The sequence below is a fragment of the Callithrix jacchus genome, chromosome 13 (assembly GCF_049354715.1).
Source record: "Callithrix jacchus isolate 240 chromosome 13, calJac240_pri, whole genome shotgun sequence".
NCBI lineage: Eukaryota > Metazoa > Chordata > Mammalia > Primates > Cebidae > Callithrix > Callithrix jacchus.
The window spans coordinates 106,769,815-106,913,993 of NC_133514.1; the positions used below are offsets into that span (position 1 = coordinate 106,769,815).

At 42.3% G+C, this 144,179-nt stretch overlaps 3 protein-coding genes and 2 pseudogenes across 4 annotated transcripts; 4 read left to right on the forward strand and 1 right to left on the reverse strand.

Moving 5' to 3' along the window:
- Positions 1-37,809: 37,809 nt before the first annotated feature.
- Positions 37,810-49,625, forward strand: SERPINB2 (serpin family B member 2). The gene is made up of 8 exons (XM_008979937.5): positions 37,810-37,873; positions 41,551-41,727; positions 45,167-45,286; positions 46,016-46,144; positions 46,664-46,781; positions 47,474-47,616; positions 48,153-48,317; positions 48,642-49,625. The coding sequence occupies exons 2-8, from the start codon at positions 41,560-41,562 to the stop codon at positions 49,044-49,046; spliced, it is 1,248 nt and encodes a 415-aa protein (XP_008978185.1). The 5' UTR covers positions 37,810-37,873; positions 41,551-41,559; the 3' UTR covers positions 49,047-49,625.
- Positions 49,626-53,912: 4,287 nt separating this feature from the next.
- On the forward strand, positions 53,913-68,926 carry SERPINB10 (serpin family B member 10). 2 transcript variants are annotated; one of them, XM_008979939.5, is made up of 8 exons: positions 53,913-53,980; positions 56,702-56,878; positions 58,622-58,687; positions 59,129-59,266; positions 60,971-61,088; positions 63,017-63,159; positions 66,020-66,175; positions 67,621-68,926. In XM_008979939.5, exons 2-8 carry the CDS (start codon positions 56,711-56,713, stop codon positions 68,023-68,025), a joined length of 1,194 nt encoding a protein of 397 aa, XP_008978187.3. In that variant the 5' UTR covers positions 53,913-53,980; positions 56,702-56,710; the 3' UTR covers positions 68,026-68,926. The 2 variants fall into 2 exon arrangements, with proteins under 2 accessions (XP_008978187.3, XP_035127192.2); XM_035271301.3 differs by lacking the exon at positions 53,913-53,980 and having other exon boundaries at positions 56,700-56,783.
- Positions 68,927-80,791: 11,865 nt separating this feature from the next.
- Positions 80,792-94,200, reverse strand: LOC100411696 (urea transporter 1-like; annotated as a pseudogene).
- Positions 94,201-100,632: 6,432 nt separating this feature from the next.
- LOC128929386 (metallothionein-1G-like) lies at positions 100,633-102,009 on the forward strand. The gene is made up of 4 exons (XM_078346886.1): positions 100,633-100,702; positions 101,076-101,106; positions 101,542-101,612; positions 101,852-102,009. Exons 1-4 carry the CDS (start codon positions 100,633-100,635, stop codon positions 101,941-101,943), a joined length of 264 nt encoding a protein of 87 aa, XP_078203012.1. The 3' UTR covers positions 101,944-102,009.
- A 1,438-nt stretch (positions 102,010-103,447) lies between these two features.
- Positions 103,448-104,503, forward strand: LOC128929387 (metallothionein-1E-like; annotated as a pseudogene).
- Positions 104,504-144,179: the final 39,676 nt, after the last annotated feature.

Here is a 144,179-nt window from a genome sequence, read left to right on the forward strand (position 1 = left end):
ATTTTGAAAGTTTTAAAGTTGCAGAGTAGTTAAAAGAACTGTATAGTAAACACCTTCACACACCATCTAGATTCGGCAATTGTTAATATTTTGTTACATATGGTTTAAATCTATCATCTATCTCCTGAACAATTTGAATGAAAGTTGCCTGAACCATGATACTTTCCCTAAATACCATGATATGCCTCTCTTGAGAATAAGAGCATTTCCTTCACACCACAATACCATTATTACGCTTGAGAAAATAAGCCTTAAGTGTTATATAAAATATATAAAATATAGTACATACTTAAACTTTCTATGTTGTCTTAAGAACTCCACCTGCAGTTATTTTGGGGGAATTCGGGATCCGACGAAGATTTTCACATTACATTTGGTCACATATTTCACAAATCACTTTGATCTGGATCTGCCTCTGACTTCTTTAGTTTTCTTTCATTTTTCCTGGCCTTGACATTTTTGAAACAGTTTCGTATAATGCCCCACATCCTGTATCTATCTGATTGTTACCTCAGAGTTAGATGCAGCTTAAACGTTTTGGCAAGGTGGTTACATGGGTGATGTGTTATCCTCAGGGACACATATTGTCAGGTTGTTCACTCTTGACTGAGCTAGGTTTGACCACCCAGTGCAGGGATGACTGACAGATCTCTCTGTTGTAAAGGAAAGATTTTCCCTCTGTCATTAATAAGTAATCCTTGGGGCTTTGAGACAGTGTAGTACCCTCCCCCAAAAACATTTCACCTAGTGGTTCTGTCAGCTGTTGATAATCCTTGCTGAAGAAGCAACAAATCTATTTGGGATTAAAAATCATATCTTGGCTGGGGCGTGGTGGCTCACGCCTGTAATCCCAGCACTTTGGGAGGCTGAGGCAGGAAGATCACCTGAGGTCAGGAGTTCGAGACCAGCCTGACCAACATGGAGAAAGCCCGTCTCTACTAAAAATACAAAATTAACCGGGCATGGTGGTGCGTGCCTGTAATCCCAGCTACTCAAAAGATTGAGCAGGAGAATCGCTTGAATCCGGTGGGCTGAGGTTGCGGTGAGCCAAGATCACACCATTGCACCCCAGCCTGGGTAACAAGAGTAAAATTCCGTCTCAAAAAAAAAAAAATTTTATCTTAACATTCTAGCCCATAATATCAGAATCGCCATAATGAAGTTCAGTGAAAATATAATGAAATATGATGTGCTTTCAACCCAAAAAGGAAATTCTTCTATGTTTATTTAGCTAACCTTCCTCTATAGATCATAGCTTTTTTTATCTCTTTCATTAATATGTACCTTTTAAATTAATTGAATACATTCTGTTCATTAGCTTTTTAATTTTTTTATCATGCACAAATTACTCCAAATTTGGAAGCTCCTTCCAACCAGATCCTGTGTTCTTCTGAGGTGTCCTCATCATGCCTTGAGTGCTTCCTTCCTGTCTTACCAAACAAGATATCCCAGGCTGATCCTGTCTCATTCCGGAATCAGACAGTTCTCTGAGAAGCTCTAGTTCCTTTTATTAAAGAATGGTAGTTTCTAAAAATAAAATCCAGGGGCCAGATTTTTCCTTATTTATTAGAGTCCTCATTCCTAAGCCCTTTCTTTGAACAGAGATAGAAAATTAACATGCCAGAATAGGATAAAAGATGTGATATACAACACAATATAATATATTGAGGTATTTACACTATCTACAAATCACACTTGACCCCACAAGGTTCATTCCCACCTTGCCCTGTTTCCTGTATGTGTATCTGTTCTCCCACAGTGAAAAGCCCTGATTCTCAACATCAGTACATTTACTTGTTGCCTATAATCCATACAAGAAAAGGTTTAGGATCCATATAGAACCCTGACACATTGGAGAGTGCTTCAGAAGCAACATTTCATGACTTTCTACTGACCCCTAGTGTTTACTTTTTTGCTTTTGTAGTTTTCAAGGGATTTTACTTAAAAGATTGACAGTTTTATATCAGGTTTTCTCAACCACCGCATGACTGACATTTTGTGCCAATGATTCTTCATTGTGGTGGGCTGCCCTGTGAACCGAAAGGTATTTGGCAGTGCCCATCATCTCCATCCACTAGATGCATATAGCACCACTCCCTCCTCCACCCTTCCAAGCTGGGATCATCAAAAAGGCCTCCAGACATTGCTACCATCCCTTGGGGGTCAAAATCACCCCTGGTTGAGAAGCACTGCTCTACTCGGACATGCATTTACAGAGAAATGCTATTACAAATACTTTCTAAATATGAATACCTAAGTCTCTGATAAAGAAAATTAGGTATTACAAAATTTTTTTTTGTTTGATTCATTTAATGGTGTTTCCCAAGGTGCTCAGGATTACAGAATTTGTTAATGTTAAGTTTGGTCATTTGTTAGGCAGTTTTCAAGCAGAAGAATATTAAAATAATAACAATTGTGGATTAAGAATATGCCTTCAAAGTACCATTTCATCATCAAATAGACAAGTGAGCTAGAGAGGGCTCTTTTCTGCTGTGCTGCTAATATGATCTATCACTGATTATATTTCCAGTGAGTGTCAGCTTGGCTAATCTCCAAAAGGCATGTGGAGATTAGAAGCCTCTGGAGATTTGGAGATTTGGATTTGGAGATTGGAGATTTGGAAGCACATCATACTTCATTATATTTTAATTGAACTTTGTTATGACTTTTCTGATATGGGAAGGGATCAAACTGCAGGAAATATAAAGGTGTCGTGCTATATAGGACAAATTCAGGAGCAACTCACAGAGTTGCCTGTTTTCTTATCTTCAGAATAGAATGACATCACTTCTCACAAAGACACAAACTACTAACCTGAACCAAAGGAGGTAAATAGGAGCTGTGATGCCTACAAGTAACAGACATGAGTAACAAGAGGAAATAATGACAGAAAACAAAAATTGAAACAATGACTGAATTGCAGCTGGGCATGACCCACAGCCCACTTTACCCATGCTGTAGTCCCTCAGTGTGTGATGAACACACAAACTCTCCTGTGTATTGTGGCAGAAGAAATGACAAAAACAGCTATTTTAGATTTTCCAGTGAATTCCCACACTTAGTTCTAATTTTAAGTTAGAGGACAAAGTAATCGTACCTTTAAAGAGCTTAAAATAAGTGACTGAATAAAATAGAAAGAAGTAAAGAGAGGTGCTCTTCAAATTCTTTAATTGAATTGTTTAATTATTTTGCCAGTGAGCGTCAGTCCATCAGAATGACTTCAGATGCAGCATTGGAGTATAATGGAGGCCCCTTGCTGTCACAGACAGCAAAATTACTGGATGGAGGGGTGGGGTGGGGACCGATTTGGAGAAATGGTGCATCAGCAATTTACTGGTATGGGAGTTATCACAAGACTTTTGCTTTTAGTCTTCTGTACTGTACAAACCAGCTAAATTTCCGCTCTGAGTACTTACATAATAAAACAAATCCCTCAGCCCAGTCCTAAGGGGGGCCTTCAATGAGTCTCAGAGGTGATGGACAGTTAGAAATCTAATTGATCAGTTACTGACATATAAATGCCTAAATCTGAATCTTTTTTAGGTGGTCATTTCCTAAGTGCTTTGAGATGTAAGGATTGCCCCCAAACTATGTATCAGAGAAACTTTATGGCAACCACTGTCCTTGGAATTATATTTTTTGCCTTTGCTCCTAAATTTTTAGCTAACTGTGATATCATTGCTGCCTCAGAGAAGATGAAATGGAACTATCACCAAAAATCTCTTTTTTGAGATTTTTTAGGAAGACATAAAAAAAGAGATCAAAATCATTGAGGCTAAGACTCACAGCTTAGAAATCAGGATTTTGGAGGCTTGGCTGACTCAAGTAGGAGCTTTTCTGGACTAGAAAATACTGTTTTTAGAGTGGCCAGGGAAGAATTAGACATTATGACCAGATTCCCTGGGCACCGTGATCCTAAATTATATGGAATATGCATGTCATTTTTACATTCTTGAGGTCCTTACAGATTTATAAAGCAAATCAACAATGTAGCATCGTCCTGGCTTCATGCAGAACAAAGAAGCTGGCATCCTGGGGTCTGGGGATGTAATTCTTGATAATCCTACCCTTGGGGTCTATCTGGGTGACACTGGGGTCTCAACTGGTTTCAAACTCCATCACTTACCTTAGGCTTCCTAACCTCTTTAGGATGGAAATCATAGAGATTCCTTGCTCTCGCTTACCCCCTCCCCTGCTTTCTCTAAGTACCCTGAATTGGAGCCATGGACCATCCCTTTCTAGTCGGGGCCAGCAGTTCCTCTAGAGTGTACTCACACACTCAACTCTATTGCCGTATTTTTATGCGCATACATTCTCTCTCTCAATCATCCTCACACAGTTCTGAAGGTTTCAAAAAATCTGTCCCTATCAAATTTGACGTTTTGAGATTTCAGGAAAATTCAGGTTAAGATGTATCATTAGTGCTGTCATGAGGGTCAGAAGTAAAAGAGACAACAACATTTTGAAGAGTAACAAAATGTAGACTAGTATGACGTTTGGAAGTTCGATTTAAGTATAGCATATGAGAACAATGATAAAATATTATCTCTCCAGTTCCACTAAAAGAAGGTCTCTGGCCAAAATATATCCTGAATGTGTCTCTTAGAATCTTTTCATTTACAAATGCAAACAACTTGCCATCACTGTCTCCAATGAAGTCATTACATGACATAGCCAGTGACTATTTGACCCCGAGTGTGATATGAGCAGCCTTTACAAGCCCTGTGACCAATACAAAGATGATATTCGATGAACTGTTTTTATCTCTTAATGATGCATCATAAATATTTTTGTAAGTAAAACATGTTGGAAATAATTGTGTCAAGAAGTGTGAATGGGCTTAGAATGTTATTGTTTCTTATCACATCTGAATTTACAACTGAAAACAGCCTCACACGACATATTCATGAAATTTTATGTTTTTGATTTATTTATTTTTAGTAGCAAACACCAAGAAAACAAACAAATTATCTAAAACGAAGAGAGGAATATGGTTTAGTGGATTTTGATGAATTGACAAGATGGAATCTTACTATTCCATTTAAACCATTTTAGAAGAATTTATATCAATACGGGTAAATGCTTCTTTTCTAATGCTTACTGTAAAATTCAGGTTAAGATGTATCATTAGTGCTGTCATGAGGGTTGGAAGTAAAAGACACAACAACAGGCCGGACGTGGTGGCTCACGCCTGTAATCCCAGCACTTTGGGAGGCCGAGGTGGGTGGATCACAAGGTCAAGAGATCGAGATCATCCTCGTCAACATGGTGAAACCCCGTCTCTACTAAAAATACAAAAAATTAGCTGGGCACGGTGGTGCGTGCCTGTAATCCCAGCTACTCGGGAGGCTGAGGCAGGAGAATTGCCTGAACCCAGGAGGCGGAGGTTGCGGTGAGCCGAGATCGCGCCATTGCACTCCAGCCTGGGTAACAAGAGGGAAACTCCGTCTCAAAAAAAAAAAAGACACAACAACAATTTGAAGAGTGACAAAATGTAAACTAGTATGACGTTTGAACACTTAGATTTAATATAACATATAAGAACAATGATAAAATATTATCTCTCCAGTTCCATTAAAAAATGGTCTCTGGCCAAAAACTTCAGCCATGGCTGAAAATTGCTATTAATGAACTATACATTTCAGTTAGGGCTTAGTTTTGTTAAAATAAAAATGTAATATCCTGCAATGCTGAGTTAGGTTTTGGGGGCAGCAAGCCTCCACTGACTGCGAACATGAAGACGTTGTTTGCCGCTCTGGCTTCTGCTTCCTCCCCAGTGAAAGAACGAAGGCTAGCATTAGCCTTGGAAAGTAGTTGTAAGGATTAGTATGCTGACACATATAAGGCACCTACTACAAGCCCAGGCATTTAGTAGACGCTTAATAAGTTGTTGTTCTTTATTAAATTGTTTCAACATTCACTCCTGGAAGAAAATAACCCATAAGGCTCAGGGTACCTGGTTTTTGCTAAAGGGCTTCTGGCTTAAAATCTGCATAGAACCAGGGTTTTCTAATTTAAGGTCCTTTTTAGACTTCTTTTTTTTTTTTTTAATTTACTTGAAGTTCTGGGGTATGTGTGCGGAACATGCAGGTTTGTTTCATAGATATACACATGCCATGGTGGTTTGCTGCATCCATCACCTCGTCATCTACATTAGATAATTTCTCCTAATACTAACCCTCCCCTATACCTGCCACCCCTACCCCCGGCATGCCACGTTGTGTGAAGTTCCCCTCCCGGTGTCCATTTGTTCTCGTTGTTCAACACCCACTTATGAGTGAGAACATGCAGTGTTTGGTTTTCTGTTCTTGCGTCAGTTTGCTGAGAATGATGGTTTTTAGACAACAGGTTATCATTCCACCCCTTCCACCGAATGTTAACTCTCACCATTCTTACTCTAGGGAAATGTATTTTTGGGGGGGGCGGGGGGAAGGGTCTCATACTAAACCGCACCATTTTTTTATGCAAATTATGCCTACACTCACACACACACAAGTATTTCCTCCGACATAGTGTAAGGCTACTTTCAAGTGAGCAGGTACATTTATTGACCAGTCTCTGGAATTATTTTCCTGGACAAGTCTGACCTCTAGAGGACAGGAGTTGAATGTTACCCACTAAGAGCCAACATTAGCTACCAAGTTAGGAAGCATTAAGGTGCTATGGAGTCAGACAAGTGCTGGCGTTCACATGATTGATGTAAGTGTGGGATCTTAATTCTGCACCAATGAGCGTGAGCAAAACTCTTTATCTCCTTGATCTTAAATGTGTTTTAAAAACTTGAGGTATAAGTTACATAAAATGAACTGCTCATATTGATAGTAAACCATTTGATTAGTTTGACAATTGTAAATATAGCAATACAATCAAGATGCCCCACTTCCCTCACCTCCTAAAGTCTTCTCGTCCCCTTTTGCAGTCCACCCTGCCTCCATCCCCATCCACCGACAATCAACAGCTTTCTGTCACTCTGCACGAGCTTGTATTTTCTAAAAGATTTTATCAATGAAATGATATAGCATCTACTCTCTTGTGTCTGACTTCTTTTACTCAGACTAATAATTCTGAGATTCGATTGTGTGTATCAGTAATTTGCTCCATTTTTTTTGCTGAGTAGTAGTTCACTGTCTGGGTATGCCACATTTTGTTTAACTTGAATGGGCTCATAGACCTAAATGTAAAAAGTTAAAACTGCAAGCAGAAAATATGGGAGAAAATCTTTGTGAGATCTGGGTGGGCAAGGATTCCTTAAAATATGAAGTGCACAGACAATAAATGAAAAAAGGATAATTGGAGTTTATCAAAAGTAAAAACATTTGCTCTTTCAAGCAAACAGAAAGGCAAGTCAGAGATTGGGAGAAAATATTTGTACACATATAACAGATAAAGATCTTATATTCAAAATAATAAACAAACTCAAAGACAAACATTCAGTTAAAATATATGCAAAATGTTTTAGCAGACACTTCACAGAAGAAAATATACAGATGGCCAGTAAGCACATGAAGAGATGAACAGCAACATGAGTTATCAGAGAAATGCTTAATGTATTTTTTTTTTTTTTTTTTGAGATGGAGTTTCGCTCTTGTTACCCAGGCTGGAGTGCAATGGCGCGATCTCGGCTCACTGCAACCTCCGCCTCCTGGGTTCAGGCAATTCTCCTGCCTCAGCCTCCTGAGTAGCTGGGATGACAGGCACCTGCCACCATGCCCAGCTAATTTTTTGTATTTTTAGTAGAGACGGGGTTTCACCATGTTGACCAGGATAGTCTCGATCTCTTGACCTTGTGATTCCCCCCGCCTTGGCCTCCGAAAGTGCTGGGATTACAGGCATGAGCCACCGCGCCCGGCCGGCTTAATGTATTTTTAATGTCTCCAAAATCGGGTTATGTCTTACCCTTTAGGTGCTTGCAATTGGTGTACTCCTTTTGATGTAAAGTTAATTTTATTTTTAGCAGTAATATTTATTGAGTACTATGTTTCAGGAAATGATTTAAACACTTTGTATGCATTATATTACTTAATTCTCACAAAACCTATGACGGGAGAACTATAATTAAATCCATCTTTACAGGTGAAGAAACTGAAGCTCACAGAGTGCTTATAACTTGCCCCAGTCCCACAGCTAAAATATGGCAACACCAGGCCTGGAACCCTCTAGCTACCACCATAGCCCATGGGCTTAACTATTATGCAACTGGAAAAATTATTACATTGGTGGCGAATGGTCAGTGGAGAATGCCTGAGAAAACAGGTCCTTCTCTGGAGTCCTGATGTTAACTTTTTTTGTGTGAAAACATTTGGAATGTTGGCAATATTCTTCTTTAGTGAAAGCATTTTTCTTTCCATTTAGATTTTTATTTTCAACTTATTGATAGAGCCATGTTAGGTTTATGACTACACAGGTATTTATGGTTTATTACTTGAACATACATAGCAATCAAAGCAAAGCTAAGCAAATGTAAGGTGACGCTATCGCTCTTTTGTAGGCGGTCTCTTCTGAATCTTTTCATTTCCTGTCCATCGATGGCCCTGCTGTCCTCGCAGGTCCTCTGGTCTACAGAGGCATTGCTGAAGCAGCTCTTCTGAGAGCCCCCCTGTCATATCTGGATTTCATGTAAACCTTTCTATGCATTTATATGCTGAGACTTTCTTGATCTTTTCAGAATTTGTCTGCGGAAAGTTTTCAGGCAGCAATTCATTCTTTTTTTAAAATTGCATTTTAGGTTTTGGGGTACATGTGAAGAACATGCAAGATGTTGCATAGGTACACACGTGGCAGTGTGATTTGCTGCCTTCCTCCCCTTCATCTATATCTGGCATTTCTCCCCGTGCTATCTCTCCCCAACTCCCCACCCCCTAGTAAAAGCATTTTGAATGCTGCAGTATTCTTGGTCATGGTTCTCAACTAAGGGTGATTTTGCCCCGGGTGACATTTGGCTGTGTCTAGAGACATCTTTGATGGTCAGACTTGTGGGGAAGGGCTGCTACTGTCATCAGTGATTAGAAGCCAGAGATGTTGCTGAACATTTTACAATGTAAAGGACAGACCCTCAACAAAGAATTACCCAGTCCAAATGTCACTAGGGCTGATGTTGAGAAATCCTGCTTTATATAATATGCGGGACTTAATTATTTATTGATGTCGGTTGAGAATACTGAGATCCTGCAGGAAATGAAAGAAGACATGGTCTCTGATAGCATATAGCTACCAAGCCAATGAGGGAAATAAAGAAAATAACACCATGAACTCTACCACTATTATTATAACAATATTACCATAGAAAATAATAGAATATTTTAAAATTTTAAACAAGGGGACTCTAGCCAGATAACCAGTGAAAAAAAATCAGAAAATGGTCCTCAAGAATGAAATATGGAAGTACTCTACTTCCTTCACAAAAATAAAATTTGGCTTATTTAGGGCTGATAATAGAAAATAATTCTTGTTTACCAAACTTAATTTTCCTTTTAATTCTCTGAGGTATGATGAGACAAAATACAAATTGTTTAAGGAGACCAAAGCAAGAGCTGTGGAGTCAGCCAAACAGAACAATGTAAAGCTGGATGATGTCTTACAAAATACGCTTGCGTTCTGGAGCCTGAACACATCCCGTCTTGATCTTGGCTGTTCTCCGCAGTCAGGGTGTCTCTTAATACCTACCACCCACGATTGCAAATCCAAGCATTTAAATGTCTTTAATGCTGGACCTAGAGAGAAACACAGTTCCCTACCCGCTCACTCATAGTAACCTCTGAACTGTACTTTTTGTTTTAGTTCCTCCTTCACTGGAAGCAGTGATTGACATGTTCATTGAAATCATTTCCCCTCTTACAGTGGCGTGGTCTTAATCTGTAGGCTGAACAGGATAAGTCTCTTAGAATGTAGTACCGAGCCCCGCTCAGTCATGTCAGATTCAGATGTGGATTAGCAGAGACAGTAGACTGTGGTTGCACCAATGGTAGGATTTTTAGACATGATCTAGTTTAATATAGGAGATAATTCCTGTTGACAGTATATTTAGATGGAATCCATTTCTAACGCCGTCTTTTAAGAATAATGCAAGGTCTGCATTAATCATATATAGATTGTCAGAAACTATTGTAGCTAAAGGAGAGAAACCACTGTTAGCATCTGGGAAGCATCAGTAGGAGACAAGGTCAAAGGCTGAGCTAGGAATACAAAGACAGGGAAGGATTAGGCAAATGGTTGCAATATGTCGATTCTGAGTAACAAAAGAGGGCTTGTGTTGGAGGTCATGAGATACACAGCTTTTGCTGTATCTTATAGCTTTTGGTATGCTGTGTTTCCAGTATCATTTGTTCAAGAAATTCATTAATTTCCTTATTCATTTCTTCATTGACCCACTGGTCATTTAGAGCATGATGTTTTTTTTCAATATATTTGTATACTTTCCAAAATTTCTTGTTATTAATTTCTAATTTTATTCCATTGTAATCAGAATAGATACTTGATATAATTTCAATTTTTAAAAATTTTAAAAAGACTTATTTTGTGGCCTAGCATATGATCTATCCTTGAGAATGATGCAAGTGCTGAGAAGGATGCACATTCTGTAGTCATTGGATGAAATGCTCTGTAAATATCTATTAAGTCCATTTGGTCTATCATGCAGATTAAGTCCAATATCTCTGTTGTTTTTCTGTCTGAATGATCTGTGCAATGCTGAAAGTGGGGTATTGAAGTCTCTAGCTGTCATTATATTGGTATTATATTGGGGTCTCTCTCTCTCTCTTTATCTCTAATAATATTTGCTTTATATAGCTGGGTGCTTCAGTGTTGGGTGCATATATATTTATAGCTGTAATACCTTCTTGCTTAATTATCATTCTATAATAACCTTCTTTGTCTCTTTCCTAGTTTTTATCTTTACATCTATTTTGTCTGATATAAGTATAGCCACTTCTGCTCTTATCTGGTTTCCATTTGCATGGAGTATCTTTTTTCCATTCTTTTATTTTCAGTCTATGTGTGTCTTTAAAGGTGACGGGTGTTTCTTATAGGCAACAGATAGTTGGGTCTTTATTTTTCTGTGCATTCAGCCACTCTATGTTTTCAGATTAGAGAGTTTAGTTCATTTACATTAAATGGTATTAATAAGGAAGGAAAGACTTACTCCTGCCATTTTGTTATTTGTGTAATAGTTGTTTTGTGGTCATCTCTTCCCTCTTTCCTTCCATTCTGTCTTCCTTTTAGCCAAGGTGATTTACTCTGCTGATATGTTTTAATTTCTTGCTTTTGATTTTTTTTGTGTGTCTGTTGTAGATTTTTTTGAAATTTGAGGTTACCATGAGGCTTGCAAATAGTATCTACAACACATTATTTTAAAGTGATGACAGCCTAGCACTGATTGCATAAACTAACAAAAAAGTAAAGGAAAAAAAACTAACAAGAACTCTACACTTTAACTTTGTCTCCCACATTTGAATTTTTATTCCCTCTATATGTATCCTATTGTACTTTCTATGACCAGAAGTTGTAATTATGGTTTTAGATAGGTTCATCTTTTAGTCTTTCTACTCAAAATATGAATAGCTCACATACCGTACTTACAGTGTTAGAATATTCTGTGTGTTTCTCTGTACTTACTATTACTAGTGAGTTTTGTACCTGCAGGTGATTCTTATTGCTCATTACCATCCTTTTCTTTCAGACTAGAGAACTTCTCTTAGCATTTCTCATAGGGTAGAGCTACAAGTGTTAATGAAATCCCTCAGCTTCTTTTTTCTACCCCCTCTGGGAAATGCTTTATTTCTTCTTCATACTTGAAGGATATTTTTACTCAATATACCATTCTAGGATATTAGGCTGTTTTTTCTTTCCTTTTAGCAGTTTAAATATGTCACGCCACTCTCTCCTGGCCTGTAAGGTTTCCATTGAAAAGTCTTCTGCCAGACACATTGAATTCCACTGTATACTATTTGATTCTTTTCTCTTGATGCTTTTAGTATCCTTTCTTTGTCCTTGACTCTTAGGAGTTGGATTGTTAAATATCTTGAGATAGTCTTATTTGGATTCAGTTTGCTTGCTGTTCTGTGACCTTATTGTACTTGAATATTGATATCTTTATCTAGTTTTGGGAAGTTATCATAACTGTGAATAAACTTTCTACCCCAGTCTCTCTCTCTGCCGCCTCTTTAAGGCCAATAACTCTTAGATTTGCCCTTTTGAGGCTATTTTCTAGATCTAGCAGGAGTGCTTTATTCTTTTTTATTATTTTTCTCTTGTCTCCTCTGACTATATTTTCAAATAGCCTCAATTTCACTAATTCTTTCTTCTTCTTGGCCAGTTCTGCTTGTAAGAAGCTCTGATGCATTTTTCAGTGTGGCAATTGCCTTCTTCGATTCCAGAATCTTTGTGTAATTTTAAAAAATTATTTCAATCTCTTTGTTAAATTTATCTGATAGCATTCTGAATTCCTTCTCTGTGTTATCTTGAATTTCGCTGAGTTTTCCCAAAACAGCTATTTTGGATTCTCTGTCTGAAAGGTCACATAGCTCTATTGCTCCAGGATTGGTCCCTGGTTCCTTATTTAGTTTGCTTAGTGAGTTCATGTTTTTCTGGATGACCTTGATGATTCTGGATGGTCATCAGTGTCTGGGCATTGAAGGGTTAAGTATTTATTATAGTCTGCACTTCTGGGCTTGTTTATACCTCTCCTTCTGGGGAAGGCTTTTCGGATATTCAAAGGGATTTGAGTGTTGTCATCTAAGTTTTTTGTCCTTGCAGCTGTATCTGGATTAGGGCATGACCACGAGTCCAGTAACACTGTAGCTCTCGAAGATTCACAGACATACCATCTTGGTGGTCTTCAATAAGATATGGAAGAATTCTCTGGATTATTAGGCAAAGACACTTCTTTTCTTCCCTTACTTTCTCCCAAACAAATAGAGTCTTACTCTCTGTGCCGAACTGCCTGGAGCTGGGGGAGAAGTGACACCAGCACCCCAATTGCCACTACCCCTGGGACTGTGCTGGGTCGGACCTAAAGCTCACACAAGACTGAGTCTTTCCCATGGCCTGCAGTAACTACTGCCTGGCTGCTGTCTGTATTTGCTCAAGGCACTAGGGCTCCACAATTAGGAGGCAGCAAAGCCAGATAGACTTATGTACTTCCTTTCAGGGTGGTGAGTCACCCCTGGCTCTGGATGGGTCCAGATATGCCATCTGGGAACCAGGCCCTGGAGTCAGAAATCTTAGGAATCTACCTGGAGTGTTATTCTATTGTGGCTGAGCTGGCACCGAAACCACAAGAGAAAGTCCCCTTTCCACAAGCAGAGGAGCCACTCCCCATGGCCATCACTGCCTAGGCTCACACCAAGTACTGCCAGGCCAACCCTAAGGTTCAAGCCCAAGGGCTCTTCAGTAAGCTTGCGATGATAAATGCTGTCAGGATTGGGACTTTCTTGTCAGGGAAATGGGCTCCTCTCTGGCCCAGGGCAGGCCCAGAGATGCTATTCAAGATCCAAGGCCTAGAACTGAGGACCCCAAAAGCCTGCGTGGTGCTTTAGCCCATTGTGGCCAAGTTGGTACCTAAGGTGCAAGACAAAGTCTTTTTTACTTTTCCTTCTTCTTTTCTCAAGCAGAAGGAATCTATTCCCATAGGCACCACAGCTGGGAACGTGCTGGGTCACACCTGAAGCCGGCACAGACCCAGGTTCCCACTCGGTCCAGGACAAGCACTGCTTGGATACTTCTGCTGCTTATTCAGGGCCCAAGGGCTGTTTAGTTAGCAGCTGATAAATCCTGCCAGGACTGGGTCCTTCCCTTCAAGGAGGCTGGTTCCCTTCTGGCCCAGGGTGTGACTAGAAATGTCATCAAGGAACTAGGGTCTGGAATAGAGACCTCAGGACTCTGGATAGTGCCCTACTGTGGCTGAGTTGCAAGACAAAGTCCTCTTTACTCTTTGTTGTCTTCTCCTCAAGCAGAGGGAAGCACCCTCTCCCAGACCTTAAATCTTAACTGCTTAGGAATGGGGGAGAGGAGACGCACGCACTCCACTGGCCACCCTGGCTAGTGTCTCACTAGGTCATGTGCACTCGTCATCCACCGGTTCTGAACCCAGCACAATTCCAGGACTTTCCCAGGAATTTGCAGTCCTTGAGGCTGAGACTGCTTTTCAAGTTTATTTAGGACTTCAAAGCACTTTAGTATGCAATGGTGAGGCTTTCCAGAACTCAGGTTCCAACCAATGAGATGGGTGATTCCTCTCTAGCTAGGGCTGGTCTAAATGCTGCCTCTATGGGCATCAGCTAAGTTCTGCCCAGTGTCGGTGGCACTGAGTTTCAATGCAAATCCCACAATTGCTACATTCTCCCCTTCCAAGGCACATATTTTCTCCTGCCATGTGGCCACTGCTGGGGGATGGGGAAGGGTGTCATCAGCAATTCAAGACTGTCTCTCCTACGCTCTTCAGTTCCTCTTTCAGTGATATAAAGTGAAAACCAGATACTCTGATGGCTTACCTGATTTTTGATTCTTATAAAGGTGCTTTTTAATGTGGATAGTTGTTTAATTTGGTTTCTTGTGGGAAGAATGATTGTGAAAGCTTCTATTTGGCCAGATTGCTCTGCCTCCACTTTGAGAGAATTTTTAAAAGCAAAATTAAGGGAAAATTAAAACCTGAGAGAATATTTGCCACTAAAAACAATATACAAATGGTTAATGTTCTTTACCTAAAAAGAATTCCTGCATATTGGTATTTTTTTAAAAAATTGGTAGAAAAAAAGGAAAGAAATATTCGATGGGCATGACAGAATAATTTACTAAAGACAAACAAGTGGTTAATAAATGTGAAAAATCTTTATCATTTTAGTAGTATAATAAATGTAACTACAACAATGAGATGATCTATTTTAATGATTAAGTCATTTTTTAAAAATTATACCTTGAGTTCTGGAGTATGTGCAGATTGGGCAGGTTTGTTACACAGGTATACACATGCCATGGTGGCTTGCTGCATCCATCCCCCCGTCATCTACATGAGGTATTTCTCCTAATGTTATCCCTCCCTAATTCCCCCACCCCCTGCTCTCTCTCTCCTAGCCCCACCACCCCCTGACAGGCCCTGGTGTGTAATATTCCCCTCCCTGTGTCCACGTGTTCTCATTGTTCAACACCCACTTATGAGTGAGAACATGTGGTGTTAGGTTTTCTGTTCATTACTAGTTCTGACAATTGCAACTTAGTCAATTATTTATTTAATCAGGAATTCATTTTAAGGTACCTACCATGTTTTAAGTGCACTAAAAATGCGGAGATAAATACAAAATTTACAGTCTTTTGAGGAGATTAAAATAAGCTGGGAGATGGTCACTTAAGACTTTAATTAATGCCATGAATTATTATGATGATGGAGAAAATAGGAAATATGACTGCATTTATGGAGCCACTTCCATGTACCTAATACTAAATATGAATAAATACTTTTTGTATTATTGCATTTATTTCTCACAAAAACTAAACAATAGACATATTAATCCCCATTTTACATATAAAAATATGAGAGAGGTTAATAAATTGGCTCAATATTATCCAGGTAAGTTGGAGCAGACATTTAAACTTGATTGGGTTTATGTTAAGGGACAGTTGATAAGAATGGGCCTTGGAGTCCTGGGTTTGAGTCTCAGCTCTGACTCACTCTCTGTGTAAACTTGAGCAAGTGTTTTAATATCTTTAAGCTCCATTTTCTCCTCCACAAAATGGTGTAATCGTAGTACTGATACATATGGTTATTGAACAAATTAAATTAGATAATATAGCTAAATCGTTAGTACGGTGAATGCTTATGGTAATGTGCAATTTCAGAATTGTCATATGCGCATAGAATATTATTCATCATCTATATTTTTATAAATTGACTCAAGGCTTGTGTTTTCTTCACTATTAAACACACTGTCTATGCATAAGCACAAAAATAACGGCGTGCAAAGGAGATGGTTACTTGAGCCCCGCATTGATAGAAGAGGGCTGTGGAGGAGAGGGAGGAGGAGGGAAGAACCAGAGTGAATTCTGCAGGGTTGACAGCGAAGGGGCAGAGAATGATGAGGATGGCATTGAGTAGGTGGGGAGGTCAATTTCATACTGTGAAAAATAATTCTATTAAATTCAATTTAGCTTACATCTGCTGAATACTTACATTGCTCAAAGCAGAGAGAACTATGATTTAACTTCCACGGTAGAATTATAGTGTAGTGAACAAGATAGACAGGTATACCACTATCTGTTTGAATTTGGGGCAAGGCAACCAAGTGTATGTGGTGAGGGGTTTTGAGAAGTGCTCATCCTTCCAAGGAAATGGTAATATCAAAATGAAGGAGCAAGATGAACTAACAGTTAGATAGAAAAGTCTTTATCAAAAAGAAAGAAACAAACAAAACGAGAAATTTCAGAATCGTCAAAGCCAAAGGATCTCAAAAACAATCATTAAACCCGGGACGTGAAACTAGAAACTGGGAGTCTGAAAGCTAGAAATGTGTCTAAACAAGTTGAGAGCAGCTGGGTGGCGTGGGAATTGGGAGAGGCAAATATTTTACATAGTTGTTTGTGCCCATGCATGAGTTTTATGAAACTAACATAACACGTGTTAATTAATGTAATGTAAATCTTTGTTTTAAATTGAATTAAAAATTATGAATGGCTTTTCATTAAGTTAGAGGAATACGTTAAGTTAATGAATGAGGGTTCACAATCTCCACCACAGGTCTGCCTCTCTCTATTCTCTTTGCTTCTATTATGTGGGGAGGTTTCTTGCTTCACGGATTGGTTTCTAGGCAGGAGAAGTTGAGGAATGTGTATAACCCAGAGGGTAAATTTACGGATGTAATTAAGAGCTAATAAAAAGGAGGGAAAGGAAGAGGTCTGATGAATTTCTGTAGAGCAAGGGGTTTAGGTGTCTGAGAGGGCTTGTGAAAGTAGGGAGCAAAGAGAGACATCAAAGACCGAAGGCAAGAGGGAGAGGCAAGGTCCCAGCGCACGCTGGTGTTGATAGAACTGGAAAAGAGTTGCAAAGGGTTTTTTACATGCTGTTATGGAGCTGTCAACGGGAAATCCTCTTTCTTCCAAGAGACGGAAGCAAAGATTGGAATTGCTTTTCAATTATTTCTGGTTTGCTGGGCTGTCCAGACAAGGTGCATTGCAACCTGCATGTTTCCGTTGGGGTTAGCAGAACTCAGATGGCTCCATCTCTTGGGGAATAGATTTCAAAGAAGGATCCAGAGACAGAAACCTTTAGTAAATGAAAGCATAGGTAACTTCAGAAGAAAACTATGTGCCAAATGACCAAGATTTCCAAATTTACGTGAATCCACTGATAGTGGAAAAAACAATGACTTTCATGTACTTGTGTCACATTCACGGGGTCATGCCATAGCTCTGGATGTGACTAAAGCAAAAATCAGAAATACAATTTTTTTCTGTTAGGGAGACCAGGTTTCTTCAAGGTTTTTATTATTTGAGAATGAAACTATAGCCAGATGTAATGACCATGTTATTAATGATCTCAAGATACAATTTTTTCTCATACTCAAAGTGCTTCGTTATATAAGAAGCAAGGAAGAATGTCAGGTTTTGCTTCTACACTAACAAGGTTTCATAATCTATTATAAAAGCCTGACGCAGGCTGGGTGCAGTGGCTCACGCCTGTAATCCCAGCACTTTGGGATGCCAAGGCAGGTGGATCACTTGTGGTCAGAAGTTTGAAACCAGCCTGGTCAACATGGTGAAACCCCGTCTCTAATAAAAAAAAAAGTACAAAAATTATCCAGGCTGTAGTGGGCTGTAATGCACTCCCAGCTACTTGGGAGGACTCGGCAGGAGTATCTCTTGAACCCAGGAGGCAGAGGTTGCAGTGAGCTGATATCGCACCATTTCACTCCTGGGTGACAGAGACAGGCTCCAAAAAATAAAAAATTTTAAAAAGCCTGAAGCAATAAGCAGAAATGATCTAGAATGGGCCAATGCTACAAGAAACTAGGAAACAAAATGAAATGGCAGAATCAGCAGAGGCAGATAGCAATGCAAGGTGTAAAATAGAAACTCCCTTGCCAGTCCAGTGGAGAGAAAACAGTTTTAGACAAACATCCTTTTCTTCCTTTGAAGGAAGATTACTTTCACTCCTTTGAACACCAAAATAAGATGCCTCAAACCTCTCCTCAAGATTGGAAATTGCCATCTGAGCAAAACTTTTGTTTCACCTATTTATAGTTTATATTTGTGTGTGACAATATCAACTGCATCTATAATTCTGTTATTTTGTATTGTTTGTAGGGACCACAATCCACGTTCACTTTCCCATTTCTTCTTATACTTTGCAACCATTTGGAGGAAACCATAAAAAATAAGATTTTATGAATGTTTTCTTTGAAATGTCCAGTGCAAATGCATTGTTCTTAGAATAATGAGGCTTCCTACCACATGTGTACTCTCGGGGACTGCATTCCAAAAATGTTGCAAGAATGTGTGCACTGCTGTTCGGCCACATGACACAGCAGTTGCGTGATGTGCTGCCATGACCAATAGGCAGGAAATGGGGTTTGCGTGTGGAGTGAGCTTCCGGTCTTTCCCCAAGGTTAGAAAGTTACAGTATTAAGGAGGAGTCCTGGGTCAGCAACTCTGTGTTGATGTGGCCATTACTGGATGCTCTGCTGCTTTTTCCCGGATGGTAGAGGGCAAGGCAAAGAGGAAGGAGCTGGAGGGGGGTGAGGCGGGGCCGCAGCTGATGCCTTCAGCACAGAACCTATGGTTAAAGGAGGAGGAGTGGGGACATTTGTTACCAAACCTTCTCTACCACCTAGAGATCCCAAAATAGTATTTGGGTGGTTTTGAGGTGAGGGAGCAAAGAAGCCGGCCCTGTCCAACCTGGTATTTGAGTATCATGAGGGCTCAGGTATTGCTCTAGTCCCATAATCAGAAGGTCAGGTAAGGTTTTAAGTCAACTCTATCAAGACATTTGATTCAATCATGCAATCAATGATTCAATCTAAGTTGATGAATCACTTACTGTGTGTCAGGCACTCTCTGAGTGCCGGAAGCATCAGTATGTAGTCTCTTAACTTAGAATTTTTCTGCCAGAGTCACTTTCTTATCAGGTTCCTTTAGATCCAAGAACAACTTAGGAGGAGGCTGCCTGTTTTGGGTTGAATTCTCCTGAAAGCCAACTTCAGCCCAGGATTCATGTAGAAGTTCTTTACAAAGGAAGTGCCCCCAGGAGAAACCAGAAAGGGTGTAAGGGAAGTAGCACAGGGAAGGAAAAGAAGCCAAATGAGGTTAATTTCAGGTGAAGTCCCAGATGTGGACTGATCCCTCTGAAAGCTCTAGGGGGTGACATCTTTTTTTTTTTTAGTTTTTTTTAATTGTACTTTAGGTTCTGGGGTACATGTGCAGATTGTGCAGGATTGTTGCATAGGTAGAAACATGGCAAGGTGGTTTGCTGCCTTCATCCCCCCATCACCTGGTATATCTGGTATTTCTCCCCTCATTATCCCTCCCTACCCTCTCCACACCCTACTATCCCTCCCCTAGCCCCCTGCTACTGACAGCAGTGTGATGCTCCCCTCCCTGTGTCCACCTGTTCTAACTGTTCAACACCCACCTATGAATGATAATATGCGGTGTTTGATTTTCTGTTCTGGTGTCAGTTTGCTGAGAATGATGGTTTCCAGATTCATCCATGTCCCTATCAAGGACACAAACTCATCATTTTTTATGGCTGAGTAGTATTCCATCGTGTATGTGTGCCACATTTTCTTTATCTAGTCTATCGATGATGGACATTTGGGTTGGTTCCAGGTCTTTGCTATTGTAAACAGTGCCACAATGAACATACGTGTGCATGTGTGTTTATATTAGAACAATTTATAATTCTTTGGGTATATACCCAGTAATAGGATTGCTGGGTCAAGTGGTATTTCTATTTCGAGGTCCTTGAGGAATCACCATACTGTCTAACATCTTTGAGAGTTTGTATCATACCAGAATAAAATAATTGGACTTTTGAATTTCCACATCAGTCAGCTATTGGCTATGGGCTTACCATGGGAGATGTAATATATATGGCACTTCCAATTCACATACCGGAGTTGTGGCTTTAGCACTCAATGGAAACACTGAATGTTGCAGATGCAAGCCAGCAACAAAGCAGACAGAAGCATGTGGACAGGGCACCAACAGTGTCCACTACACCCTGACAGTGGGAAGTTATAGATAGGATGAAGAGAAGGAATACACACACACACACACACACACACACACACACACACACACACAGTAGAGACTTACTACTCAAAGTGTGATCCTCAGACCAGCAGCATCTGGCCGAATGGTGATCTATCACCTTCCAGGAGCTTGTTAGAAATTCAGAATCTGGCCAGGCGCAGTGGCTCACTCCTGTAATCCCAGAACTTTGGGAAGCCAAGAAGGGCAGATCACCTAAGGTCAGGAGTTCGAGATCAGCCTGGCCAACATGGTGAAATTCTGTCTCTACTAAAAATACAAAAATTAGCCATGCATGGTGACGCATACCTGTAGTCTTATCCCAGGTACTTGGGAAGCTGAGGCAGGAGACTTGTTTGAACCTGGAGGGGCAGAGGTTCAAACAGTGAGCCAAGATTGTGCCACTACACTCTCATCTGGGTGACAGAGTGAGACTCGGTCTCAAAACAACAACAACAACAACAACAACAACAACAACAACAACAAATGCAGAATCTCAGGTCTCATGAAAGATCTGGTTCATCAGAATCTCATGTCAATAACATCTCCCCAACTTTTGTAGACATGTTAATTTTTAAGAAGCTCAGCTCCAGTGTTAGAAAACATAATTTGCTGACTTTTGGCACTGCAGGAAGAATAAGCTTCCAAATGAGAGCTGCAATGTGGTGGCCAGGGAAGGTTCTCAGTCCAAAGATTCCTTGGGCCTAGCTGATGAAACCAGGGGAAGAGAAAGCTATCCCAGCTGAAAGCAGGGTGGTGCTCTCTTTCCTACTCAGTGCAATTGTTCCAGGTTTGCAGGTCCCAGAATTCAAGACTTTGCAGTCTTCTTAAGTTCACTTGGAACCGATATCTTTTGGAGTTGGTGAGGGTTGGGGGGCTTTGTGGAGAGAGGCTGAGGAGGGATTTGGGTGTGGGCACAGGAAAGAGCAAATATAACAAGGCAAGATTTAGAGCTGACCATACAATTTAAGCTTGAAAAGCATTTTGGAAAGTCACAGGTAAATCACTCGACTTAGATATGCATCATTAAGGAGTCATGACACAACTCATACAAGAAGGGACTGTGGTAAAATACGGTAGCCGCAAAAAGCCCCTCCCCCAAAATTAAAATGTCTCTTTCCATAACGTTGGAAATTCCTATTAGTCACAATTGGAGTCAGTTAACTAACAGGGATATCATTGTCTTAGGGGGGCCACTACAAGGAATTTTGGGAAACATCAGGTTAAAGACAGCAAATTAAAGACCTCATTTAACTTCGGGTACCTTCTAAAATCAGTCAATAAATTAGCAAAGTTTTCTTATTGTTGCTACTGTTGTTTTAAAGCATTAACCTAGGAAGATAAAGGGAATTGGAGCGAATACAGCAGCCATCCCTTTTTGAATGCTGAAAAGTAGATTGGCTATTATGAGTGGTAGAACCAAAAAGTTTGATACTAGAAAAGGAAGCCATTTGAAAAGTAGAAAATAAATTTAATTTACTCATGTAATATTTTTAAAACTGAAGAATTAGTAGCAAGTACCCCAGGAATGAAGGGTTGAAAACAAGCTAAAAACAAAAAGATAAGCATTTTGTTGGAGAAGCAGTTGGACTGTCAGATCCCCTCACACTCCACAAAGTCCTCATAGCAACCTTCCCCTGCAGGAAGGCAGGTGATGGAGCTTGATTCTCCAGGGAGAGTAAAATAGAGGGTGATAGTCCGGATTGCAGTGCAGCAGACAGAGGTAGGATCACGGTTGCTATACTGAAAACGGAGGAGTAAGTAAAAGCTTAAATTCTGAATTCTTATATAGTCCCTACTGGGTTCCAGAAATCTGGCAGTCATCATTTTCCAGGGATAAGATTGGAATAACCTTCTCAGGGATCCACAGATAAGAATTATGGGTATGTGCCCCCAAAAAAAGATCCCAGCTAGATCATCCTACATTCAACACTTTTCTCCCCTCTTCCTAGAATCCCTTCCAAACAGAACTTCCAATTTGCCTTTTTGGTGTCCCATTCTAAAATGAGTAGACCACAGATGGATTTAAGGAGCACATCTAAAATGGAAGTATGACATCAAAGTACTTTTTAGGTTGAAGATGCTTCTCCCAGGAATTGCCAGAGGGGCTAGGAAACACAACCCAGAAAGGTGGAAGAGTTAGTGTTCCACACAACAGATGTGAACCAGAGAGGGGCAGGAGACTACAATAAACCTGTAGATAAAGTCTTCCCTTTTTTTTTTTTTATTGTAAAGGACTCTTCCAGGGTGCTCTCTTTCCATGCTGCTTCTCTAAGATGTTCTGCATGTATGAATATTTGGCTGGTTTTTCAAGGTGTAGCCATCTAGGTAATGAACCACTTGGTATCAGTTTTCCTTCTTTTGCATCACCTCTGTTCTTTCACTCTTGATGCCATGGAATTGCACTCTAAAATAACCATTAGAATACCAGATTTGCCTTAGGCTCTTTTGTTGGGTAACAAAAAATAATATACTTGGGGACCTGAATGAACACCTGGAGCACACCACTCATCCTCTGCCTGCTGACTCCCATCAGACCACAGGGTAATTGAAAATGACATTTTATTCTATTAAAGGATAGATAGTTTTTACTCTTTATTATGGGAACTTCCAAATGGAGACAAAAGAAGAGATAATAGTTTAATTAACCTCAAGGCACTCCTTAACTAACTTCAATAATTATTATCCCATAACTTCTCTTGTTTTATCTATATGACCACTTTTTTTCTCCCTCTACTTTGTTTATTTTGAAGCAAAACCTAGGCATCATTTCATTTTATCCACAAATATTTTAATACATCTCACTGAAGGACTCTTTAAAATTATAACACAAATTCTAAAAATAATATCTTTATAGTATCAAAAAGCCATTGTTCAAATTTCTCCGCTTGATTTTTAATTTTGTCCTTTTGGTTTATTCAAATCAGAATCCAAATAAGATCCACGAAGTGCATTTTTGATACAGGTCTTATTTCTTTTAATCTAGATCTTCCCCCCTTTCTTTTTATCTTTCAATATGGTTTTTGAAGAAAATGAATAATTTGTCCTACACATTTTCCCACAAATTTCCATTGTTTTGTAGATTTCATCTTTGTGGTATTATTTAACATATTCCGCTCTTCCCTTGCATTTCCTATGAACTAGCAGTGGGAAAATGACTTGATTAGATTAATAACTTCCTTGCTCCCTCCCTCCCTCCCTCTCTCCCTCCCTCCTTCCTTCCTTCCTACCTCCCTCCTTCCCTCCATTCCTTCCTTCTATTTTTACATTCCTTCCTTCCTCCCTTCCTTTCTGGTTTTTTTTTTTTTTTGTTTTTTTTTTTTTTGGTAAAAAATACTTCATGTGGGAGGGGGGTTATACATGTCCATCAAAAGACATTAATGTCTGGTTGGCTTTCCTTTTCTGATACTAAGATTCAGCATTGAAAGCATGTGTGGCCAACCTGACATTATACAATTTCTTTTTGCCTTTTAACCTAATGGACTTAGCAGTAATTGAAGATATGACATAGATCCTTTACTTTGTTATAGATTGCAAAATGGTGATGGTTTAATTTTGTCAATTATTCTTCATTTACCAGTTATATTTCTAGCAAGAAAATCTCTTCCTCCTCAAGGAAAAGTATGATGAATATTTTAATGATTTACATCATTTACCAGTTTTCAGAATAATAATCTGGCCTATAGTATCATCAGAATTTGACTAATGGAGTTTTATATTTTTTCCCTGTAAGTATCATTTTTAAGTTATGGACTTTAATAGATTTAAAATTTTAAAATTCACTGCAGTTATTATTGTCTTTCATGCTCGAAGTTTCTAACTTTTTCAATGGGCTCCTACATCTTTTTGACAAGACCTTAGTATCCTTCCATGACCTCTTTGCTTCCTGGTACAATAGGATGGTTCCAACTCATCTCTTATATTACCTGCCCCAGACCTAGAATTATTTTCAAGTATCCCTCATCCTCTATTTTAAATTTAAAACTTTTTGTTGTTTTAACTTTTAAGTTCAGGGGTAAAGTACAGGTTTGTAACACAGGTAAACTTGTGTCATCAGGGTTCGTTGCACAGATTATTTCATCACCCAGCTATTAAGCCTAGTACTCATTAGTATTTCTTTCTGATCCTCTCCCTCCTCCCTGCCTCCACCCTCTGAGAGGCTCCAGCATGCGTTGTTCCTTTCTATGTGTCCATGTGATCTCATCATTTAACTCCCACTTATAAGTGAGAATGCGAGGTACTTGATTTTCTGTCCCTGTGTTAGTTTCCTCAGGATAATGGCCTCCAGGCCCATCCATGTCCCTGCAAAAGACATGATCTCATTCTTTCTTATGACTGCATTGTATTCCATGGTGTACATATACCACATTTTCTTTACCCAGTCTATCATTGATAAGCATCTCTAGTCCTCTTTAGAAGCAAAAGTTTTGTAACTTAATATAGGAGAATATTTTTCTGAGATTGGGATAGAAAAAAAATTTTTTAAGATGGAGTCTTTCTCTGTCACCCAGGCTGGAGTCCAGTGGCATGATCTCAGCTCACTGTAACCTCCACGCCCCAGGTTCAAGCGATTCCCACCTCGGCCTCTTAAGTACCTTGGATTACAGGCACCTGCCACCACACCCTACTAATTTTTGTACTTTTAATAGAGACAGGATTTCACCATGTTGGCCAGGCTTGTCTTGACTCCTGATCTCAAGTGATCCGCCTACCTTGGCCTTCCAAATTGCTAGGATAAGAGGTGTGAGCCACTGCACCTGGCTGAAAAAAAATTTTTAAGACACAAAATGCTAAGCATGTACAGAAGTATATATGAATATGACAGCATCAAAAGCCATCTTAAATGAAAGTTTAAAATGGCAAATTAGAATATTTTTGCAACCTATATAGCTAGCAAAGGTTAAATGTCTAGTAGTTATAAAGAAGTCCCATAAGTCAACAAAAGGACAAATAACAACCAAAAAATGCCCTACAAATTCTCCCCTCAAAAACTTTTAAGTAAAAATTTCACAGAAGAGGAAATACACATCATCATGATATTATGAAATAACAAGAGCTGTTCAATCTCTTCAGCAGTCAGAAAAATGCAAATCAGGACATGCCGCCTTATACATACTATAATAGCTTGTCAAAAATTAAGACATTTGACAAAATTAAGTGCTGGAGGGGTGCATATTGGAGATGTCTTTGTATTTTGTTGATGGAAATATGTATTTTAAAAAGCATATCAGAAAACAAAAACTAGAAGTAACCTAAATATGTATTGACAGGAAAAAAATGGATAAATAATACTTTAGTTCTTTCAATGGAGTAGCAATGAAAAAATGAAGTATACCTACAAGAAACAACTGACTGAATTTTGAAAATATAATTTAGAAAGCTCTAGAGGACTTATAACAATTTAGTAAACAATTTGGCATTGTTTTCTATATACCCTAGTGAAACCCTTCCATTTCCCGTGCACGTGTTTGGAGTTTCTCTAGAGGAGTCCAAATCCCATAGCATATGGCTCACCACATGTTTTTTTAAATTACAAATTATTTATTTATTTATTTATTTTTATTATACTTTAAGTTCTGGGGTACATGTGCAGAACCTGCAGGTTTGTTACATAGGTATACATGTGCCATGGTTGCTGCTTCCATCACCCCATTATCTACATTAGGTATTTCTCCTAATGCTATCCCTCCCCTTCCCCCCATCCTCTGCTATCCTTCCCTGAGCCCTCTACCTCCCAACAGGCCTCAGTGTGTGATGGTCCCCTCCCTGTGTTCATGTGTTCTCATTGTTCAACATCCACTTAAGAGTGAGAACATGCAGTGTTTGGTTTGCTGTTCTTGTGTCAGTTTGCTGAGAATGATGGTTTCCAGCTTTATCCTTCAGTGACAGACTGGATAAAGAAAATGTGGCACCACATGTTTTTTGTAGGTGAAATTGTGTTGGGACACAGCCATACCCACTTGATCATGTCTGCTTGCCTATCGCAGGGCAGAAATGCGTGGTGGAGACAAAGACTAAGATATTTACTATCTGACCCTTTTACCAAACAAGTTGGCAGTCAGCTTCTCTAGAATGTTTATAAGGTAATGCTCAATTTTTATAAAGTTCACACATAAGCAATACTCAACAATACACTATCTGGGCAGACTTTCATGGATAAACATATGAAAATAAAACTAGAGAATAATGAATATAAATTCAGAAGAGTGTTTACTTCAGGTAAGAATGGAAAGGTTGATTTCTTTCTTTGGGAAAAATCCACAGTAAATGGAAGTTAATAGAAATATTCCCTTCTATGCATTAATTAGTATATTAGAAATATTAAAAAATTAAAAAGACAAAAGGAAATAATTCAAAAAAATTCCCTGAGACTAAATGACATGAGCTTACAGGCTAAAAGAGCCCACTAAATGCCAGTAAAGTGGATAAATGTAATCTTACCCAATACATACCATGGTGAAATTTCAGGACATTGGAAACAGAGGGTCTGTAAGTTTCCAGAGACCACAATAAAGTCACAGATGAAAGATCAGATATTAGAATGCCATTGGACTTCTAACAGCAAGACTAGAGGCTAGAGTATGATAAAAAAAAAAAAGGGTCTTCAATTTTGGAGCAATATTTTTAAATCTAGGATTCTATATATCACCCAATTACCAATTTGGTAAAAGAGAGAGAAGCAGCATTTTCAGATTTATGATCTCAGAAAGCCTTTTCTCCATGCCTTTTTTTCTCAAGTAGCTACTAGAGCATGTGCTGATTAAAACTGATTCAGGGAACCATGAGGAGGATGGTAAAAGATGTAGGAAAAAGAGAAGACAATCCAAGAGAGGGATAAAGGGTCCACCTCAGAATTCTGTGTTATCTTTAGCAGTCAGACTTTCAGAGGCCTAAAGAGCAACCTGTTCAGTCTGAAGCCAGTCAGAGGCTCTGAGTGTGATTATTTTAAGGAAATGACATTGATTCGATATTTCTAGCATTTGAATGTGTTAAAATAAGACTTGTCCAGCTAGGAGAGGCTTCATGGCCAAGTTGGTGAGAAGTATATATAACATTAAGCAAATTTTAAAAAAATCTGAGATAATGCTAGAAAAATAAAATGTGCAAAAAGTAAAATTATAGAATTTGGCCAAGCAGTGAATTCCATGCACATAATCATGATAATGTAAACTAAAAATATTGATCAAATTTTGGTATTACTACAGGTATATTTGAAATATGGCAGGATGGGAAATGTTCACATGTGAAAGAGAAATAGTCAATGCCTAGAGCTCTTTAAGAAGTAGCAATATAATCATGTTCTTTAGAGATACAGAGGTAAATACCAAAAATTTAAAAAGCATTAGCTGAAGTAGTTTTAAAAATTGTCTTTAGGAGTGAGAAATGAGAAGAAAAATAATGTGCATATTTGGTTTTAATTAAAATTTAAAAAGAAATTGCAATAATAACAGTGTAGAACTAAAGCTCACATATTAAATACGATCATCTTCCTCCAGTCTAACCAACTACCCAACCAACAAACCAAATAGAGTAATACCTGGAGTTAGCCCTTTCCTTAATTTATATTAATTAAACAAGTCTGTCTGAACCCACAAAGATGAGATATCATCTTTTGTAACCTCTTCAGCACATTACACAATCCTTGAATGCACGTGAAGTTTGTTGCTCCAGAAACAAAGTGCTGATGTCAGTTGAGATAAAAAGAAAAAAGAGCAGCATCTGCTGATAGTTGTAAACTGGCCTGAAGCAGACCATGTTACTCTCCTAGAAGACATAAAGACATAATGTCACAGAATACCAACCTCAGATAAATTGCAAACCTCAGACAAGGCTACTCTGGGACCATGATAAAATGAGACAAGATGAGATCATTTTATGATTTTGTCTACGTGCAGATAAACACATCACTATACCACCCATAAAATACCAAATATCCACTGTCTCACCCAAAATGATTGACTACTACTGCTTTCATATTTATGGTCTTATCCTTTTTCTAGTTTCTCCTCCCTGTAGATGACATTTACAGAGATACCAGTCAAAGACTTAACTCCCCTTTCTGGCAGCACCCAATCTTGGACAAACCCCAGGCACAAGTAGAGATGGGGTGTCAGATAATCCTTGATCAGAGGCAGTGCGACTAAGAGAAGATTCAATTTTGCAGATTTTTTGAGGACTTACCATTTGCTAATGACAACATTAGCCCTGGGGAATTCAAGACCAAAATCAAAATCAGGAGGAGTGATCACCTCTGTCTTTGAAGTTCTAACAGCTTCTTAAGCAATCACAGAAATGGAATCACACATAGCAAAATCAGAATGAGCAAGTTATTGTCAGTGGAAAGGGCATTAGCCTAAAGCATCTGGGTCGAATATACGCTATCACAATTCATTAATAACGAGGCAACTCCCTTGCCCATTCTACATGTCTGCTTCCTCAGTTGTACAATACTTATCTTATTCAAACAACTGTTGAAATGATTAAATAATATGATGTACATTGAAGGACGTTATAATGGGACCGTTACAATGTAAAGAGAGGGAAGCCAGAGGAAGTTAAGTGACCCACCTAAGATGACACGGCTATTACCAGCTTTCAGTTTAACACTCAAGTGGAGGTCATTATCAACAGTATTTCTATAATAACAGTAATATCAAGTGCTTATTGTGATTAGACATTCTACCTTTCACCTACATTATTTCATTTATAACAACAATGCTTTAGTTTTATGTATATAGTGTATGACTCTTTTCAAATCTCTCCTACTTCATAATTTAACCAGAGGTACTGGAAGTCATAAGCATGATTATATTTTAAGCAACTGTATAAGAAATTTTGGACATGCAGGATTTGTGCTTATCTTTCCACATTAAGAAACAGGATCTTACTTCAAGATTATGATGCCATATCAAAAATCACGCAATTTGGTGTGATTTCAGTATGAGTCAGAGATAATGGGTAAGGGGTCATGACTCTACATTAGGAAAATGTGGTGACCAGAGGTTCTTTATGGATGCTGAAGTCTTCCAAAAATGTTTCAAACGGGTTTTATGTGCTCATCCAGGAAAACAGGAATTTGTCATGGAGTTAAGAGTATTCAAACATTTGTAACCCTAGGAAATGGTCGCAAAGATATGCATACATGAGTGGCTGGGAAAAAGTCTGTAACCTTTCCTGAGTAAGTGGTATGCATTTATTCACTATCTTTCCATGTGTTTGGGTTTCTTAGTAGAGCTTGATGAGACATGAGACTAATATAATATGTAGTCAGTTCCGAGTCAAAGAGGCATTGGACACTAAGAAGGCAGTGTTATAGGAAAAGTAGTTATCATACTGTTTTGAGCTCTGTTCATAGAGTACTGAGCAATGCTTTCATACTAGAGAAACAAGCATACAGGTGTGAATACTGAAATTATGAAGAAACATGAAGGGCAATAAGTGTAAAACATCACTGAGAAATAATATGTGTTGGGAAGTAATGATTCCTTGACGTAGGCTTCATCCAAGCAAGAGTTTTGAAGGGACAGATTCGGCATTGAGAAGCAAATGTCAGGGGAAAAAAATAGGCCATCACAAGTCCCGACCTGAAGAAAATCCAGTATGTTCTTGATTTTTGTTGGATTTCATTAGCCTAGCTACTTGCATGTCAAATACATAAATCATTTAAATTATCTCTTACTCTGAAGCCAATGTTCTTGCAAATCGCATGCGATCTATGAGCTAGAGCACAGTGTTTAGCAGCACCTTCCAAAGTTGGGTTTTTTTGGTCATTAAAAGTTTTATTTACTTCTGTTTATAGCCAAGTATCCAATAAAAAACTTAGAACATTAGGATAAGAGGAATAGCCTTCCTCCCCTTGTGACTTCTCCTTTTGTTGCTTCTAACTCTTACCATCTTCTCTTTTCTCTTTGTCTTATTCTTTAGTACTTAATACGTTCTCACAGCTTAGAAGTTTTGGAGTCCTCTCTCCAGTGAGGCCTTACCCTAACGCAGGAGTAGGGACAGAGTTCTCTTGCTGCTGGCCTGATGCACTGTGTGCTTATTGCGATCAGTCAAGTTCAAGGTTTCTGTTTCTTTTCCTATGGATCCTACCCCAGCACCTGCCCCCTAAAGTCCCCTGAGCTCCTAGTCCCAACATTCACCTAAGATCCAGTTCATTAGACTCAGCCTTAAGTGCTCCCTGTCCTGGTAGACAGTGTTCTATCCTAATCACAAAGAGGGGAAAGCAGGAAGGCCATACTTTGAGGCTGTCTCAGAACTGCTAGGGAGGATCAAAACTGAAGTACAAAGGTTTGCTTTCAGTCGAGTTCAAGAAACATTAAGTGGGACATCCCCAGTGAACACACAGTTTATTAAGTGGTGTGCATATAAAAAATAAAATGTACATGTCTGCTCTCAAGAGAACAGAGGAAACAAATATGTAAAACCAGAAATTGGACACAATTTTCTAAGTGTGTTCAAGGTAAAGAAATAGTAATGATTAATGCTAACAATTTTTGTGTACCTATGTGGCAGATATTATGATAAAAACTTTATGTAGAGTGTTTGTTGTGATTAGAGAGGAGCCAGATCACTGAGGGTCTTGGACACACATGAACCTAGCTAAGATATATCCTGTATTTAATGGAGGCTCATTGAAAGATTTTAAGAAGAATCATAGCTGAATCAGGTTAAATTCTGATTTAACCTGAATCAAGTTACATTCTGTGTTTCAGACACTAAGGGACAAGACACTAGAAACACAGAACCCGGGGCTAAGATGATGAAGACCAGAGCCAGGGCAATAATTTTAGAGGAAAAAAAAAAGAGGAACACACTGACTCAAAAAATGTTTTGAAGCTAAAATTATTGTTAAATGATAGATGCGGAAATGGTAAGAAAAGATTCAAGGATGTTGCTTTGATATTAGCTTGAATAAATAATAGGCAAATGGGAAGTAAATGAGGACAAACAGGTCTGGAAAAATGATGGAAACATGATGTGTCCAGCTTCGGACCATGGACATGGGTGCAGCCATGACCAGGGGAGGGGTCATGGCTGGAGACAGAGTTGCAGGAGTCTTTGTTGTCTCTTTCTTTTTTCCCCCACACAACACTCACATACGATTCACATTCTCATCTTCCTGCCCGTACACTCAGTGTATTGTGACTAATCAACAGGGGAAGAACTGAGCAATATTTTTGGCCACCTCCTCATTTTTCTACAAGTCTAAATAAGGCTGTCATGATTAGAAAGCAATGCAAATTTTCTGGTCCAACCCTAAGATAAAATGCATGACTACTGCAAAGTTCCTTTAGTTTTTCCTTGCCATTTCCTTCCTAGAAATCAAGGCATTTCCCATGTTATTTTATGTGGGACCAAATGAAATCTGTCTGCAGGGCATTCATACATGTATTTTGTTTGTTTGTTTGTTTGGAGACAGAGTTTCACTCCTGTTGCCCAGGCTGGAGTGCAGTGGTTCGATATCGGCTCACCACAACCTCCACCTCCCAGGTTCAAGTGACTCTCCTGCCTCAGCCTCCCGAGTAGCCGGGATTATAGGCATGTGTCACCATGCCTGGCTAATTTTGTATTTTTAGTAGAGATGGGGCTTTTCCATGTTGGTCAGGCTGGTCTTGAACTCCCGACCTCAGGTGATCCACCTGCCTCGGCCTCCCAAAGAGCTGTGATTACAGGTGTGAGCCACTGCTCCTGGCTTGTTTTTTGAGATAGAGTTTCACTCTTGTTGCCAGGTTGAGTGCAATGGCGTGATCTTGGCTCACCACAACTTTCACCTCCCGGGTTCAAACAATTCTCCTGCCTCAGCCTCCCTAGTAGCTGGGATTACAGGCATGCACCACCGCACCTGGCTAAATTTTGTATTTTTAGTATTGATGGGGTTTCACCACGTTGGCCAGGCTGGTCTGAAACCCCTGACCTTGTGATCCACCCTGGCCTCCCAAAGTACTGGGATTACGGGTGGGAGCCACTGCTGCCAGCGCATATATGTATTTTAGTAGCAAGTGTCAATCAGTTTCTGGTCTTTTATTTACCCTTAATTTGAAAAGATACAAAAATTCATAAGAAGATAAAAATAACAAAAATAATTGAATTTAGACTGTATTTTACAGTTACTTAGTTACATGTTCATCATCTGAGTACACATGTGCTGTGGCAATTAACACTGAAATAGGCTACTTTCCCTAGGCCTAGAACATTGCCTGACATGTGCTAGGAATATGCTACCTAAGAGAGAGACTAAATTAAGACTTGTTAAGTAATATGAATAATACATTTATTTTAATTAATCCTCAAGGATAATGGAGAGTTGAGTGATTCATGGAATCAAGGTTATATGAGTCTACTATTATATCATTAGACCCTCCAAGGAAACACACCACCATAAGCATGCAGTTTCACTGGTGTGCATGAGGAGTGAATTCATGATTCACAGTGTTCTGGGGCTGCTCTGGACATGCAAGCTTGCATGCTTTTGTCATGACAGGTCTTAAGAAGTTTATCGACTTTCTCAAATAGCTGAATCACAGAACCTGGATTTTTGTTCAGACAGCCTACCAACCTGGCACCTGTGTTCAGGTTGTCACTTGGTAACAAAATAAATACTCCGACAGAGGTTTACACTCCCTAACAAAGCTAACTTCATGTGCAGACTTTCTCACACTCATAGCTGGCCCAGGGCCACATCTTAAAATAGGTGAGGTTTGCTTTCTTTGCCCTGAAGATCAGGACCTTCCCTTTCTGTGGCCTCGGCCTACCCTTATGCAGTGTTCTCACCCTCCTATCGTCTTCACACACCCCGAAACTCCTTTCTGGACCACCCCTTTCCTTGTAAAACCCGCTTCACAGGAATTTAGAAACATGTAATATTTCTCCCAGAGCCTTTAACACACAAAGTGTCATTGCTAATTTATTCTCTGATAAAGAGATTTCAAAAAGTGTATGTTGGAGAATGTTTTAGCCAAGATGTCCCAAATTCACACCATGGAGGTGACTGCCTTCACCTTCATTTGGTTCTTCTCACAGCAACAACTATGTAAATTTATGGAATAAACCTACTAAGGCTAATTAATATTAATGATCTTTGTTATAAATTAACATTGTCTCAATATATCTAACTGGAAGTCATTTAAAAATAAGGTTATTATGTAGAATTTTATATTAAAATAGGACTTCCTTTTTGACCTACTTCATATCATGTTGGAGATAATTTCAGTGCTGTTACTGCTGTAGAGAAATGATGCATTTTGCTAATTTGTACATTCCCCATATATCTGTAAATTATGTAAAACAGGTAATTATGGAAGTATCATTGGTTGCTCTTCAAAGTGGGGAGGATAGAAATGCATTACAATGTGCCAAACATGAGCAAGTCATTTAGCAAACACTAAGTGAACACCTAACATGAACCAAACGCCTGTCCTAGCCTTTGAGGAAGACAATCACAGTCTTGGACTTCACGGCTGTTACCATCTAGCAGGGAAGATAGGCAGTGAATTATAAACTACATAGGTTCTGCAATCACATTGGTTAGACGTTTCAAAGAAAATGCACAGCATATGCATGTCTCAATTAGAATATTAGCACTTTATTACTTATAAAGGTATTTTATTCTTTTGGACATTATTTCTTTTTTATACATGATTCATTGTAATAATAGTGGGGAAAGGAAAAACACCTCAATATAGAAACTTTAATAAATTATTTCTGATTTTAAAAGTAATGTGTGCCTATTATGGAAAATGTGGGAAGGCTTTTAAGGTACAAAGGAAGAAAATGGTGAATCTATAAAGTTATCACTAGACATAAACCCTGTTTATTACACTAAGTAATATTTCTTATGCATGTATTTTATTTATATAATGAAGATAATACTGCTGATATAATTTTATTTCCTTCCTTTTCCCACTTATGATGATCTCATACACATTTTCCTGGAAAATAAGAGACTTCTGTTTCAGTACCCTCATGCTCCGCAGGAGCGATCTGCTGTGCATTTGTCAGACGTACTATTTCAGGTTATTTGAGAAAGCTTAATCTTACATATTTTCTAATGGTAAGAACATTCTTTAGTGATTGGGTGTTTTTTTCTAGTTGACCTACTGGCCGGGTTACTGCTATAGTCTCCTAATACATTTCCCACCCTTTAGTTTCCTTCTCTTCTGAATTTTCAGATTTTTCTTCTTAAAACACAACTTTTTACAAGTCATTTCCCTTCTCCAGAGTTTACAGTAGACTGACTTTAGCTTAGATTTCAACAGTCTGTTATCAAAGGCTCCTGTATAAGATGTGTTCCTTTTCTCCTTTCCTCCTCTGTAGCACCAACTTAGCTCCAGAAAGATGTCAGGAAGCTATTCAATAATCTTTGCTTCCCACTTCTGTAATATTAGTGCCTTCCTCTCTCTATTGTGTAGTTTTTCATTTATCTCAACTCTTACCTGAAGGCCCTAACATACATTACCCATCCTTTCCCTTCTTCGTATGATACTTACTATTGGCACCACTCCATTTGGTTTTAAGTTACATATTATCTTTTACAAGTTCTTCTAGTTGTCTGAGGTGTGAAAGTCTGGTCTTCTTATACTGAACTCCTACAGTTGCTCTAACCTCGGCAGAAAGGCAGCTCCCACATCAAACACCAACAGTCACCCTGTTATATATTAGCTAATGTCTTGCGGCACTCACTACCAAGGGCGATCTGCTGAGGACTTGGCAGGCATTATCTCACTGATTAGTTACAGCAGCCTGCATTATTTAGACATAGGCTGCAAATGACAGAGAACCCAAAGTGTCAAATGTTCTTAAACAATGCAGACTTATTTATTATAATATCTCAGAGAATTATAGCAAGAGCAAAAACTAGACGTAGGTGGCTTCTGGCATTGGCAGATGTCAGGGATTTTGTTTGGCATCTTTGAAAATTTCTCAGGCTTCCTATATGGTTGAAGTATGATGGTGGCATCTTCTGGCATGGCATTCTAGCACAACCATGCTCAAAGTTGGGTAGGAAGGGATGGTATAAATATGGAGGTTCTTTCTTGATGCTTCCTTCTATCAAAGAAAGAAAACATTTTCCAAACAATCCCCAGTGGATTTCTCCCAAAAGTCATTGTCCAGAAATGGATTTCTATGTCCTCCCATCCCCCGCACCCCCGCACCCCCACCAAGACTGGCAGCCAGCCTTTCCTTTCCTGAGATCAAGGACTCTCCGAATAATACCTGAAGAAAATCAGGAAGAAAGATAGCAAAAAGGCATTGATTTGGGGTAAGCAATCAACAGTACCAGCTGTATAGTGTTATTAGGAAATTCAAAGTTAGAGCAGTTGAGAAATATGTGCAAGATTATACAACTAGTAAGTGGCAAAAAGAAGATTCTGAGACTTCTCTGAGTCTCTCAGAATTCTTATCCTTGCTCATCACAGTATAGGGCCTCTCTAGAGAGTCTTACCATGTTACTCTACCCATCAAAAAATATTTGGTAAGAATTTACTTGATGCTCACCACTGTTCTTGTTGCTGAAGGGAAACCAAGTGTATATTTAGAGATAGACCCTAACTCAGATGATACTGCCAATATACAAGATTACTATACTACATACTTAACTCTGAAAGTTGTAGTTTTATGTAGACATTCACTGAGGGTTGTAGGAGTCAGAATGGACTCCATGGAAGTTACGGGGTGTGAATCAAACATCATAGATGAGTCAGTGGGGAGAAAGAAGCGTGACATTCCTGTTGAGAATAACCGGAACGAATACAATACGATGAGGAAGAGTAGCACCTGAGAAGTGAGTGAAGCAAAGGGTGGCTGAAGTTCTAGGTATACTGGCATCTGTCCCAACTTGTTGAGCTGCCAATATGTGGCCAAAAACAGTTAAACGGGCTGGGTGCGGTAACTCATGCCTGTAATCCCAGAACTTTGGGATGCCGAGGCGGGCGAATCATGAGGTCAGGAGTTCGAGACTGGCCTGGCCAAGTCGGTGAAACACTGTCTTTACCAAAAACTACAAAAGTTAGCTGGGTGTGGTGGCAAGGGCCTGTAATCCCAACTGCTTGGGAGGCTGAGGCAGGAGAATTGCTTGAACCTGGGAGGTGGAGGTTGCAGTGAGATCGTGCCACTGCACTCTAGCCTGGGTGACAGAGGAAGACTATATCTCAAAACAAACAAACAAACAACAACAAAAAAAAACAGTTAAACAGTTTGGTCACATAAACGTTACCAGAGGGATCTTCTTGGACTGAGGCTGAAAAGACAGAAGGGACTTAGCTCAACACCAGACTCCTGAGTACTCACAGGAGGAGAGCACAGTGGACTAAGGGGTTTTAATACATGTAAAAGGGTCAGTGGCTCCTAATAAAGGATAAGATCTGTTTCTTTTTTTCTCTTTATTTTATTTTTTATTTTTATTTTTTTGAGATGGAGTCACAATCTGTTGCCTAGGCTGGAGTGCAATGGTACAACCTCACCTCACTGCAACCTCTGCCTTCCACGTTCAAGCGATTCTCTTGCCTCAGCCTCTCAAGTACCTGGGATTACAGACGTGCGCCACCATACCTGGATAATTTCTGTATTTTCAGTAGAGATGGGGTTTCACCATGTTGGCCAGGTCGGTCACAAACTCCTGACCTCAAGTGATCCTCCTGCCTAGCCTTCCAAAATGCTGGGATTACAGGCATGAGCCACCATGCCTGGCCATAAGATCTATTTTCTAATCAAGAGAAGATGAACAGTTCTTCTTGTGTCAGGATATTAGGGTAGAATCCAGAGTTATTTAGAAAATTACAGCTTGATACAACGTAAGACAGTTTAAAATAGAGAATTTCTAAGAAAGAATATGGTGAATTTTTTCTTCCCTCCAAAGCCCTAAATATCACTTGGGTCTCTGTAGGCTCAGAAGAGAGTAAATCTTGGCCAGGCGTGGTGGCTCACGCCTGTAATCCCAGTACTTTGGGAGGCTGAGGCAGGTGAATCACTTGAGGTCAGGAGTTCGAAACCAGTCTGTCCAACATGGCGAAACCCCGTCTCTACTTAAAACACAAAATTAGCCAGGCATGGTGGTGCATGCCTGTAATCCCAGCTACTTGGGAGGCTGAGGCAGAAGAATCGCTTGAACCTGGGAGGTGGAGGTTATAGTGAGCCAAGATTGTGCCACTGCACTCCAGCAAAACTCCATCTCAAAAAAAAAAAAAATAAAAAAAGAGTAAACCTCATGGCACTTATATATTGGAAGAAGCCCACAGACCATGGCTGATGAAAGTTAGAAGGAATATAGTAGAAATTGATACTCTTCTTGAGCACACGTATAGTGGGAGAAATCTTGAAACTGGGGCTGACAGATTTTAGCTAATTTTGAGAGGCATGTGTAGATATTGACCAATTCTTAAGTTTCAGAGTGACCTCATCCTCCCCCCAAATTTCTTAAACTGTGCCTTTACAAAGAAGTATTTCTATTCTAATGATGTCTTGCTGAGTAAAATGTTGAATCACTCAAAGGATATAGATTAAAACAAGAGAGAGAAAAAAATGCTTTGTGGGAGGGGCAGAGCTGTATAAAACCAGTCATTACCATGTCTGAACTTTAACAAGTCTCAGAGGAGCATTGCCTGTCAGACAGCAACTCAGAGAATAACCAGAGAACAACCAGGTATTTCAATGATTTCCATGCCATTTCTATGGGAAATAGGAGTTCATGTTTTCTCTGCCCTCATGCTGGTATTAATAGGTTGAAAATTTGAATGTGGGGTGTTGGCAGAGGGTGAGTAAAATTTAACTGGTGTTTTCTTGTTTAGTTGTTTAATAAGAAACATTTTATTTCAAGATTTGAATTACATTTACAAGGTGTCATTTTGAGTCTCAGAAGCCAACAAATGCCTATGTAGCGTTAACCAAAATGAAATGTACATTTGTATTGTGATGTCAATTTTATTGAACAGGTTAGAATATGTATGTTCTCTACCAGCTACTGTTTTGACACTGAATTTGATGGAAATTACTACATTAAAATATTTTCATTTAAGCAATTGAATGTAATCTCTACATTGTATATAAATAAAAGGAAAAGGGGACTCCATTTGAATCTTAGATGAAAAAGCAGCAACTGCAAAAATTAAGTAGCAATTTGGGCTGGGTCAGTCTAGTACAACAATATGTTTATTGAGTTTAGTTCAATAACGAGTCAATTTAGTGAAAGAGAATAATCAGCCAAACTAGTTGTGGGGTTGACTGAAGTATGGTTCAGTAAATAACTTAATACCTCATAAAAAGATACTTATTCGTTATGAAAGCCATCAACTAAAAGAAATTGCTTTTAATTCTGTTGGGAGAAATGTACCAGTATTTGATGAGATATTATCTTGAAAATTGTTTTCTCTCAGTTCTTATTTATTTTTGTGGTCAATTTCAAAATATTTCCACTGCCTAATTGTAAAAAAAAAAAAAAAATTGTTTTAAATTCTGCAGCAAACTCCAATCTAACATTCAGGGCCAATAGGATGAGGGACAGTGGCCGTGTGACTGGTGACTCCTCCTTCCCTGTGCCAAGTTTCAGTGGTGCATTTGTCAACTTTGTGTTGCAGGAACCAACACAAGGACCAGGAAGCCCAGCCCTCCATATTATTCCCATTAATTCATTTCAGTAATACTATTAAACCTTAATTAAGAGCATACTATTTGGAAGTTAATGAGGTCATATAAATTACTATAATGTTAAAAAATGCACAGGAGGTATACCTGTTCCGGGAGGCTGTGGTATTTCACAATGCCTCACGGTTTCAGTTTTGCATTGTTTTGAAAGATTTTCATGCAAACATAAAGTATGGCCTTATCTGAGAGTCAGGAAACACTGCCTAGGATGCCTTCATAGATTTCTAAAATTATGAATCTCTGAGACCTTACTTGAAAATTTTGTAGGAAACCATTAGATTTGAAATTGGAAGTCTGGGATCCAGCCCAGGCTTCTGAAATGAACCAGATGTGTAATCTCCATTTTCACAATTTCATTCACATAACAGAAATTACTGAGCCTTACTGGACAGGTAATTAGGCAAATTAAAAAGGGAGCTGAAGGAATTTGGTTAACTGACATATCGACATCAAATATTATTTTTACATTAAATGTAATCAATTGCACCTGATTTAAAAATATAATTCAAACTATTGTTTTGAAAGAAGTAAATGCTTCGAGGACAACTAGCTTCCATTCGTATTAACTTCTTTCTTTATCAAGTTACCTTAAATTCTAACTTAGTATTAATAGAACTTTCTGATAGTTTGTCTTTAGAGTTAAATATTTTTACTGTCAAAGTTACTAACTATGTGGATTGTTACAAATAATTCAGTATGGATCATTACAAAGAATCATGTACTTAGGTATGGGAGAAGTCTAATTTACTTTTCTGGCTCTAATCTCTTATTCACATTTTTCACATGGGGATAGAGAAATATTTTATTTATGTTATTAATACTCAGTTTGTTTCCAAACAGTATTAAGGTAATTCATTTTAAAAATCTATACAATAAATACAATTAATTTTAAAGACGATTTTAATTTTAAAAGTAAGAGGAAACAAAGTGTTGAGCCATCCAGTGTAATCTAGATGAAGCAAGAGAGAAAAAGAAGTGACTTTTTTTAAAAACTTAATAAGCCTTTTAATAGGATTACAGGTTTACTAATTTTTTCTTTTGACTTATTCTTTCTAGCATTTCTTGCACTATAACTTGCTTAAGCTCTTACACTTGATAGTGAAGGTATGAATCACCGAGCAAAGCAATGTGGAGCATTGAAAAGAGTGGACTTCCTTAGACAGACCTGGGCTTGAACCCCTGCTCCACTACCTACCAGCCGTGTGACCTTATACAAGTTACTTAATGTTTCTGGGCATCAGGATATAATCTATAAAATAGGGAGAATCACCTCTACCTCATACAGATCCTGTAAAGAGTAAATGAGGAGAGGAAGTATGAGAGTTTTAGGGATAAGTTTTATTTAATTTACTATTTTCATCTTGATAAAATGGTTTGATTATATTTCAAATGAGAAATTTTAATGCAAATTCCAGTCACTTTCTTAAAGAAAAATAAAGAGTTCATGAACCACGGGTTCACACAAGAAAGAAGTGACCATTGGTCCTTGTTGGGGAGCCCTGCCGAGTGAGACCACAGGTGTAGACGGCCAAGACCAGAGCCAGAGGACACCCTTCCTCCGGGGTACATCCCCCAGCCCCTCCCTAGTTCTGGGAAGGCACTGTCACAGGAAGGTTTCCCAAGGGATGATGAGTGTTAGCGTTGTTTGGTATATTTATATATTTTGATAATTATCAGGTGTGTTTTAAGCTATGATGAAAGCAAAACATACAGCTGGAAAGATGATCATTGGTCAGGACCAAAAAACACACACACCTTGGGTGTGACCATGCATTCAATTTACTGCAGAGCCTGAGGTCAGGGAAGGTCTCAGATGGTTCATACCTTGGTGTGTGTATGAGTTTCATAGGCCTGGGATTAAGGATTATCCCTGCAATTGCACCTGGCATTGACTTTCTACCTGGTGGGGTGACAGAAGAAGGGGGTCTTCTACTCCTCCCAGTAATAAACTCCCCAGTATAGGAAGTCTTTTTGTAGTAAGGCAGTGGAATTTGTGGTGCATAGAAGGAAGGGGTGTTGGGATAGGGCTGGGTGAAAGTCCAAACCTTCAGACAATCAGTCTAAGCCACTTTAGAAACAGGAAACTTGAAGGAAATTGACCGTCTTACCCGATGCAACAAGAGTATGTATGTAGGTGGCATACATTTCAATATGTGTGTATCTTCCCGTGTGGCAGTGTGTGTGGTGTGGATGTGTGTAGTGTTTCATGGAGGCAGCATAGAAGCTGAGAGTATGACTTAAGGGTCGGCCTATCCAGCTTCAAGTATCTAGCTCCATCCAGTAGGAGCCTATCCTACTCCCATCCCTGTTTATTGTCATTGTTATTCTATGGCATGCCACAAAATGTCACTACTCATCATACAAAACACTTCATGTATCTCAGGACTGGCTAGGTAATTTACAGGGTTGGGTGCACGGTGAAAACGTGGGTCTTTTGTGTACAATTATCAAGAATTTCAACATGGTGACAGGAGAACATTTGGCCAAGCATGGGGCTTTTTATGGCTGCACAGGTGGCATGACCATGAAGCTGTCTCTGCCCTGCCTCATGTTCCATGAGGAAGAACAGAGAGGGAATCAGACCCTGCACAGAGTACAGCCTGTCCTACTCTGCTGACCTCACCCAAAATATTACCTCATGTTTCAGAGCTGTTTTTTTCTTGTTCTCTTTCCTTCTAGATTGCAATAATGGAGGACCTTTGTGTGGCAAACACAATCTTTGCCCTCAATTTATTCAAGCATCTGGCAAAAGCAAACCCCACCCAGAACCTCTTTCTCTCTCCATGGAGCATTTCGTCCACCATGGCCATGGTCTACATGGGCTCCAGGGGCAGCACCGAGGACCAGATGGCCAAGGTGAGTTTGAGTTAAAGCTCCACATTTGGGCTGAGAGGTTCCTGAATGGAATTGGAGAACTGCTCTTGTTTTATGCTAAAGACATTTTGACTCAGGAGGTCAGCAATCACCACAGCTAATAAAGCACTGATCCTTATAACACGAATTCCTTAGATTCAAATCTACAAGACAGCCAAGCCCCCAAAACCCTCAACTGTAGCTGTTGAAGGCATATGGAAGTTGAATAGCCTGCAAGGCTGGACACAGTTTTGAGTGGCCACATCTTATATTTTAATGATATGGTATTCTTATTTTTCAAAGAGAATGTTTTGTACTCATTATCTCATTCAGTTTTATGACAGATATCATTTTACAGATGAGAGCACTGGTGGTGTCAAGGAAGCTCCTACTGTCTCCTAACTCCTAGCTTGGGCTCCTTTACATTGCTCTGCCACTGTGGTGTTTGTTCCCTGTTCCTATGAAGAATTCCTCCTAACGTTAAGAGAGTATCACAAAGGGAAAACACACACACACACACACACACACACACACACACACACCCAAAGTGGGCGGTGCTCACTATACCCAAAGAAATATATGGATAGTGATGAAGCTGCAGAAGACTTGGCCATATGATCATGCCTGTGAGGTCACAACAGCAGAATGGGACTTGGCATTATGCATGGCCAGCCCTGAAAACCAAGGTGGACGGAGTGCACAACAGCATCGTGAGGGATTTCTGCAAGGCCACTGCCTGCCTTCCTTGGTAAACGGACATGAACTCAGTCAGGGAACTCTTTCCATGGAGTCTGAGCCCTGGAAATTATGTTGGACTACTTCAGCTGTACACTACAATACACTCCGCACATACAAAATTCTTGTGATCATGCTATTTCCTAGGTTAGGGACTTCAATGTGACCATCATATCATCAAAACTTCCTTGCATTCAAACACAAATATTAACATTGAAGGTTTTAAGAACAAGCACACATTGTGCATGCAGTCACACCAAGATGCCACTGGCTGGTTTCCAGTTCCCACGAGAAAGTACCTGAATGCAAATACATTCTTTCCATGCACATGGTGACCCATGTAAGGTGGGCCTCATTTGAAGTTTGAAGTTTCACAAAGAGAGCATTAGCCAATCTTGCTGCAGGAGGACAAGGGATGGATGAATCACCCTCTGTGTTTGTGACAGTTTGAACATCGAGACTTGAAACAAAACTCAATTGCTCAACTCCCTGATACAAGTAGCCTTTTGCAATACTCTTTCCCCTTTATTTTTTTTTAATTTTATTTTTGCCTTGAAAGAATAAAGATAGTAAATTGGCATGAAAGCTTTAGAAACATCAGGTCTTGGTGTTTTGGTTGTTGTTTTTTTTTAATGTAAAGGAATCAGAAGCAACGTATTTTGGGAGCAAATGCTAAATGAAGTGCTCTGGGTGATTGAAGTAAAAATCTTGAATTTCGTACTGCAGGAAAATAAACTGATCGCTTTGGATACAAGACAGCTTTTCTGTATCTAAGAAGTGGTTTAAGCCTCTGGGACTATGTGAGGATTCTATATAGTCTTTTTTTTTGACAAATATTTCCTTTTTAAATTATACTTTAAGTTCTGGGGTACATGTGCAGAATGTGCAGGTTTGTTACACAGGTATACATGTGCCATGGTGGTTTGTTGCACCCGTCAACCTGTCATCCACATCAGGCATTTCTCCTAATGCTATCCCTCCCTGTAGTCTTTTTACAACTCTGTTGCATGTGCAGATTTTGAAATTCAAATGTTAATATGATTGCTTCCCAAATAAAAAGAAAAGACATTTCTTGGCTTGGAGAAAGAAGCGCGGGCTTTGGAGACAGATTTATCTGTGTTTGAGTTATGGCTTTGCTCCTTACTCTGTGTGTATGAGGACATTGAAACTCTCTGCATCTCAGTTTTCTCATCTACAAAATGGAATCAAAATGTTTAGCCTGCAAAACAGGTTGTGAAAGATTAGAGATACTATGTAAGGCACCTAGTAGCAATCGTTGTAAAAATAACCAATACTTATGAGAACTTAGCCAGGCATCTTTCTGAGAACTCTATAAATTTACTCACATAATACAAAACACTATGAGGTAGGTGCAATGATTACCATACTCATTTTACAGATGAGGGAATTGGGACAAGAAGAAACCACACTGTTGGGAATTGCCGAGGCTGTTAGAAGTGGTATAGTTGTAGAGAAAGAAAAGAATAAATAAAAGGTATATGCTCCTAGACAGCATAGGTCTGCGGGAATTAGGGTGTCAGCTCTTTTGCTTATAGTGAGGCAACAGACCCATCCAGGCCAAAGTGTCCTCGCATGGACTAGGGGCAGCTCACAGCCCCACTTTTGCAGGGAGCTCTCCCTGAGTGACTTTGACACTGATTCAGGAAGGCTTTAGTGCTAGCCCAGAGAACCTTGATTTAAGGGTCAATTTCCTTGGCAGGAAGGAAAACCAGCCAAGCTGTCACAGGAAATATTCTTTTATGTGAGGGCAGAGTTGTACCACTTCTTTTCAGAGAGCACTAGGCTGGAGTTACGATGTATGACTGGAAGAGCAGAGAAAGACCTCCCAAACCCTAACACACCTCCCTCAGCTCAGAAATTCACCAACTTGCTGGACGAGGCTGCCTTAATTAACTTCATTAGCAGAACCCCAACCCTCAAGCCACTTACCAGATCAGCTTCTCCTCAGGGGCCCCATAGGAAAATGCTGAGGAAAAAGGATTTCCAAGGAGGTTGGAAGGGGTGGGTGGCTGGGAGGCAGGGCCAGCCTGCCGGTACTGAGCCTGGCAGACCAAGGTGGGCAGGCAGCAGTGTTATGGGAAAGAGATCTGAGGCAGCTTCAGAGTGGACAGTCTTCACTGCCAGCTTCCCTGTGTACAAAGAGATTCAAGGTGTTGTCAGACCAACTTGTCCCTGACATGGACATTCACGTCTCTGTGTGTGAATAAAGTAGGTGTAAATATTTTGGGTCAGCCTTGTTAATATCGCGTGACCCATTTTTATGCTTTAGCTGACTTTGGCTTGTAGTTTTTGGCAGATTGAAAGTATTTTGTATATAAGGCCACTGAAAAGAGAGAGAGAAGGTTCTGAGTTAACCTTGTGACTTTCTTCAAAACACTGGCATTTTGTTCAAAGCAATTAATTGGTTGGATTTAATTTAGATAATTTGGGGAAGAGGTTTTACATCATTTCATAATAATAAAATTGTTTCCCAAAATGGCCAGGATATAAATTTCTATAAGGGAAATTTAGGTTGGCTGACACCTTTATATTACGCAGAAAGAGTATTAAGTATCTGTGCTTGTTTCCCATGTATAAGGTCAGGGAAAAGATCTAGGATCATTGTAGAGCCACTTGATAGCCAGCGTTTTAAAAAGTTCAGTAAATCCGGGGGCAAGTGTACCATTCTCCCTAATTCTGATTGCAGGTGCTTCAGTTTAATCAAGTGAGAGCCAATACAGTAACCCCCGTGACTCCAGAGAACTTCACCAGCTGTGGATTCATGCAGCAGGTCCAGAAGGGTACTTATCCCGATGCGATTTTGCAGGTATCTGACTTATTGGTTCATATCTCTTTTGTATTTTATTGCTACAATCTTCTTGTCTTAAAGCCACAATGTTAGACTAGGAAGGAAGCAAATATACCCTCTCCCATTCACAGAAAGAAAGCTAAGATGCGGAGTTATTAAGAAAAACATATCCCAAGGTGATACCCATAATGAGAGATGAGTCAGGGCAGAATCGAGACTTCATGAGTTATAGACCAAGCCTATTTATTTCTAAGTTCTCTCACGCCCCTCTGTCATTGGTGAGGTATGTGTAATTTATTATAAATCCACAGTAGACACTCCTAGAATACACATGTATGGATGAGTATTTCCAGAGGAGAGGACAGGGACTGACAATTAATTGAGAAATGGGGGAAGGCTAGCCCCAGCACTTAACCATCTTATAAATATAACAAAAATTCCTTAGAGTCCTTGAAGTTTAGGAAACTGAAAAGGGGACCTTTCTTCTCAGCTGTTAGTTACCTCCTGGTTAAATCCAATCCATACACGCAGCAAAATTTGAAACAAATTAAAATTCATCTTATTAGTTTTAATGCACCACATCCTTATTAAAATAATTTTCTCAAAGATTCCTCTAAAGTACTAAAAACAAACTATGCATTAATATAGCATTTCATCATTGTACTCAAAAAATATTATCATGACTTAAGAAATACCTTGTTTGGTAGTCCTGTGTTAAATACAGAGAATCCCTTCTTTCCGTTCAAGGCACAAGCTGCAGATAAAATCCATTCATCCTTCCGCTCTCTCAGCTCTGCAATCAATGCATCCACAGGGGGTTATTTATTGGAAAGTGTCAATAAGCTGTTTGGTGAGAAGTCTGCAAGCTTCAGGGAAGTAAGTGAAACCTGTAATTGAAATGACTGGGTCCCAAACAAGTAGTGAGGCCACTTTCAAAGCAATTCTCTACAATTCTACAGTTCATAAAAGTAGAGTTGGAATTCCACACCAACTCCCTAGGGCTGGCCTCACATTAACAGCTGCCCCTCCTGTTCCCTCTGTGGCTGCCTCCTCTTCCTGTTGCAAATGTCCCAGTTGCAGAGTCATAAATTAGGAAAACAAATGCAATTGTTTTTCAGAGACACTATCTCCCAAGCCAAACCTCTGTCCTTTTATTCTGTGTCTATAATGCAAAGAGTGCAAGACAGTGGGTAGAGATGGGTGGGAGTGTGGACCACTTCACACCCATGTGGGTTCTGCCCTTTCTCCCTTCAGCACCTGCCTTCCACAGCCAGCCTCCACTCCCACCCTTACTCCAGGTCTCCTAATCTCAATAGGAAGATAGTAATTCACAACTACACCATGGCTTGTTTGGTATATATTCTGTGTAACCTTTGGCATTGTCTTGCTTCAAAGGAATATATTCGACTCTGTCAGAAATATTACTCCTCAGAACCCCAGGCAGTAGACTTCCTAGAATGTGCAGAGGAAGCCAGAAAAAAGATTAATTCATGGGTCAAGACTCAAACCAAAGGTAAAACCAAGAAAATATTTTCTTTTCTTCTTTCCATTTAGACAACTCTGATCTGTTTCCATCCGTGAACTTAGCCTTTACCCCTTTGCAATTTGTCCAACTTCAGTTACTTTGGTGGATGCAACTTTGTTCCTGTTCAGCTCAGTGATGTTTTAAGTGAGAAGAAATAATTGAGGCCTACTAATAGAAGATATATGTTTAGTAATTAAATATTTGATTTTGGATATTACCTGAGAATAGAATATGAAAAGAGGCAGAAGTTTTCAAAATAAGAAATATGAGTCAGATCCTCAGACTCTCTAGACCAGATCTAGAAGAACATGATGTATTTTGGAAAGGCTCTATTGTATTCCTGAGGAGCCTCTCTTTCACTTCCTTCTGATTTGAATAACTTTCAACTGCAAAACTTTGAGAAAACTATATAAAAGGAAGTGAAAATCTTGTTCCAAATTTGATAGGAGGTCTATATTTTAAATGCATTATTTCTTCATTTTTTTCTTTGACTTTGCAAGCCTTTTGAGAAATTGGTTTTGATTTTATTTTTTGCTTTAAATAAGTCTAAAGAAAAACTACCTTGAAGATCAACATCTCTGTAATTTGACGAATTTAGTTTGATGGCTACTCAGAAAATTCAGGAAGTAACTGCACAGTTCTTGATTATGAAACCTAATTACATGTTATGTTTTCTGTAGGCAAAATCCCGAACTTGTTACCTGAAGGCTCTGTAGATGGGGACACCAGGATGGTCCTGGTGAATGCTGTCTACTTCAAAGGAAAGTGGAAAACTCCATTTGAGAAGAAATTAAATGGGCTTTATCCTTTCCGTGTAAACTCGGTATGAGAAAACAAAATGTATCTTCCTAACATATATTTTAGAGCCTTTGACAAGATATAGACAGAAACATTAGAGACCTCTCATTCATTTTCCTACATGACTTGCTAGTTAGAGATTTTGCAGGTTGGACAGTTGATTGACTCTTTCAAGAAACAGTACAGGTAGAGGGGAAGACCATGGCTTTATAATTATATGTGCCCAGACTCAAATGTTGGCTTTACCACTTAGTTCAAAGAGCTGTAAGTGTTGACACATGGCAGAGTTCCTGGCCCATAGTAAGAACTGAACAAGTGTTATCAAATCATGGTTGTCATTACCATTGTTGGCTATTTTACTGAATGATGGATATAAATTTGAACAAGCTAATAACACCAGAGTACCAACTGTAAGGGTGTACAAATAATTTATTTTGTTGATTTTAAAAAAAGCTCACATTTATCCAACACTAAAGTAGAACCCATCCTCCTTTATGTCTAATTGTAAATCTCTTGACATCTTATAATTGACTTCCATATTTTACTTTTTAATAATATTAGACTCAGCGCACACCTGTACAGATGATGTACTTGCGTGAAAAGCTAAACATTGGATACATAAAAGACCTAAAGGCTCAGATTCTAGAACTCCCATACGCTGGAAATGTTAGCATGCTCCTGTTGCTTCCAGATGAAATTGCTGATGTGTCCACTGGCTTGGAGCTGGTAAGGCATTTAGATATTTAAATTTCTGGGGCTAAACCTGCCTTTTGTTAGATGACTATACACTCCTTACAAAATGATGTGGTAATTTTTCATGGAAATATATAAAACAGTTGATGGTAAATGTAGCATGTCTCTACATTTCATTGAAAGTCTTAACCATGCCACATACGTTACCTTCTTGTAAAAATCTGACCAACCTATTAACTTTTTATATCACCCACAACATAGTAAGGTCACTGATTTTTAATATTAGACTTAAAGTTGTTTTCCTTCTTTCCTAATACTTGCTGTATTTTCTTTTGTTTGTTTTGTTTTGCTTTGCAGCTAGAAAGTGAAATAACCTATGACAATCTCAACAAGTGGACCAGCAAAGACAAAATGGCTGAAGATGATGTTGAGGTGTTCATGCCCCAGTTCAGATTAGAAGAGCATTATGAACTCAAGAGCATTCTGAGAAGCATGGGCATGGAGGACGCCTTCAACAAGGGACAGGCCAATTTCTCAGGGATGTCGGAGAGGAACGACCTGTTTCTTTCTGAAGTGTTCCACCAAGCGATGGTGGATGTGAATGAGGAGGGCACTGAAGCAGCAGCTGGCACAGGAGGTGTTATGTCGGGCAGAACTGGTCATGGAGGCCCACAGTTTGTGGCAGATCATCCTTTTCTTTTCCTTATTATGGATAAAATAACCAAGTGCATTTTATTTTTTGGCAGATTTTCCTCACCCTAAAACTAAAGCATTCTCTTTCTGCAAAAGATTTTGTAGATGAGCTGTGTGCCTCAGAATTGCTATGTCAAATTGCCAAAAATTTAGAGATGTTTTCTACGTATTTCTGTTCTTCTGAACAAATTCTGCTACAAGCTAAGTAAAAACAGAAATAATTAGACAATTGTCCATCGTAACATGACAACCATATTAATCATTTGGTCTTCTAAAATGAGATGATGCCCATTTAGATTTTCCTTACTATCAGTTTATTTTTATAATATTTACTTTTACTTTGTTATTTATTATTTTATATAATGGTGAGTTTTAAAATTATTGCTCACTGTCTATTTAATGTAGCTAATAAAGTTATAGAAGCAGATGATGAGTTAATTTCCTATTTTAAAAAATGCATTTACTTGTTCTCATAATGAAGAATGAGTACCTGTCTCTCCATGCCTTTTTATAATAAATATCTGGAAAAAAATTAAACAATAGGAAAATATATGTTCTGTGCATTTCTAGCAATACATATCACATAGATGTCTGTATATTATATTCAATTGCAAGTATATAATAAATAAACCTGTTTCCAAACAACAATATGTTTGTTTTCATTTCATTAAGTTTACAGATCATAAGACCTATTACACCTTGATTCCTAGGAGTTGAGCATCATGACTCATGAAAATGCAGAAAAAAATAAACAGGATGGAGCCAAGGGCATAACCACCCTCTTTCAAAAAGACCCAGTGTTGAGGGTGAGTGGGGTGGGGCAGAATGGAAAATGGATTAGAGCTGCTTTCTCACAGTGGTAAAGACATAGCAATTCAGAATAGTCTAGATTAGAGTCTTTTGGGGAAACCAGTGTCTAAACATTAAGGACACCAGGATTAATGACCAAGTCGAATGGTCCAGACACTGAAGGCCTCAGTCATTGAACTGAGAGTTCCAAGTAGTGAAGATGGGGAGATAGGCTGGGTCCAAGAGGAGGAGGGAAAATGTAAGATGGCTCCTTCTAAGGAACATTGTTTCAAATAGCGGTGAATGCTTTTGAGTGAGTCACAGGCAGAGTAGAACAAGAAGAAGTGAGGAATAAGGCAAATTGTAGGTTAGGGGTCTCAACTGGCAACAGAGGCTGGCTGCAGAAGTGTGGCTAGGTCCTAGAAATGTATCACACTCCCTTTGAAGGCGGGCAGGGACGCCTGACCCACTAGAACATGGTACCTAAAGAAGTAACTTCAAGACAGACTCTCCCTCCAGACCCCAGTTGCAACACGTACAAGCAGCTTAACCACGGGCCAACCATGGTGCTTCTTTTTGCTTCAGTTTTCTTTCAGTGAAAACGAAAAATACTGCTTTTAACATAAGATTGCTATGATGACTAAATGATTTCATATATATCAAGCAATAAAAAGAATACTTGGCATAAATAATATTTAATAAATACAAGTGACTATGATCTTTCTTATCTTGGTTAGTAATAAAACTGTCTCACTGTAAGCTGGTCAAACATGAATTCCAGAAAAGTACTCAGTTAACATTTTAAGGCTTGATGGTGTATTTCCTCTAATCAGACATTCCTGAAAATTAAGAATTGCTGTTGCTTGCATTCCTCTACTTACTTTTAAATTCATTTTTCTTTCTTTTTTTTTTTGAGACGGAGTTTTTTTGCCCAGGCTGGAGTGCAGTGGTGCAATCTTGGCTCACTGCAACCTCTGCCTCCCAGGTTCAAGTGATTCTCCTGCCTCAGCCTCCCAAGTAGCTGGGATTACAGGCATGTGCCACCACGCCCAGCTAATTTTGTATTTTTAGTAGAGATGGGGTTTCTCCATGTTGGTCAGGGTGCTCTATGTGCTTTAACAATTCTGCAAGTTTATAGGTGGTAACTTTGTGAATTATCATGAGTGTTAAAATATCCATATTTCACACTCATTATTGAGTTAGAATATGGCTATGCAGTTCTAGGTACAAAGTGCTTTTCAGCACTTTGAGGGTATGATTTTATTATCTTTTTTGCTACCCAAAATTGTTGATGGGAAAGTTGATGTTAAGATAATTCTTTCTCCTTGTAATTTTAATTTTTTTGTTCTTGTTAATTTTTTGATATTTCATTATATTAAGGATATTTTAAAAAACTGTATTTAAAAAAGTTTATTCTGTTCATCAACAGATTTTCCTATCTAAAAACTTATGTCTCATTTCAGTTCTCGGAAACCTCAGCCATTACTATGGGCTCAGTGTATCTCCCCAAAATTCATATGTTGAAATTTTAATCCCAACTGTGAAGGCACTTGAAGGTGGTTCTTTTGGAAGATAATTAGAGTTAGATGAGGTCATGAGGGCAGAATCCATGATGGAATTCCTGCCTTTATAAGCAGCTCTAGGCACCAGATCTTTTTCTGTCTGCCATGTGAGGACACAACAAGAAGGCAGTCATCTCTGAACCAGGAAGGGACCCTCACTAGAACTGGACCATGCAGGAACATGGTCTCAGACTAACAGTTTCCAGAACTGTGAAAAAGCAATGTTTGTTGTTTAAGCCACACATTCTATGGTATTCTGGCTTAGCAACCTGAACTGACTAAGAAAGCCACAGCCATCATGTACGCAACTGGTTGGCCACATTTGATCTACTCTCTTCTTCTGGATTCCTACTAAGATATTATTGATGTATCTGATGCTTCTCTCTCTATTTCCAAAGTTTTTTGAATATCTAATACATTTACATGGCCCAAACATCAACTATCATAAAAAAGACTAGTGTAAAAAGTCTTCCTTCCACTCCTGTTCCCTATACATTTAGTTGTTATTCCTCTGTCCTTACTAGTAATATGTGTGCATATTGCAATATACACACAGGGTCATAAATAAAAACAACAAACAAACAAAATGATTCTAATAATACTGTATTATTAACACAGGATATGAGTATCCCTTTCTCTTTCCTAGTCCCCCAACAAGCAACAAAATAACGTGCAGCTGTGATTTTATTATTGTAGGCAGAATATCTATATGTAGGGCGATATAGTTTGAATATTTGTCCCTGCCCAAATCTCAGGTTGAATGACAATCGCCAATACTGGAAGTAGGACTTGGTGGAAGGTGTTTGGATCCTAGGGGCTGATCCCTTAGGGTTTGGTGCTGTCCCCACGACAGTGAGTTCTCATGAGATTGGTTATTTAAAGATGGGCGGCAACTTCCACAACCCTCTCTCTCTCTTGCTTCTGCTTCTACTATATGATGTGCCTACTCCCCCTTTGCCTTCGGCCATGATTGTAAGTTTCCTGAGGCCTCCCCAGAAGCTGAGCAGATGCCATCACTTTGCTTCTTGTACAGCCTGCAGAACTGTGAGCCAGTTAAAACTCTTTTCTTTGCAAATTACCCAGTCTCAGACATTTCCTTACAGCAATGCAAAAATGAACGAATATATAGGGGGTTTAATCAAGAAGTGAGGAAGAAATCTAGAGAAGATTTTGAGGAAAAAAATGAATAAAATGTACCCTTTAACTTTAAAGATGAAACAATTTGCTGCAGAATTCAGCAAAATCCACATTGATGCCTTTACTGTAATGCAAGCAACACAAGCAAGTCTTCATCCTGTGCGGTGATGCTGGGCAAGTCATCATGGGGGACTGCTGTCCGTCAAGGTGAGCAGTCCTTCTATCTGGAGGTGCCATATGATGCTTTTGTCTAATAGTAGTCCTGGGGCATCCTTGCAATCATGTCTGCTCAGTGCAAGTTGGGCAGGCATCATGGAACTTTCTAGCACACACCTCATTCCCCAGTGAAATCCAGAGTAACACTCTGCTCTGAGTTCCACATCAACATTCGAATGTTAAACTCTGAGCCATCTTGCCAGAAAATAAGTGTGCCTCTGTGAAGAGAAAAAACAGGAACTATGTGAAGCAAAATATACTAATTACTTTATAAATAGAGAGGCTCCTTCTTTCTCCTAGTCCCTCCTGGAGATGTCCTCCTGTTCCCATTTCTCTCCCCATGATCCCCTCTTCCTCCATACACACGCAAATGAAACAAATGACGTGTTACTTTTCTTTTGTAATAAACAAGGAGTGAAAAAGCATTCCTAGGGAAAAATAAGAGAACCAGAAAATGATGAACGATACCACTCAATAATGGTGTCTACAATTTTTGATCTAAAACCCTTCTCCCTGCTAGTGGGGAGAACGGACATCCCACTCATTTAAGTTTTCCTTTGGGTTCTACACCAATGCTCCAAATGAGAACAGAAAATCTTCCGGGTGCCTTTCACATAGTAACTGAGAGTCATTCTAACAGGGTTCACAATAAAGGCCAGGCGTGATGGGTCGTGCGGGCAATCCCAGCACAGCGAGAGGCCAGAGGTGGGAGGATCACTCAAGCCCCAGAGTTAGAAGCTGCAGTGAGATATGCTTGCAGCACTGCAGTTCTGCCTGGGTGACAGAGTGAGACCCTATTTCTAGAAAAAAGCAAAACAAACACAACTATAAATATATAATTCTGTAATATGTTCAATTTCATTGATCACTATTATTCCACTCATTTGAAGCTTTCTATTTTTGTTTTATATTAAAAAAAATCTACCAGGGAAAACCATGCCAAATATTCTCTGTTGGCAGACTAGAGAAAGGATTAAGCAAATAAATAAATAAATAAAGGATGAGTTACAATGTACCAGAATTCAGGTCTCCACCTGTATACAGACATGGAAAATGTGAGTAATTAAATAATTCAGGCAAACACTTAACTGTGTCTTTTTATGAAAACTTCTGGCTAAAATAAGCCTCAAAGAAAGAGTATACTTGCTTGTGCAACTGAATCAAAGGGTGGGGCTAAGAATGGGGAGTGGTTAAGATTTTTAGAAAACATTTCTTCTGTTGAAAATTTCCCAACTCTTCAGCCACAATCTCTTACTAAAGGAGCAAATTGCTAATTCTTCTTCAGTGGAAGAAAACAAGGTATTGTAAATATTTCTTTGGTTAATGATTTTATTTAAGCTTTTCTTCTTGGTTGAAGGGCTTAGCTAAGTAACAAATAATGAATACCTCTCCTCCCCAAGAAAAGCCCAGAAATAATAGATAAGGCCCAATCCCTTAAGAATTTTTCTGTAGAAGTCAGAAAGGCTTAACCCTGAGCTGGCTTGGAGTTTGTATTAGAAAGGGGGATATGGGGGAGGGAGCATTCATTCCCTAAAAAAGTTAGAGAAATTGTTTTACTAGGACTTGTGGAGTGGAATTTGCTTTTTGTTTTACGGGGATTGTGAAATCATGAGTGGAGTTTCCTCCAGTCATATTTCTGTATCTTTCAACAGAGTCAGAGAAAAATAGGATATTCCCTCAGGACAGTTGAGCCAAAACCCTTTAACTCTTTAGCAAAAGTGAGCTTGGCACTCTGAATTTGGATCCTAGTCATTAATATATAGAACTCATGGTTTGACCCTTTAACTGTTTTGCCCTCAAACCCAAAACCCCACTCTCCTCTCTTGGCCACCACCTCATGGGCCATTAGCTTTCTTCTCTTCCGTGGAATAATCAATGTTCCTAATCCCATACTTTAGGTGCTTTTCACAAACCACCCCAAGCTATTACCTGTCTCTAAAAAAGGCCTTAGGTGAATAGAGAAGCACTGGGGATTGGGGAAAGCCATCATTCTCTGATATGTACAACTCCACGAGGAACTAATATTGTCATTGTCATCAGAAAGGAAAAAGGCCCCAGGGAGTGTCTCATGGAAAAAGGGACAAGAATCCTTCTCCCCACAATTCATATCATCTTTCTCCTCCTGATGGTTCTCTACCACCCAGTCTTTCTCTTTAGCCACTAAAATCTTAAAGACAATGAGATACAGTGGCAAAAGCAACTGTACTCAGAGTCAAGAGAATGAAGGTGCAGTTTTGACTGCTGTGCATCATTCACTCAACCAACCTCTTTCAGCTTCAGTTTCTTAGCAGATAAAATGGGGGAGTTGGGTTAGGGAGATATGCTGGGGCATGTGTGTCTATGATGAGACATTTTGATGTATGACACTATCCTTTTCTTGCTTTCTTAATTCTCTTTGGCTTCTCCTCTGAGCCTGTCTACAGGTTAAGCTCATAGATGATCAGTTTATAGCTCTTGAAAACTGCAAAAGAGCAATTAATATTGAAAATCACATGGTGAACTTCTGACCTAGACATTTCCAGTCTTCTCTGAAAATACAATTGTCCAACATTTGTATGGAATAATTATTTTCTTAAAATTTCATCCCACAATTCTACACCCTTCAGAAAGTATTCTTCACTGTTGGGTTAAATATCACTAATGGATAGCTCAGTACTTCATTAGATTACATTAAAATAAGAAAGAATTGTTTCTCTTGTATGTTCTGGGTAACATCTGATATATAAATAATAATATTAATAAGGGAATTAGTGAAGATGAACACAACTAAATATTAAGTTTACATGAGTAAATAACTTTCATAAGAGAGAATTATTGTTTTCAGGAACATGTTACAAGTAAATAAACACTAGAATAACCATAAACTGAGGTAGAAAGATAAAAACCCCAGCCCCTAAAATGGTACTTTCTCCACTTCATGAAGGGTGTGGTTTGGCCAAGAACCAGTCGTTTTCCATGTCAATTTAATTCATGAGTTTTAAAAATACAAAGCTTGATATATATTATACTGTATGCAGGTAACAATTTTTTTTTTTTAATGAAAATGAGCCTTAAAGGAAGTTCATAGTTATTTTGAAGATGGCATTTGATCTGTTGAGGAAGAAATCGTCACGGGCAAATATTCAGTATTTTATGAAGGTGTAGAATTACTACAGAGCTATGGCCTTTTTGTTTTCTATTTAATCAAATAATGTCAGCCTGGGAGTATCGTAGCTTTTGAAGTAGGCAGGAGCCACACCTAAGGCGTGATTTAGAGGCAGGGAAGCTGTTTGGTTAAGTGTAAGTTTATGGTTAGGAGGGATTTCCACAGTATCACCATTAACTCCAAGTTATGATGAAACCAAAACTTTGTCTACACACGCCTCTCTCAGGATTAAGTTATTTGAGTATGGAGCACTCCTGACGGTTTCCAAAGTTCTCATTCTAGGTTTCTCAGAAGGGCAGGTGACATTCATGCAAGACAAAACTCTTGACATTAATGAGAGTTTCTAGGCCTAAGAGTTTGAATTATTTTATTTTTTAAATAATTTCAATTTTTATTTTTGATTAAGAGGGTATACGTGCAGGTTTGTTACAAGGGTATAATGTATGATTCCGAGGTTGAGGTTTGATTGATTCCATCACTCAGGTAATGAGCATAGTACCCAATAGTTAGTTTTTCAATCTCTTCCCCCTTCTCTGCCTCTGGAAAAATTAGATATAAACACATGGAAACAAAACTAGTGTGTGAAAAATGTCAAGAGAGTGGCAAAAACTATGTTAAGGGCCTCTACTTTTAATTGACCAGAATCCATTAATTCTCTAATGCACATTAGCACTAAAATTTGAGGCAATTCCCTTACATTTTCTAAACTTCAATGTTTTAATACATAAAATACTAATATTGGACTAGAATTTTGTTGAAGCTATTCAGCTTTTATGACTATGTATATGGATACGTAGGAAAATATGAATACATACTTTTATAAAAATGAAGTAGAAGAAATATGAATATGCTATCTTTTGCTTTATTTTTCTCAGGTTTCCTCAATGGATGCTCTAGCAACATCAATCAACCAGTTTGCCTTGGAGTTGAGCCAAAAGCTGGCTGAATCTGCTCAGGGTAAAAATATTTTCTTTTCTGCCTGGAGTATCTCAGCTTCCTTGGCCATGGTGCATTTGGGCGCCAAAGGTAACACTGCAGCCCAAATGGCCCAGGTGAGTGGAAAAGGTCAACCATCTTCTGTTTCTTGTAAACTAAGTGCTTTTAACTTCAGTTTCCTCTTAACAACTCAGTAATTTACATTTCACAATGACATTCTCTAAAACAGGACATACACTAAAAAATTCTATGCCATCAAACAAATCCTGGTGAACGGAATCAAACCATTTAATTACCTGTGTCCTTTAGCAAAATAAAATGGAGAAAGGATGAAGTTATCAATTTGTATTCAACACCAAAGCCAGTTTTATTTTGACGATACTATTTCAAAAAGTAGTTGGTCAAACTTCAAATAATAGAATTATTCAGCATCTTTATCACCAGATTTTCTTGAAGACACAAAAAAGAACAGTAAAAGAATTCTGTTTCTCATGCTTTGTTTGATTCTCTCTTTGTTTAGTCCCTGGTTATCTGAATGTATCTAAGAAGCTCATAAGATCATTAAAATAATAATATAATACCATTGTATAGAGAGCTAGTTTTGCAATACACATCCTCAAAACATTGTGTGTATGTAAGTATATAGATGTAGCCATAGATAGCAAAATAGCCATATATATGTGTAAAAATATAGTGTATATGAATACACATACACATATGCAACAATATGTATATACAAATGTGTTTTTAAATAAAAATAAAAACAGAAAGAGTAAACTTGGCCCTAAATCTTATAAAATCAAAAGCCAAATGAAACAATTTTCACCCAAGAAGGTGACTTCTTTGCCAAGTTTGGATATGAACACAGCTGGTAGTCTGAGAGAGGTGGGCAGAACAGATGCTCTATTAGTTTGGACTTGGGATATCATCCTTACTCTTGTAGTGCACAAGATATCAGGTGTTTTAAACAAAACAACAGCAACAAAATCATTGCTCACAACTTGTTAACGATTGGTTCATTAGTTCAAAAGTCTTAATCATTAATATGAGAGACAATCTTAAATGGATTCCAATTTGAATCTATTTAACATAAATATGTTGCTGAGTGTTGCTTGTCCTTGTTTCAAATGCTAATGTTTTCACTTGCAAATGAACCTCATGAATTAGCTGTGCACCCCTCTTTGTATGGTAGGTGGCCCTTGTTCTATTACCATGGGTTAATGCAACCCTTGATGTAATACACTGTATTTCTTATTGTCAGCCAGGTCCAGGACATGGAAGATGAAGTATTGTCTTCTGTTCTACTGTTGTATAATTCTCAGGAAAGAAGTGTATCTCCGTCCTTCCTGTTAACTTTTCAGTGAAATGTTGGGGTGAACACGAAGATTGTGCCTATATATGTCAAGCGGTGGTAGACAATAGGAACTAAAGCATTCAATTAGAAAAAAACAACTAAAATTCCTTAATTCGCCACATAATTATGGCTTTTACTTAAACTGTCTAAATGATGGTCTCAGTTGGACACCTAGCATTCTTCTTAAAACAACCATGAGTAAAAAGGAAGCATGGAAAATAAGATAATTTTACCTCGGGGTTTTCCCAACATCACTCTAGTTATAAAACATAGGAAAATAAAGAGACTAGCACTCAAATTGGAATTTAGAAAATTTATTTAAAAGCAGTTCTTGACTTATTCTATTAGTTAAACACATTATTTAAGTCAAGTCAGAGCCCCTTTGTTTAATGAATTATATGTTCTGCAATTACAGGAATAACTGACTTGTATTTACCGATGGTATTAATTTATATGATTGCCTCTCTGCAAAGTGTATTCACTTGTCTTTTTATTGAAATTACAGGTGCTTCAATTTAAGAGAGACCAGGGAGTCAAATCTGACCCTGAAAGTGAAAAAAAAAGAAAAATGGTATATTTTATCCTTTAATTCACATTTGATAATTCAGGAAAAAGTACTTTTGGCACACATATTTCAGTGATCATTTAAGTGAATGTTAGCTGATAACTTTTCTTAGAAACATATATTAAAGTTATAGGACATTTTTTCAGAATATAAAATATCTACAATTTTCAAAGATCTCTTCTCCCCATGCCTTTTTAATCTCACTAAAAATTTCTCTACTTTCAAACTTTTTTTGCCTGCTTTTGTAAATTAAATGTGTAGAAAATTATGGCCTAAATAATATTTCATTCTTTGCACTAACATTAAAGAAAACATTTTTATCTACTTTAGGATCATTTTCCTCTTTTGTTTGCCTTTCATCAAATAAATTAATTTAGCTATAGTTTACTAACATATACGTAACTCTTGTTCAACATTTTTATTTGACTAATTCATTCTCTTTTAAAGGAATTCAACTTGAGCAACTCTGGAGAAATACACTGTAATTTCCAAACCCTTATCTCAGAAATCCTCAAGCCTAATAATGACTACATACTTAAAACAGCCAATGCAACATATAGTGAGAAAACGTATCCATTTCACAATGTAAGTGCAAATGCATTATTTTAAGCTAACAGAATAGAAAGAGCAATGTGAGACCAATCAGTAAACTCTATTTCTTTAGGGATCCCAAGGACAATCTTAATGTGGTCGGTAATTCTCTGTAAACAACCAATTAGACCAACCAATGAGTGTCTAGTGGTAAAGGAAACCAATAACAGGTCTCAAACCAGATCCAGCAATCAGATATTTATGTCTAGAAAAAGGAGGTAACCCCTAAGAATGGCCCACAAATACATATGGAGAATTGGCTGGAGACTGTACTGGAGAACAAAACTGACCTTGGGATGACAGAAGGGGGCAGTTTTCGCAACAAGATGTTACAGACTTTGGGAACATGAAACATGAGATAATATCAACTTCTCCTCTTTGCTAGTGGTTGAAACCCCACCAGTGCAGACCATGATGACTCCATCCTCTGTTAAGACTCAAGAGGTTCTCAGAGGGTCACATGACAACCCTGGCTAATCATTTACTTCTTTGTCCATCATCTCCTTAGGCAGGAGCATCCAGGTGTCCAGTGGGGAAAGGAAAAGGAAATTAGATAGGGTAGAAGGATAGCAATAAGATAAAATAAAGCTACCTTGTGATTTCAAGCAATGCTATCCCTGTTCAAATCTAGTGAATTCTGGGGAGTTCAGGACTTAAGCTTTGTTATTACTAAAGATACAAAACCAGCCAAATGGAGTTTTCAAGACAGTTTCCTTTCTTGTAGGCTCAGGGACTCTGGTTTGATTCAGCAGTGGGAGAAATGACTGTCTTGGTGGGCACTTGGAAACAAGAGGGACACAGAGATAGATATGAACATCTTTTTATATGTCCACAAGCCCTGAGTTAAGACAGGGAGTAGCCCCTCATAAATATTTAAGCTTTCTTTTTACTAGATTTTAAATTCCTCAGAACTTAGACTTCATAATCTTCAAACCACTTCCTGGAAGCAGAATTAACTCATCACTTTTTACTCCCTACAAGCCCTTCATAAAGTAAGCAAATTTACTACATGGTCTTGAAGAATAAATTATGTTCCCAAGGCAGGTGCCTCCATAAAAGCAACCTCAGTCATAGTGTACATGTGATGACTGCCACTGGGTGAACATCAGAGGACCAGGAGGAGGAGGAGGCTGCGTTTTTTTTTTTTTTTTTTTTTTTTTGCCTCAGAATGCCTAATAAAACATTTGATTCTGCTTAGAAATTTATTTTCATGGCAGAATATCACCTTCAAGGGCCTTCCACAAGGTTCTTGGATGTTTAGAGTACACAGAAGGAAGCTGCCAGTATCACAGGCCTCCCTTTGGTTTCATGCCTGCCATAGAAAGTCAAGTACAATGCCCAGTATTTCTTGGCCACTGGGGTCACTCTTGTAATTTGTAGTCCCTTTTCATTCTAGCTTCATTTCAAGGCATGGATAAAAATAGAAAGGAAGAGGACGTGGAAGCCCCAAAACTGTGGGCCTCAGTACTTTCTTCCACAGCTGAAGTTCTGCATGGCTAGCTAGTGCCCTGCTAATTTTGAAGAGGGAGATGTTTAGTTTTTGACCAAAACTGGGAGTCAGGAAAGAGAAGAGGGAGTGATGGTGTGGGAGTGTGCAAATTAATTGCCCACATACTTAGTTATTTTGATAATCTCAGTAGATTTGATTTCTCGGTTTTGAACAACTCTACAAAACGGGATGTTATCTATGTCTTTCAGAAATATTTAGAAGACGTAAAAACATATTTTGGTGCAGAGCCTCAGTCTGTTAACTTTGTGGAAGCTTCTGACCAAATCAGAAAAGAGATCAACTCTTGGGTTGAAAGACAGACCGAGGGTAAGCTTTCACCAAGGGGCTCAGCAGCGTGCTTTTCCCAAATGTCCTTTTATTTATTTTAGTCTGTGTCATGTGTAAGTACGTGTATTTCTTAAATAGAAGGGTGGACACATTCTAAATTTTCAGAACACTTATTTCTATTCGTGTACATAATTTTTAGATTCACTGCCTTCCTAATAAGTTTTATCTAAAATACGTAAGTCACACATTTATTTCTATTCATGTACATAATTTTTAGATTCACTGCCTTCCTAATAAATTTTATCTAAAATACGTAAGTCAAGCCCTCACTTTATCAAATAGACAAGAAAATTATCATCTCCCACTAATTCCCAAGAAGAGTCCAAGCATACAAAGCAGAAAAATGCAAAAAGGAAATTGGAAATACTGCTGCATGTGTGATTTTTAAAGAAAAATACCAATAACAGAAATGTGGCATTAAATGTGATATAGAATCTTAAGTACTTTTCAAAATAAGTTCATGTACAAGTATCAGTTAGAGTATGGGCGAAATAGTGCTTAAGAAGAGTCTCAAAATATAGTGGCTTAGTAAGACACAAGTCTGTCTTTCTCTCAAATAAGAATTCAAAGGTAGTTAGGCATCCTGATCTAATCCTTTTCCAAAGGCCCTACCTGTTAATACTACTACACTGAATATTAGGTTCCAACGTAAGAATTTTGGAGGGACACAAAATTCCCTCCATATTAGCAACACATTACATTAATATGTTGCAGGTCATATTAGCAACACATTACATTAATAGATTTCCTAATATATGTTTCTTGCATTCCTAATGTATATTAATTAGATTTATTTGCTAAAATGTAATTTAGGATTTATTTGTTTATATTCCCAAGAGAAATGGATTTACAGATGGGAATTTTGGTGCTTTTTTGTCATGTTTTTATACCGGGTATATATAGTAGCTTGATAAAAGTAATCAGAGAATTTTCTATGTTGTGCTTTGAAACTGTTTTTATAGTGTAGAGATTTATCACTTACTTGAAGGTTTAAAAGGATTGACCTGTCTACATGACTGGGGTTGACACTGTTTCCACAGGAGGTAATCATTTGACAGTTGTGAAATTTCAATCATGTTTAATTTTTTTTCAGATTGTCTACCATTTCTTGAGTTTCTATTAATATTTTCCTGGAAAGTCATTTTTAAATTAATTGCCACAAGCTGTCTCTTATAATTTTAACACCTTTCCCATGTCTGTATTTTGGCAGTTTAAAAGAGCAGCCCTTTATTCCGAGTAGTCTCTGCTGCAGAGTGAAGCTGGGTTGACTAGGAGGTTCTTCTCAATCCAGGTCTAAATACCTCAGTTACCAAACATGTGCCTCTAGAGCAAACCACCTCTAATACCTGATTTGTGAGACACATATTTGATATATTTTATAAATCGTTCAAGGTGCTTCGGTAGAGAGTTTGGAGAGAATGTATTGAGGGTTGGCAGTCAAATATCAGTTTAAGTTGTAACTATAACAATCTGATAGAAGCAATTGCACACCGTAATGTTTTGGGCAACAGGAAAACATTGGCACAACCTTTCAGATGTTAATCAGAGCAGCTAACGGTTTGTGGCTACAAACAGAAGTGAAAAAGAAGGAAGTATTTTGGTCCCCTCAAAATAGGGGTACAAATCAACTCACATTACAGGGAAGTTTTTATAAGTAAAATGCAGAGTTATACTTACTGTGGACTAGCGCTTACTGACCAGTATATTATTTCTTCAGTGTTTCGCTCTTTAATCACAGCAGCTATTCTAGACAGGAATAGTACATGTCCATTTCTGGAAAATCCAAAACCAGGACTTTTTAAGAAAACTTTCATAGTTCCAGAAAAAAAAAATAGAAATCTGGTTGTCTTAAGTTAAAATATACATATTTCTACAAGCCATTTGCAACTGGCATTTTGTTCTTACAGGTAAAATCCAGAATCTCCTGTCTGATGACTCTGTGGATTCCACAACCAGGATGGTTCTGGTGAACGCCTTGTACTTCAAAGGAATCTGGGAACATCAATTCTTAGTGCAGCACACCACAGAAAAGCCTTTTAGAATAAATGAGGTAGGAAACTTTTAAAGATCAGTTTGAATTTTCACATGGCATTGTAAAAATGATTCTATTATAAATTCACTTTTCTTTTAAATTATACCTGCTGGTGAACTATGGCTCTTACTAGGTGGACTAAAAGCCTCCATTTCTATGGGGAATTCAGTGAAATTTCCTTTACCTTGTTTTTCTCTGGATATACAATCACTCAGTCCCTGCTACCCTTGTGAGCTGGATAGGGTAGTTTATATATTTATTTCCTAGGTGAGAAATACTGTAGCCAAGTGACTCGAGGCATGCCTGAGTTAGAAGCAGCCCAGAATCAGAACCTAAGACTCCTCACTGTAGGTTCTGTACCTGATCTGCTAAACCAATGCTAACTTCTACCAAATTGTTACCCTTACATAAGTAAAAGCAATAAAAGGGAAGACTAATGTAAGGTTACAGGTCAGTCTCTCATGAATGGGCCAGAGTGTGGCTGGGCTTTGGGACCTGATCGTAAACAAGGACTCAAATATTATCAGGATTTTCCCCCTATTTTCCAACTCTGTTTCTACTATTATTCTTCTCTCAGGTTGAAGTCTAACTTTTGCTGCTTCCCAGTTCACAATGGCAGAACATAGCTACCCACAGGAACTTCTCCATGCTAGAGACCAGTTGGAAAATCCCATTCCAAATTCCTAGGAAAGGAACTAGTTGACCAAGGTTTGTTACAGTTGTTTAGTCTCAAGATAGGCCACAGACAGTGCTGCTATGGAGCTATGGCTGTAGGGAATGTGTGCAATGGGCATTTCTCAATCAGGGAGGTGAAGATGGGGAAGGACCTGAACACATAATCCAGTAGGTTAATGACAAGTGAGCTGGATAGTTGCCTGGGTTTGTATATTCACTGGAAATTTTCAGTTGCAAGTGATAGAAAAATATTCCAAACTAGCTTTGCCAAAATGGGAATTGTACTGGAATTAACTTATGTAACAAAAAACTGGAAGTCAGGAGTGAGTGACTGTGGTATTTAGTCTCAACACATAATCCCAGTTCATTGTCATTCTGTCTCTTTCTCTTTCTTGCTCCTCTAGTTGCTTCTTTCATTCTCTAATAATGATCAGGGAATATGGTTGCCTCATATTCAGCTTAAAGCTTCACAACTCTAGTAGACAGAGAAAATGTTTGCCATTAGTTCTAAAACAGAGATTGCAAAGAAGGCTCTGGTTGGTGCCATTCATGGGCTCTCTCTAGAAACAACCACAGTACTCTGGAGTACTGCCGGTAAACGGTCTGTGTCATATGGCCACCACCTTAGCATACAGTGGGGCTTTGTGATTGACAGTTTCACATAGAATGGGCAAGTAACATATGTCTACAACATCTACGTTGCAGGGGTGTCTGTTTTGCTTTTATTTGGCAATCGGACTTATTTTTAAATAAGCTTTATTTTTTAGAGCACTTTTAGGTTTACGGAAAAAATTATGCAGAAAGTACAGCGTTCCCATATGTTCCCCCTTCAACACACACAGTTCCCTTAATATTAACAACTTGTATTAGTGTGGCATATTTGTTATAATTGATGATTGAATATTCATATGTAATTATTAACTCAAATCTATAGTTTACACTTGAGTCCACTCTTGGTGTCTTACAGGTCTTTGGGTTTTGAAAATGCACAGTGTCCTGTAGCCACCATTACAATAGCATTCAGAATGATTTCACTACCCTAAAGTGCCCTGTGCTTTACCTATTCATCCATTCCCCTTAAATCCCTGACAACCACTGACCCTTTTTTCTTTGTACAGTTCTGGCTTTTCTGGAATGTCACATAGTTGGAATCATACAGCATCTAGCCTTTTCAGGCTGACTCCATTCACGGTGAATTTAAGGTTCCTCCATGCCTTTTCAGGGCTTGATAGATCTTTTTGTTTTATTGCCGAATGGTACAATTGTACCACAGTTTATTTATCCATTCACCTATTGAAACACACCTTAGTTCCTTCCAATTTTTGGCAATAATGAATAAAATTGCTATAAACACTACACTGTGTGCAAGGTTTTCTGTGGACACAGTTTTTAACACATTTGAGTAAATGCCTAGGGGCACAATTGCTGTATTGTATGATAAGACTAGGTTAACTTAGTAAGAAACTGCCCAACTGTTTTCTAAAGTGGCTGTGCCGCTGTGCATTCCCACTAGCAATAAGTGACAGTGCCTGTTCCTCCACATCTTTATCAGCATTTGGTGTTGTCAGTGTCTCATATTTTAGCCATCCTCATAGACATGTGTAATTTGCAGTCTCCTAGTGACATATGAGTGAGCATTTTTCATGTGTGTATGTCTTCATCGTGAGGTATTTCTTCAGATCTTTTGCCCATTTAAAAAACTGGCTTGTTTGCTTTATTATTGTTGAGTTTTAGAATTCTTTGTATATTCTGAATACCAGTCTCTTATAAGTATGTGTTTTGCAAATATTTTCTGCTCATCTATTGCTTGTCTTTTCATTCTCTTAGTGAATGTTAGTTTTTATAATACTAAATTACGTTCTCAAATATTTGCATGTAAAATATACCTTACTCAGCTTCTGGATTATTGGCATTTCCATAATTTACACAAGATCATATATAAAGTGTTTAATATAATACCCCTTGCTATAGTCTACAGAGGCTGCCACGGTCGTGTTAGAAACAGAAACTCACATATTTGCTGTTGGTGATAATTTTCAGTGGAATACATATTTCCATAAAGGAAGGTCTGGATACCTTTATTCACCATTTAGCAGAGGATCACCAATTTCACCAGCATCCCAGACAACTGGGAGCCAATGATGGTAGAGAATTAAGGATTTGGTGGAACACTTCTTCAATGACCTTGTTTTTTTCTTTTCAGACTACAAGCAAACCAGTGCAAATGATGTTCATGAAAGAAAAGCTTCAAATTTTTCACATAGAAAAGCCACAAGCATTAGGTCTTCAGCTCTACTACAAAAGCCGTGACCTCAGCCTGTTTATACTACTGCCGGAAGACATCAATGGGCTGGAACAGGTAAATAACATCAGTGTAACGGATATGAGGGTGTTTCCATTGTTTGCTATAACCCTCTATAAAATTAATGTTACTGTTCCTGTTTCTCAGAAAGGTTAAGTAATGTATAGACATCTCCAGCCTGGGGTCAGCACACAAATAGCCACATGTACAACAGATACAATTATACTTTGTCAGTCACAGAACTATGTGGACTGATCATAACAATCTTTCAATCAGTCTAGGTTTCCCTCTGGTAGGACCTATGTAATTTGAAATTAATATTTTAATCATTTGCATTAGTATACAGACACATACACAAGCATTAAACTCTTTTCCAAAACTTATTTTTTTGAACATTTTTATCAAGTAACCTTCAGGAGACAAAGTCCGAACAATACTATCTTCAAGAATTATTTAAGCTGTTTATCAGTCACATTTCTATTTAGCTGTACACAACTTGGTCAGACCATGCTTCTGAGCAATCCGCTTGCCTAAACTGAACGTGAGTCTCATGCAACAGATGGCCTTTCTTTGCCACTGTCTAATTTTTCACATGTGTCAGACTCTTAATACTTGTAAGTTTCCACAGTCCTACTGATATGTAGAAAACATTTCCAAATTATATCATAAAATTTGTGAAACTGGAGAGGATAGTAAAAATAAAACCAGTTTGGACAAATAACTGTTAGAGTCAAGCCTTTGTAAGATAAATACCTAGAAGTGCAATTTCCTGAGATGAAACTATTGTCATGCTTTTAACTTTTACAGGTATGTCATTGACAGCCAATACTGCAGTCTAGAAAATGCATATGCATTAAAACAAACAAGTCATTTAAAAAATCAAACATACAGATATACATATGTAGTATATACATATATATATTTATTATTTTAATAAAATTTAAAATATGAAGAAAAGGAAAAGCATCTTTAAACTCACTATAATGTCATTACTTTTGATATTTTGGGGGTTTTCTTATCTTTTCTTTCTTTTTTGACTTAGTTTATAATTATTAATCTCACATTGTTTTGATTATAGACATGTTATTTTATTCTAAATTTTGTTTTCAATGAGCTGTCTTCCATGTTGATAAACAAGTTTTTTTGTGCCTTGGCTTACAACTTGAACTAGAGTAAATGCTTTTGTACAGATAAAATCTAAATGTATATTTATATTGATGTATTTGAGTGTATAGTTGATGTCTTGCATGCTATAGCAGAAGTACTTCCATTTTGAATCTAACTCAAATTCTCCTGTAGTCAGATAGCAATTAATCCGCAGAAAAAATATTTTGAAGGTCAATATTATGCAACCAAAGGATTTCCAGATGTGTGTGTGGTCACCCTGAGTAATGGGAGTGATCATAATTCATCTATGTAATTCTTAGGGAGCTCTCTCAACTACTGTTTTTCATTCCACTTTGGAATTACTGATTCTTTCTTTCTTGGTTCCAAATGGGCAGCTGGAAAAGGCCATCACCTATGAGAAGCTGAATGAGTGGACCAGTGCAGACATGATGGAGGTGTACCATGTGCAGCTGCACCTTCCCAAGTTCAAGCTGGAAGAGAGTTATGATCTCAAGTCAACCCTGAGCAGTATGGGGATGCGTGATGCCTTCAGCGAGAGCAAAGCTGATTTCTCAGGAATGTCTTCAGCGAGAAACCTATTTTTATCCAATGTTTTCCACAAGGCTTTTGTGGAAATAGATGAACAAGGTATCGAAGCTGCAGCTGGCAGTGGGAGTGAGATAAGTTTCCGAATGAAAGTCCCATCCATTGAATTCAATGCAAATCACCCGTTCCTCTTTTTCATCAGGCACAATAAAACCAATAACATTCTCTTTTATGGAAGATTTTGCTCCCCCTAAATCCTGCATATCTCCCAGCAAACAAGACCATCTAACAGTGTGAAAGATGTGCCATGAGATGGAAAAGCACAATTTTCACAAAAATGAGTTTTTAGTCTAAACCTTTTTCACATTTGAATATAATAAGTAAACAGATCTTGAAATAATGCATTCTAATGATCCTGTCATATCTGTATAGCTGGAGAGGATGACGATTTTTATTTTTACCACGTTAACATTTTATCTAATGTGACTTTCATTTACATTTCAGAACTACTGTGCTTTTCAATTGACTGCTTTACAATTCTTGATCACTTGCAATATCCATACTTGTTATCATTATATATTTCATATACGTCATTAAATGAAAAAGTCTTTATAAAGGTGATATGATATTGATAAATAAGAAGTTTCTCAGGAATATCATTTTGATCAAAAATTTAGCCAGGTATGGTGGTGCAGACCTGTGGTCCCAGATACTCAGGAGGCTGAGGTAGGAGGATTGCTTGAGCCCAGGAGGTTGAGGCTGCAGTGAGCCAAGATTACACCACTGCACTCCAACCTGGGCAACAGAGCAAGACTCTGTCTCAAAAAAAAAAAAAAAAAAAAAAAAAAACCATTTTGGTGACGCATAAATTATCACTGTAAAATTAAACACCCTTTTTCTGTTATTTAAAAAATACTTATATTGACATTAACTTAAAAAACTAGGGAAATCCAAATGAAATTTGTGATTCAGTTAGTAGCAGTCTCTCAATGTTGGTGCCCTAGTTTTGACAAATGTACTGTGGTAATAATGTAAGATGTTAGCGTTTGGGGAAACTGTACTGGGGTATATGAGAATTCCCTGTACCGGCTGATTATCTCTGCACCTCTTCTGTGAATCTAAAATTATTTCAAAATAAAATTTTATTAAAAATAATCATGGATGGCTGAAATATTCAAAACCAACTTCCCCCAGTAACCTTAGCCCTGGCCAGCACAATGCAGCGTGCGCTCCTCATCCTGGGCGCCCATCCTCGGCTGCTGCCTCTTCCTTTGGGGCCCCTGGGCCTGACCTTCCTTCCGGGTCCTCACAGAAGCCTGAGCACGTGGCCGCTAGCACTGGTCCAGCGCTGGGAACGCGGTGTGCCCCGGCTGCCGTCTCCCAGATATTAACTGCAGTAGACCTTGAGAGTGAACCACAGTCTCAACAACACCTAATTCTAATTACAACTGGTGATGGGCGAGGTGACGGAAATAATTGGGGCGCTGTGGCAGGAACCAACAGATGGTCTCCTTAGGGTGTATGAGGTGTCCCTTGACCCTTCTCTCCCCGGAGTGGACCTCAAGGGGACTCTTCCCCCCAGGACCTCCTACTTGTGACGTCCTGTGACCCCACCCCCACCGCCAGACCAATCCTCTCAGGCGCCCTCCGGTGGAGCTCGGGGGGTCGGGGAGCTTCTGCCAACAGAGTCCAGCCCTGAAGGATGCAAATGGCGCAGAATCCTTAAGAGCTTCCGAGTGAAACCCATGCCCGCCCGCAGAGCGCAGCCCTAGCTGGGGAGGGCGGGTTCCCGCAAGGCCAGCGCAGAAGGGAAGGACGCGCGCGGTGTGTGGAGGCGGGGGCGCAGAAAGGGGCGTGCAGCTGGCGCTTAGAGGCTGGAGGCAGCAACTCCCCAGGGAGCGGGCGGTGGCCCCAGGGACGCCTCCCGGGTCCCATCTCTCAGCGGAGCTCCGGGCAGCCTCACCCATCGCTCCTGCATCAAAAGCGTCCTGACCCAGAACGGGCGCTGGCCTCGGCGGGGGTCACCTAGTGGCCAGGGCTACCCCATTGTTAGGGCCTGGAGATACCTGTTGCTTTTAGGGACTCCGAGCCCTGTATTTCTCCGTCTGACTCAGCTCCTAGTCCATGTAGGAGCCACTGCTCTTTTCCTGACATCTCCGGATTTCAGCATCTGGCTCAACTCCTTCGTTATCCATACCTGTACCGTCATCTGGCCATATATGTACAGCTTTCAGTTCCTCCTAGATGCCCGGCTAACCTCCAACCCATAAGATTCTACACCTTTACCGCCACGCTCTCTGTGACTCCATATGAACCTTGGTATCTCCCCAAACTGCTCAACTTCCTCCTTAAAACTCTTCCTCCTTTTATTTGTTGTTGTCAATAACTCTCTTATTTGGTTATTTCTGTGCCTCTCTTGCCTCTCCGTGTGTCTTTTTCCGGCTTTTTTTCTCTATGAACCACGTATACGTTGGTGTTCTTAGGGCTCCTGTGCTCTTCGCACACTCTCTGGAAAATCTCTCCATTCCCGTGACTTGAGCTATATGGATTAGCTGAGGACCCCTAAGTCAGCATCTCCTGAACTTTCCATATAACCTTAGCAAGTCAAAACGAAATTCATTTTCTTCTTCAAATTCATTCCTCCTTCCCCATTCTTGCTTATTGTTACTGCCATTCACTGGCTTGTCCAAGTCAGTAAGTCCGGAAATCACGCCAGCTTTCTCCTTCCTTACCCTCCCATCCTTACAATCCCCAGTTTCTGTCTATCCTCCCTAAACAGCTCTTACATCCATTTTTTTTTTTTTTTTTTAGTTTAGGTTTTTCATTAAATCAAAACAATTCCCTAATTCCCTACTATTTTACCTGCTGTTTCTGATTGTCACTATTCAGAAGGCAGATGACATGGTAAAAGCCATCTGTCCTGACATCATCCTCATTCTAGCTTCCCCTCTATCTCTAGACCAGCATGCTTGCTTTTGTTCCTTGCAGCTAAGTTTCTTGAAAGAGCAGTCGAAGAGGGTTGGCTCCACATTTCCCTTTCATATCTGAATCCAATTCAATTTGATTTTTATCCCAACCACTCTCACTAAGGTAAGTAATAACTAGCTATTGAGAAGTGGCCTCTCTTCAAACTTAATGCTCCTTTTCCTCTAGTATCAGCTGCTGATACTATTCACCTCCTTCCTTTCCTTTGTCCAGCTTTTACTGTATCTTCTCCTTTTTTTTCATCCTCTTTGCTCTTTCTGAAGCCATATTTTAAATGTTGACATTGCTGGGCACAGTGGCTCATGTCTGTAATCCCAGCACTTTGGGAGGCCGAGGCGGGTGGATCACGAGGTCAAGAGATCGAGACCATCTTGGTCAATATGGTGAAACGCCGTCTCTACTAAAAATACAAAAAATTAGCTGGGCACAGTGGCACGTGCCTCTAATCCCAGCTACTCAGGAGGCTGAGGCAGGAGAATTGCCTGAACCCAGGAGGCAGAGGTGGCGGTGAGCCAAGATCGCGCCATTGCACTCCAGCCTGGGTAACAAGAGCGAAACTTCGTCTCAAAAAAAAAAAAAAAAAAAAAAAAATTAATAGAAAGGTTAGTGGATAAAGCCACATATGTCTTTTGGAAAACTGAAAAAAATATCAAAGTGATGGAAAATCTGATTGGAAGATTAGGGCAGTTTTCAAACCTAAATGCCTCTCAGCCTGTTGTGCCTATCAACATGGTGTGCCCTTGTAGGGATCAAGATACTTATTCCTACAACTCAGGGCAGTTGGGTGGCATCTGGGTGGCTGGAGTTTGTCGTTCTTGCAATGAGCAGTCTCATTTATCCCAAGCTGATGTTCAAATATTTTCTGAGAGTGACATGGCATGAAAAGGATTGGGAAGCTCCAGATGATGGGTTCATTCCAAGAGTTCTAGTACCCGACTAACAGAAGGGATGGAAAAAGAAAACAGAATCTGTCTGGAGAAAATTAACAAAAAGCACCATAAGAAATCTTGAATTGCTAGATTGAAATGGCCCACCAACTGCCCCACAAAAATGATGAACTTGGTCACAGTCTTTGTGACATTTCAGATGATCAGGGATAACAATAAAGTTTCCTAAGCTTCCAAAGAGTAGGTGAAGTGGAAGGAGGGAGAGAACTGTCATCTGAGTGTCATTAGACTTCACAACAGCGAAACCAAAGGCTGGAAACCAAAGAAGGAATGCCTCAAGACTTCGGAGGTAAAATGATTTGCAATTAGATTATAGACCCAGTCAAATGATCAACAGTATCTAATGGAAGAATAAAGATATTTTCAGATATGCAACACATCAAGGTTTGTGTATTCTGTCTTGGAAAGCTATTGCTCCATCAAAACAAAGGAGTAAACGATGAAGCAGAAAAAACACTGGGGTTTAAAACAAAGGACATTGGAGAAGGGCTGTCTTAGGTGAGACAAGGATGCTGCACACTGAAGAGCAATGGGTTCAGAAAGGAATAGAGTCAGCATGTGAGTGATCAATAGCAGTGGACACAACGCATTGGAATTATGAAAGAGACTGGTAGTGTGATTGCTACCCACCAGACAGTCTCTATATGAAAATAAATTTCAGAAAGGAAAGCTGTATAAAATCTTTAAATGCCAATAGGATTTACGTCATGGTATGTGTAGGAACTAAAAATAAACACCCATTCCAGTTTTGTCACTGGTATGGCCTTAGAAGAGCAGTGTGTTTTTTGGTCAGTACTTGAACTCATACGCTGCCTGAGAATCCAAAAATTCATTCCTTACAACTCTCCTCCCTTCAGGAGAGGTGCTGATACCATGTTTTTGGAGAATCTAGTTTACTGGATTTATAAGTGTTTAACTTTGTAAGTTTCTTATTAAAGATGTTTAAAACTTTAAAACATCTGCTATATCAGAATTTGTAATCAATGATTAATAAAAGATCTGATAGGCCGGGTGCAATGGCTCATGCTTATAATCCCAGCACTTTGAGAGGCTGAGGCAGGCAGATCATTTGATGTCAAGAGTTTGAGACCAGCCTGGCCAACATGGTGAAACTCCATCTCTATTAAAAACACAAAAATTAGCCAGGCTTGGTGGGCCTGTGCCTGTAATCCCAGCTACTTGGGAGGCTAAGGCAGGAGAATTGCTTGACCCTGGGAGGCAGAGGTTGCAGTGAGCCAAGATCACGCCATTGCACTCCAGTCTGGGCAACAAGAGCAAAACTCTGTCTCAAAAATAAATAAATAAAACATCTGATATAATAACCTTTGTAATCAATGCTTAAACATTTAAAAATGATTTATTTGCTGTGTAAGCAGCATGGTTGAAAGTTTAAGGGAAAAAATTAAGTTTACCAAATTGGAAAAAAACCTAAGTTGATCAATACCTAAAGTATGATAGTAGGTAACATTGTTCTCAGCTTGTAAAAATTCTTTTTTGGTAATGGAAATTTTAGACTTTAAAGAATGCTGCACTCACCAGTGGAGTGAAGGACTGTGAAAGATGAAAAATGGCATTGACAGGTTATTCTTATGTTGTTGAGCATATAAAGTAATCACTAAAAATGTTTGGTCTGTAGAAAATTTGTGAAAAAATTTGCCAGAGATACATTAAAAACTAAATAAATGAGAGAAAAGCAATTTTAACATAAAGGAACACAAAACAGCTTTATGTGGGGAAAGAAATGATTGTTTATTACTTGGCTTAGCAATTAATACTCTTGAATTGCAATAAAGCAAACATTTGGATAGAGGAGGGGAAGTGTGGTGAGTGATGTAAAAGAACTAAATATTCAGCTCCTAAATCGGGAAAGCATTAGATAATGTCTAAAACTGTTAGGTCAAAAACAGTAGTCTACACATATTATATCTAAATATGGAGGTAGATGAGGAGAAAGAGAAAGATGACTCATGATCAGTTGCTTCTGGGAAAATGGAAGGAGCAGGAAGGTGCCTGTTGATTTGTGAAATGTCTGACTTTTCAACTAAGTGCAAGTCCATTAATTTCATAAAAAGAAAAGTTGGCCAAATGACGTTTAGAAAATGTGAAAATATAGAATAGTATAACTAACATCAAAATTACCAATTACCCAGAAATATTTGATGTTCAGTGTTTCTAATCTATTTATCTATAAATTATATAACTTTATTTCTAATTTACACTTAGTCTTGTATATTCCCATAGGATTACTATGATTTTTTAATACTTTCATTATAATATACATTCATGAATGTGACAGAATCTAGAAGGTTCTCTGTTGTTGGGCATTTAAAGATTTTCTCCGAGGTACATGAAGTATTTCAGTAGTCAACTTTCTGCGTAACATTCTTATTAGTAGTTGTGAGTTTTACCTTCAGTGAAATTCTTTAAAGTGAAAATTTTTATTTGAAGGTACAAATATGTTCATGGCATTTTCTTTTACATCTCTATCTCCTTCAATTCTGTTTCTTTTTGTAAAACAGAATTCTAAATTACACTGAAAATACTGGTGTCTCAATTACAGCATCACTTGTAGAGTATAGGAAGGAATACCTGTTTTACCAGTATTGGAAATTAATCATTTTTGTACTTATAAATTTCATATTTTAAAAGATATTTTTGGTTGGGCACAGAGGCTCACTCCTGCAACCCCAGCACTTTGGGAGGCTGAGGTGGGTGGATTGCTTGTGGTCAGGAGTTCGAGACCAACCTGGAAAACACAGTGAAACTTCATCTCTATTAAAAATACACAAATTAGTCAGGTATGGTGGTGTGCACCTATAATTCTCAGGAATCCTAGATTCCTCCCCTTGATAACCTCTCCAATACCATTAAAATCAATGAATAGATGTCTTATGTTTTTATTTACTTTGAGTGGCCAAAAAAATTGTAGAGTCAGTAATTTGCGTATAGGTGTGACTTTCCATGTAAAACAACAAAAGCAAAGATCCCAACCAGCTAATTATCTATTCCTCAGTTTTGGTTGAAGAGGAGGCTCACGGAGGCTCAGGGAAGCCCTCACGTTTCACGGGGACAGCCTGAAGAATGGCCCTCATATAATGGCCACACAGCCACTTGGGCCACCAGAGCTCACCATTAGACACACTCGCCATCTCGTCTTCATGTCTGGTGAGAAATCACATCAGCTGTCTTGGTGTGTGGGGATGTGGCAGGACATGGTGGGAGGGCCTCTGTGACCCTCATTTACTTTACCTAGACTTCTGTCCTTTTACTAATACGTTATCTTTTTATCCTGGTGTTCCTTATTCAATAGTAGATAAAATGTTTTCATGTCTGAATTGTCTCCCACTAGCAGGAAGGGCTGGTCTTTGGAAACAGTACTAGTTTCAAATCCCAGCTCTGCCATTTGATTTGTTGTATAACAAATCACTGAATGTCTTGGAATTTAGTTTTATCATCTGTGAAAAGCAACTTGAAGATCTGCCTTACTGGGAGGTGACGAATCTCAAATGAGAGGTTGTATTTCCACAAACAGATGTGAATGCATCTCTTTCACCATGGGTCTAAGCTACTGCTCTGAGCAGAAGGGTGCTCATGGCTTGGCTTAGAAGGGTTTCGCTACTCAGTCACATCAATTCCATTCATTGTTAAAGTTTTATTAATCAATTAATTCAACAACTATTCATTGGCCCTCTGCTAGGCACTGGGGCCCTCTGTCCCTGCTCTCTTGAGTGCCCCCTCTGCCACATCACCGCCCTTGAGCACATGAGACCTTATTACCTTCTCTCTTTTTGAGTCCCACTATGATAACCCAGCCATCAAGAAGAATACAAAATGTGTTTACAGTTTCCACTGTAAACACAACATTGAGACATTCTCTGGCCATGCATTTGTTCTGGCTTAGAGGCCAGATAAGAGCAGTGCCAGGTTCTGTTAGTTTCCCGAGTCCACTTCCTGATAAAGTCACTGGGAACTAATGAGAAAACAGCCCTGTAAGAAAGGTCTGCCATTTATTTACCTTGGCTGACAGGGTTGGTCTTTTGTTTGGCAGTATCAGGGTGCTGTGGACAAGCTGAAACTTGCTGTGGCATTTTACATGTGAGATTTGCTTGACAAGAGGGGCTGGAGATCTGTCTCAAAAATCCATGCACAGAGATTTAAAAGTCTGATTGTACCCTGCGGGGACCCAACAGGCACTGTCACACACTGTTGGCAGCAGTGGAAACTGGTATGGCCCTTTTGGAGATGAAGTTGGCATCCATTGAAATTAAAATTGGCATTCCCTTTAAACCATCAATTCAGCTTCTTAGAAAAAAGGTGAATCTTCTTTCTTACAGAAATGCTTGTACAAAGTACACAAGGACATTTGTACCAAAAATATTCATTGCAGGACTATTTGTAATGGTTTCAAACTAGAAGCAATCTGAACTTCCCCCAGTGAGAGGGCACTTATCATATAAAGTGTCTACACAGCCACCATCTCCATGGCCTTGAGCAGTGGAGGTTCTACACCCTGCAGCATGGGCCTCCCTTTTTTCTTAGATACACCAGGAAAAATGCAGCTCAGGCCTGGGCTTCCACTCTCCACTCAGGGACTCACCCAGACAGCTGATATCCTGAGGGAAACATGAGCTCCCAGGACAAGGAAAGTGGACATCCTAGGAGTGCAAACACCGTAAAAGAAGGACAATAAACCGAACAACCTACAGTCGATACATTTTTTTTTTTTGAGACAGTCTCGCTCTGTCACCAGGATGGAGTGCAGTGGCGCCATCTTGTCTCACTGTAACCTCCGCCTTTCAGGTTCAAGCAATTGTTCTGCCTTAGCCTCCCAAGTAGCTGGGATTACAGGAGCATGCCACCATGCCCAGCTAATTTTTGTATTTTTAGTAGAGACAGGGTTTCACCATGATGGTCAGAATGGTCTTGGTCTCTTGACCTCGTGATCCGCCCACCTCAGCCTCCCAAAGTGCTGGGATTACAGGAGTCAGTCACTGTGCCTGGCCAATAAAATTTAATTAATGTACCAGAAATGAAGAACTGAATGGATGATGTGGTCAGCACAATGGACAGAGTCAAAGAATGATGGGGCCGATCAACTGAACTGAAGGGCCTCATGAAAAGATAGACGTAAAATGTTAAGAAAAAGTCAAGAGTTATGAAAAAAATAACATAAAGTATTGCACTCACATACTAGAAATCACAGAAGGAGAGGGGAAAAAATGGAAAAGATTTGACATAGTGAAAACTGATATTGTTCCCAGAATTAAAGAAAGATATGAGGGCTCACACTGAGGGGACCTAAGTACCAAGTAGCATAGGAAAAAAGCTACATCTAGACAGATAATAGTGAAATAAAACTATGTATATATCTATCTAATATGCGAAGAGAAAATTCAGAGTCCAGAAAGAAAGATAAAATCAACTTTAACAAGAATCAGTTTCTTTTCAGACATCTTAATAACAATTCAGGGTATAAGAAGACAATTGAGTAGACAATTTTCAAAATATTGAGAAAAAATGTTAAATCTTGAGTTTGGTAGCCAGCAAAACTAAAATTTAAATGAAGGTGAAATGAAGATATGCTCCAGCATACAAGGTCTCTTTGCAAACCCTCTTTGAAGAAAACAAAACTCTCTTTGCAAACCCTCTTTGAAAAAGTAATCCAGCAGGAAGACACATAAATACAGAAGGTTGCTGAGCACAGTGGCTCATGCCTATAACCTCAGCATTTTGGGAGGCTGAGGCTGGCAGATCACTTGAGGTCAGGAGTTTGAGACCAGCCTGGCCAACATGGCAAAACCCTGTCTTTACAAAAAATACAAAAAATTAGCTGGGTATGGTGGCACATGCCTGTAATCTCAGCTACTTGGGAGTCTGAGGTATAAGAATCGCTTGAACCTAGGAGGTGGAGGCTGCTGTGAGCTGAGATTGCAGCACTGCACTTCAGCATGGGGAACAGAATGAGATTCTGTCAAAAAAAAGAAAAAAATACAGAAGGTTAATATGAACTAAGTCAGAGTGAATAAACAAGTTAATAAAGTTTACAGTTGCCTAAATAAGCAAGTATCACAAACAAAACCCATACTTACAATTAATCCAAAATAAAAATTCTATCCAGTATCAACAGTGTTAGTAGTTGTTAGGGGGTGGGCCTTCTCAGAGGAAGTAAAAGCAGGCCCGGGTATTAGTTGTATTTGGGGAGAAGATACAGGTGTTGATGAACTTAAGAAATTGAGAGGAGAAAATAAACAAGTTTGATTCTTATTGAGTTATGCAAAGCCACCAGAAAAACTTTTTTTCAGAATTTTAAATAGTGCTTACTGAGTGCTACACACTATTCACTGAGTTTTACACACACATTAATTTAATCATCAGAACAACTATATGAATTAAAAATGGTAACTTCCATTTTTTAAGATGGGAAAACTGAGCCACGGAAAGGTTTAGTAATTTGCTTAAGTTCATAAGCGAATACACTAGTAAGTAGCAGAACTGCTGGAATTGAATCCAGGCTATCTGGCACCAGAGTCTGAGCTCTTAACTAGTTTAGTATACTGCCTTAACTGTTATGCTACACCAGTGGAAAAAAAAAAAAACCCCACATCTATCCAAAGGAAGGTGAGTGTGGTAGGAAGAATAATGGTCCCCAAAGGTGTCCACATCTTAAGCCTCAGAACCTGAGACTATGTGACCTCAAATGCAAAAGGGACTTAGTAGCAGCTGTGATTAAGTTAAAGACCTTGAGATGGGGAGAGTATCCTAGACTATTGAATGGACCCAATGTAATCACAAGGGTCCTCATAAGAAAGGAGCAAAAAGGTCCTTTCAAGGGAGTAAGATGGAGTATTTCCACTTTCTGTTGTATACATTTCTATACAGATTACATTTTTATTTTGTTTTATACAATTAACCTGTGCTGCTGCTTCTATAATTGAGAAAATGTCAAAGATTTTCCCACTTGGGGAAGCACATGTCAAGAGCTTTGGCTGCGTCCTTCTCCATGGTCTGCCAAAACCTCATCACCATGTCCTGTGCTCAAGATGGCTTCTCCTTGATGTTGAAGGACATGCTCAGGCTGTCCCCAGGCGGCCTGCACCACCCTTTCCACCAAACAGAATTCCTCCTCTTATTTTCTAGCATTTATGGAAAAGCCCCCTTCTCTAGGAGGCACTTTCTGATCATTCTGAATGGAAATGGCCCCCTGGAGAATCCTGTACTGTGGACTTTTTCTTCTTCTCCCACAAAGATTGCATGGTGTCCTTTGGGCTCCCTCCTTTGCCTGGCTTCTGTCCTCTACTGTAATGCTCTGTGCACAGGAACTGCAGAGGACCTAAAGCTTGTAAACCACTTGCTCTTTCTGGTACGGTCTCAATTGTATCATGTGTGTTTAATGCATATTTGTGGCTATGGCCCCAAGAAAAATAAAGGTATGCATCCCAAATAAAGGTTTGAAACCCCCTAGTGCATCTTAGAATAAAGCTGAAAGGTTGTAGGATAAACATTCTAACCCAGCTGAACTCAGGTGACTACAGCACCTGTCCATAACCCCCTCCTTTATCCTAAGCTTGTGAACAAATATGGAGAAGGAACTGTTAGGTGAAATAAACAGAACTGTTAGGTGAAATAACTGAGTAACAGTAAAGAATTTTACGAAATGACATCTACATGGCTATACCACAGCAACCTGAGTTGTTACCCTTGCTATAGCATCCAATCAAAATGGAATGGGTCTTTAAAAACCGTTGGTATCATCTCATTTTCTGCCAGTGCAGAAACCTAAACCTTGCCTGATTATGTGGTCCACCGTTTTAATAACTGCTCAGATACCTTGATTAATCTGGTGATAAACTTACTATAGACATATGTTTTCACTAGACTAGAAATAATTTCTCCACATTCGACTATCCTTCTTCCTTTTTGTTCCCAAGGGATTCTCATTCTCTTCACTCTAGAAGGGTATCTTAAATGCTTATACTTTTGTTGAATTAGGGATGCCAGAGGCTATGGGTGAATGAGCCTCCATTCACAATCCACCTGGGACATCCATTAGCTTTTCAGATTTAAATGATATGCAGTCTGTTTTCACCTGAGAGGTTGCCTTGAAGGCCTGAATGCTACAAAAGGGAAGCAGAGGTGTGCAGTTGGATGACTCTGGAGGTGAACGGTAAGTGTGGGTTCTGGGTGTGAATTTACCCCTCACTGTCCAGATGCTCGGCAGCACATCCCTTAGCCTCTCTGGCCTCAGGACCCCAAGAGTAAAGTGACAAGGATGGAGTGGAAGTCTCCAGAATGCCTTCTTGCTCTGTCAGGCTGAGTCTGGCAAGAACACTGGGGGTCAGAAAGGATTAATACAACAGTTCTTGAAATGTGGTCCCAAGACAAGAGCATCAGCACCGCCTGAGAACTTGTTAGAGGTGGAAATTCTGAGGGCGTGGTGGCTCACGCCTGTAATCTCAGCATTTTGGGAGGTGGAGGTGGGAGGACTGCTTGAGCCCAGGAATTCAAGACCAGCCCTGGCAACATAGGAAGACCTCGTCTCTATTGAGCTGTGTTCATGCCACTGCACTCCAGCCTGGGCAACGGAATGAGACCGTTTTTCAGAAAAAAAAAAAAAAAAAAATTACCCCTCCCCACCTCCAACACTGAATCAGAGACTGAGGCAGGGCGAGGGGGGACAGCAATTTGTGTTTTAACAAGTCTTTCAGGTGATTCTGATGCACTCTCAAGCTTTAGAACGGCTGGATTACTGTGATGCTCAAAGAGCCAAATGTAATCAACCCTGATTGACTAGGGGATGTTGCTCTGTATTTAGCTGGCGTTATTTCCCTTTAGTTTCTTGAGTCAAACAACTATTTTGAAGAAGGTAGGACAAGTCGTTTCTATCCTCCCAAACATCCATATTTTAGTATGTTAATATGACTCAACAGGCCCTTGCCTTCACAATCACCAGGGAGGTCGGCAGAGGCGACTTTAATGCTCTCAGAGAAGGGATGTCACTTGTCCTGTTTACACACTTAGACAGCAAGTGGGCCCAAGCCAGACCCCTGGCCCTGATTTTTATTGCTTTTCCTTTATTTTGGTCCTGTAGTCATGAGCAGTCCTCCCCGACATGTGCGGGAGACTCACCACAGCCAAGAGCCAGGAGGTGGGTTTGCCAAGTGAGTGCCATGAACATTCCTCCCCTTGCAATGCAGACCAGAGAGCTGTTGAAACCCCAGAGTCCATAGTAGATGTCCTCAAACGGGGCTGCAAGACTGAGTCCTGTTAGACAAGACAGGAGGGGTCATAGTTTAGGACTAAAGGCAGGATGTTGTAGAAGGAGACTGAGGGTGGGATTGGAGCTTAGCAGGAAGCATCTCGAGAACTCCCATTGGTTGGTAGGAAGCCAAGACCTCAAGAAAGATCTGGAGCACAGGAGATGCCTGAGACGGCATGGGATGAAGGAGGTGCTCGATATTTGGTAAGGGCCCTTATGCTCACCTGCTGCTATGCCCAGCAAGGATCCAATGGCAGCATGCAGCTGTGCAACCTGGGTCTTTGACATGAGTGGGGGAGCTGTGCAACCTGGGTCTTTGGACAGTGAATCAGCAATGATTGAAGCAAGTGATATTCTGCTTTATACTCCCAGCCAGAGCACAAAATGACTGGATATCTTCATCAACGCCATGTTTAAAAAAAAAAAAAAAAAAAAAAAAGAAAATTCCACATTCATTAAAATCTCTTTCTCTTGATAATTTCTGGTTTCCAGCTGACTGGATGAGTTTCTTCTGTGGCTGTGTCATCCTCGCGGTATACCTTAATAGTTTTATCAGCTTCAGCTGTTAGCAATCTACTTTCAGACTGATCAAAAGCACAAGCAAATATTCCTGATTCACTGTCCAAAGACCCAGGTTGCACAGGCACATGAGTGGGGAGGAGAGCAGGATGGCTCCCAGGAAAATGCCCCCTGTCCACGGATTATCACAGTTGTAGATCTGACCAACCCCCACTGGTATAGATTTCAATAACTGCAAAAGAATTTTTAAAAAATGAGGCCGCCAAAACAACTGAACAGAAACCCCCCAGGACACCCACAAACTCCTACGATATAATTTTAGACCTGACATATCTTTTTCAAGAACAGTGTTACTGCCTTTTAAAAGTCTCTCTTTCATTGCAGAAAAATCCCAGCCATTCTTCAGCTTTATCCCTAGAGACACACCAGCCCTTCCCTGGTGCATGCCATGCATGCCTTCTCAAAGCTCCCCCTGGCTCTCCTGCTTGCACTGACACTTGGCCTTGATCACCAATAAGCTCCCAGTGTGATGCCACTCACTGGTCCTGGCTGTGAGGATCTGCCACGCTTCCCCCTGGGGATGGCAGGGACCACAGCTGATACTTCTTTTGCTTTCAACTGTCCGTCAGTGCTGAGGGCAATCTATTCTATCCATGCATCCCTATGTTCAATAGAGACCTTATTATCACCATGCAATTTGAATGCTTACACTAAAGCCAGAGACCCAAAGCCGGGTTATCTTATCCACAATTTAGAAGCAATTATTAGCAGGTTGGTGAATTTACTTCTCTGTCTTTAAGTGGAACATGTATTCATTTAAACCAAGATATCTTTAGCTTATTCTAGTTATGCACAACTGTCAAGCAGGTCTCAAAACACAAAAATACATAGAAATGTCACAATTCTACTTTCTGGCTGAGGCCTGAATTTAGTTATTCTGTTCATAGAGTGGCAGTTCTCAGGAGTGAACAAGGGTTTGGCCGCACCTAACAGGTGATCATTCTTTACAGCTGAGCTTCTGGTAGGGCTAGGATAGACATAATTAGCCACAGCATGTCCCTTTTGAGCAAGGCCATTTACTGAAAGATGTTTTCCCCAGCTCCCGTCTTGCCCTCTCCACCATTTCTAGGTCGTATGTGCACCAAAGACCTTCTGGAGGCAGTGACTCTGCCAGAGGCAGCCCCAGCTTTGGCACAAGGGGAAGTGTCTTCTCCCTTCTTATAGTAGGCTGAGCGTAACATCGGCTAAGTGCACTGACCATAGTGTGAGTTTGCCTCTCTCCTAAGATAGACTCTAAATTCTTCCAGCCCATGCTGGGTCTTCATGTCTAAACATTTGCTATTTCTATACCAGGAAACTTGGCAAAGATGGCATAGGCTTTTTTTTTTTCCTTTGGACTTGACTTCAGAACTCTCTCTCTCAGGTAGCTATGGGGTTGGGGTTGGTGCTGATGATGGGCTGGTCGTTCAGAGTGAAGAGAAGGACAAGGTTTCCCCTGCCCCAGATCAGCACTGTGCAGGAGAACTTTCTGAGACGATGCAATAGTCTGTATCTGTGATGTCTAATACAGTGGGTTCTAGCCACGTGTGGCTATGAAGCACCTGAGATGTGGCTAGAGAGGTTGAAGAACTCAATTTTTAATTAATTTACATCTAAATTTATATAGCCACATGGGGTTGCTGGCTCCTGTGTTAGTGCGGTTCTAGATAGATTAATGCTATTTTATGCTGTTATTTTTCATGGGTAGTTCTAATGAATCTTTGATTTTTTTTTCTGAATTATTTCTAGGTGCTCCCTCTCATTTTCTGGCAATAAACTAAAGAAAAGGTGACTTGAGCTTCTCATGTGTTTTGATCACTCAACAAGACGGAAAACGGTGTTCCATAACCTGATAGTGGGAGAGCACATTGAGAAAGGTAAGGTTTCTTTGGTTTTCTTCTAATTTCAGGTGTTCTCTTGTTCTTGACAATTCAGAAACCTTAAGCAGATTCATTAAACACCAAGAGGAAGGGCTGGAATTTGATTTGTGTTAACTAGGTTTTAAAAAATACAGGATCTCTTTATGGCCATCTTTAAAGAGATACATAGGATGCATCCCTTGATACAGCGGTTCTCAAACTCTGGCCGGCATCACAATTTGGGGAGTTTGTTAAAACAGGTTCCAGGCCCCACCCTTAGAGATAATGACTTAGAGTGTCTGAGATGAAGCCTGTTTGGGTGTTTAAAAAAAAATTGCCCAGGTGATTCTGATGCCTATCAAAGCTTGTGAACCCTAAATTATTCTACATGTTCTATGGGCTATGAAATAAGGAAAAGCAGAATAGTGAGGTGCTGTCATGAGCTCTAACAGTAAGCATCCTGTTTTTTGATTGGAGGAAGTAGATTGTGGAAGATTTAAAACCAGGCTGGAGGCCACATGCCTTAAGGGCTGGCTCCCATCACCTCACCCCCAAGCTTACGATAGAGTGACTCCCAGTGGAACTACACTCTGGGGTTAGCACTGCAGATGTTTAGAGTAAAAGGCAGAAAAATTAGCTTGACTAAATAGTAATTTTTTAAAAAGTCCTTAGATCTTAATGCTCTGGAGTAGAACAAATGCCTTAAATGGCAAGCTGAAGGCAGAAAGGCCACCATAGTTCTGAGCATCTAGGAGACTCTGACATCCATGACTAGGAGGCCATTATCTATCTTGGAGAGCCAGGGAGAATGTGAGAAGCCAGTGTCTCTTACCTCCAGGGCACTTAGATCAGACCAGGAGATATTTGGCGGTGAAGTTACAGGTGTGACCAATTTGCCTGGAAAGAATGGATTGAAATGTCCAGTGGCTGAAAGGTACATTGACAATGCCATGTTGAAAGGGAGGGTGAAGACAGGGAGGTCCCATCTGCTGAGCATGGAATTCAATTCGCTTGAGAAAATTGGGCTTAAAAAAGAACACAGCAGAAGAACATGCATGTGACAAACCAGGCTGACATATGGAATCACTATACTCCAAAGGGACTTTGTTTCACCTGCCAATAGGTCCCTCACATGTTGTGTTGGCAAATTTGCCACAGAAAGAATACTTGGGATAAATCCTATTATCAAGACAGTAAATATTGCATAAAGTAAAAACTCACTTCTCAGCTTATTTGGCCTTTGAAAAATTCTACTTAGAGTTGCTCAGAGTGAGCTACATATTGAGATTTTAAAAATTATTTTGAAGTACTTATTACATACAAAATAAAATATTGTCTACATATTTAAAGTCCACTTTGTACCTCCTCTTACTCTTATGTCCCTCCCTCCCCACTAGGGGCAACCGTGATCCTGAATTTGGCATATCTCATTTCTTTCATGTATCTATCTTTGGAAAAGAGAAACAATTGTTCAAGGATGCCGGTAGTGTGAGCGAGAGGAAAAAGATCTCAGAGTGTGTGTCCTCCTCAGTCTCTGAGCCTGTAAACTGGGGGCTGGGCTGCATGGTCCCCAGGTTCCTATAGGCTCTCATTTGTTGGCCCAATCAAGGAGCCATCGCTTAAAGACCAGAACTCCCATTTTCCTGGATTGTGGAAGGGAGTGTGGTGAGCACTTGAAGGCGAGGCCTCCTTCCCATGAACCTATTCTTCAGAGCAGGTCCCAAATTACCTCCTGAGGAGGTTGGCTCTATAGGTAGGTCCTCATCCACACACCTGTGAGTGGGTGAGTGGCCTTTCTGCAGACACTGCCCACAGCAGGCTGCGCGTCTCATTTATGTGCATATTAGTATTTTATATTTAATTGCAATATAGAAAGAAGAAAAGCTTTGTTTCCAGAAAAAGAATTTAAGACAATATCAACATAAAAACTAGTTTGAAGGATTTGAGTTTGAAAAAAATGAATTAAATTCCATGGAAAAAAATTTTCTAAGGGAGTGCTGGGGGGCAGGTGGGTAAGGAGAATTCACATAGGCACAGTGGTTCTCCCAGCATCACCTGGGAATGTGTTAGAAATGCAAATGATCAGTCCCCATCCCAGATAGACTAAATCAGAAACCCTGGGGATGGGGAGCAGGTGCCTGTGTTTTAACAACCACTGCAGGTGATTCTGATAGTGCTCAAGTTTGAGAAGCAATGATGAAGGGAGTGGGTCTGAACTTAGGGTATGCTGTAGAGTCACCTGGGAAGTTTTAGAAACTCCCAGTGCCCAGGTGCTAACGCAGGTAAATGACAGCACTTTCGGGACGGAGGAGTTGGGTGTGTGTGGGGCCACGTGCATCAGTGTGTTTCTACCGAAAAGACACCTGCACTCGTATATTCACTGCAGCAGGGTTTCTGCTCCCCACGGAAGTGTCAGTGTGCAGCCAGGGTTGAGAACCTCTGGTTGAGAGGTATTGGTGGATGTGTAGCCAGATCAGGCAACAGGCCAAGTAACTGGTTGTAAGGAAATATACATCTTATAAAATGGTTGTTTTTGTTGCCGACAGAATCTAAAGGAATCCAATTTTAAATTTACCATTTTAGCCATTTTCCCTCCTCTTCCCCCTCCTGCTTCTCCTCTTCCCTTCCCTCTTCCTCCTCCTCCTTCTCCTTCTCTTTCTTCTGTTCATTCTGACCAAGCAAGGAGGCTCTGGAAACTGGAGTGCAGTGATGCAATCATAGCTTACTGCAGCCTCTGTCTCCTGGGCTCAAGTGATCCTTCCCACTCGGCCTTCTGAGTAGTTTGAACTACAAGCGAGAGCCACTGCACCCGGCTAACCACTTTAAGTGTGCAGTTCAGTGACATTAAGAATAACCACATTGTTGTACAACCATTACCACTATCAATTCGTAGAAAATTTTTCATCTTGCAAAACTGAAACTCTATGCCCATATGAAAATAATGCCCATTTCCCCTCCTGCCATATTATTTTAAAAAGGCATTTTGAAAACCAGTTGTGGCCGGGCGTGGTGGCTCAAGCCTGTAATCCCAGCACTTTGGGAGGCCGAGGCGGGTGGATCACGAGGTCAAGAGATCGAGACCATCCTGGTCAATATGGTGAAACCCCGTCTCAACTACCCTGTCTCAACTAAAAGTACAAAAAAAAAATTAGCTGGGCATTGTGGTGCACGCCTGTAATCCCAGCTACTCGGGAGGCTGAGGCAGGAGAATTGCCTGAATCCAGGAGGCGGAGGTTGCGGTGAGCTGAGATCGCGCCATTGCACTCCAGCCTGGGTAATACGAGCGAAACTCCATCTCAAAAAAAAAAAAAAAAAGAAAGAAAGAAAACCAGTTGTAACTTACCAAGTCATGGACATAGCACATACAGGGAATAACAACCACCAGAAATAGTCTCCCTTGTCTGAAAAGACAGCCATGAGTATTCCCACCAGGGTAGCATTGTAGCCATAGAGCCCAGACGCTATTGATGACCTGCGGGGCAAGAGACACAGCATGGACATTTTCTGGGTGGGCTTTGGTCACACTTGCACATAAATAACACTAGTAACTTCCAGATCATAATCATATTAAAAAACGAGTTTATATTTTGAAATGTATTTCAAAATCTATATAAGTATTTTATAAATACTAATAAAGTCATGAAATGAAATATACATAGATAAAAATATAAATGTGCATTTAGATCTGTGGTCCCCAACCTTTTTGGGACCAGGGACAGGTTTCATGGAAGATAATTTTCCATGCATGGGGAATGGGGGATGATTTTGGGATGAAACTGTTCCACCTCAGATCATCAGGCAATTGTTAGATTCTCACAAGGAGCATTCAATCTAGATCCCTTGCATGTGCAGTTCACAATAGGGTTTGGGTTCCTAAGAGAATCTAATGCCACTGCTGATGTGACAGGAGGTGGAGCCCAGGCGGTAATGCTCACCTGCCCACCACCCACCTCCTGCTGTGTGGCCTGGTTCACAGAAGGCCACAGACTAATACCCATCTCCAGCCCAGGGGTTGGGGGACCCCTGAGATAGAAGGACTCCCTCCACAGGTGTCACGGCTAAAGACAGGTCTACAGTGGCTGAGAGAGGAAAGGGGAGTTTAGCAAGGCAATCTGCTGTTTCCTTTTAGCCTTTCCTTTGGAAAGTTATTCTTTGTTTTAAATCAAGAGCCTCTGACTTGCATAGCACCTTTAGCATACGAAACTGTTTCCTAAGTTTGATTTCTTGGTGAGAGATATGATTCCTGAAATGTAAATTCACTCTCATAGTACCTTTGATCTTATAAACATTCATCTTCCAACTTAGCATACATTTTTGTGTTCTGATGCTTCTATTTTGTTATCTCCAGTTGTACATTTTCAAGTTATTACAAAGAAAACAATTGCTTTTCTCTTACTTGGAGAAGTACCCCATTTAATTATGTGCATGTTGAGCACCCATTTCTTTCTGAGGTTGCTTTTTGCTTAGTATTCAATCTCACTTCTTCCCTGTCTTCTTCTTCTACTCCTCCTCCTTCTGCTGCTGCTTTTTTAGATTGAGGGGGTGCATGTGCAGGTTTGTTACATGGACATATTGCATGATGCTGACTGAGGTTGGGGCTTCTATTGAACCCTTCACCCAAATGTTGAACATAGTACCCGATAGGTAGCTTTTCAACCCTTGTTTCCCTTCCTCTCCTCTTTTGAAGTCCCAGATGTCTACTATTTCCATCTTTGTGTCCATGTTTACTCAATGTTTAGCTCCCACTTATAAGTGAAAATGTGAGGTATTTGATTTTCTGTTACTATGTTAATTCACTTAGGATAACGGCCTCCAGATGCATCCATGTTGCTGCAAAGGACATGATTTCAGTCTTTTTTATGGCTAGGTAGTAGTTCGTGGTGTATATGTACCACATAATCTTTATCTGCTCCACTGTTGATGGGCACTTAGATTGATTCCATGTGTTTGCTATTGTGAACAGTGTTGAATTGAACATGTGAGTGCAGGTGTCTTCTGGGTAGAACAATTTCCTTACTGGAAATGGGTATATTTCCAGTAATAAAATTGCTGGGTCAAATGGTAATTCTATTTTAGTACTTTGAGAAATCTCCAAACTGCTTTCCACAGGGGCTGAGCTAATTTACATTTCTACCAACAGTGTATAAGCATTCTCCTCTGACCAAAATGGTCCTGGTTTCATAATTGGTAAGTAGAAGCCCCCTAGTGAGAAATGGAAGAATTTCCATAGACTAAGCTCTAAGGCTGACAAACCAGGTCCCCCATAGCTCTGAGAGTTGACAATGTCTGGCACAGGATCCACTTCCCAAGGACAGGGCACTCAAGGGCGATGTCTGTAGGGGGACGGGGGAGTAAAGAATGGTGAAGTGAGTGGGTGAGGTCTAATGCTGGGCTTGAGCAGGAGGTGCTACAATCGGTGAGCCACACTGCAGGGGCTGGTACAGGATAGCATGACAGCTGCTTCTTGGCTTGTTTCTAACTGGGCCAGGAGGCACTGTTGCAACAGGCAAGATGATGTCACATACATTAACCCGGATGAACATTAGAGGTGGGACTCCCTGTTCAAAAGTTCTTTGTCTCCCTTAAATAATCCTTGAGGGCATATTGGAGGTGATGCAATTTGCAATGATGCAACCCGGAAATTGGACCACACATGATGACAATGGAGAGCTATGCAGACTTGTCCTCTCAACAGTTGACTTGGAGATGTTAATGCTTGAATCTGATGAGTGGAAAATTAATGGCAACATCTATAAGTTGTAGAATGCCATAGTTAAAGCCACAGCAAGACATATATTTGCTTACAACAGAGGATTGCCATTTTAATGCAGTCTTTTCAGACCAAGAAAAGTAAAACATTTGAAACTAACGCATATGCATATGACTTGTCTTCTAAGTAATATCTGACAAAAAATAGTTGATCATGTTTCATCGGAGCAAAACAATAAAGGAATATTCAATATGGCGCAAATCTAGATTCCATCCCCAAACTGAGAAGACCTTTTCTTGGCCTGCATTGGAACAGAGTTTAACCTAAGCTATACAATTCCCTTCTACAGAGAGCAAATCAGCCTCCTTGAAATTGATGAAAAAGTAAAACATTTGCTAAGTATCTCCCCATGGACCTCTTCAGGCAATTTGCAGCGAGTGTTACAAGAGCTTAGTTGTATTGTGTAATGACCACACTGGGGATTATGCATTAATCCCAGACACCTGGAATACTGGTTCCCTCCCTGAAGGAACTGGCTAGTGAGGCGCGGTCTACTGTCCTGGTGAGAGTCAGCTCCTCAGTTCTTCAATGACAGATCAATGTATAACATACATGCTATTTTTAATCTAATGCATGTATCAGAAGACTCGCTGAGGCTTCTTAAGTCAGAATCTACTAACTTGGAATTTATAGTTATTCTTTTCTCCAGGAGCTGATCTGCCCTTTGCATTGTCTATGAAGAATGCGTTTGCCAAACTCATCACGGCAACAAGCTATAATGGGGGTTATTAAGCCACTAAAAGTTCTCCTGAACTCGTATGCACTTTTGCTCGAATAGAATGCTGATGACAAATCATTTTATCAATCATTAAAGAAGATGCCTTCAGAACCTCTCCAGGGAATTACTTGTAGTTTAGTTCTGGTTAGCACGTAATTGCTATAAGAATCTGGCATTATTGAGACCAGCCACTTATTCAGATATCAAAAGTAAGAGACTGTACCTGATTCTCTGACCTCTGAGTAAAGGCAAATATAAAGAATTCTGTGGACTAAAGGTTGTTTCTCCTGGGAAGAATGTGGCTTTATTACTGTTGTTCATAGTAACTTGTCAGCCCCTGTGTCTTAGAAGGGAGCTGGGAAGTCTGGAAAGGGTACACCTACCTGTCCTGGCTGAGCAAGAGGGCCATCAGAGTGGAGACCACTGTTCCCAGCCAGCCAGTGAGAGCCCACCAGGGGTTCTGAACAAGAAGCCCCACCAGAATCAGGATTCCACTGATGGAGTTGTTGACAAACACCACTTGGGATATGCCCCGAAGAATCCAGTCGACGAACTGGAGCACCACAGGTTTGTCTGGAAGGGATGAGATAAAGCAGAGCTAAGGAAGCAGCCAGCTGACACTCTTCAACCACAGGCCCACCCTGAGCAAAATCAGCAAAAATATCCTGGAAGTAAAATGTATTTCCTTATTTATTTCTCTCTGAATGCTTTGTCCCTTTAGTGGCACCCAGATCCCTGCATCTATCTACCGTATGCTCCACTCACATGGCCCCTCCCAGAATCTAAGCTCCTGAAAGCATCGAATGCACTTATTTATCATGCGTACAGGCACAAACTCTGAAGCCAAAGGAATGAACTGCCCATAGTAAATTTAACTTTTAAGTACTGAAACTACAGGATGAAGCCAGGTGCCTTCTTCTAACATGAGCTGGGCCCTGGCCACTGTCTCCATAAGAAAAAAAAAAAAAAGTTGGAGAAGTTTGCAGGTTAAAAGATAAAAAGTAGAAAAACAGTGAGTAAAGAGATCTATAAAATGTTGGAGACTGTAACTAAATATATAAGTAGAAGTACAAGGAAACCATTTCCCCCAAAGCTACTTCTCCCATCTTTCCAAAAGATGAACGCATAAATACCTTTAAGCCAGTTGGCAAGTTCTTTCATATCCCCAGTGACATAGCCAAGAGCTTTGGGGAAGCACCATCTTCCTCAACATGGTGAAACTTGGTTTTCACCCCTGTCCACTCTAACCATAGTGGGGCTATCCTCCATGGCTATCTCTTCCTCTGGCTCCTTGAGGGAAGGACAGAGTTCATAAGTATCCCTAAAGCAGAGCCCTCCAAATTAACCAGCTTTGGGCCTGGTTACAGTAGAAGATCTTGACCATTATGTTCCATAGAACTTAAGAGAGCACCATTTTCCTCCTGAGATACCACCACAGAGCTTATTGCCCAAACCCAAATCCCACAGTACCTTTGTCTTCAGTGTCTCTAATGCTACCATGAGAAGTTTATGGTCTTTAATTTCGTAATATTCAGTGTCTGACCCAACAAACATTTACTGAGCACATATTTCCTGTACTTAAGGAGCTCAGTCTAGTTGAGAAGACGGAAAAACAATAATGTCAACAGAATGAGTCAAATCATATAGAAAGAGCTAAGATCCAGTGCTTAGTCTCCACACTGTCAATTAAGGATCAAGAAATCATGTTTTGGAATGGCCTGCTCACCAATGCAGGCTGATCAGCTACTTGCCAAGACAGGCAGCCTTTTGAAATTAAGTTTTTATTTTACAAAAGTTTTATTTTTAAAAGATTGAAAGGGAAGAAATTTTAAAAATTGTGTGTGTTGACACTGCCTCCCCATTCTCTGCTAGTCCAAGATTGCTTGAATTTGTCCTTATGTCATATGACTGCCTCAGATACACTTTACTTTTAGAATTTGTTATTTAAATGTGTTAAACCAGGCAAGAATGCAATTTCACCAAGGTAGAGAAACTGGGACAGATGGAATTGGACAAAGCTGTTGAAAACCAAAGAGCTGTAATCTAAGGATTGTATAATAGAAAAATATACAGGGCATAATTATAGTAAACACACCTCTGGAACATATGAACACTGTAAGCATGACTGTGTTCACTATGGGACCATTCACTTCTCATGATAGATTTCTTTTTCTGCAAGAAAGCACCAATATCACCAGAATTTGGTACCTTGAAGACAAAAATGATGATTTCATAGTGCTGATGGTAGACACAAAAGAGTGCCAGTGGCATAATCCCAGAGGCAGGCTGAGGGAGGATGCCAATGGCAAAGCCACCTTGAGTGTGCAAGAACAGCCACCAGCACAGCCAGGTCAATTGGGAAGCAGGGAAACGCCAAAATCATCAGACCCTGGAAGGCATAATTGTGGAATGTTGAAGCCACAGCCACGTAAGACATGACTACATCACTAAAGAAACACTGAAAGCCCACGCAGAGAAACCAGCCTATCTTCTCCGTGTTGCCAGGCTGTGATCAAATGGTCCTCATGGCTATTTCTGGCCCCATCATTGTTCCATGTACCATATATAACAAATTATCTAACAAATAGCAATGAATAGACAGTAAGTTATATCTATTTTAAAAAATTGAACTCTAGATTTGGCTTCTATTAATCCCAGTAAGGAAATCAATATGAGTAACTGATTTATTGCTAACAATTACATTTCAATTGTATTACCTCACTGCCCAACTAACCATTCTGCTTTTTAAACAATGATGAACTATTAATTGTTGCACAAAATTAATACACATTTATACACTGCATTCCAGACCAAGGTCATTTTGTCTTGGCAAAAGAGTGTTGACACTAACATCTGTGTGACTTGCAGTGAATCTTGGCTGTCAGGAACCAAAACAAAGTCTATATGGAGCTGAGTTGGTTCCATAGTTAAAGGTGAAAAATTGTATGAATAATTAAACACCTATGAAAAATGACCTTTTATTTCATAATCCGTCTGAGTGGTGGCTATCATTTATTTTCAGATTATCTCCCTCTTCAAATTTCATAGCTGGAAATATTGCTTGGTAAACCCCTGCCTCTGCTGCAGTGACCCATTTTTAAAGCCATACCAACTTAATGGGAGGCATCAGCCTTCAGCTCAGGCAAGGACAAGCAGCCCAAAGACATAACTGCCTTGAGTTTCTGGAACTGAATCTATGAAGCAGTATCAAATGCAAACACTCAGGTGGCATTTTCCATCAACTACCAAAGCAGGAACTTGGGCTATTTCAGAATAAATGAATTCATGTTCTCAAAATTTCCAGCACATATTTATTTATTTTAAAGGGGTTTAAATATCCCATCACCTCAGAGATTTTAGAGATACAGATTCGAAACCTGATAATATAACTGGCCAGACGTGATCAAGAATCTGAATGGCCTGAGTCTCCTGTTGAGCCACCCAAAGTTAAGTAAAGATTAAACTAGTTTTCTCTAAATCTATAGCCCAACATATAGAAGACTTATTGCAATTTGTGAATCTAATTTCAACATAATTGGGGTGGGTGGTAGGGCTAGGATGTCCTGCAGAGAAGGGTCTTCTCATGACCTGAGCGGACAGTTGCTGCTGTTTCAGAGTCCCCAGGAACCATTTATTCTGAACTGCTGAACCCTTCTGGAGCCCCTGGGAGCCCTGACTGCTTGCTCCAGAAGTCAGGCATGAGAACTCCTTAGGAGAAAATAACTTAAAGCTGTAGTGCTCCCTAGAATTTTTCCATGCTAGAATATCTGCATCTCTTGGGGAACTTTAAGAGTCCACACATCCTAACTGGGAAGACAATGCAAAGCTATGGAGCCAGGACCTTCTGCCGATGCTCAGACATCTTAGCCCCAGTGAAACAGGCCATTAATTTCAACTAAGGAGAAGGGACAATAAATAGAAGTCACTCTAATAAAGTAGACACAGGGTAAATGTAAAACCACAGGTGACTTCCCCCCAGCTTTTCCATGGCTGTCAAAACCCCTCGGCTCAATGGTCCAGCCTCCAAACCAAGATGACCACCAAGGGACTTTTTGGACCAAGATCCCTGTGCTTTTGGCTCATCTCACAGCCAACCCTGACTTCCCAGGCTCTGCCAAGAAAAGACACACCAGAGTTTGGAGCAGGCTCCCAGGTTCCCTGAGCCAGAAGCTGCATGAAGGAAGTATACCTGTTCCTGTGAGCCATCTGCCAGGGCCAAGCTTAGCTGGTTGATGCCTCTGCATGCTGCCTCACCAGTTTTAGTTCCAAAAGGGTCTTTCCAAACAGGACCATGACGGGCATCACCAGCGCCGCCAATCAAAGACAGTCCATTCATCCTTCCTTTTTCTCAATACTTGACAAAGGGCAAAAATATGTGAATCAGCGTGATGTGTGCCCTAGCTCCTAGCAAAAGGCAAGTTGAGGGAGGCTGGAGCTCGCCCAGCAGATTCCTGGTGAGGGAAGACGTGGCCCCACACGGGAGACCTCTAACAGAGAAGGAGGACTTCCCCTTCACCAAAGAGCTCGCAGTGGGTGGAGGGACATCCAGCCGACCACGGATATTAAATGTTCATTTACTTTGCCTAAGAAAAAATATTAACAATGTCAAGCCATCCTACACGGAGACCAATGCCCAGATTTCGTTCTGCTGTGTGTCTCTGCTGGTGGATCTGAAGCTGCCTGTTCCAGAGGGGAGAATGGGCTTTATATTCTGAAACATTTGGGGGCAGATTGTAAAGGCTGCATCTTGGGGACTAACAGCAATGCAATAGGTTGCCTCACAACAGGTTCCCCTGGTCTTGTTTATGAAACGTGGGAAGAAGGATGCATGATGTGGGCTCTATTTTCTGTAATAAGATACTAGCCACAGTTTGTATGCATGCACAAGCCTGCTTTGAGAATCTCCTAAGTGGTGTTTTTTTGTTTTTTGTTTTTTGCCTATGCCACCACATCCGGCTAATTTTCAAAATTATGGTTATTATTATTTTTTGCAGAGACAAAGTCTCATTGTGTTGTCCAGGCTGGTTTTGAATTCCTGGCCTCAAGCGATCATCCCACCTCGGCCTCCCAAAGCACTGGGGATTACAGGGATAAGTCACTGTGCCAGGCCAGGAACTCTTAAATTTTGAACATTACTTTGTTTATAATAAACAGCTTTTATTTGAATTCTACAAATGTGGCAGCTTTTTATAAATTTTCTTTCTCCTTTTAAAAAATTCATTGCATCCAAGAATATCACTCTTTTTCCAGAAGTTTCAAAACAGTTGTGTGTGTGGTATTTCTCTTTTTCTCCCTCTGTTGTTTGTTCTAGTTTTACTATTTTCTTACTGGCTTGGCCTGAAACCTGAAAACCTACTCTTTACCAGAGTGACTCAGAAAAATCCACAATTTTGGAAAATACTTCTGACATGTCTCAGGTAAAATTGTGTGTGTGCATGCATGTGTATTTGCCTATGGTAAACTAGCTGGCTAGTTCTGCACCACACTAATGTGCCTGTGTGTTGCATTATGAATATTTTTATTTGATAAAGTACAAATGGTTAAGAAACCCAGTGGTAAGACTCTCATGTTATATAAAGCTGAAAACAAAGAAATAAGAAAGAACGAAGAATGAAAAAGAGACAAGCAAGGGTTGTCACATTCTTTCAGTGTAGACACCTTCCCCTTCTGCCCCTGCCTGGTGCCTGCCTTTCCCCTACCATGAAAATCACACATCTTGGAGAACCACTTCCTTGAGCTCAACATCAGTGTTTTCCTAGAACCAAGAGATTGCAGAATTTGACAGATAGGTAGGATTTCAGAGACCATGTAGTTCAAGCTTTCTTCTTCTTGTTCTTCTTCTTTTTTTTTTTTTGAGACAGAGTTTTGTGCTTGTCACCCAGGCTGCAGTGCAATGGCACAATTTCAGCTCACTGCATCCTCTGCCTCCCAAGTTCAAGTGGTTCTCCTGCTTCAGCCTCCTGAGTAGCTGGGATTATAGGCATGTGCCACCACACCTGGCTAATTTTGTATTTTTATTAGAGACAGGGTTTTACCATGTTGGTCAGGCTGGTCGCGAACTCCTGACCTCAAATGATCTACGCGCCTTAGCCTCCCAAAGTGCTGGGATTACAGGCATGAGCCACCATGCTGGCCCAAGCCTCCATTTTATAGAAGAGAAAACTGAGGTTCAGAGTGAGCACCATCCAAATTCACTCAGCATGTGGCAGGTGGAGTGGGTCTTATGAAATAGGTCAGCTCTGGTGGTTCTTAACTTTTCAGTCTGGGGCCAGGCACATTAATGCCACCCATAGGTTCTGTTCAAGTCAACAGATAAGTGAAGCAGCAGTTTCTGTGGGCTGGAGTCTGTAGCAGGGGCCAGGAGTAGGCGATGCAGTGGGCACAGACTGTCTTCATAGTCCCTTTGAACTATTCTTGGGGTGGGGGTTGAATAACCACAAAGAAAGGGCTCTGCCATCCCCAGTTTTACCCTATGTCCTTGCCAGAAGCAGTTACTCTCTGACAAACAAATGTCTCCTTGTGCCTCAAAGCTGACATATCTATAGCAAGGCTTGTGTGTGCTGATGTTAACATCCCAAGAATATTCTGGAAGCTGAACCTGAAGAGCTTAGCAGCTGAAGTCAAAAGCACTTTTCATCCCCCAGATCACTAGTAAAATGAAGCAGTGCTTAGCATTTTAATACGAGGCAGTATCAAGATTTCAGTTCAACTAGTCTTCCCTATTTTATCACATGAAATAAAATGTATTCTACTGCTGGCATGTATTGGAAATTTGTGCAATTGGAGAGACCTAAAGTCTTCAATTTTCCATGCCTGAGCTATTACTTTTAAAAATAATATGAAGTGTTGGCTATGAATATGGAAGAAAGCATTTAAACACTCATACTCCAGCATAATAAACAGATCTTCAGCATTGGCACTTATTTGGTACTTACTATAATCTTTATTTTAGGTAGTTTTTTTATTTTAAGTGGCAGGAGATGCCCAGTTTTCTTTAAAGCTGTAATCAGAAACAAAGGAAACATTGTTAGATATTCCTGCGTCCTGGTTAAAACACTTCCCTCCTTAGAAAACGCTAATCTCAGAAGTCTTGGTTTCACACATCAGAAAGTGCAGCTGCAAGGAAACCACCGAATTTGTGGCTTCAGTTGTGATTGACTCGTTCTCCTGATGGGTGCACAAGAGCATTTCCTTCAGCATGACGGCACACGCAGAGGAGTCCATAAATCCATCATTGGAAAGGGCCATTCCCAGTTGCCTACTTTTTTCTTTTGAGTCATGTAGACACTTGCCTCAAACTTATTTGTTATTTCAAGAACACGGCTCGAAACTCCTAATAGTGTCAATTAACTCAGAATCATTGGTCACCTCGGGTGGACACCTCCCTGAAAACCCTCTTCCACATCAGCTCAGGTGCTGCTTGCACCTTGCTTCAGAAATCATGAATAAAGCATGCCTTTGAGCTTCCAGGAAGAAGCCTGTGGTTTCGGTAAATTGCTTTCTAGTCTATCAGAACTCTGATTTTGCTGCTTCTGATCAAGTCTGGTGACATAAAACATTTTCTCCATTAAGAAAAAGAGAAAAACACTCTAGTGCTGCCCAATATTTCCAACTTCTGCCCATATGTTTGCTTTTCATTCATTCATTCATTCACTCAACTCAGCCATGATGCATATTTATGGACCTCATCCTGAAGCTGCTTCCACATGACACCCATACAGCCTTCTGCCTCAGTGGCACTGGTTAGGGCTGAGGGTGTGTAGTGAGCCTCAGGCCTTGGAAAAACCACCTCCTTCTTTACCCACCCTCCTTCCCTGGCCTTTCTACTGGTCCCTGTAAAGCCACACCTTAAGTGGGGGTCACAGAACAGAGCCTTGCCGTATTGTATGCACAAGGCAGTGCAAAGCACATGGAATTTCAAGTCGGATAGACCTGAGTTTGAATACTGACTTTTTTCTGGCAAGCTGTATGACCGTAGGCTCGTTACTCACTGTCTCTGAGCCTCAGATTCCTCTGTGTAAAGTGGGATAACTTTACTTCCTTTATAAAGTCGTGATGAGGGATGACATCTTTAAAGCACCATGCTGAACATGTAGAGGAGCCACCATTCTGATGCCTGCCCCTCTTAATCAGCATTGCTGTTCCTCGGGAATTTCCAAATGGGACCTTCCTCCTGGCTTCAATAGGGGACAAGCTTCTCCTTGGCTTTGACATCAGAAGGGGTGCAGTTATGTGTACAGAGGAAACCATTTGCTTCATTCAAGAACTGTAAAACTAGTTAGGTTTCTGATGCAGGGCTTGCCAACTTCTCACACCGCAGGATCCTGAGATGCCAGGGTCCGCTGCCACCCTGTTGCTGTAGACAACTGGGCGCTCAATATTTTGTGCATACATGTGTTCTCTGTGCTTTTAAGCACCCTAATTCCACAATACAATGACCTTTTCTCTGTTATTTCTACAGTAGCTCCTTTATTATTTCCAGAGAGTCATTTGCTGAGTATTTATGCCCTAACATTGTCTTTCCTTGGTCTTTCCCATTCATATCCTTTTTGGGTGCCTCTCTCTGTTCTTGTTTCAAGTGAACGCACCTTCCAGCACTCTGCATAGAACAATCACAAATGAACATACAAAAAGCTGCCCTCCTCTTCCACTTTCTCCTTGGAGTTTCTGCCCCTAGGATGTTTTCTCTCTTCCTCCTCCTCCTCATGCTCCACCCAAATCAGTTTGGATTTCCCAGTGGGCTTCTGCGCACTTAAAGCAATTTACATCTCTATTCCTCACTGAGCATGAAATTATGCCCCCCAGTCCTGAAAAGGTTCTGGTAGTGCCTTTTATTTTTAAAATATATCATATAATGCACAGTCCCATCTGGGCTGGAAGGTATTGGATGAGGAAGTCAGGATCCAATCGCTCTCTGTATTCACAATGGACCTCCCTCTTTCCAGAAAGATGCTGAGACAGTTCAACAGATATATGTAAGAGGATATAAGGACTAGGTGACAAAATGGAGAAGGGAGAACGCAACTATGGATAAAACCCAATTTTAATATTTTTTCTATACCTTGCATTTGTAGGTATTTCTAAATTTGTGTTGTTTTAATCAAATTATTATAACACTGTTTCATTTTATTGCTGCTTGATATTGATCTATGCATAGGCAATTTAATGTTACAAATAATTGACAACTCAAGAGTATATAATTGGGTAGTGCCCACACTGAGAAATTCTGCAAGATATTCTCATGCTTCTCTGTCTCCTCACCCGCCATGAAGAGAGTAGCAAGGACTACCAACATGGAACAGATGTTCCTTTGTAGTGTGTTCTGAGCCAACTGACTTCTTCGGTTTGGAAAACAGACAAAAAGGCACCAGATGAGATCCCAAACTCCCAGAATGACACTTGGAGGAGACCCTTTGTGATAGGCAGTCCCTAGAGTGAAGCCAAGGGCCAAGCTGGAGCAGAGTGCAAACGTCTCACTCAAACCTCCTCCACCCGCCCTTGCTGGGGGAACACAATGATGGGTGATGGCAGGAGGCACTGAGGTCCCCAAGTTTTTAGTTCTTAAATGCAATCCTGCAATTATTCCATCTATTTTAGGAGTAAAAGGGGATCAATAGCTGGGAACATCCAGAGATGTTGTTCCTCCGGCACAAAGCAGAGGGTCCAGGTAATTTCCATCCTTACCTATGCTTTTGTCAGATGCCCACCTGTCACTTTCCCAGGTTTTAAATTGAAATCAGACCAGTGTAAGACTCATAACGTAGTCTCTGGTGTCCTGGGCCAATGTGTAAGGGTATGTAGGTTGCCCACCTACAAAAATGCACCACATCTAAGGGGTCACTATTAATGATCTAGACATTTGTGTGTTTATTGCAACAAAGTTCTTGCAGATGGCACTAAAATGTCTTGAGAAAAGGGGTGCTAGTATGTCTTTGTGCAAGGAACCATATTGTTAAGCAATACCAGAAATACCCTGAGCTTTTAAAATTTTTCATTTTTTATTTTTTTGAACTCTGAGAAGCTAGCTTTTGTTTCTTTTTTGTTTGTTTCTTTCTTTCTTTCTTTTTTTAAGACAGAGTCATGCTCTCTTGCCCAGGCTGGAGTGCAATGGTGTAATCTAGGCCCACTGCAACCTCTACCTCCCAGGTTCAAGCGATTCTCCTGCCTTAGCTTTCTGAGTAGCTGAGATTACAGGCCTGCACCAGCATGCCTGGCTAATTTTGCATTTTTAGTATCGATGGGATTTCACCATGTTGGCCAGGCTGGTCTTGAACTCCTGACCTCAAGTGATCCACCCACCTCAGCCTCCCAAAGTGCTGGGATTATAGGCATGAGCCCCTACACCTGGTAAGAAGAAATGCTTCCCTGATCGGGAACTGAACCAGGGCTATAGAGGTGAGAGCGCCAAATCCTACCCACTCGACCACCCCGGGCATCATCCTCCCTCCCAGGCTTGTGCCTTTTGTTTCTTTAAAATTTAAAAAGAAAACACTTATCAACGAGGACAATAGGGAGAGAAGTAGGAAGAGAATCATTTCAATCTCTTCAGGCTCAGATGAAAGGGAGAGTAAAGTGTTGGGACAAATGAGGGCTGGGGACTGGCATGGCTGTAGTTCCTAGTCCCTCTTTTGAGGGTAAACCACACACATTGGATTGTTCTCTCACTGTGAAAGATACGGGGATGCTGGCCCCAAGCTCAGGAAGTTGAGCTTGATTCGATAATTAGGCCAGGAAGACGAGGTGGGATGGTCTGGCATCGCCGTTGCGAATGGGGTCTGCTGGACACCCAGATCTGTCTGCTGCCATTTTGTCTAAAGGTTTACCAAACCAAAACATCAGTGGGCTCAGAACACACTGCAAAGGAATGTTCTGTTCCAATCTTGGAGTCCTTGCTATTCTCTCTGTGGTGGGGGGTGGGGAGCAAGGGGACAGAGAAGCATGAGAATGTCTTGTAGAATTCCTGAGTGTGGGTGCTGCCCAATTACATACTCTTGAAGTGCACATTATGTGTAACATTAAACTCAGGATCTGAGTTACTCACCAGGGGCCTGGCTGGCATGGGGCAGGTGTGTTAAAGTGCAGCTGCTCTCTGGTGCTGCGGAGGTGGCAGCTGGCTCAGGCCCCTTCCTATCATTTGTCTCAACTGGAGACTTGAGTGTGTGCCAGCTACACAGTTTTGTCTGCTCAGCCTGATTTAAGGACCTTTTGTAGTTATTAGGAATCCTCACTGTTACTGTTCTGCCTTATATGAATTGGCAGCCAAGAGCTGGAGAGTGATACAGACTCCCTTGGCCCTGTCCCCTCCTCCCATTCCCCTGCCTTCCTTCCTTCTCCACACCACCCCCCCCCCACCCATCTCCAATGCTCTGTCCAGGCTCTGGGCAATCAGGGTGGATGGGGACTGGAAACCTCAGGGTTCAGGACAGAAGTTTCCAGCTCGGAATCTCAGTATTTCTGGGTTTTGTGTGCACCTGGGACCTTGCTGGTGGGGTAAAACAGGAGGGTGTTTGCCCTTCCCAGCCTGAGTGGAGAGGACATCGGGCTTGTGTTCTTCTGTCCTGATCAGGAAAAGAGCTCTGAGGGCTGGCCCTGCACGGAGGAGGTGGCACTGGAGACCCATTGACCCACTGCTATACCTTCTGCATCTCACTCACTGCCCACCACCTTTTCTCTTCTTTGCGGGTGGCTCCTGCACGTGCACCAGCTCCTGCAAGTGCAAAGAGTGCAAATACACCTCCTGCAAGAAGAGTGAGTGTGGGGCCATCTCCAGGAATCTGGGGCTGTGGCTAAGGTCGGGAGGAAACCCTAGGCTGGCCCTGAGTACATTCTTCTGGGGAACTGGGCTTTCTTTGCCCCTGTTGGCTGTGTCATTTTCTCTCAGAGGGCTTTGTGCCCTCTGGGTCTGGGGTCTGAGCTGGAGCCAAGCTTGCTATTAGGGAGGTGCCTGGTCAAGTCAGCTCACCTCTCATTCTTCCCTTTCACCTCAGGCTGCTGTTCCTGTTGCCCCATGGGCTGTGCCAAGTGTGCCCAGGGCTGCATCTGCAAAGGGGAGTCTGAGAAGTGCATCTGCTGTGCCTGATGTGGGGACAGCTCTGCTCCCAGATGTAAATAGACCAACCTGCACAAACCTGGATTTAAAAAAAAATATAACCCTAAGCTGTTTGCTGCATTTCTTTTTCTCTTAAATATGTGAGTGACAATAAAACGACTTGAATCTTATCTGGCCTTTTCTGTGTGTCTTGGAATAAATGGACTGGGGTGGGAGTTGAGCCGGGAGTTTAGAGACCAGGCTCTGGGTAGAAATGTGAGCCACTAACAATGTGAACACCTTCAGGAAGCCAGGTGACCTCATGAGTCTGCACTGCTGTAAAATGGCATCGCGCTGTGCCAATCAAATGGGTGGGGTGTTACAGATGATCGCTTCCACTCTCAATTGTCAAACGTGACCAATTTTTTAGATTCAACCAGAAAAAATTCAGTGAATAAATGAAGAAACAACAGGAAAAACAAAAGATGTACAAACTTTGACGATATGATGATGTGGAAGGCAACCTCAGGGAAACTGGGAAAGGCAGCCAGGACCTCGGGGACCTGGCGTACCTCCAGGCGCACAGCCCTTTCTGCGAGAGCGAGCAGGCGCCAAAGGCGCGGTCCCACGGTGTGCACAGAGCCTAGCTCAGGCAGTGGTGCGCCTGGCCCCTCTGCCGTGCACAGCCCAGCCCAGCCCAGGACCTCTTTCCTTGAAGTAAGCACTTGTCATGCTTCTTAATTAAATGCAGAGTCACCACATCAGGGCAAAGATCTCTCCCTTGGTGACATCCCAAGCTTTGGACGTCCTTGGTCTTGGTGGTCCAGCTAGGCTGTGGGAAGCCCAAAAGAAGTTAAAAAGCAAAAGAGGACTTAAACAAATGCACCCATCACCCTCTCAGGAGTGGAGGATGGAAGGGAGGGAGGCAGGGCCCTGTGTCTGGCCTGTTGCCGTGAAGAGGAGAAACGAGGCCAAAGGACCTGGATGACTATGAAGGTGGGTCGAAGGTCACATGGGAGGCTGGTCCTCTGCACACAACTCCCTTGTTGTGCTTCCCGCCTCGGTCCTATCTAGGAACGTGAGCACTAGGCTGGGGTTGCACACGGATTCCCACGGAGGCGAAGTTAGGTCACTGGTGCAAGGGTGGGGATACGGCCACCACCTGAGGCTGGGTTCCCGGACCGCCCAGGACAGGAGTGGACTGCAATCTGCAGGAAATTCGGGAGGGCCAGGATTATAGTCAGGACACCGTGTAACGCCGGGAGCACAGCCCCTCCAAAGCCAGTGAGAGCCAAAGGGCCGCCCTCAGGGTGCATCCTGCGCCGAGGGAGGATCCTGCGCTCTGCTCGCCTGCAGCGCGCAGTCAGGCCCTGAATCCGGGGGCGGCGCTGACACTGTGCGGGGTGGCTGCCAGACCTGGGCCAGGGCGTCTGCGCCTGGCACCCTGCCCTGACTCTAAAGTCAGAGGCCTGATCCTGGGCTCTGTTCCGCCTCCCACCGGCCAGCTTGTTTTTTCCCCTATGTTTTAGGCACTCCAGCCTCATCTGACCTCCAAATGGACCCCAACTGCTCCTGCGCCGCTGGTAAGAGATGCTGGGTTTCGGGGCTTAGGGTCTTCATTTTCGTACTACAGAATAGAAGGTCCCTGGGGCAGGAGGCAGGTGCATTTTGAACTCTACCTAAAATGGACTCCTTTGCTTTGCACTTCTCGAGCTTTCTCCCTGCCAAGCACCTTCATCACTACTCAGAACACTGCCATCTTCTCACTGCCTCCCATTTCTGAGGTGAGAGGACAGGCTGAAAATTGGCCGGCTCTAGGTCACCCTCAAGGCCAGAGGTGTGCTGAACTAGGACCCAGTGCTTTGTCCAGCATTTGAGCTGCCTAAGGTGGATGGGAGGCACGACACTCACTGCTCACTGCCTTTTTCTTCCTTGCAGGTGGCTCCTGCACCTGTGGCAGCTCCTGCAAATGCAGAGTGCACAGGCACCTCCTGTAAGAGTGAGTGCAGGACCATCCCCAGGAATCTGGTAGCTGAGCAGGGTCAAAGGAGGGATCTCCACAGGCCGGAGCCAACCAATGATGAGCCTCCCACATTTGCTTCAGCAAATGACTTAGGATCACAGCTGGAAGAACACTAGAGATGATTAATTCCCAATCTTCATTCTTTCCATGGGGAAGCTGACACCAAGAGTGCACACCAGCATCCCAAGCACAGACCTGACACTTGAGAACTTTCCTCACTTAAGTGTATAATTCTAGGAGACTGTCCTTCCTTTTACTGCAAACAGCACGTCACTCCCTCTCCAGGCTTCTACCATGTCCTGGGCACAGGAGGGGTGGGCAGCTTTGTCATGGCAAGACTCTCACCCCAAAGATTCAGGAGTTGTCTCCTGACAAGCAATGCCACCCTGAACTAAGGGTCCTTGGGCTGGAGGCAGAGCTTGAGCCAGGCCTCTGTTGGGCAGGGAGGTCACTGGTTGAGTCTGCTCTGACCTCTTACTCTCCCCTTCTTCCCCAGGCTGCTGCTCCTGCTGCTCTGTGGGCAGTGCCAACTGTGCCCAGGGCTGGGTATGCAAAGGGGTATCAGAGAGGTCCGGCTGCTGTGCCTGATATCAGATGTAAATAACACAACCCTTACAAACCTAGAGGGTTTTTTAAATACAAGCATAACCCATTTACTGTGTCTGTTTTCTCAAGTGAAACATGGGAATGACAATAAACATTGTTGGCCTTATTCTGCCTCAATGGTTTTTTTGAGGGGTGTCCTGACATAAGAGACCCCAGACCCAGCAGAGCTGGGATCATCCTATATACTGAGTGCCCTAAAGCAGGTTGGGTTACCTGTCTCTGGTCAGTTTCCTAGCTAAAAATGTAAGAGCATCATGCCAGATGATTTGAGGGCACAGGAATCAGTCATGGACCCAAGCTTTGGTGAGATAAATAGAATGAGTATGAAAAATAAAAAGGCAAAATTCATTTTTCATATTCAACAAGGAAATCTCAAAGGGACATTAAGAACAGAATAACAGAAAAAAGAACTACTAACGCTGCACATCTGTTGTAAGGTGTAGTGATACTCAGTAGGAAGGAGGAAGGCCCTGGGTGTCTTGTAATTCATGGCAACTGTTAGTTATCTGGCTACTTGGTGAGGCAATTGCTGTTTGATGTTCAAAGAGGAAGAGGAGTCACGTGGTCCAAGAGTAAGCATCATGCTGCCTTAAAGTGTTTTGTGAATAAGGGATTTCAGAAGGTAGCCTGGTTGGGTGCAGTGGCTCACACCACCTCGGTGGCTCACGTCATGTTCTGTTCAAGCCAAGGCAGGAGGATTGCCTGAGGTCAGAAGTTTGAGACCAGCCTGGGTAACTTAGTGAGAACCCCTCTTCATGTAAAACAAAACATTAAAATAAAACGAGAAGAGAAGGCAGCTTGGCCAAGTACAGGTGGTTTGGTGTCACACAAGTAGGTTCACAGCCCACTTCATCCCTTACTGGCTGTGTGACCTGGGCAAGGTGCCTAACATCTCTGAGTCTGCATTTACTCATTTGCAGAAAGAAGATTCTATCTCTACTTTGGGATGAAATGTGATAATGGCCTAGCACCTGGCTAGGACTCAGGGAAGAATGCTGTTATAATCATTTGTCCACATGAACTTTGCAGACAGAGAATCCTATCAGATCTCATCAAGCTCCCTGGGAAAGGACCACCAGTTCCTTGGAAGCATGACTGTGGAGTGGAAGTTGGGAATGTGTTTGGAGTCTTGCTGGTCTGGTCTTAAGGGTATGTGGATGACTTCCTGCACCAACTCTCCAGCATAAGACACTGCTCCAGCATTTGAACAGAGAACAAGCCTTTCCCACCCTTCAAGTCACTGATATTCACACAAACCAGAGAGAGTGTGTGCAGAGGCTGGATATGTAGGGGAACACTGTCCTCTAGAGTAGTTAAGAACCTGCCCAAGGTCACACAACTCACAAGGTCATCCAACTACGGGTTGGATGAACTTATGGTACAGCTGTCCTCAAGCCCTCTCCAGAGCTGGCACATCATTGTGCAAGTGGATGCTAAGCCCTCCCCATCACAGTTCTTAGCTGGAAGTGCCCTTGGTGAGTTGGCCCAATTGTGCCCTGACTGGAAAGAGGTGTACTGATGCCCAGGAAGGTTAAGAGCTATGAAGAGGCATTGATTGCCAGCTATTACTCTTCCCTCTGCTGTCCTTGTGCCAGGTCTTCTGTGTCCTTGTGTTTTACATGACACAGGGTTCTGTTTGAGGCAATGACGTTGCATGAGTGCAAATTTCAGCTGTGTCATTTATACCTGGGTAACACAACCTCTCTGTGGTTCAGGCTCCTACCCTGTTCCGTGCATAATAACAGGGTCTGGCTGGTAGGACCACGTCAGTTAATTCATATAAAGAACTTAATACAGTGTTCAGTGTGTCTCAAGTAGTCTGTAATAGCTATGGTTTTATTATCTTTCTTCACAGCATAGGAACATTTTAGTACCTCCAGACAAATTAGCCAGTCCAGATAGGCTTAGCTGTGTGTCCCATGTTGTTCCCAACAATAACATGAGCATACGACATATGGATCCGAGAGGGAACCCTACCCATCCACAAATAGGGATCTATGCTGCATATATAAAGCTATAAGCAAGATAGTCCATGTCTGCATAACAGATGTGAAAGGATTCTTGCCATTTCTGTCAACACCTGCACTGTTACTTTCCTTTAAAGAATCCTATTTCCTTAATGTATTTACAGAAAAAGCAAACTCTCTGACACTACTGAAAATAAGAATCAGTCACCTTGCAGACATGGAAGGTAGCCACACAGTTATATATATCCCTCTGTATCACTTCTGTTGCTCTCAGGATTGATGTTGACATTTGTTTTTGTTTAAAGATTTCAAGCAGTGAAGAGGTGCTGAAGACATAGCAAGGGCAAAGGGAAGTTTCATCACTGACCTCTTTTCCTTGAAAAGCTGAGTGGTGGCTGGGCACGGTGGCTCAAGCCTGTAATCCTAGCACTTTGGGAGGCCGAGGTGGGTGGATCACCAGGTCAAGAGATCAAGACCATCCTGGCCAACATGGTGAAACCTCGTCTCTACTAAAAATACAAAAATTAGCTGGGTGTGGTGGTGTGCGCCAGTTATCCCAGCTACTTGGGAAGCTGAGGCAGGAGAATTGCTTGAACCCAGGCGGTGGAGGTTGCAGTGAGCCGATATTGTGCCACTGCACTCCAGCCTGCTGCCTGGCAACAGAGCAAGACTCTGTCTCAAAAACAACAATAACAACAACAAAAAAGCTGAGTGGCTTCAAACCTGCAGCACTGCTTTCACTCTCTGTCCTGGGCTACTTATCTCCTTGTGTTGTCCTTGTCTGATTAGTAAGACCCTGTCATAAAGAGTATTTGCCTTGAGGGTTGCTGTGAGGGTTGAAACAGCCAAAGTGACTAAACAGGGTCTGGCTGAGTCTAAAAGCTCTGTAATAGTTAAGAATCCTGAAAGTAATAACTACTTTTCATGCTTCTTAATTTAATTCAAGGGTGAGCACATCAGGAAAATGATCCCTCTCTTGGGAACATTCCAAGTTTTGGGAAGCTCCATCCTTGGGCCTGGTGGGCCAGCTAGGCTGTGGGAAGCCCCAAGAAGTTATAGCAAAGGAGGATGTGGACAAACGTGCCCATCACCTTCCCAGGAGTGGGGAATGGAAGGGAGGGAAGCAGGGCACTATGTCTGCTCTGTTGCTGTGAATAAGACGAACGTGGCCAAAGGACCTGGGTGGCAATGCAGGTGAGGCACAGGTCACATGGGAGGCTGGTCCTCTGCACACAACTCCCTCGCTGCACTTCCCTATCTAGAGATGCAAGCACTAGGCTGGGGTTGCACATGGACTCCAACAGAGGTGAGGCTCAGGTCACTGGTGCAGGGTGCTGGGCAGGGGACACCGCGACCACCTGCGGCTGGGTTGCCAGACTGCGCAGGAGCAGGAGTGGACCACAGTTTCTAAGAAATTCGGGTGGGCCGGGATTATGGCAGGGACACCGCCTACCGCCAGGCACGCAGCCCCTTCAAAGCTAGTGGGAGCCAAAGGGCCGCCCCCAGGTGCACACCAGCCTCGCTAGGGGGGATCCTCCACTTGGCCGATCTGCTGCACACAGCTGGGCCCTGAACCCAGGGTGCCTCTGACACTGCCAGAGCCAGAGCCAGACCTGGGGCGGGACCTCTGTACCCGGCACCCCTCCCCAACTACAAAGCCACCTCCCGCTGGCTTGCCTGCTTCTTCACCTCTGGCATAGGTGCTCCAGCCTCACCTGCTCTCCAGATGGACCCCAACTGCTCCTGCGCCACTGGTAAAGTATGCCAGGTTTCAGGGCCTTTAGAATCCCTGATTTTTCACGGGGGATTAAAAAATGCAGGAGGCAGGTACATTTTGAGCTCTACCTAAAGTGGATTTTTTTGTTTACTTTGTACTTCTGATGCTTTTTTTCTTACCAGGAACCTTTATTATTATCATAGAAAACCTTACCATTGTCCCAGTGCCTCCCATTTCCAAGGAGAGAGGAATGAGTCTCAAAACTGCCCCTGCTCCAGGTCACCCATAGGCCAGAGGTGTGCTGAGCTGGGACTCAGTGCTCTGTCCAGCATTTGGGCTGCCTGGTCTGGTAGGGAGGTGGGAGACATTGCTTCTTCAAGATTCCCCACTTAAGTCTCTGTGTGGTATGAAAAAGAGGGCACCTGCCCATCCGAACCTGTGGGGTGGAAAGGCAGGGCTGGGCTTCCCATGCCTGGATGGAACTAGGTAACAGGTTTCCCGTGCAGTGAGCAGGAGGATGCTGAGGGGCTGCTTCCAACCCTGCACCACACTCACTGCTCACTGCCTTTTTCTCTTCCCTGCAGGTGGCTCCTGCACCTGCACCAGCTCCTGCAAATGCAAAGAGTGTACCTGCACCTCCTACAGGAAGAGTGAGTTCAGGGCCTTCCCTGAGAATCTGGGAGCTGAGCAGAGTCAGAGGAGGGAACCCAGAGCTTAGGGGGCAGGAGCGGGACAGTGACCAGCTTCCCACACCTCCTTTCCTGGCAACTGATTCAGGATCACAGCTGGAAAAACAAGATGGTTGATTCCCAACTTTCATTCTTAAAATAGGGAAACTGAGGCCACACGAATGCACCAGCCTGCCAAGCACAGACCTGATACTTCAGGACTTTTCTCAGTTAAGCCAATGGTTCTGGGAAACTGGTTTTCCTTTGTCCCTGTCATCCCAGCCACTGCCTCTCCAGTCTTCTGTCCTCTCCTGGGTATAGGTTGTGCTGGGTAGCTTTTCACTGGAAGACCCTCACTCCAAAGATCCAGCTGACTCCTGACAGAGCAATGCCACCATGGACTAAGGGTCCTCTGGAGCTGGAGGTAGGGTTTGAGCCAGGCCTCTGTTGGGGCAGAGAGTTCTCCCGTCAAGTCTGCTCTGACCTCTGACTCTCCCCTTCTTCCCCAGGCTGCTGCTCCTGTTGCCCTATGGGCTGTGCCAACTGTGCCCAAGGCTGCATCTGCAAAGAGGCATCAGACAAGTACAGCTGCTGTGCCTCATGTCAGGACAGCCCTGCTCTCAGATGTAGGAAGAGTGACCTAAACACATTTGGAACTTTTTTCCATACAACCATGGCCTTACTATATTTGTCTCTCTTTTATAAAATATGTGAATGACAATAAAAGTTGTTGCCTTTATTCTGGCTCTAGTTTTCTTTGTGTGCCTTGGAAATGGTTTCCCAGGATGGGTAGCACTCTCACTCACCACCTCCCTCGGCTCGGGGGTGGAAGCTCCCTGTCCTGTGTGGCTCTCAGCTGAGCCACTGCACTGACCCTGCTGACACCTTGGTCTTGAACTTCCAGCCTCCAGAATTGTGAGGACACATTTCTGTTGTTTCTGCCCCCCAGTCTGTGGTACTTTGATATGGCACACCTAGAAAGCTAATAGAGACGGCTAGCATAATAAAGTTAAAACTCAGATGTTACATGCAGCTTTAAGTATACCAGTTCCTTCTTACGTAAAACTGCAGTAAGATTTCTTATTAAAACTGTTTGAACTGTGTTGTCTACTAAGGTAATTTGCTAGTTTGATTTTATAAGGTTAAGTATTCTCAAATTAAACGTGAAACTAACCATCAAAAATGCCATATTACACATTTCTGACACCAATACATTGTTTTAAGTTATATACTAAGGGGGTCAGGAACCTTTAAAACTAACCTACCAGACTGGGCACGGTGGCTCAGGCCTATAATCCCAGCACTTTGGGAGGCCAAGATGGGTCACGAGGTCAGGAGATTGAGATCATCCTGGTCAACACGGCGAAACCCCACCTCTACTAAAATACAAAAAATTAACCAGGCATCGTGGTAGATGTGCCTGTAGTCCCAACTATTCAGGAGGTTGAGGCAGGGGAAATCACTTGAACTCAGGAGATGGAGGTTGCAGTGAGCCAAGATCGCGCCATTGTACTCCAGCCTGGTGACAGGGTGAGACTCCGTCTCAAAAAAATAAAATAAATAAATAAAACTAACCTGCCATAAAATGGCATTTCTGTCATTTAATATTTATGTCCTGTAACAGAAACTTCCAAGTTAGTTCAGACATGCTTTTACTAGGCTTAAAAACAGGCATTTCAAAATGTCACTCAATCTATTTTTAACAAACAAATGAATTTTAAAACTTTCACTATAAACTAACATGAAGCCTTTGCAAAGCTGACACAGGCACTTTATAATAAATAGGTAACTACACAAAAATATGAAATAACTGAACAAGCTGCCAAGGTGCCCTTTATCTTGCAGCAATGTGTGGAGTAGATCAAGCATCATGGCATGAAGGAGGTGGGCATCTACTGTGGGTCTGGAGTGGCCACAGACATCCAGGTGCTGAAGGCAGCCTTTGTCATCAGCCGGATCATGTCGTGATAGAGGTGTGGGCATCAGTGTCCACAATGAAATCTCACAGCGCTCCACGGCCGGGTCACATCACATTCTTCACTGTGTCTTTTCTTCGTTTACTGTTTTATTATTTTTTAAAAAGAGAAGACAAGAGTTGTAGAAGGAGCTTCTGTAGAAGCCAGTTATTGAACCATCCTACCCATCCATGCCACTTGCTGGGTGGACCTGGGGCTGCCGGGGGGCCTTGGCCTTCCTGCCTTGAGGGTGGACATGAGGTGCAGAAGCCTGGGACTCAGTGTGTTCTGCCCACTGCCCTGTGTGAGGATGTGGTGGGCAGAGGGCACTGATGGGACCCAGCTCAGGCTAAGGCTGCACCACCTCCACCTCCATCCCACCACCCCTCATGGAGTATTAAGGACCTGGACCTGCCCCAAATGCCAGGGGAGGGCACTGAGAACCCAGAGTGTCCTTGTCCAGCAACTTCAAAGCAACAGGACTTTGTGCCTGTGACCTTTCTTTGGGGCACACAGCACCCACCCAGACCAGGACCCCTAGAATGCCCAGCACCCCTGGGTGGGCCATGCGGTAGTTTCAGTTCCCTCTGGAGGCCCAAGATGGACCTGGCCTGTGGTGGGGAGGTCAGCTCCAGTGGCCAACTGGATCCAAAGGAAGACACTGATTCAAATACTGAAACCCATCAGATTCTCTCACAGCCTTCCTGCTGTCAGAAGACTGCTACGGGGTGGTTGCTGTGAACAGGGCAGAGCCACCTGATTCCCATGCAGGCTCTGAGTCCTGCTGCACTGGCCTCCTCCTGGACATCACATTGGGCCAAGCAGGGGAGAAATATGGGGATGCACACACCCCTCCATCATCTCTACACAGACACAGTCAAGTTCTACCCAACTTCGATGAAGGCATCGGTGAGCACTGGAGGCCTTGGCGTCATAGGAGGCATCTCCTCCATTTGCACTGCTGCCGTTAGGGGCTGTGGAAAGTGAGGTGTGAGAACCCAAGCCATGTCCTTTCTGCCATGGTCAGTGTTTTAACCAAGCTCAGAAAGCAGGGGCCACAACTGAGGCCGTTGTGTAAGTCCTCGTCTGTCCCCAGAGGACTCCTTGCCCTATTCCTCAAGGAGACCAAGAGAGTAAAATGCTCATCACTGCTGTGCTGTGGGGTCCTAAAGTCTGCTGTCCCCCTTCCAGCAGAGCAGGGCTGAATGAGGGTCCCAGGTGCTCCAGCCACATGTCCTGGCCCAGTCAAGCACAGGAGCAAACCTGGCCTGACCCCGAGTCAACCTGGAGGCTGATGTCTAAGCAGGGCACCGGCGTGTGTGGCCCCGTATCCTCCGCATGACCCTTAGGGCAGGCCTGCCTCCCGGGCCCACGCCCAGGAGATCTGGTCTACCAGCCTGGGGTGCCCCTGCGGAGTCTACGGTGAAGAGAGGGTCTTTGCTTAGTTTGTGGGGCTGAGGCCACCCACCTCTCACCTTCTTGTGTCCCTCACTCCCCTTTTTCATTTTATGCTGAGCCTCCACTACTCTGGGCTGCCCTCGGGAGGGGGTGGCAGCTGCTGGGGCCCAGGAACCTCTTCAGCACTACGGACAGCGCTCTTTCGCCCAGTCACAGCCGGCGCCTCCCCCGGCATCGTTTCAGAACCATGGACAGCTCCTAGCGCAACCCCAGCCTGGCCCTGGCGGCAGGGCTCACACACCCCAGGCAACCTTTCTGCTTCTGCCTCCAAAAGTTTTGGGATTACGGGCATGACCCCCACCATGTCCCGCCTAAATATTTTTGAGATTCATAGAGATGAGTAGGTCATGATAATAGTTCACAACTTGTAGTTACGTATCTTTTGAAATTACTCGGCCACCCCCATTATGATTTAAAGGATTTATTCCGGACCTGGCTTTACTTGTCGGTGAGGGTTGCTGACCCCTTGGACAATATTCCACGACTGAAGCAGTGATAATAAACCCGCAGCTGCCTCCAGAGGGCTCTGTGCGTAGGTTCACAAAAGGACCTGGGCGGTCTCTGGTGCAGATGTGGGTGCAGCTTCCATTCTACTTTCTGACACCCCGACCACGGGACCAGGCTTAATGTGACTCCATCACTGCTTAGCTCACTACACATTATTATTATTATTATTATTATTATTATTATTATTATTTGGAGAGGGAGACTCTGTCTAAAAAAAAAAAAAAAAAAAAAAGACCAGGAACGGCGACTCATGCCTGTAATCCCAGCACTTTGGGAGGTTGAGGTAGGAGGATCACCTGAGGTCAGGAGTTCAAGACCAGCCTGGCCAAAATAGAAAACCTTGTCTCTACTAAAAATACAAAAGTTAGTTGGGCATAGTGGCTCACACCTGTAGTTCCACCTACTCTAGAGGCTGAGGCAGGAGAATCGGTTGACCCTGGCAGACATAGGTTGTGGTGAGCTCAGATCACACCACTGCACTTCATCCTGGGCAAAAGGGTGAGACTCCGACTTATGAAAGAGAGAGAGAGAGAGAGGGAGAGGGAGGGGGAGGGAGGGAGGAGGGGGAGAGAGAGAGAGAGAGAGAGAGAGAGAGAGAGAGAGAGAGAGAGAGAGAGAGAGTTGTTAATTTAATGCGCTTATATGCTTGTGTTCTTCAATTTACTTGGAGACACCCACACTTGAGAGCTGGGACCATGGTCCTGATTGTGGACATGAAATATATGTTTTCTGGCAAAAAAAAAAAGACACTGAAAAATTACGATTTAATTGAACTAGATATCCATTTGGTTTCTTCTATATTTTTCCAAATTTTTACCCTAATTATTTTTTTTTCCTTTTTTTTTTTTTTATTTCTTGAGACAAAGTTTCACTCTTGCTCCCCAGGCTGGATTGCAATGGAGCGATCATGGTTCACTGTGACCTTCACTCTTCAAGTGATTGTCCTGTGTCAGCCTCTCTTGTAGCTGGGATTACAGGCAAATACCACCACACCTGGCTAATTTTTGTGTTTTTAGTAGAGACAGGGTTTCTACTAAAAACCTGGACAGGCTGGTCTCAAACTACTGACCTCAAGTGATCTGCCTGTCTTGGCCTCCCAAAGTGCTAGGATTACAGGCGTGAGCCACAGTGCCTGGCCCCATCCTAATATTTTAATGATATTAGAATTATATATAAATCAATCCTGATCTCTATACAATATCATAATTCTTGCTAGGTATGTGATAATTTTTCATTTCCAGATGATTCCAAACCTGAGAGAGGAACTATGAAACAATAAAATGGCAAGAAAGAGAAATAGTAGTTACCTTTGACATCGAGATACCCCTTCAACGTTATAAATGCTATGTTCTGTAAAGTATAAAAAAAAATGCACTCTTCCCTGGACACCAAGGGAATCCAAATGCATATGTTCCAGTAGGATTGACAAAAAATGAAAAGCTGCCTAAAAAGGTTTCATTAATCACAAATATGTGGATATAAAATTGAGTCTTCGATAAAACAAACAACTTGTGATTTATTGGAACTTGAAATATCCTTTATTTCTTCTGTACTTTCTGATAAAAATTTTAGAAAAGACCTGTTATTATCTAGTTTCTGGTGAGTTTGGGGATATTTTCTGCTTTTTGTTAATAAAATTCTAAAACTACACCTCTGTGATCATCTAGAAAAGTATTTTGGAAGAAATAAATGTGTCTACTGAATGGCATTTTTAGAAAACCCTTCTGATGATTTGGGAGGCTGAGGTGGGATGGTGGTTTGAGGTTAGGAGTTTGAGACCAGCCTGGGAAATGTAGCAAGTTCCTTATTCTTCAATAATAGTAATAATAATAATAAATTAAAATAAAAAAATTAGGCTGGTGGAGCACACCTCTAGTCCTAACTACTCAGGAGTCTGAGTCATGAGGATCTCTTGAGTTCAGGAGCTTCAGGTTGCAGTGAGCCATGATCCTGCCACTGCACCCCAGACTGGGGGACACAGTAAGACTCTGCCTCTGAAATGAAAGAAACAGAGAGAGAACTTTTCTCAGAAAGTTTCATTACTTTTCTTGACTAAACTGAGACCATTTTATTTCTATGGATCTCTGACTGCATTCCATACATGTAGATGTGATCTCATTCATATTTGGTTAAAAGACCCCATGAGGCATCCCCAATTCTCCTAGATCTCCAGATCTAATAGGCAGGGTAAAAGCCAGAGGCTGTCAACCTCAGCGCTACTGATATTTTGGGGTGGATAATTCTTTAGGAAGGCAGGTTGTGCATAGTAGGATGGTTAGCAGTGTCGCTCCTCTACACACCAGATGTCCAAGTCCATATTACAAAAAATATGCTTTAGTCCCTGTGTGAACTTGCCTTCAGTTATGTCCTGGAGTCAGGCCTGGCTTGCTGGGTTCACTCCTTTGGTGACCACTTCCACAACAGTCTACAGAAGCAAAGAGGTGCTCACTAAAAAATGGAGCAAGCTGGAAGGACACAGGAGCCCATCTCAAGGAGCTCCTAATGGCCAGACCTGAAAGCATCTTAGCTAGAAAGTGAGTATTGATAGTATTAAATTAGAAGCCATACAATAAAGTAAGTATCAGCAAGTCTATACAGGCATAAATAAACAACGGAATGAATAAACAAGTGTAGAAGAAGGGACCAGTCATCCTTAAGGAAGATTTCCAATTGATAAATGTAGAAAGAATGAGGGAAATAAAGAATCACATTGAAGCAAGAAATACAGGAATCACTGTTGCAGACAAGAATCTTCCAAGGAGCCTAAAATCTCTAAGCAGAATTCTGAAAAGATGCAGGACATTGACAAAAACTCAATGGGCTGTCTCCAAAGTATGCCTGACCTATGAAAGTTAACACCACCATCTGGGCAAGGTGGCTCGTGCCTGTAATCCTAGCACTTTGGGAGGCCAAGGCGGGTGGATCACCTGAGGTCAAGAGTTCAAGACCAGCCTGGACAATGTGGTGAAACCCTATCTCCACTAAAAATAAAAAAAAAAAAAAAATTAGTTGGGCATAGTGGTGCATGCCTGGAATCCCAGCTACTTAGGAGACTGAGACATAAGAATTTCTTGAACCTAAGAGGCAGAGCTTGCAGTGAGCAGAGATTGCACTACTGAACTTCAGTCTGGGCAACAGAACCAGAGTCCATCAAAAGAAAGAGAGAGAGAGAGAGAGAGAGAGAGAGAGAGAGAAAGTAAGTTAACAACACCAAAAAATAACACTAATAACTTTCCCATATAAAAACATGGCAGACACTGCATGAACTTTGTGGTCAAGTTAATATCACCTACAAACAAGACACAGCAACATCAGGTACCCTCTGATGTGACACATGAGGGAAAAGAAAACAAAGTAATTTGTAGATTCAATGCTATCCCTATCAAGCTACCATTGACTTTATTCATAGTATTGGAATGAAAATAAGAGCCAATATAGCCAAGACAATCCTAAGCAAAAAGAACAAAGCTGGAGGCATCACGCTACCTGACATCAGACTATGCTAAAAGGCTGCAATAACAAGAATAGCATGGTACTGGTATCAAAACAGATATATAGACCCATGGAACAGAAAAGAGGCCTCAGAAATAACACCACACATCTACAACCATCTGACCTTTGACAAACCTGACAAAAGCAAGTAATGGGGAAAGGATTACCTATTTATAATAAATGGTGTTGGGAACACTGACTAGTCATATGCAGAAAACTGAAACTGGACCCCTTCCTTTCACATTATACAAAAATTTACTGAAGATGGATTAAAGACTTAAACATAAGATTTAAAACCATAAAAACCTTAGAAGGAAACCTAGGCAGTACTGTTCAGGACACAGGCATGGGCAAAGACTTCATGACTACAACACCAAAAGCAATTGCAACAAAAGCCAAAATTGACAAATGGGATCTACTTAAACTAAAGAGCTTCTGCAGAGCAAAAGAAGCTATCATCAGAGTGAACAAACAACCTACAGAATGGGAGAAAATTTATGAAATCTACCCATCTGACAAAGGCTAATATCCAGAATTTACAAGGAACTTAAGAAAACTTACTTAAAAAAAAATCCCAGCTGGGCTCATGCCTATAATCCCAGCATTCTGGGAGGCCAAGGCAGGTGGATCACGAGGACAAGAGATCGAGACCATGCTGGTCAACATGGTGAAACCCCGTCTCTACTAAAAATACAAAAATTAGCTGGGCATGGTAGCGTGCACCTGTAGTTCCAGCTACTCAGGAGGCTGAGGCAGGAGAATTGCTTGAACCCAGGAGGCGGAGGTTGTGGTGAGCTGAGATCGCACCATTGCAATCCAGCCTGGGTAACAAGAGTGAAACTCCATCTCAAAAAAAAAAAAAATCCCATCAAAAAGTGGGTGAAGGATAAGAACAGACACGTCTCAAAAAGAAGGCATTTCTGTAGCCAACAAACAAATAATAAAAAAAAAAGCTCCTCATCACTGTTAATTAGAGAAATGCAAATCAAAACTACAATGAGATATCACCGGTTAGAATGGTGATCATTAAAAATTCAGAAAAAGCACGTGAATCTGTAATTCAAGTGCTTTGGGAACTGAGATGGGCAGATCACCTGAGTTTGAGACCAGTCTGATCAACAAGGTGAAACCCCATCTCTACTAAAAATGCAAGACTAGCCAAACATGGTGGCACATGCCTGTAATCCTAGCTATTCAGGAGGCTGAGGTAGGAGAATCACTTGAACCTGGGAGGCAGAGGTTGCAGTGAGCAAAGATCACACCATTGCAGTCCAGCCTGGGCAACAAAGAGTGAGACTCCATCTAAAATAAAATTTAAAACTACAAAAATTAGCCTGGCACAGTGGCAGGTGTCTGTAGTCCTAGCTAGTCGGGAGGCTGAGGCACAGGAATCCCTGGACCCTGGGAGGTGGGGGTTGCAGTGAGCCAAGATCAGGCCATGGCACTCCAGCCTGGGCAACAAAGCAAGATTCTATCTTAAAAAAAAAAAAAAACAGATCAGGAAACAGCAGATGCTGGAGAGGTTGTGGAGAAATAGAAATGCTTTTACACTGTTGGTGGGAGTGAAAATTAGTTCAGCCATTGTGGAAGACAGTGTGGGAATTCCTCAAGGATCTAGACCCAGAAATACCCTTTGACTCAGGAATCCCATTTCTAGGTATATACTGAAAGGAGTATAAATCATTCTACTGTAAAGACATATGCACACCTATCTTCATTGCAGCACTATTTATAATAGCAAAGACTTGGAACCAATCCAAATGCTCATCAGTGATACACTGGATAAAGAAAATGTGGCACATATACATCATAGAATACTCTGCAGTCATAAAAAAGAATGAGTTCATGTCTTTTTCAAGGACATGGATGAAGCTGGAAACCATCATTCTCAGCAAACTAGCACAGGGACAAAACCACACACCACGTATTCTCACTCATAAGTGTGAGTTCAACAATGAAAACACAAGGATGCAGGGAGGGGAACATCACATATTTGGGCATGTCAGGGGGTGGAGAATAGCATTAGGAGAAACACCTAATGCATGCAGGGCTTAAAACCTAGATGATGGGTTGATGAGTGCAGCAAACCACCATGGTTCACGTATATCTATAGAACAAACCTGCACGTTCTGCACATGTATCCCAGAAGTTAAAGTATAGATATAACAAAAGCACAGTGAGATATCATCTTACCTCAGTCACAATGACTATGATTAAAGGGGTGAAAAATAAAGAGCTGTTGGCAAGGATATGGAGAAAGGAGAACTCTTACATGCCCTTGGTGGGAATGTAAATTAGTACAGCTTCTATGGAAAGCAGTATAGTTCCTCAAAGAACTAAACCTAGAACTACATTTCCATGGAGCAGTCCTACTACTGGGTTATCTTCCCAAAGGAAAAGTAGTCAGTGTATCAAATACATACCTTGATCTGTATGTTTATTGTAGCAACGTTCACAGTAACAAAGACATTGAATCAACCAAAGTATCCATGAATGAATGACTGGATTAAAAATGTAATTATATATGCGCAATGACATACTACTTAGTCATAAAGAGAGAATGAAATCACATATTTTATGGCAATATGGATAGAACTAGGTGTCATTTTCTTAAGAAAAACAGGCTAGATACAGAAAATCAAATATAACAGGTTCTCATTCATAAGCGGTTACTAAAGAATGTGTTTACATGGATGAAGAGAGTGATATGATAGACAATGATGACTTGGATGTGTGGGAGCAGAGGGGTTGAATAGTGTGATATTAATTAATAAATACAGTGCTTTTTATTTGAATAATCAATACCCTAATGTCACATCTTAAGCACTATATAATGTATGTAACAAAACCAAACTTGTATTACATACATTTGTGCAAATAAAAGTTTTCAAAAATTGACAGAAAATCTAGACATACTGCTCCCTTATCCCCACCATAGAAAGAAAACTATGACCAGTGTGGCCATAGCAGGATGAATTAAGTACAGAGCATCCCCCAATTCCAGAGATAATTACAGCTCAATACATAGGACCTTAGCATAGCAAAAAATTAGCATCTTGATTTTAGAGAGTAAAAGTTGTGTCAATCAACTGGAAAACATAGAAAAGTAAAACAATTTTTAAATGGTTACTGTGGGGAATTCACTTTTGGGAAATAAATAGAGCTGCTATTTGATGTAACTTCCGATGAGGCTGAGATGGGCTGATAGAAATAGAAGTGATGAAACTGGCTGCGGTAGGAAGTGACTCTGAAGCTTGAACCTCACAATGATCACATAGCTAATTTGACTAGATGTAATGTGATGTAATAGGGAAAGAGAAGAGGCAAGAATAAATCCTAGTTTGCTTAGTTAATTAGGTAAATTATTTACCAAGACCAAATAGAGTTGGAAGAGGAAGAACTTTGTAGTTGAAGGAGGGAAGAGGCAGAGGTGGGAGAAACCCCAGGAGAGAGTGGGAGTTTCCTGGAAAGATTAATAGAGTGTTCCCCAAATGAGGGTAGGATCAATGGTGTTAAACTGCAGAGGGGTCACAGGAGATGCAGGACTGAGAACTGATTCCTAAAATAAGTGAAATGGAGGCACTAGAATACAGACGTGGAGTGGAAAGAACGAAAGCATCTTTAATGTGTGCGTAAGAAAAAAATAGGAGGTGAGGGGATGGGCAAATAATTATATACATATGTGTTAAGAACTTTTACAATAAAAACGGCAGACAAATAATATGGTAGGAAAGAAGCACTAAGAGTCTTAGGAAGCCCTCTGTAGAAATGGGTGATGTTTCAGCAGGTCTTTGCTGATGGAAATAATTTCATAGTGTATAGATGTAAGAATCAGGAGACAAAAGGGTCACATGCAGAAGCAAAATCCTTGATTGGGTAATGTGGCACAGAATCAAGAGGGAAGGTGAGAGGTGGGGGTAGGGAGACTTCACCTATGATAGTAGGAGAGAAGCCAGAGACCTGGAATTGAACTGAATGTGGGTTGGTCAATTTGGTGGTGGTTATGGTGAGATTCTGTTCTGATTTTTCTGACTTCTTCGTGAATTCTCCGAGGCTATCAGTGGGCACATGGGCAGTTTTCTAATATTGAACCCTCCTTGCTTTTAGTACCATGAGACCTGGAAACATTGTTTGTAACTGCTTCTTCTTCTTCTTCTTCTTTTTTTTTTTTTTTTTTTTTTTTTTGAGACAGGGTCTTGCTCTGTCATCCAGGCTGGAGTTCAGTGGCACAATCTTGGCCCACTGCAACCTCTGTCCCCACCCTGGGCTCAAGGAATCCTCCCACCGCAGCCTCCTGAGTAACTGGGACTACAGATGCCTGCCCCCACATATGGCTAATTTTTGTGCTTTTTGTAGAGATGGGGTTTTGGTATGTTGCCTAGGTTGGTTTCAAACTTGTGGGCTCAAGCGATCTGCCTGCCTCAGCCTCCCAAAGTGCTGGAATTACTGGTGTGAGCCACAGCATCTGACTATTATCTTTTTGGCAGCACCTTTTGTGTTCCCCCTTAATAGAGATGACATTTTACTGTATTGCCCAGGCTGATCTCAAACTCCTGGGCTCAAGTGATTCTCCCACCTTGGCCTCTCAAAGTGCTGGGATTACAGGTGTGAACCACCACACCTAGCCCACAGAAACATTTTAAAATAAATTATACCAAGATATTCACTTCTGTGTCATCATACACCTCCCCAAATCCCCACATTTTTCTATATAATCACAAGAACATTATTGCAACTGAAAAAATTAATATTTTCTAATATCGAATCCATAAGAAAATGTTGTCTATTGTCCCCCAAATGTCTCTTTAGACATTCATGACTGCATTGGTTGTTTGGTCCCTTTGTCTTTTTAACCTGGGTTGGTTTCTGACATTTGGAGAGTTTTGTTTTGGCTAATTTTGGTGGAGAGGGTAGAAAGGAGCAGAGGTACTTGGGGTCAAAGCTGTGACTGCCTGACTCAGTTTCTGTCTGGGGCCCTCTGGTCAGAGTTCTCCATGGGATCCTTCTTTTTTTTTTTTTTTGAGATGGAGTCTTCCTCTGTTGCCCAGACTGGAGTTTTGTGGCGCGATCTTGGCTCACTGCAACCTCTGACTCCCTGGTTCAAGCAATTCTCCTGCCTCAGCCTCCCAAGTAGCTGGGATCACAGGCATGCACCACCATGCCCAGCTAATTTTTTTTTTTTGTATTTTTAGTAGAGACAGGGTTTTATCATGTTGGCCAGGATGGTCTCTATCTCCTGATCTCGTGATCTGCCCACCTTGGCCTCCAAAAGTGCTGAGATTACAGGTCTGAGCCACCGCACCCGGCCAGGATCCTATCTTTCTTGTAAGCAGGCAAGCTGTGGCACAGGAGAGGGCCTGAGAGGTCATCCTCACATACTCAGAGTTTAGATTTAGGACAATTTAGACCTTGCACAGCAGCTCCTGCCCTGGCACCCCAGAGTCTGACAAGAAAACCTCAGTTGCCAGTTCCAAATGAAAGAACAAATATTGACCGAGCTATTTCTTGAGAAGCCAGAGTAGTGGGTGCAAGTGAATGTGACTTTTTCCTTTTACTGCAAAGGATGTATCATGCCCGTAAGTACTGCATGGTGGCCTGCCTGTGAGGTGGGCCCTTGGCATCAGTGGACCAATGCTGTCCAATCTCCACAAAGGTCTCAGCTCCTGCCCCATGTTGGGGTGGCTGAGTGCGCAGGCTCAGGCAGCTGGGATGGCAGAAGGTTCTTTGGGGTTTCTGGGGTGGGCACAGGGGCAAGGGCTGAGGTATGTGAGTACTGGGGCTGACATCTGTGAGTTCAGGCTCTGGAAGCGCCTCTCCTCAGACGAACTGAGGATGCGGTAGCTGTTCTGTGTTGGGCTTTCTGTAGCCAACAGAGGGTGTAGGCTGCAGATGGAGGAATTGCACCTGTCTTACAGCTGGATGCCACTGGCAAGTCCCTTCAGGCCCTGGAGGGTGAAAAGACCAGGTCAGCATGGGTGAAAGAAGTGGTGTCTTTTTCTAACATGGTTCATACCTGCTTTCTGTATGCTGCTTCGGTACCAAATGGGCCAGGCCATCCCCTTTGAGAGGGTATTTACCTGCCCGTGGGGGCCCGAGCTTCTGGACAGGGGAGCAGAGTCCTGCCTGGCAGTCCTGAGAGAAACTGACCAGTCAGAAAGGAAATCCAGCCACAGGCATGAAGGAAGTTTTCAGAAAGGGAGGGACTTCTTCGACGTGCTGTGTTGAGTGGGCAGTTGGGGATCAGGGTGTTGATGCTCAGAGACACTGCGGGAAGTTGGGGGTGGGGGCAGAGGCAGGCATGCTGGGGCCTCCACCTGGGGGTGGAGGAGACTGCAGAGCAGACTGCCAGGCCAGCTGCAGTGGGCTCCTTCCCTTTGGAGGGGCTGGAGTGCTGCCCACTCCTCATTCTGCCTGAGTGGCTATTACCGAGAACGGAGCCCAGCCTTACTGTGGAGGGTCATGGTGCCCGCTCACCATGGATGTGATTGCTCTCCACTGCCATTAAATATTTCATTGTGAAAACACAGGGGTCCAAATGGGCTGCCAAGCTGGCACTGGGCACTGATGACTCTAATGGGTGGTGGCTGTGTGTGTGGTGTGTGTACGCATTGGGGTTGTGTATGCACACATTTGTCTACATGCATAGTGGGTGTGCACATATAGGGTATTGGTGCATGCATATGTGATGAGTGTGTGTGTATCACTGTGTGCATGTGTGTGTATGTACATTGGGGGTCTCAGCACGTACCATGGCTTCAGCCCCTATCTGCTATTCCTTCTTCCTGGAATTCTTCCCTGGGAGCCACCACACCCCACCAGAATCAAGAGCTAGGTCTGGAAGCAGGTGTTTTTTGTTTTTTTTGAGATATAGTCTTGCTCTGTTGCCCAGGCTGGAGTGCAGTGGCACGATCTCGACTCACTGCAACTTCCTTCTCCCAGGTTCAAGAAATTCTTCTGCCTCAGCCTCTCGAGTAGCTGAAATTACAGGTGTGCGCTACCACGTCCAGCTAATTTTTTTTTTTTTTTTGTATTTTTAGTAGAAACGAGGTTTCACCATATTGGCCAGGCTGGTCTTGAACTCCTGACTTCATGATCCGCCTACCTCAGCCTTCCAAAGTGCTGAAATACAGGTGTGAGCCACTGCAGCTGACCTGGAGGCAGGTTTCTAATCGCAGGCCACACGTGAGGGTGTGGAGACATTAGATGGAAGAACAGTGTTCCACATCACTGCAGAGTCGCAGTGGTTCTTTTGTTACACTTTCCTTTCTAGCTGTGGTTTCGCAGCTCCTCCATCACCCCCTCTTCCTGTGAGCCTCACCCCTGTCCAGCCCTGCTTGGCCTCAGTACACCTGGGTGCCATGTGCCTCATCCTGCCATTTTATCTACCTGATGTCTCCTACCCTGTGTCAATCCCTCTCTACCCCACAATCTTCTGAGAGCAACTGTTGGTGGGGGCTTCCTTTGCACCCTTGGAACAGCCTCTCCAGCCCCACATTCAGCAGGAGGAGGGAGTGGGAGAGATAACAGTGGAGGAGGGGCTGTGCTCCTGAGGCTGAGGCCTAGAGGAAGAAAGGGGCGAGAAGGATGGGGGAGCTGGGCTTGGGGTGGGATGACAGAGAAGCGTGGACCTCACTGGGGTCTGCAGAGTTGTGGGTACCTAACTACCCAAGTGGTGAGGACCTCTGGTCATGGCCTGTCATCACACACCAGGGCTGGTCCTTTGGAGACCTTTTCCTTATGATCCTGAGTCATGTGGTGTCTGTATGGTCCTGACTCTACCCCCCACCCCACCTTCTGGATGAGGTGTAGCTGCAGGGGCAGCCCAGCCATCTGGCTTTGGGCTTGTGTCTAAATACTGTTTGGCAGTGGGGAGGGCTGAGGGGTGCTTTGGATCTCATTGGCAGTGATCTCTAAGGATAGCCTGACCTCACCCAAGACTCCATGAAGCATGCTGGGATTTTAGGGCAGGGAGGAGCCTCAGAGGTGATTCACCAACCCCTTCCTCAGTGTGGGCTTACTCTTACCGCACCCACTTCTGCCCCCACCTCCGGAGTCAGGAATCACCCCACTTTGTGGTTTAACAGCCAGGCTGATAGGAAAGTTCTGCCTTCAGTCTAACTTCACTCCTTCATGTAGGAGTATAACCTCTTTTTACTCTTCCAGTGGAGATGGAGGTGTCTGTTGTCACAGCCACCGTGTTGGCTAGCCTAGGCTCTGTCATTCGTGTCACCTCCCTGGAACTAAGCCGTGGCGGGGAGGGTAACTGATGATGAGGTAACACCCCTGAATTACTAGGGGAAAATAGCTACCTAGGAAAAGTATCATCATTTCCCTGGAAGAAACCCTACATGATTATCCCCTAGAGATTTTTACAAGGAGTGAAAAAATGTAAGCAAGCAGGAATCAATACATACAATTCAGATTTCAAAACAGTCTTTGAGTTCACAGTACAAGCTTTCATAAGAAAACCACTGTTTGGTTCTGTTTTATTTGTGTAAATGTAAAAATAAAACTTGTTCTTTTTTTTTTTTTTGAGATGAAGTTTTGCTGGGGTTGCCCAGGCTGGAGAGCAATGGTGAAATCTCAGCTCACCACAACCTCCGCTTCCTGGGTTCACGCTATTCTCCTGCCTCAGGCTCCCAAGTAACTAGGATTACTGGCATGTGCCACCACACCTGGCTAATTATTTTGCATCTTTAGTAGAGACTGGGTTTCTCCGTGTTGGTCACACTGGTCTTGAACTCCTCAGGTGATCTGCCCACCTCCGCCTCCCAAAGTGCTGAGATCACAGGTGTGAGCCACCGCATGTGGTCAAAACTTGTTCTTTGTAGAAAACTACAAAAACCCAGAAACATATAAAGTAGAAAATCAAAGTAAGCTGTGATTCCATAAAGCAGGGCCTAGCTCAGTGCCACACACAGAAGGAGCCTCACTGGAGAATTGTTGAACTGGTGAAGGAGGCAAAGAAAGCTCTGGCAACATTTTGGAATGTTTCTTTCCAGGCTTTTTTTCTGTGCATATTGATGTATTCATAGTTGAGATTGTACTGTATATAGATTTGTGTATAGGTCTGCTTTTGCACTTCATCTTATAGCTTGAGAATTTTTTAATGTTATTAGAAGGTTGCAATTGGCTGCTGATAGATCAGCTTGGAGATATACCATACTATTTTTTTTTTTTTTTTTGCCAGACCCCTACTGGTAGATATTTAGATTATTTCTAGTTTAGACTATATTTTATAATATTTCAAAGGATTTTTCACATTGTTAGTGTGTCTTTTTTGGTTGTTTTGTTTTTGTTTTTATTTTTATTTTTTTTGAGACAGAGTCTCGCTCTGTTGCCCAGGCTGGAGTGCAGTGGTGTGATCTCAGTTCATTGCAACCTCCGTCTCCCAGGTTCAAGTGATTCTCCTGCCTCAGTCTCCCAAGTAGCTGGGACTACAGTGCTTACCACCATGCTCAGCTAATTTTTTTGTATTTTCAGTAGAGATGGGGTTTCACCATGTTAGCCAGGATGGTCTCGATTTTCTGACCTCGTGATCCGCCTGCCTTAGCCTCCCAAAGTGCTGAAATTACAGGCGTGAGCCACCGTGCCTGGCCTTGTTTTTTTTTGCTTTTAAGATGAGATCTGATTCTGCTCCCCAGGCTGAAGTGCCGTGGTGCAGTCATAGCTCACTGCAGCCTCACCCTCCTGGGCCAAAACAATCCTCCTGCCTCAGCCTCCTGAGTAGCTGGGACCACAGGCATGCACCACTATGCCCAGTGAATTTTTAAATTTTTTTTAGTAATGTTGGTGTATCTTAACTACACAACATAAGTAGAGACCTTGGGCTTAGGCGTTGGCTCCGAGCCCAAGAACCAGTCCTGGCTGTGGGAGCCTCTGGACTGGCTTGGGGAGCAAGGTCTCGGCCCAGCTGATGGCCAGTCAGTATACTGAGGCCTCTGAAACATCAAAGCAGGAGAGCAAGCCAGAGATTGACAGCAAACAGCAGCAGAGTGGAGATTTGAGGGGCATGGAGGCTAGAAAAACACGCAGGGCGCTAGGACTGGGAGGGAGAAGATTTTCAGCAGTGCCTTCTGCATTTTTTGGATTATCCAATGTTCTTTTTGACAGTACCTTTGAACTCCACTCCAATATAAGTCAACGTATCCATGGGGTATGTATGTAGTACTTATCAGTGAACACTAAATATTTAATGAAATTATTTTTCTCCACTTAGAGAAAATAATACACACAGGAGATTTGTTTTTTGCCCCTTGCGAGCCACAGATCCCTTTGCCCCTTTGGAGAACACCTGCTGTCAAGCGTGGGAGCTGAGCCAGGCCAGGCAGAGGCTGTGGGGCCCCAGTGAAATTAGGAAGACCACCAGATGGAGACAAAGGGGCTCTGGGTGAATTCAGAGTCACACCCAGTGGCTTACTCCAGAGATGATTATTTAACTTTTACACGTGATTTAAAAATCAGTGTTCAGGCTGGGTGTGGTGGTGCACGCCTGTAATCCCAGCACTTTGGGATGCCACAGCAGGCAGATGGCTTGAGCCCAGGAGTTTGAGAGCAGCCTGGGCCACAGAGTGAGACACAGTCTCTAAAAACAAAAAAGAGGCCAGGCGTGATGGCTTATGCCAGTAATCCAGCACTCTGGGAGGTGAGGTGAGTGAATCATTTGAGGTCAGGAGTTTGAGACCAGCCTGGCCAACGTGATGAAACCTCATCTGTATTAAAAACACACAAAAAAGTAGCCGGATGTGGTGGTACATGCCCATAGTCCCAAATACTAGGGAGGCTGAGGCAGGAGAATCACTTGAACCCAAGAGATGGAGGCTACAGCGAGCCGAGATTGCGTCACTGTACTCCAGTCTGGGTGACAGAGTGAGACTCTGTCTCAAACAAACAAACAAAAAGAAAGTGACTTTGATGAATGAGCTTCAGGCTTGCTGGTGATGTTGAGATCACATGGTGGTGAAGTACCAAGATGGGAACAAACAGCCATGGGGGAAACTGAAGAGCTTTGTGAGTCATCAGAGAAATGGTAGATGGGGGCGAACTGTCTGAGTATAAACAGATACACAGCAGGGGTTTCCGACCCAGGGTCACTTTAAGACGTGTACCCAGAATTTCCAAAAGACTCTCCCTGCCACTATTGAATGTTTATCTCTGTCAAGGGACCTGTTTTCTCTGCTTTCATTTTACACTGTCAAGTTCACATGGTAGGTGGTCTTCACACTGGTCAGAGCTCTTGATTGGTAGTTATGATTTGATTAAAATTAGAAAAAGGATTTCAATTCTTTATTTATGTGTTTATTTATTGAGATGGGGTCTTGTTGTATAGCCCGGTCTGGTCTTGAACTCCTGGGCTCTAGCGATCCTCCCGCCTCAGCTTTCTAAGTAACTGGGATTACAGGCATGCGCTGCCGTGCCCATCTTTCAATGATTTCTTGATACATGCAACTTGTTTTGTGGGCGAAATTTCTTGAAACCTGGAAGCCTTGTTAAGTGGGTGGCTCAGGAGAATTCGTTAAAGAGGTCCTTATTGAAAGAAATGTTGAACTGCTGCTAAGATGTAAGCTACCCATCAGGACACAGTGAAGGACAGAGAAATTTTGAAGGCTGTATAGATATAGTTGGAACTTAAAAACAGTGGCCCCAAAGTCAGGGAAAATTTGCATTTAATGACCTTGGAGCCGAAGGTGAATATACTGTCCTGCTGAGACATCACAAAGCCTTCGATGATCACATCAGACTCTCATGAATCAGAGATCTTGCCCAGTATTAAGATTTACTAAATAATTTCAAGGATATAGGTAATCAGGAAGCACAAATGAAACAGACGAAGGTCTGGGACCACTGCATATCTCAGCAAGTCTTTTTTCCTCCCATCGGAACTTCCTCTGCCCAGATTTACATATGATGTATCTGAGTATGTGGCTCCATTACTCACACAGAAGAGAGCTATTTTAGTTTTGAAAAATCTCCAGCGTACACTCAGAGTTACATAGCTTATGTGACAAAAGGGATCCATGTTCTGTAAATGTGTACATTTCCATATTTATTTACCATAAGCAATCCTAGACACTCATATAAACGAGGTGCATCTGCTTAAAGCATTCCATAGATAAGGACGTACTGTTAGCAAACACCGTTGGTTTGTGTTTAGAGTTCTGTCGTCTGTCTCTAGCGTGTTTACTCGGGGACTGTCATGATTCTTTCCCAGGATCCCTCCACCTTTCCCCTTAATCATTTCCTCTTTAGGAAACCACTTTGAGCCATGATACCTACAGTTGCCACAGGCAATAGTTTCTGGTCTTAGTGACCTTAATTCCTGGTTGAAAGCAGATGGAGTGAATGCCACACTTTAGGGAAACCACGAAACAGCCGTTCTTCTCACTCTAAACATGTCTGCACCCAAATAGGTAGAGTGGCCTTTCTAACCAGAAATCTGCTGCAGATCTCTTCCTACCCCTGCTTAAAACTTTTTGATAATTCCTGCCACACTTAGGATAATGTCCCAAATTCTTTTTTCCCCCCGAGACGAGTCTAGCTGTGTCACCCAGGCTGGAGTGCAATGGCATGATCTTGGCTCACTGCAACCTCTACCTCCCAGGTTCAAGTGATTCTCCTGCCTCAGTCTCTCAAGGAGCTGGGACTATAGGCACGTGCCACCATGTCCGGCTGATTTTTGTATTTTTAGTAGAGACAGGGTTTCTTCATGTTGGCCAGGCTGGTCTCGAACTCTAACCTCAGGTGATCCACTCGCCTTGGCTTCCTGAAGTGCTGGGATTACAGGTGTGAGCCACTGCACCGGACTCCAAGTCTTTAATATGGGCCTGCACATGTACCACCTGCCTGCCTTCCCAGTCTCATCTCCCAGCACTGGTTCTCCCGAGTTCCAGCCGCACTGGACTTCTTTTGGTGCTCTGAGTATTCCATGTGCCCTCCAGCCTCAGGGCCTTTGCACACACCATTTCCTCAGCTTGGAAAGCTCTTCCTGCCACTTACCCCACTCTGGTGAACTCCTGCTCATCCTGCGGTGCACAGCTTACACAGACAACACTTCAGCCTCACTCCACATCCTCTCCCCAGACATCTGACTCCAGCCCCTGCGGTGGTGACCAGTTGCACACAGGCTTTGACCAGCTTTGCATAGATGTCACCCGATAGGGCCCCACCGTGGCCCGTTCCACCTCCTCTTGCTTCCCGTCCCAGGGCGTTTCTGACACAGGTGAGAGACCTCTGAGGGAGCCCACAGACTGGTGTAGAAGTTCGGGGCTTAACACCAGCGGTGTGGCTGTCCAGAGCACTGATGGACAAATGCTTCCCCATCTCATTTCCGGGATGACCTTCTGAAACCCTCCCTAGGAGCTCGAGTAGGATGGAGCCCAGTTGCCGACAGCACTGGCCTATAGCTGTATTTGCTCTCCTTCCTTCTCTGTTTCTCTCCTCCTGAACCTCTCTCTTGCCCTGTGGGATCACCTCCCGAATAAACAACATGCACACATGCCTTTGTGTTAGATTTGCTTGTGGGAACCCAGGCTAAGGCACAACCCAAATGTGACTTCCTTAGGGAGACCTTCCGTGACCGCCCCCCGCTGAGAGTCTGTGTTGTCTGCTCTTACTGTTACACATCCCTGAACTTTTATATCTTAGAATGTTGTTGTGGATGGTGTTCCTCAAAAATTCAGATGTGGAAATCCTAACCCCTGATTCCTCAGAATGTGACTGTATTTGGAGATAGGCCTTTAAAAAAGTAAGTGTAAAATTAGTTCATATACATGGGCCCTAATCCAGACATGGATAAAGTCTTCATAAGAAGACTTTAAGAAGCAGATGTAGGGAGAAGATGGTACCTACAAGCCAAGGAGAGAGGCCTCAGAATGAAAGTCCCACAGGCGCCCTGATCTTTCACTTCTAACCTCCGGAACTGGGAGGAAACACATTTCTTTCTTTTTTGTTTCAAAAACAGCGGACATGACTAGACCTCGTGCCACTTACAATCTGGCAGGCTAACCCAGGCTTAATAGGGTTGTCAAGAGGAGCAGGTGAGGACAAGTCCAAACATACAAACATGGTTCAAAACTTGGCTTTGCATGCTGGGCGCGGTGGCACGTGCCTGTAGTCCCAGCTACTCGGGAGGCTGAGGTGGGAAGATCGCTTGAGCCCAGGAGTTCTGGGCTGTAGGGTACTATGCCGATCGGGTGTCCGCACTAAGTTCGGCATCAATATGGTGACCTCCCGGGAGTGGGGGACCACCAGATTGCCTAAGGAGGAGTGAACCGGCCCAGGGCAGAAACGGAGCAGGTCAAAACTCCCGTGCTGATTGGTAGTGGGATCGCACCTGTGAATAGCCACTGCACTCCAGCCTGGGCAATACAGCGAGACCCCGTCCCTAAAACAAAAACAAAAACAAAAAAATGTGGCTTTGCATTCTTTTGTTTATTTATTTTAGAAACTACATTAATTTTTGTTTTAATTATTTTTAATTTCAATAGTGTTTGGGGAATAAGTGGTGTTTGGTTACATGAATAAGTTATTTAGCAGTGATTTCTGAGATTTTGGTGCATGCATCACCTAAGCAGTGTACACTGTACCCAGGGTGTAATCTTTTATCCCTCACCCCCTCCCCTGAGTTCCAAAGTCCATTGTATTCTTCTTTTTTTTTCCTTTGAGACAGAGTCTTGCTCTATCTCGCCTAGGCTGGAGTGCAGTGGTATGATCTCGGCTCACTGCAGCCTCCACCTCCCGGTTCAAGCGATTCTCCTGTCTCAACTTCCTGAGTAGCTGGGACTACAGATGTGTGCCACCACGCACGACTAATTTTGTATTTTTAGTAGAGACAGGGTTTCACTATGTTGGCCAGGCTGGTCTCAAACTCCTGACCTCAGGTGGTCCACCTGCCTCGGCCTCCCAAAGTGCTGGGATTACAGTCATGAGCCACTGTGCCTGGCCCATTGTATCATTCTTACACCTCTGCGTCCTTGTAGCTTAGCTCCCACTTATGAGTGAGAACATATGATGCTGGGTTTTCTATTCCTGAGTCACTTCCCTTAGAATAATGGTCTCCAGCTCCATCCAGGTTGCTGCAAATGCCATTATTTCATTCCTTTTTATGGCTGAGTAGTATTCCGATGGTATATATACCACATTTTATTTATGCACTCATTGATGGATAGGCATTTGAGCTGGTTCCATGTTTTGGCAATTGCAAATTTGTACTGCTGTAAACGTGTGTGCAAGCATTTTTTTTGTATGATGACGCATTTTCCTCTGGATAGATACCTAGTAGTGGGCTCGGCAGTGTGAGCAAACTAATACACAGCCTTCCCTTGGTGTATGTGGGACGTATACTGATCCTTTCCCTCCTATACCAAATTCCACACACACTCAGGTTCTGCAGTTGAACCTGTGGAACCCCTGTATACAAAGTCAGCCCTCTATGTCCTTGGTTTCCCATCCCACAAATACTGCTTTTGATCTATGTTTGATTGGGGAGATAAAACCTCTGGGTAAGTGGACTTTTGAGGTTCATGAGTCAACTGTAAATGTATTATAGTTAGTATTTACATACTTCTATAATTATGCTATTATATTCCTCTCCTGGAGGACTGTAGTCTCCATGAATTAGGGTCTGCACCTACTTTACTTACCATTTTACCTCTTGTGCTTAGCACAGTGTCTGGCACTTAGTTGGTGCTGAACGGGTTTCTGTTGCATGAATGAATGAATGAGTGGAGAGCTTTGAAAGGGTCCAGACAGTCACTGTGCAGCGAGGTGAACACAGATGAGTCTGCTTCAGTCTGGGCCCAGGCGTCTAGAGGGGGGATGTGAGCACAACATGGAGATTCACAATGGGTTTAAGGTCAAAAACCGGCCTTTTGCCATACCTAGAAGTAGCTAAGAGACTTCATGAAATGTTAAAATAATATATTTAGCATGGGTTCTGAATATATGGCCTTTGTATGCTGAGAGTTTGTTAATACATGGTACTAATCTGAAAATAGAACCGGATTTAAGGACATATCGATCCAGGGACGGTCTGCTTCATTCCAGTGAATATTTCCCAATTTAGGGAAGACTGGAATGTTTGGGAATGTCCTCGGTAGTGCCTTGGTACTGACCCATGAGCAGTTCTCTGTCTGAAGGGTAATTAATGGGCATTGGGAGAGGGTATTTTGGACGGATTTATGCCCCTCCCTTTCGTTAAGGCCAGCACTGTTCCAAATGCTAATTTGGACTTTTTGTTGCAAATTTTACTTTCTCATATGTCATTATTATTATCATCCTATTTTAAAGATGAAGCTGAGGCTTGGCAAGGTTAGGTAACTTGCCTTATGTCATATACCTAGCGGGTTAAGAAGGAACTGTTTGAGTCTGGGTTTTCTGACTCGATATTTTCTTTCCATGATGTCTTGGGGTCGGTTCCTGAGAAGCAGAGCTTCAGACAGGGATCTGTGAGCAGGTGTTGCATTGAGTAGGCTCTCCAGAGAAGGAGTATGAGCGAGGAGGTCTTGTCCAGCCTGATTGCAAGGCGGCTCCACGGTGGAAATTGCACCATGGTCTCTGTCTTGAAGGAAGGGAGCTGAGCTTTTGTGCCTGGTCCTTGTCAGTTGCTGGCCACACTGGGATGGGGTGGGGAGGGATGGGCTCCAAAAGCCTCCACTAAATGCAGCTTCCATCACTGGAGCATGGCTCCTGAGCAGACAGCAGCTGGGGATGGGCAAATTAGATAGTAAAAGGGTCTCCAGGAGATCTGGGAAGGATGCACTTGTGATAAAGGGGTCCGGAAAAATAGTGGGCAGGGCACCAACAAGGTCCTCGTGGGAGCACCAGGCTTTGGTTGATGTGAAATATGCAGAGTCCTTTGAGGCTCAAAGAGTGTCACTCCGTGTGTTCCTCGCAGGCTCAGAACTGGGCTGGCACATGCCACTCTCAAGTCTCCCCACCCCTTAGACTTCCCAGGCATGTTTCTCAGCAGAGCTTCTGTGTGTGTGCATACCTGTGTTTGGAGTGATCATGCCCATTCTGGCAAAGGGGTACTGTTTTATTTTTCAGGTGAACCCCGCACTTGTCCACTCAAATGAATGCATGACCTGACTCATCTAGTGGGACTCAAGATCAAATGTGGGTTTGAGGACTAGAACAGGAGAGACACAGAAGGAGGTCAGGGCCTTGTCTCCCTCTGAACAAGCCAACTTATGGTTTAGTGAGGGGTTTTCTCACTGCCCTCTTGGCCTCTTTTGTTCTCTATCTTCCTGCTTCTTTCTAAAACAATCAGAAAACACTCTCCTGCATTTCTGGTTTAACTGACATGTAGAAGGATCCCTGGAGGGTACTATCTTCTGGGATAGGGCCCTGGCTCAGACTGGGGACTCCTCCTGACAGAGACGCAGGGCTGAGGCTCCCCCATCAGGCTGGCAGCTCTCTCGGGGCAAGAACTGGGTCTTCCTGTCTGGCAGGGAGCTCCCCTCGGTAGGAGATGCATATCCTGCATCAGACTGGGAGCTGTCTGTGGTCGGGGCTGTGTCTTTCCCATCAGACCAGTGTCTCTGGCAAGGAAAGGCTGAGTCTCTTCTGTCAGCTAAGGGAGAGACTGAAGGCAGAGGCTGTCTCTTCTTTCAGACTGGGAATTTCCTGGAACAAGGGCTGTGCCTCACTGGACTGGCAGTGGAGGAGAGGCTATGTCTCCCCTGTCAGACTGGGAGCTCCCTGGGCCCAGGGCTGTGCCTCTCCATTGGACTGGCAGTTCCCTGGGTGGTAGGAGCTGTGTGTCCTCTATGAGACTGGGAGCTCTCTGGGGACAGGGGCTGTGTCTCCCTCATTAGACTAGTGTCTCTGTCAAAACCAGGCTGTCTCCTCTGTGAAGTGGGGCCCAGTTGGTGGAGGAAGTGGTGAGTAATTGCCACTGTCCGCCATCCGTTCACCAGATATGAAAAGCGGGGTGCTCATTTCCAAAGCCAACTCCTTTCCAAGTGAGGGAAGCTGTGGGCATGTCTTAGCCTTTGGGTCTTACTTTGGATCAGAAGGCAGAGGAGAAAAACAGAAGGTCTCAGTGTCCTTTGGTGGCCCAGGGTTAGGCACGGACTGTGAAGGCTGCCCAAAGGGTGCAGAGCCAGGTTCCACAGCAGTGGAAGTGCAAGGGGGATGTAGTTCTGCCCCTTCCTGTTCATAGAGGAGAGAGAGTAGGATCGTGGTCCCTCTGAGGAATGGAAATTGGCTTTCTGAAGAGGGTCCCTGCTTGGGATGGCGGGATCTGGGGATTGTCCACTGTGAGAGCTAGAACTCTTCCTGTGAGCCTGGCAGGGTCGGGGAGGCCACACTACAGCCTTTCCCCTGCCTTTCTCCTGGTTTAAACTTGTGTGTTCCAATCCCAAGGACTTAGGGCCCTGCTTTTACTTCACCAAAGCCCTTTCACACTCACTGTCCTCTGAGGTCAGTGGGTAGGAGGTGTTCTCCCATTTTGCAGATGAAGAAACAGAGTCAGGGAAGCTCAGTAGCTTCTGTGGTATACACAGCTGGGAAGTGACAGAGCTGGCATCAGAACCCAGGTCTTTGTGAACCACAGCCCACACCCATTCCTCTCTATCACACCACTGCCAGGTACCATTTCCCAATGAATAGCTAGTACCAAATTATAGAACAGTTTGATGTTGGTGACATTTATGGAGGCAAATGATATAGTAAAAAGGGCCCCATGCCAGGAATCAGAAGATTCTTCCTATGAGCTGGTGATTTTAGGTGAATCAGATTCACAGAAATGCTGGCTCCTCATCTTCAATAATGTTTGTGGGATGGCCAAGAGGCCTGCCTGGTATCGTATAGTGGTGGTTCAGTGGCAAATCCCAGCTCTGTTACCTTCTAATCCTGTGACCTTGGGCAAATTATGTAGCCTTTCTGAACCTGTTTTTCTCATCTGCCAATTAGGGTAATCATAACACCTATATCCTAGGTTTGTTATGAAGATTTTATTTATTTATTTATTTGAGACAGAGTTTTGCTCTGTCACCAAGGCTGGAGTACAATGGTGCGATCTTGGCTCACTGCAACCTCCACCTCGCCAGTTCAAGTAATTCTTGTGCCTCAGCCTCCCAAGCTGGGATTACAGGTGTGCAACACCACACCTGGCCAATTTTTATTTTTAGTAGAGACTGGGTTTCACCATGTTGGCCAGGCTGGACTCCAACTCCTGACCTCAAGTGATCTGCCTGCCTTGGCCTCTCAAAGTGCTGAGATTATAGGTGTGAGCCACCTCACCAGACCATTATGAAGATTTTAGCATAATGCCTTGGCCAGAGTAAGCCCTCAATATTTGTTCAACTACCATTTAGGTAGTAGGTCTTTTTATTAAGATTGTAACCCAGGCATCCACTGGGGTCCCCTTGAAATCTGGATAAGAAAGTGTTGTTCCCATGCCCTCCTCAAGGGGGCATCTGAACTGGGTTGATGGCTTGATCTGCGCTGCGGCTGTGAATACCGGGGACTCTCAGTGGTCACCCCTCATTGCTCCTGTGCCCCACCCCCTCTTGCCTTCCTCTCCCCTCAGGAGGAAAGCAGATGAGAACGCTGCCTTGGCACTGCCTCAGTGCTGCTCCTTCTGCGGTTGCCAGCATTAGCACCCCCCACCCCCCACCCTCAGGGTCCAGGTCCCCCAGCCAGTATATCAAAGGCTTTCTTCCCCCAGAGGTGTGCTGGTGCCAGCTGTTAAGATAATGGATTTTCCCACTCAACTATGTGCTGCACAGCATCCATTGAAACCCCTGTATAGAAGCTTAGAGTCAGGAGGGACCTGAAAAGTCAGCCGGATCCTTTGTGCTTTGGCCTTGAGGATGTGTCAATAATCAATTGAATGACCAGCCTGGAGAGCAGCTCTTCCTCCAGCGGGGGCTTAGACTTCACCATGGTCCCTGCGGCAGGATGGGACAGGAAAGTAGGGTTTTCCTGTTTATTTTATTGTTTTGGCTGGGGGATACTCCGTTCCTTCTTCAGAGGCAGCCCTGCATCTTAAGTCTGGCCTGATCTGGGGGGAGAAACATGCTTTTCTTCCATCCCTGGAAGTCCAGCCGGGCTGTGTCCTCACCTCCAGCAGTTTCTCTCCAGGCTGCAGTGTTATAGTAAAGCCTCCCCTGCGAACACTCCGTGAAGCCTGATGTTAGGTTGGAATACAATTGCAGCAGGAGGGACAATAAATAAGCCAATTAATTTTATCTCACCTGCTTGGAGTTGTGGTCTTTTTTGAATCAAAAGAAGCAAATTTATGCAAATGTAATGCAAATTAGACCCTTCCTGGACTAATAAAAAGAAAATTGAAGTCCTGGGTAGTGCCCAGCACAGAGTGTATTGTGAATCTCAGTGTGCTGCGGGGGGTGAATGGGGGTGCCAGGGAGGGCATGTGTATTCTGAGATTCACAGTGGGGTGAGGCTGTCAGGTCACCTCTGGAGGTCTCAGGTAGGCAAGGATCTCAGACAGGTGTGGCAATTTTGAGGAGTGCTATCTTGGTCACCCACAAACCCTCTTCCCCCACTCCTTACCCTTTCCACCTACTAGGGACCTTGTTTGGTTTAGTCTCAAATGTGTCTGGGGAGGACCTCTGAAAGGCCCCCTACCCCCTGCTCCTTTCTCCTTCCTTGGTCACAAAGGGCTCAGTTCTGCTCTTACCAATCCCCATAGATACTCTACGTCTTCCCTTGGACCTGGCTTCTAGAAAAACTTACACCTGCAGTCCTAGTGACTCAGAAGGCCAAAGTGGAAGGATCACTTGAGGCCAGGAGTTTGAGACCAGCCTGGGCAACATAGCAAGACCCCCACCTCTACAAAATAAAAAAGAGAAAAGCCCCATTTAGTGTCTACCCTAAATCCTTCCAGCTGCAGAATAATCCATGCCATTGTGTTATATCCTAATGGAGACAGATTAGCACCGAAGTCCTTAACTGTGGCTGCACATTGGAGTCACCCGGAGAACCTTAGACATACTGAGATCCAGATGTGATTGCTCTGTGGGCCGTATGAGGATCAGGAGTTCTCAGAGCGCCCTGAGGATTCCAGTGTGCAGCCCATTGAGAACTACTAGCTTAACAGGTCACTGGGCTTTATACAATTACTTTATTTTTATTTTAGCTTTTGGAGACAATGTCTCACTGTATCACCCAGGCTGGAGTGCAGTGGTGCAATCATAGCTCACTGCAGCCTTGACTCCAGGGCTCAAGTGATCCTCCCGTTTCAGCCTCCTGAGAAGAATATGATTGCTTTCGAATAGGGATCTATCTATCTATCTATCTATCTATCTATCTATCTATCTATCTATCTATCTATCTAAGATGAAGTCCTGCTCTGTTGCCCAGGCTGGAGTGCAATGGCATGATCTGGGCTCACTGCAACCTCCACTTCCCGGGTTCAAGCAATTCTTCTGCCTCAGCCTCCCTAGTAGCTGAGATTACGGGAGCATGCCACCATGCCCAGCTAATTTTTTGGGTTTTTAGTAGAGACAGGGTTTTGCTATGTTGACCAGGGTTGTCTCGAACTCCTGACCTTGTGATTCACCCCCCTCAGCCTCCCAAAGTGTTGGGATTACAAATGTGAGCCCCCACATCCGGCCCCGAGTAGGGATTTAATGTCCCTGTTGCTCATTGGAACTCTAAGGTCCCATTATTTGAGCACCTATTAAGTGCCAGGGGCTTTAGATATCTTGTCTCCCGCAAGCCTCTAAACAGCCCTGCGGTAAGTACCATCTCCATCTTTTCCATGAGGAAACCGAGGCTCAGAGAGGTGAGGTTTCTTTCCCAAGGTCATGCAGCAGGGAAGCAGCAGAGGCAGGATGAGACTCCAGTGGCACCGTCTTCTGTGTCTCCTCTCATTGTCCTTCCTGGGGATGAGCCCAGCAGAGCTGAGAGGGCTCCTGCAGGGCTCAGGGTCACAGGGCTGCTGGCCTGGGTTTACTGCTTATCACCTGTGTGACGTTGGGCCTAAACCCCAGCTTCCCCATGTGCATGGTGGGGATAGCAATGCGGGGCCCCTCCAGCGGTCGTGAGGATTAAAGAAAAGGAGCAGGAGCTCTATAAACCATGAAGTGCGACACCCACATTCATTATATTTATGACACGTTCCCTTCCCACTGGCATCCGTCCCCCTCCCCTTAACCCCCATCACACCCCAGCAGGCTGAGGGCTTCTGAAGCTTGGATTCCTTGGCCTCCCCTCCCTAGTGCCAGAGGATGCTGCTTAATCCTCTGCGCTCCACAGAACACAAGGGACTGCCTCCCTGGGAGAATGGGGCAGTAATTAGGTTAAATAATTTAAAGTAACTTTTAATTTTTAAATAATCCTAATTTGCATTTGTGCAATTTACTTTTCTTCTCTCCCCATCCCTCCTCCCCCATGGCTTTCCTGGTATTATTTGTTTAAAGTTTTTTTATTTTTCTTTTTCCTGGATAACCCATTTGCTTCAAATGGGAACTAGCCAGCTCCACTCAGAATCATCACAGCCTGTAAGGCGAAGGTAGGAGGCAAAAATCTGCTGACTGGGAAGCATCTGAAAGGCAACTTTGTCCAGCCTGGCAACCCCCTTTAGGAAAGGAGGATAAGGAAAAAATTTGCGCTTGTGGTTAAGTTCCGATTTTCTGCAACGGTGTCCCCTTAGTGCTTGGTACCTGGTGCTCGGTGGCGGCTAGGAAAAAGTCCAGAGGGTCTCTGTCCTCACCGGGTAGACAAGGGCCAGTAGGTGGAGGGGAGGAGAGGGCCAGAGTCTGCGCACTGGGTCCAGGTACTGGCATCTACTGGTGCTCCCAGCTGCAGTGCCTCAGGCAAGGTGGACCCTCCCTCGGAGCCTTGGGCTCCCCATCTGTAGAGTGGAGAAACAGAACCAAGCCAGTGTGGGGTTACCGTGAGCACGTGTGTGGGAAGGCCTAGTGGGGTCTGACCCGCGGTTAAATGCCCTCCACTGTGGGATCCCTGACCTGTGAGCAAAGAGAGTCAGGGCTTTGGGGCACACAGAGAAAAGCTGTCATCTGGCAAGGTTATTTTTTTTTCTTTTCAGGTCGTAAGTGTTCATAAAATTTTATTTTTTTAACAATTTTTATTTGGAAATTATTTCAGACTTATAGGAAAGTTACAGGAAAGACAAAAGCAGCACCAAGAATTTCTTTATATTCTTTACCCTCGTCTCTCTCTCTCTCTCTCTCTCTCTTTCTCTCTTTCTCTCTCTCTTTCTCTCTCTCTCTCTCTCATATCTCCCCAGTGGTTCTCAACAAGAAGCAATTTTGTCTCCCAGGAGACATTTGACAATCTCTGGAACAATTTTGTTGTTTCAAATGCCTGGGGTAAGGATGGGGCATAGGGGGTGCTGCTGCATTCCTTGCGTAGAGGGAGGGATGCTGCTCGATGCCCGACAGTGCAGAGGACCATCCTCCAGCTTCCCCCAGCACAGAATTATTCAGCCCAAAACGTCAGTAGTGCTGAGATTGGAAATGTGTGTGCACATGTGAGTCTGAACTGCTTGTTAATTGCAGACAGGACACCCCTTTACCCCTAAACATTTCGATGTGTATTTCCTAAAAGCAAGGACATTCTCTTACATAAGCATAGTTCAGTTATCAAAATCATGGAGTTCACGTTGATACAGGGAAGGCTTAGGAATGATGCTGGTGAGGGGATCCTCGGGAAGCACATGAGACTCTTTTTCCAGGACGCTGGAATTGCACATGGAAACGGACTGAAGTTTGAGTTCTGGGCTGTTGAGATCAAGCCCCACGACCCTGGCCAATCTCTTGTCATTTTTCTCTCTGTTCCATTTGCTCCTCCCCTCCGAGGGTTGTGGATGAGGGGAAATGAGTCCCAGACGGGAGAGACCGTGCTTTGCATGTGAGTACACAAGACTGTTGTAATGCCACCAACTCCATCCAGAGCCTTCCTGCTGGAACGAGAGGTCGGGGTGTAAAGGGCAGCCTCCCTCCCGGTGGCCCCTGGTCTCGAAGCTCCAGCTGTGGCCAGTCTTGGGGATGTCAACAGGACTTCCGCCCTCAGAGGCAGGCCTGGGCTTAGCCACTGAGACTCAGAGAGCAGGTAGGTGTCAGCGGACAGAGAGCCGGTTTCCGTGTATATGGAAGGAAGTGACAGGTGGCTGGCAAGGCCCACACTTTGTCTTTTCTCAGAGAGAGGGATGGGAACAAAGGAGCCAACATCACTGAAGACGGAAGACTGGAATCTTGGCCAGAGAAATGCTTCCCTTTCCCCAGGAAAGTCCTTTGTAACCTCCGTCTTGGAATTGTCCCAAAACAATATGTTTTACGATTTGGAACTAGAGAGAAGAAACAAACATGAACTGCATTTTATGCACCATCACTCTCAGGTATTTCATCTTAGCTCCTCCTTCCTTGCATTTTTGAGAGATAGATCATAATGAACACATTTGTTAAGAGACGAAGCTGGGGTTCAGAGAGGTTAAATAATGCACCTAAGGTCACACAGCTGGTAGGCAGTAGAGCGAAGACTGAATTGTAGGTAGGATTCACTGCAAAGCTGGTGCTGCCTCTAGTAGACGGCCTGGCTCAGCCATCGATAGCTCTGTGACCCTGGGCAAGTGTACTGACTTGTCTGAGTCCTAGTTTCCTCTTTTGTAAATGAGGATCATCATGTCTGTCTTCGATGCCAAATGGACAGAGAGAAAGTGCCATAGAGACCGTCTCTCCGTTAGATTTTGTTGTTAGCACAAAGGGAATTTGCCTCTGCATTTGATTCACCGTCCGCTGAGTGAGCGGATGAGGCTCAGCAGGGGTGAGTGGCTTAGCTGGATCAGGACCACTCGGTGATGGACACAGGGAGTGCGGCCATAGCTAGACACTTGCCAGGTCCAGGTGCCTTTTCTTGAGGACCGTCTCCTAATATGTGTAGCTGGCCTCTTTCCTGTCCCACAGTCTCCTTTCTGGAAACTGTTATGGGTGAGCTCTAGGCCCTCAGAGAATGATGCCAACTCCTTCCTCACAGAGGCAAATTCCAATGGCTTGTGGCAGAGAAGGGATTCCTCTAAGGCTTCAGGTCCCAGCCCCTGCCAGAGAGGGCCCAGAGGCTGCTGGCCCATCCTGGGGCAGAGCAGACAGAAGCCACTGCTGGCTGCCCAGGGGTTGGCTGCTCTTCCTCCAAAAACTAGGCCCCTGGGCCACACTCCAGACCCCAGGGGCAGGTCATCATGAATCACTCTCTCTGCCTCCCGGAGGGTCTGTGCTGTTAAATTCCTCCCTTTCTCCAGTGACATCTGCCATGGTAGAGAAGCCTGAGAATTATGGGGATTCATCAGCCTGGGTCTGGGTTCATGGACATCCATTCCTTTCCACGCCTTCATCCGTCTAGGTGAAGCTGAACCCTGTGAAGGAAGGTCGGGGGGGCTGCCCCCACCTCTCCCTGGTAGCTGCTGAGGTGGTCTTGATGCCCGAGTAGGACTCGGGCGGGGAAAGGATGAGCAAGCACACAGAAAGACAGCACTGAAGGCAGTCAGCAGCTTGGAGTTCTAGACCCTCTGAACTGTGTGCCCGGCTCTGCGCTTGACCTTTGAGCCCCTGCCTGGTCCTGCCTCTTTAACTCCAAGGACTGCCCAGACCTCTGAGCCTCTGACGAGGACCAAGCCTGCTGCCGGGCTCTGTTTCTGGTATTCTGTCTCCCTGGTGCCTGGCTGCTGGCTGGGCATCTGATCCACTGCCCCCTGACCTTTGCCATCCTGGTGTCTTTGCTGCCTGACACCTCCCCTAACACCTTCCCACACTTTGGGGTGACCTCCTCCATCTCCTGAGTCTTTGACAGGGTCTGGGGAGCAAGTCTGAGGCTTGGTTGACTCACGTCCTCAGGCCAGTGTGAGCGCCCCCCGGAGGGCATTTTGGCTGGCTTCAGATAGTCCTCTGACACTTATCTTCCTGCTCTTAAGGGATTGCCAGAGTTTGGGATACAAGCCCAGAAAGGAAATGATTATATCAAAACACAGCAGTATTGAAATTGTGGAAAGAAGAAAGAAAAAAAAAAACCTACAAAAGAAAATGTGCTGTTTACTTTATGCAAAGTGGCTTTGAGAGGAATGTTAAGGATCAGGGTAGATGTGAGGGAGACAGGAGTTCTTGGTGGAACAGGGGCAGGTTGTGGGTCTTTTCTGCAGAACTTGAGGCTGCAGGGCAGGGGCTGGCGGGGGCAGTGCAGGATGGGAGTAGGGTGCTGGGAGCAGGGGTGTAAATGAGCTGCTGTCCCCAAATCCTAGAGGTGTCATTGCTTAGGGATGACCAATGGCCCCTTTGGAGGATTCGCTAAACATTCTTTCAACAAACGAGTATGTATGGGGTACATCCTGGGTGCTGGGCACTGTGGTGGGTGCAGAACAGATCTGGTGCCCTTTCTGGGGAGCACTGTGCAGTGCAAGAGACAGCAGGAATGAAACACTCATGTGGAGGGCTGCATGGGACAGATGCATGCAGATGGAGTGAGTGCTTGGAAGGAAAGGAACGTGGCTCTAGGAACATGGAAAGTAAAGATGCCTGCCCCGGGTTGGGGTGAGCTGGGGAGCAGGTGGGGAGACTCCTGAGGGAAGGACAGCTGAGCTGGAATGCAGGCTGTGTAGGAGTTCATCAGAAAAGAGCTAGGGGTTGGGGGTGGGAATTATAGACAGAGATCCTAAGCGGATGGAAACATGGTGCTTTGGGAGAACTTCTAGAAAGTCAGTGAGGCAGGGGTGCAGAGTGAGAAGAGAGGGGTGGAAAGAGGGGTTGAAGGGGAGTAGATGGGAGACACCCAGGGTAGGGTGTACCTTTTGGTCTTTATACCATTTCATCGTGAAGAATTTTAAGGTAGGGGGTGGGCAGGTAGTGGTGGGGGTGGCTTGGGGTTTGGGGGAAGAGTGGGGAGGTGTGGGGTGACAGTGCTGTGGTCAGACCTGTTATTTAAAGAGATCACCCTGACTGCTTTGTGGAGAATGGGTGGGGAGTGGAGGGTGAGGGTGAAATTGGGGCACGGATTCCTAGGGCAGCCTGGGCAAGATGGTGGGAGTTGTGGAAGAGGCGGGGGAAGGGTACAGCCCTGGAGACTACGGGCTAGCTGAAAAGTTGCTCAGCTCAGCTTGAAGTGGAAACAGGCTTCTTCAGTGTGGGATGCCTGGGGAGCAGGCCACCTAGATTCTCTATTGGTTTTCAGTTTTGTGGAGATAATTGGTGCATATTAACTGCACGTATTTGAAGTGTTACAATTTGATGAGTTTTAGCATATGTATACACCCAGGAAACCATCACCATCATAGAGATATGAATATATCCATCACCTCCAAGAGTTTTATTTGTTAATTCGTCTGTCCCCCAGCCTCATGTCCAGGCAACCACTGATCTGCCTTTTGTTTTTATATATTAGTATGCATTTTCTAGAAGTTTATATAAATGGAAGCATAGTTTATGAATATGTACTCTTTTTTGGCCTGTCTTCTTTCATGCAGCATAATTATTTTGAGATTCATCCATATTGGACATGCAGAGTCTTATTTGGACTTTACTGCTCAGTTTATATCTTGGTTGAGTCTACCAAGCCCTTGCAGCGCAAGATGAGGTCCATGGGGCTGCAGCATCTGGATTCGCTGGGAGCTTGTTGTAAGTGCACACCCTCAGCTCCATCCCCACCCTGCAGCCCTCCTGACTCAGAATCTGCATTTTCACAGGATCCCCGAGCCCCCGGGTGTCTCAGAAGCCCTGTCCTAAGCTCTCGGGACCTCACATTCTTTCCGTCTATGGGCTTCAGGTGCAGGGAGTTGCGGCAGTGACATTTAGTTAATGACTTGTTGTCATGGGAAGCTCTTGTATGGCCTTGCTTCTGCTTCACGGCATCCCTTGTGTATCTTTTTTGTTTGTTTGTTTGTTTGTTTGGTGGGGAGTGTCAGTGGGGGAATGGAATCTT

Excerpts from the sequence above, each read along its gene's own strand:
- LOC128929386 (XM_078346886.1), top strand. The coding sequence starts at position 100,633 with ATGGGGTCTGCTGGACACCCAGATCTGTCTGCTGCCATTTTGTCTAAA. Across the intron at positions 100,703-101,075 it reads TTTACCAAACCAAAACATCA|TTATTAGGAATCCTCACTGT; the intron begins GTGGGCTCAGAA and ends GACCTTTTGTAG. Across the intron at positions 101,613-101,851 it reads ATACACCTCCTGCAAGAAGA|GCTGCTGTTCCTGTTGCCCC; the intron begins GTGAGTGTGGGG and ends CTTTCACCTCAG.
- SERPINB2 (XM_008979937.5), top strand. The coding sequence starts at position 41,560 with ATGGAGGACCTTTGTGTGGCAAACACAATCTTTGCCCTCAATTTATTC. Across the intron at positions 46,782-47,473 it reads GGTCAAGACTCAAACCAAAG|GCAAAATCCCGAACTTGTTA; the intron begins GTAAAACCAAGA and ends TGTTTTCTGTAG. Across the intron at positions 48,318-48,641 it reads TGTCCACTGGCTTGGAGCTG|CTAGAAAGTGAAATAACCTA; the intron begins GTAAGGCATTTA and ends TTTGCTTTGCAG.
- SERPINB10 (XM_008979939.5), top strand. The coding sequence starts at position 56,711 with ATGGATGCTCTAGCAACATCAATCAACCAGTTTGCCTTGGAGTTGAGC. Across the intron at positions 56,879-58,621 it reads CTGCAGCCCAAATGGCCCAG|GTGCTTCAATTTAAGAGAGA; the intron begins GTGAGTGGAAAA and ends TTGAAATTACAG. Across the intron at positions 58,688-59,128 it reads GTGAAAAAAAAAGAAAAATG|GAATTCAACTTGAGCAACTC; the intron begins GTATATTTTATC and ends TCTCTTTTAAAG.